The 114935-nt window shown below is 40.3% G+C and overlaps 1 protein-coding gene across 4 annotated transcripts; it reads left to right on the top strand.

Moving 5' to 3' along the window:
* The first annotated feature begins 5022 nt into the window (after positions 1–5022).
* On the top strand, positions 5023–108253 carry helz2a (helicase with zinc finger 2a). Of its 4 annotated transcripts, XM_060836331.1 has the most exons (20): positions 5023–5184; positions 22528–23616; positions 25521–25704; positions 25838–25945; positions 35371–35879; positions 37454–38083; positions 41433–42222; positions 47214–47289; positions 51047–54599; positions 59221–59306; positions 62141–62278; positions 63000–63158; positions 65409–65553; positions 70601–70717; positions 75020–75212; positions 78333–78467; positions 89105–89326; positions 94047–94200; positions 101846–102013; positions 107920–108253. In XM_060836331.1, exons 2-20 carry the CDS (start codon positions 22622–22624, stop codon positions 108024–108026), a joined length of 8469 nt encoding a protein of 2822 aa, XP_060692314.1. In that variant the 5' UTR covers positions 5023–5184; positions 22528–22621; the 3' UTR covers positions 108027–108253. The 4 variants fall into 4 exon arrangements, with proteins under 4 accessions (XP_060692314.1, XP_060692315.1, XP_060692316.1 ...); XM_060836332.1 differs by lacking the exon at positions 37454–38083; XM_060836333.1 differs by lacking the exons at positions 75020–75212; positions 78333–78467; positions 89105–89326; ... (1 more) ...; positions 101846–102013; positions 107920–108253 and adding an exon at positions 74057–74125.
* Positions 108254–114935: the final 6682 nt, after the last annotated feature.

The raw sequence follows: 114935 nt of genomic DNA, 5'->3' as shown, positions 1-114935 counted from the left end.
GTAATATCATCGCATCATTTCATCACTTACATGCCCTGACCCATATTCCTCAATTGTTATCCTTCACCTAATTGCTTTATCTTTTATTGGGAGAAAATGCCATGTAATGCCTCAAAGGTTCATCTAAAACACCTCATGGTTAATGAGAATTTGTTCATTGAGCTCATGGGAAGATCTTCCATTGTGGGAGATGGTAGAGCTAGCAGCGTGGTGCCTGCATCAGGTAAATATTTTGTATTTAGTTTCTGGAAAATAGAAATATGTTCTGCTGTTCAACAAATAAATGTTACTTGTATAAATCAACACAATGGGTCTAATTTTAAGTTACACTATTTGGTGAGGGTTAAATGGGTTAAAATCAAGTGCATGGCTGCTTCAATAAAATATATTTTTAATTTAAATCAGGCATCCGTCAGGTATTTTAGCATCTATGAAGTAAACTGGGTCATGTAGTAAATAATTTCTTTGAATGGCCACTCTTGCTACCAATCAATTATTCCCAGCTATTGCATCAGAAAACATTATTTAGTTTGGGATAAGAGTGCTTTTGGATTAAGCTACTGTTGGTTACAGGTGCTAACTTTGGTTAGCTGCAGTTATGGAGTGAAAAACCAAGTTAACATTTCAGATTAGTGATCTTTTTTCAGAACATGGCATACATTGGCTTGTATTTTGCAGTCAGGTGAGTTGCAAAGCTGGTGTTAGCTGCTGATTTTAAAGGAGGCTGTTTGCAAAAATCTAGTGATCTTTGGCAAGGATTTTCTGTTTTTGGACAACAGCTTAATTCCGGTGGCAAACAAGAAAATGAATTGGTGTTCTGTTGCAGTGATGTTAGCAGACAGGCTGAGATGCCAGCACACTAACCCCCTCCCCTCCATCCAGGGCCCCAAATAGTCCTACCATGTGAGACAGAAGTTCACCTACCTCTTCTTAAACTTAGTTTGCAGTATCCAATGCTCCCAATGTGGTCTTCTCTGCAGCGGAAGACCAAATGTGAACTCGGCATATTTCACTGAGCATCTCAGCTGGGCCTGCAGGGACTGACCTTACCTCCCAGTCATTGCCCATTTTAATTCCTCTTCCCCCTCCCTTTCTGACATGACCATCCTGGGCCTCCTCCATTGCCATAGCAAATCAGACCACAAATTGGAGGAACAGCACCCTATCTTGCATCTGAGCAGCCTACAGCCCAGACGAGTCAACATTTGAGTTCTCCAATTTCAAATAACCTCCCTTCCCTGTCCCTCCCCCTCCCTTGCATTCCTATGATCGACCCTGCCTTTCAGCTACCAACTGGATTAATTCCTCCCATCGACCATCCAGGTCGCACCCTCTACCTATGTTCACCTATCCCTACCTCACCAGCTGCAGACCCCCTTCCCCCACCCTAATCCTTTTAACTGCAGCTCCCCTTACACCAACCCTCAATCCTGAAGAAGGGTTATACCCGAAGTGTTGAGTTCTCCATCTCCTGATCCTGCCTGGGTTGCTGTATTCTTCTAGCCTCCTGCTTGTCTACCATTAACATGAAACTAAAACAAGAAATATTCTAATTAAACTTTACAATTCAGACTTGAGCATTTGTAAATCATTATAATTCCTTAAGATGTGGATCACCTCATTTCAGATAAAGATTGCAGCACCACACCAGACTGCAGTGGCACAAAAACAGTATCGGGTAGCCTCACCAACTCTTGATGTTGAGTAGCTCTTAAGAAAATCCATAGCTACAATCTTGTAAATGGATTCAGCAAGCATGAGAGTATAATTGGTAACCAACAGAACTGATTGGCTATTCACGCTTTTATGCCATGTATTAAATCTGGAAGATTCTAGAACCTAATTTGATAATGATGGGAAATTATAGACCCTTGGTTTGCAGTTAAATACAATATTTACTCCAAGTGCTCCTGCAGTTATCATTCCCCAATGGACTGGCAAAGTTTGGTAAATTTTTTTTGGTAATTTTGATTTAGACTGAAATGAGAAAAGAACTGTTTTAAAAGCCAAAGACAGTTAAAGGACTGTTTAACTGTTTTATGTAAGAATGTTACCTGTTATTCATTTTAAGTGTTTTACACAGCTGTTGGCTCAAACACTGGTTGCACATGAGATGGAGCCAGAAGGTTGTATACAAATGGAGATTCTCTTACCAATAAGTTGCTGATTGTCATCATTTCAGAAATCAATGATGTCTTGACACCAGAAACTGAAAGATTCTAGGTAGGTGGACAGGATTTCAGATGAGAAGGTGTCAGATATCTGGAAGGAATGGAGCTGTTTTCATTTTGCAGGCAAAAGCATCTCGAGCCTGAGGATAGCCATTTATTCCTTCTCTTCTGTTGCTGATCAGCAAAAGTTTCTCTGTGAATTGGGATGAGTGAATTGCCTTCCCACCACTCATAACACCATGTTCTTCTAAATTCTGCATTTAAATGCAAACCAAGAGTCTATAATTTCACATCATCGTTAGCTTTGCTAAGTGTGAATTTATGTGAAGGGGAGAAGTTTTATAAGTCGGTTAGAATCGTAACTAGTGAAAATTGTAGGTTAACTGTTTAAAATTGTTTATCTGTAGTTAGAATCATTTTTAATAAATAATAATTCTTAAGCACAAAAACCTGATCTGTGCTTTCTGCCATCCTGTGTGTGAAAGACAGGTCAATTGGAGAATTCTGCATATTTTTAAAAAGCTTTACGTTGGTGATGATTCTGAGAACAGTGGGACTTCATTTCCAACACACCACCCTAGTGAAGGGTAACAAAGGAGAGCAATGTAGTCACATGAGCTTCAAATTTCTTTTTACTTCCTTTTTTTAACAGGATGAACAAATATATGCTATGTAAAAACATGAAAAATGCTGTTTTGTGGAAAAATGGTTAAAAGTCCATACTCGAGAATAAGGCCGAAACAGGGGCAAGTTGCTGGAGAATGGAAAGGTGGCATGGTAGGTTTAGTGAACAGATAAAAAGAATGGTTTGGGAGATCATACCTCAACATTTATCTGTTTGGCTTGGGTAAAGTTGTGAGCAAGCTCCTATATAATATTATTCACAAGCCTGATGAATTTCCTATGAATCAGCAACATCAACTAGCATAATTGATACGTGCTTGGTACAAAATCTCAAGGTATTCAGGTTTTGTAATATAAAAATATGTGGAAATAATTCTTCCTCTGAGGTTGAAAACCATATGATAAATTGTGTTTATTTCCATGTCACAGTAATGTGCATGTGATTAATGTAGTGTAATTAATTTTCCTGAATTCCTTACTGCTTTATTAGTGACTCCAACCAGTTGGCAATCTTAATCTGGGTGCAAATCAGGAGGCTGTCCCACAACAAAATATTTCTCCTCAAAAAATTAACTCTTAATTCTACATTCTTTAAACTAATGCCACATCTCCACTTTCTCTTAAAGTTCTCAAACTGTTCTATACTTCCTAAAATTGATACCAATTTTCTTAAATACTCTATCTTGAATCCCACCAATCAGTTTTCTCCTCAACCACATTAAGACAGCTCTTATGATATAAAGTGTGACTATCCTACGTGACTGAAACAAAGGTAAATGGTCCCTTCTCAGCTTTCTCAAATTGATTGCAGTCTTTGGTGTCAATAACACCATCCACCCCCAACACTGTCCAGCTGCATGGGTTTTCCCTTAGTGTTCACATTTCTATTTTTCAATCATAGCCAGAGAATCAATCGCTTGCAATAATTTCACTTTCTGCTCTTGTACCCTGATCTATAGTGGCAGTCAAGACCTCTTCGACTTCACATCTATATGTGTAGTCCTTGGTGACATCATCCAAAGTACAGCATTAGTTTTCATATGTAAGTTGATGATATCCAGCTCTACCAGATCTTTCTCTGCTCCTCCACTGTTGCTTTTCCAACATAAACTAGTGGCTGAGCAGAAATTTGAATGAATTGAACACTGGGAATATGGAAGCAGTTGTTTCTAGGCCCCATGACAAACCAGTTACCAATTCAATGTTTCTCCCTGACAACAGTATGAAGATTAAGCAAGTCTAAGTTACTATAGTTGGCCCTGAATGAGTCACCAAGTACATATTTTTTCCCATTCCTAAGACTGGTTTCCCAACTCTAACATCTTATGAGTGTGTCCTGTCTCAGTTCATCAGTTTCTGAAACTCACATTCATATCTTTGTTACCCTAGGTTTGACTAATGCAATCATTACAAGTATCTCACATTACATCCTTTGTAAACTTGTGGTCTTTAACTCTGCTTCCTGTGTTCAGCAGCCTTGATTTAAAATTCTCTAATTTTCAATTCCTTCCATGGTCTCATCCCTCCCTACTTCCATAATCTCCTCCGACCCCACAACCTTCTAAGATGTCTGTATTCATTTTAGTCTGTTCTATAGCCTCTTTCAAGAAACTAGAGCTGTGAAATACTCTCTTACATTTCTGCTACATCTATATAACCAATTACTTTTCAGTGCTTCTGAAAAGCCATCTCGTTGACCAAGCTTTTGTCATCCAATCTACTATCTGTGTTTGGTCGTTAAATGTTATTTCTGGCATGCCTGTGAATATTTTTATTACTGAAAAGGCACGCTATATAAATAGTAATTCGCCTAGAATAGAGATCTGCCTGCTTATATCTGAAAATTACATTTCGAGAAACTGTCCCCTGTGGAGAAAGAATCATACATGCCTTTGGATTCAATTTTGTATCTTTCCTTGACACAGTGAGACAGTGTCATTTCCTTGACACAGAAGCCAAATATTGAGCTTTGCCCCACATAAAGATGGCGTCATTCAGAACCGGCTCGATTATTAAATATTTAATATTGCAGCTTTATTAATCATCGTCCTTTTTCTTATTCCAGTCAAGCCCAAATCAAAACACAATCACACCCTAAATGTTAGCACGCACAGCATCAATCATGACATTGGGCTCAGTCAAGCATTACGCCTGGATCTTGTTTTCCTCTTGTTATTTACATGAAACAGTGAGGTAACTTCCGAGCACCGATAGCTCGACTCAGGAATCGAAACTTGTAAACCCAATTCCTGTGTCTTCGCCTCTCAGTGCAGTTGAAACTAGCGCTGAAGGAGGCAACTAGTTCACATTGCAGATCCATCTGTAGAAGATGTATTGTTTTGTCTTTAAAGAGGATGGTTCACCGTCTGGTTGCTCATGAAGTTTCACGGTAAGGGATCGAACGCTGCCGCTTGTGTTTGACCAAGCCTTTCTTTATGATGAGAATAACAGGAAGTTTATACAGTTATTGTGCTTTATCCATCGGGTTAAGAATAGTCTTATGTCTTTGAGTTTAAATTATTCTTAAATTATTTAAACCTTAAATATAAACATTTTAAACGTAAATGATTGTGATTGGCATTGTATCATAGACAATGGATGTTAGAATGTTGTGAGCTGTTAGAAAGGTGTTGTTGACACGTTTGTGTATTGAAAGGTTTGAAAAAGATCACATGAAATCTAATTGTCCTTTTGTTGAGCAGGCTACACTAAAAGAAACTTGATCAGAATGATTTGATCAGGTTTCTCTTTGTTTAAATAAGTTATTTCCTATCAACTATTGCAACTCACATGTAATAACGTTTAACGTGAGTAATGTCAATCTCACTTTTGACTGAAGCTCGTGATAGAAAAATTAAATCCACGTAGGCGATCATTTCTGGTCATAAGGATGATCGGTTTTCGTATAAGTTACTGAGCCAGGACTGAAGGTGTCAAGTGATGATTCATCTTACCAAAACTGTTGGAACTCGAAAATAACTTTACCAATGAGTACAAATAATGATTCGTAGCGGGTTGTTACACATGGGAAAAGAATGTTCAGCTTATTATGGAGGTGTACACGTCAACTTAGTTATCGAGCTGTCCTGGCGTAGCAACTTCGCTTAAGGAAGTATTTTCTTTCCCTTACTGGAAAACCCTCTAGAATGCTAAATTTAAATAACAAGTATAAATATTAGTATAAGTATAAACCTGGGTAGGTCCTTCAGCCATTAAACTTGTTCTGCCATTCATTTCAACGGCATTTATCAGCCTTTGCATCCTTTAATACCTTACTTAAGTAAAAAATCACACAACACCAGGTTACCATCCAACAGGTTTCCACCTGATGATGGAGCAGCACACCAAAAGCTAGTGCTTCCAATTAAACCTGTTGGATTATAACCTGGTGTTATGTGATTTTTAATTTGTACACCCCAGTCCAACACCGGCATCTCCAAATCATGTTACCTAAGGTAAAAATATAAATCTCATTCTTAAAGTTTCAATGCATCTAAAATCTTATTTTTGTTTTGGGTGGGTTGGGGGTTCTATACTTTCACACCCTGTGAATGAACAAGATGCTTCCTGATTCCTGGTTCAAATTTTGATTGATCGGGACTTTAAAGATATCTTCTGCTTCTGTCAAGAACTTTAATTTGTGCACTCATCAACTTTCTTAACTGATATATACAAACCAAATGTATCCAACTTATCCCTATAATTTAACTTTTTAAACTGTAATGTAATTCTCGTGAACTTGTACTGTATTCTTTCTTAAAGTAAAAAATGAGGTCTGCAGATGCTGGAGATCACAGCTGCAAATGTGTTGCTGGTCAAAGCACAGCAGGCCAGGCAGCATCTCAGGAATAGAGAATTCGACGTTTCGAGCATAAGCCCTTCATCAGGAATAAGAGAGAGAGAGCCAAGCAGGCTAAGATAAAAGGTAGGGAGGAGGGACTAGGGGGAGGGGCGATGGAGGTGGGATAGGTGGAAGGAGGTCAAGGTGAGGGTGATAGGCCGGAGTGGGGTGGGGGCGGAGAGGTCAGGAAGAGGATTGCAGGTTAGGAGGGCGGTGCTGAGTTGAGGGAACTGACTGAGACAAGGTGGGGGGAGATGCCACCGCATCTCCTCCACTTCCCGCTCCTCCGCCCTTGAGCCCCGCTCCTCCAACCACCACCAAGACAGAACCCCACTGGTTCTCACCTACCACCCCACCAACCTCCGCATACAACTTATCATCCACCGCCATTTCCGCCACCTCCAAACAGACCCCACCACCAAGGATATATTTCCCTCCCCTCCCCTATCAGCGTTCCGCAAGGACCACTCCCTTCGTGACTCCCTCGTCAGATCCACACCCCCCACCAACCCAACCTCCACCCCCGGCACCTTCCCCTGCAACCGCAGGAAATGTAAAACTTGCGCCCACACCTCCACACTCACTTCCCTCCAAGGCCCCAAGGGATCCTTCCATATCCGCCACAAGTTCACCTGTACCTCCACACACATCATCTATTGCATCCGCTGCACCCGATGTGGCCTCCGGTATTCTTTCTTAGACCACTATATGTTTCTTTGAATCTGGAGCTCAAAACCAAGGAGCATTCTCCAGTGGTGTCTGATGAAAGCGATATGTATCTGACGCATTATCTCTTCTGAAATGCAATCCTTTTGAGATAAAGACCAATATTTCATCACCTTGTTTTTATTTTGTACATTTCCATTTGCTTTTAATGATGTGTACATGGACCGCTAAATGAATTTGCTTCTCCACAGTCTCACCATTGAGAAATTATTCTTGTTTGTCTTTCTCACAAAGTTTTCACAGTTCTCTATTCTAGAATCCATTGGCCATAGGTTTGCCTACCCACTCTGCTTTTGTGTTGCAATGTAACTTTCAGCACAATTCTACATAATTTATCACATTTCTTAATTTAGTCTAATTTACAACTTTGATGTACAACTTTATTTCTTCATCCAATTATCATTAAATGTGATGGAAAGTTAAAGCTCCAGTACTGATCTTTGGAAGATTTGATCAGTGGTATTTTTCTAATTAGAGGCAAACACAAAATTAATTCTCTCACTTTTCTATTTCCAAAAGCAATTGCTCATCCATGCTAGATGATTGCCTCCAAATTCATGCACACTGATTGCTGCAGTTAGGAACAGTTTTTCCTTACTTACTGTACCTAAACGCTTCATGATTTTGCAGACATCTCTATCAAATTTCCTTTAACCTACCCTCTGCAAAGCTTTTACACCCTTCCTAGCCGTTTTGTGATTTTTAACTTCCTGGCTTTTGTACAGTGTGTATTTAGACACTTCTGGATAACCACTCTGCTCCAGTTCCTCGGATTCTGCCTGAATTGCTTGTGCTTTTCCAGCACCACTGTACTCCACTTCTGGATCTCTTGTATTCTTAACTAACACAATAGCCTGTCCTTCCACATTTATAAATTGGTACATGGACACCCTCAGGTTTCTCTGTTCCAGCATTTCCTTTAAAAATTGTAACATTTTGTTTGCACAATCACCGTTCATTGCTGCTATGAAAATGTGTCACATCACACTTTTTCCCAATTTTGTGTTGTGTCTGAGGAATATTCTGCACTAGGTAAAACACTGACTGTTGTCACTTGAGATAAGAGTATTGGGAACAATTTAATTTGGTGAAGGGAATATTACGTAAGAGATGGAGAACGGTATACATCCAGATTTGTTCACTCAGGCAAAATGACAGCAAGTTTGCAGCTTGCTTTCCATTGCTCACAAACAGTTGATGGGAGCATAAAGTAGCTGAAATGCAAAAAAAATGCTGATTTATCTCTGTCTTTACTGTTGCATAAAGTCAAGATGTACTATAATTGGCTTTTCCTAAATACTGACTCAGAGTATGACTGTCTATCTATGATATTCCATGGCACTGGTCATGGGTTCTCTAAAACTCATTTTCCTATACTTCAGGCTAAGTATAGGCTACGTGCCTCCACATATACTGTTTACAGGTACATTCACATAGAAAAAGTGGCTGCTTCCATGGCATTGCTGTCCCTTGGCAGTTCTATGCAATATTTGAGATTCACCAGTGCAGAAAGGCTCATGTGAATTATTGCAGGTTCCTCTGTTCAGATAACATGAAAGATCTAGATAGAGGAAATAAGGAGAAACTGTTCCTAACTGCTGCACTCAGTGTGCGTGAAAAAGTGTGCATGAAATTGGAAGTTTTTTTATTTTTACCTGTAACAATTTGAAATCTGTGGATGCATTTGGGTTGGGTCACTGTCTTTAAATTGTTTTATCAACACATCAAATAAATTTCTTTACAGTGACTGCACTTTGTATTTCATTGGCTGCTGAGTGTTTATGTTATGGTCTGAGAACGTGTTGTACAAATGTGTTTCATTGGATTCTTAGAGGAAGGTTTGCCTAACTGTGGGTTGTGACTCCCAATGGGGTCATGAGAAATAGCGTCCTTGGATGAGGGGTTAACCTCTGCAATTTTTATTGGTAGTGGGCATGACTTACTGGATAGATCTTTAAGGGCTTATTGCTGCTGCAGGTATACAGATATGTTTTTTTTAAAAATTGTAGCCTAAACATTTCCAACAGGGCTTAATCTAATTTCTCCTTCCTTCTTGCACTCCCACCCCTATCACTCAGCAGATGATGCCAAGCTGACTTTTTCCTCCCCTCCCCCATTCAAGAACCATTAAACTTTGATTTCAGGGTCGCACAAAGTCTCAGGCATTATACTGGCAAAATACTTGGATAATACTATCCTATACCAAGTTAGAAGTAAAATACAGTAACTTTTTGTAATCAAATGATTCAACTTGTGTTCTGTGAGAGTTATATCAACTAGCTGAATGCATGATATTCATATCCACATTTGAAACTACTCTGTTCATTCTGTTGTTATTACATATTATTTTGAACATTGTTCATTTATTTTGTCAATTGTTTTAACAAAATTACCATTTACCAATGTGGTCTTAAATTATGGTTTATCCAGAAGTCTCCCTCACCGACTACTGTACATCTGCATTCAAATATTTTGTAGCATTATGTAGAATTGCAGTGGCAGTGTAATCATGAATTTGACGAGATATTTTAGTTTCATTTTTGTAGGAATGGTGGTGCTGTGTTTGCCCACGTACAGTAGGGTTAGTGCAGCTTAACCTAATGGTACCTAACCTGTGGAACATAAGGCTAGTTCCTTGTGACACATTTGTTATCCAGTTGCGCACGATGAAATCACTTCTGATTAAGATATATTTAAAATGATTAACCTTTTGTCCAACATCCAAACTATTTTGAATCCAAATCCATGGATGAGTTGGACATAAAGGGTCTATTAAGACCGTAAGACCATAAGACATAGGAGTGGAAGTAAGGCCATTCGACCCATCGAGTCCACTCCGCCATTCAATCATGGCTGATGGGCATTTCAACTCCACTTACCAGCGTTCTCCCCGTAGCCCTTAATTCATCGAGACAACAAGAATCTATCAATCTCGGCCTTGAAGACATTTAACGTCCCGGCCTCCACTGCACTCCGTGGCAATGAATTCCACAGGCCCACCACCCTCTGGCTGAAGAAATGTCTTCGCATTTCTGTTCTGAATTGACCCCCTCTAATTCTAAGGCTGTGTCCACGGTCCTAGTCTCCTCACCTAATGGAAACAATTTCCTAGCGTCCACCCTTTCCAAGCCGTGTATTATCTTGTACGTCTCTATTAAGTCTCCCCTTAATCTTCTAAACTCCAATGAATATAATCCCACGATCCTCAGCCGTTCCTCATATGTTAGACCTATTCTCATGCTGTACATCCCTGTGACTATGTGACTCTATAAATAATTTGCATTCCTTTTGAATTCTAGTCTCCCTCCTTACTTCTACCTCTTCCACTGTTATCTCTGTTTCTTTACTTCTCTCACACTTGTTTCTTTAATTTGTAACAATCTCTTTCCTCATTTCTGTCTCTTTCTCCTTCTTCAGTGATGCCCCCTCATCCTTCATTCCCACCACTTCTTTCCTCCTCAATAACTTTGTTTTTGTTTCTTAATTTTTTAAATGTCCACATTTCATTTGTGTTTAAAAGTTTTTCCAATTTCTATCTCTAACCTGTAAATAGGAGTGAGGTAGGAGCTTGGATGATTGTGAGAGTCTTGGCTGGCTGAATCTTTAGCAATGATCACTGTTCTAGACAGGCTGAAAAGTTCTCCTTGCATGTCTAGCTGCAGCAGTAGCTACTGGATGTCTGTGTAGGTGTTTCACATGCGCTCTTCCTCCGCAGTGATACCACACTAACTGCACAGGACTTTTGTAGAGAAGTAATGTCCATTTTGAAACACCCTCACCACCCATGGTATTCTGATGCTGTTTTCAAGCTGTGAAGCATTTTCTGGGTCCTGCTGTAAAAGCTCATTTAACATCTTTCATTGAAAGGTGAACTCACCCTCCAGTTATGTAGTTGCTCTGGGGGAAATCACATTGAGCAATTTTTATCTTTGTTTTTCATCTCCTCTGCCACTGCAGTATGGATGTCTGAGCCCCCTCATTTAGGCCTGATGGTGGACACAGAAGCCTGAAGGGGAAATTCTGTCCCATCTCTGATGGTTGAAAAGGAGAAACAGACGACAAAGGAAAGAGCAGGAAGAAAGGAAAGAAAACCTTGCCAGACCATTTACATATCTTAAAGGCAGTTCAAGCATACTCAACGTTAAGATGTTTATGGTTAACATATTGACAATCAGAGTAGAAAATGTCCCCAGAATCCTGCCTCATTTACCAACTTCACAAACCAGATAAACCATTCTTGTAAATATGCCTCTTAGCTTGTTGACACAGAATGCATGACTAAAAACAAATAAACTTTTAAAAAAAATTTGAAGCACTTTCAAATGCAGTAAACCAGATTTTGTTGTTTTGTAAGACCTCTTGATCTATGAGAGTCACATAATGTATAAAGAAGTTTGCAAATCAACTGTCAATCAACACTAGTTTATGTTTGATAAAAAACACTCATGATTTGACCAGATGTCTGATTCTTGATTTATGCCCTGATGGATTTGGTATGTCTGTGGGCAGCATTTTACAGGGCCCCAGTTGAAGATCAAGAAACAGATTGACAAATTATCCAATCAGTTAACACTGCAACAATTTAGATGTCAGTGCTCAAGAATCAACCCACAGTGTTGTTTGGTTGCTGCAAGCGCTGCATGATGCATCTCCACATGCCATTGGAGGATCTTAAACTTGTGCAACAGTGTGGTTTGCAATAGGAACAGGCTTCTTTTTCTGACAAACCGCAATATGCGTTCGTTAAACAAAAAAAATCCAGAACTTTCATGTCAGTTCATCAGTAAAATGTTGTTTACATGAGACACCTATCAGCTGAATCTTCAGACCACTGCATTGCCAGGAAGGAAGGTGTATGTGTGTGACGTTTCTTGCTGTTGGTTTACTCAGTATGCTTTTGGCTTCCTGCTCGTCCTGGGCTAGTTTCCAGTTTGCAGGTTCAACATGGAAAGGTGCAGAATAGATGCAGATGATCAATTTTCCCAATTAAAAGTTTGTTGTGATGAAAGGCCTACACATGTATAAATAAATATCAGTTTTGGAATTCAAATGGAATCAGCAATCATCATAGTTAATCTTCTTGTTTTTAGGTCATTGAAAAGTAAGGTCAATGTATGTGTGTGAGAGAGATAGTTATCATTTTTATCTGCTAATTTTCTGTGCCTTTATGTCTGGGTTACATTTGTGCCATTTAGCTTCAGATTCACCTCCGCATCTGTTATAAGGACACTTGTGGTCGGTCATCTCCAAAACTCAGTCCCCCTTGTATTGTATGCTATCTGTTCCAAGGAATAAATAAAATCTCTGAATGAGTGTAGCTGTGGTCTTCACCCAATAGATATTGTGCAAATGGTGGGTATGAATATGGAACACATCACATCACACAAGACTTTGGATTCCTGTTAATGGAAAATGGATAAATGACAGATGAGAAAGTGCAGTGTAAGTGAAGGCTGGATCCTGTTCAAGGTTGAGTATGTGTGAGGCCTAATTGAATATGAGTGTGACAACATACAGATTAGGAGCAGAAGTTGGCCATTTGGCTCATCATTAGTCCAATAAGCTTGCTATGCCATTTGATAGGATAATGGCTAAACCAATTATGATCTCCACTCCATTTTCTGTCTATACTTTTTGACCTCCTTGTCAATTATGAATCTATCTAACTCAGCCTTAAAAGTATTCAATGATGCTTTCTGAAGAAGAGAATCCCATAGACTAATAACCATCTGAGAGGTGAATAAAAAAGTCTTCTCATCTCTGTCTAAGTAGAAGATCCCTTATTTTTAATCTGTGTTCCGTGGTCTAGTTACTCCACAAGGGGAAACATTCTAACAGAGAATTCTTGCATGAAGTAAGGTGAGAATTCAAATCAACGGACGTAGGTGAATCAGGATGTCAATTCACCTTTCCGGAATAGTGAACAGCGTAAGCCATTTCCTGTATTGCATCCAAAGCTAGGCGATAATATTCTTGCTGATTACTTCTTCATGTACCTCTTGATGAGGGTTGTAAATTTCATCTTCCAGCTTCTGAGGAAATGTCTGGATTAGTAGTGCTGGAAGAACACAGCAGTTCAGGCAGCATCCGAGGAGCAGTAATATCGAAGTTTCAGGCAAAAGCCATTTAGCTTTTACCTGAAACATCAATTTTACTGCTCCTCGGATGCTGCCTGAACTGCTGTGCTCTTCCAGCACCACTAATCCAGAATCTGGTTTCCAGCATCTGCAGTCATTGTTTTTACTCTCTGAGGAAACGTCTGTCTATCTTGCTCTTGATTAAGCCAAAGGTAATTCTAGTGATGCTTCAGTGAATCCAGGAACTGTCCTAGCTCTTGTGTGAAGCATTCTTTATGATGACTTCCAGTTCACATTTTTCTCAGTTTCTCTTTTAATGTCATGTGGGTGCACAGCAATCTGACTGTATAGTTGGAGCCAATACGCCCAAATGAATTTTCTAATTTCTTGACCTGCAATTGCAAAACCTGACCTACTGAGATTGTTTTTAGATTTCTCACCTGCTATTTCATCATCTCATGTGGAAGCTGTCTTCAGATTAACATGGGGATCATGCAAGGATATGTTATCAGGCCAGATTTCCATGTGGGTTCAGGAAAATTTGAGCTGTGCACTTCTCCTTCTCCAAAATTTCACATTTGATCCGTATGTGACTTTGCCTGGGTTTTTGAGTTGTTTTACATCGGTTGGATTTGCATTGCATTTTGTGAGGAGTGTGGGAGTGTTTGTACACATAAAAGCTAGTTAAAAGCAGCCCAGCTCCCAACCTCATTTAATCCTTATCCCATTACACCTCTAATTATGCATTCCATCTCCTTGCCTCCATCTATCCTCCTATCACCATATGTCCTGTAAGATCTCTATTTCACCTCGAAGTGCACTCACCCATTTATGGCCACTCATGCATATCCTCTATGTACAGTTTTCAGGAGTTCAGCATAGAAAATTGTTACAAAGTAATTTGGAGGAAAAGAATAATAATCTAACAACTTTATAAACACAAATTCCAAGATGCAATCATTGAAATTTGAAGAAAACCTACCAAAAAAGAACCATAATCTTTTAAATGTATATAGGATCTGTAAACAAAAAGAGGCCATATCAAAGACATTTCTGTTTTTACACCATCTTAAACATTTCAATTGTTTTTCAATCAATAGTTCACCTGCAGCAATGAAGTGTTTTACAAGCTTATAGCTGTCATAACTAAATTTTCTAGCTGCACTACCTGAAACTGGCAGAATGGAATCATGTTTCATTTTTATATTAAGACAGAGTGTGTGTCAACCAATGGAAGGAACAGGTGCAGAAATATTTTTCAATTTTCAAAAGGGCTTTTTTTTAAAGAACTAATGCTGTCTGTCAATTTAAAACATAGTTAAAAATCGCACAACACCAGGTCCAACAGGTTTATTTGGAAGCCCTAGCTTTTGGAGCGCTGCTCCTTCATCAGGTGGTTGTGGAGTCTAAGATCGTAGGACACAGAATTTATAGCAAATGTTTACAGTGCGGTGTAACTGAAATTATATATTAATAAAGACCTGGATTGTTTGTTAAGTCTCCTATCTTTTAGAGTGGGCATGTTGGTTTCAGTTCTTTCACATATAAATTCCAGAACTTCCTTAAAATTACATTTAAAACAGAGCAGAATTTGGGACAACTGAGAATATAAGGCCATCCTTATTATGTGTATAATGCATTATAGCACTTTCTCCCATGGAGGTGGTTGATGTAGTGATCTATTTAACTTTGCAAGCCAGACCCCTATGATAAATCATTGTATTCATCAACATTGCAATACAGCATCCAGCCGTAACATTTGAAGGTGTCAAAACATTTTACATTCATGTTGCAGAATGTTCTCAGCTTTTCAGCAGCCTAGTGGTCAGGAACTCTTTAAGGAGTTGTGTGTTTTTTTGGAATTCCAAAAATGACATGAGCACATAAAAATCGTGTGCGAGAAGAAATGCAATTTTCTTGTGATCGTTACAATGGGGACACTGACCTCAGATGTGTGTGTTCATATTGTACCTAAATCCATCATGATCCAACAGTTACATAAATTTGAGTTGGATTGGGAAGACAGAGTAAAACCTTTCAACAAAAGAAACTATTTTCAGCATATCTCAACCAGTATTTCTATTGAGAGATAAAAATCTGGTCTGGTAATTCAGATGTTAATTTGTTCTTATTAATCTTTCCATGCTCCAAGTGAAGTTGTAAAATTCTATAGCTCTTGTTAAAATTAAAGCTTGTGGTTTTAATGAAATTGGGGTCAGGGGCCCCACCTCTAATCAAGAATCGGTCTCCAGTTAAGTTTTTCACAAAACTTACAGTTTATTTTTGACATGCATACAAAATCAATTAGGCTGCAATTTGAACCGGGATAGTGAGATCCACCACCTGTGTAAGTACAGTCCACAACACACGTCCTGCCTAATGGCCAGAAAATTTCACTTCAGTACATTAAACAAGATTAGCACTCTGCTCAGGCAGAAGATAATGTTAATGATATCACCTGTGTATTTCATTCAACCACAGAATGTAACTTACACACTTGAAAATATTGAAAAATACTTTTTATTTATTAACCACAATACAAAACTAAAAACTATCCTGAGAGCTACAAAAAATAAGGTACTCCCAGGTTATGTACCTCCGAGATATAGGGCAGTGTTCCCTTGCTTCCATAGAAATGTCATGGTTTCAGTAAATTCGTTGCATTACAGGATTTTAGTGTTTATTGAGTTTTGTCCACTTTGTTGTCATTGATGGATTGAAGCAGATAATTTTATGTTACATTATCAAGTATTAACCCTGAGTTTGCATGCAGATTTGGGAATTTCAGGTTTTTAAATGAAAAGCTTTTCAAAGCGATGTCCACCTTCTATTGTTCATTTTTCTTCTGTTTTATGATTCGATTACCTACAATATGGAAACAGGCTATTTGGCCCAACAAGTCCACACCAACCCTCCAAAGAGTAACCCACCCGGACCTGTTCTGCTACCCAATATTTAGCTGACTCATGCACCTAACACTATGGGCAATTTAGCATGGCCAATTCACCTGGACTGCACATGTTTGGACTGTGGGAGGAAACCAGAGCACCTGGAGGAAACCCACACAGACAGTCACCAGAGGCTGGAAACAAACCCGGATCCCTGGCACTGTGAGGCAGCAGTGCTAACTACTGAGCTACTGAGCCACCATACTGCCCTAGATATTCTCTAGGTGTAATGAATTATCATGAAACAATATGCTTGAAATTAGTTTTGTACTTCAGAAATAGAGTCCTTAGTAATCTCTGAAAGAACTGAAAGAGGAAACCTTTTCTAGGCCTGCTTCCCTTGTTTTAGTAGCCATCTATAATGGAACTTAGTAATTTGAGGAACTGTTAGAATATATGAGTTTAAATAATTTTATTGTCCCTCTTTTACTTCATTGATTCCTCTTACAAATACCAACAAGAATAGCAGAGATATTGAAATACTATGCTTTTACTGTCACTGTCTAGTTATTAATGTGTAACAATTTTTTTGTGAAATTCAATTCTAATTGATTTACTAACAATTTGAAAAGAAAATAATCTGTTAGATCTTTGCAAAAGCAAAATACTGCAGATGCTGGGAATCTGAAATAAAAACAGATTGCTGGAATTGCTCAGGTGAGCATGGTGCATCTTTGAACTGAGAGATAGAATTGATGTTTCAGGTTGATGATCTTTAGTCAGAAATTATCTTGCAATTGTTGTAGTGTGGGTCAATTTTATAAGAAGAAAACCAGACAGAGTGCTGTGAAAAATTTGAATGTCTCAGTGTAGAGTTCACCAGCTATTGAGTAAATGTAAACTGTTATCTTAATGTACTGAACAGGTCACAGATTATGGAGCTGCAGTTGTTGCCAGGTCAGTAGATAAGGAATTGTGAAATACACCAATACATTACATCAGCAATTAAGAAATAAAAATCCCAAAGTGTATACATGCATAGACCAATTTGGAAATAATATGTATTTAATTTGTGTAACTATAGCACTATTGTGTTAGTTTATGATTGTCAAGTGGACTTTGATTTGTATAGGTTTTGCCATGGAGAATTCACTCATCAATACTGCTTGATATTTAACTTCCACACTTGGTATAAATTTTGAACCAGACAAGTTGACTTAGATTGATCAGTGCATTATTCTGAGACAAGAACCCATGAATTATTTGTTATTTGTTTTATTGAGTTGAAACAGATACAATGTTTGCACATATTCTTTCTTTCTGTAAAAGAACAGGGCCCTGTGTATTAATATATATAACATCCTGTGCATGCATGTGTGCCACACTGTGAACCCAACTGACAATTCTAATTTGGTTGTTAGCGTAATCTGTTGCACACAAGACAGAAAGTTATTCAATTGCAGAATCACATCTAATATTCGACATTGTATTGCAAGTCCAAATGTCCCCGTCATTACAAATCAAAAGTACACTTGTGAAACTAAGCAGTATTGTCCTCTCATTCAATATAAATGTTAATTTTCCCATTAAATTGGTATTCTTACAAATTGTCTTGATGACTGCAAGATCGAAAGCCTGGACAACATGCCTTTTTTCAGCAATTGTTTTTATTATTAATTCATGGGTGGGTGGGGGTGGTGGGGGGGATGCAATCAGTGTCCTGGAGGAGGTGGTAATGAGATATCTTCCTGAACTGTTGTCATTGTTGGTGTAAAGAGTGTTGTTAGGGAAGGATTTCCAGAGTTTTGACATAGTGACAGTGAAGCAACAACAATATAGTTCCAATTCAGAAGTAAATATTCTTTTTCTGTCAGAAAGTCATGAGTCTTTGGCATGCTTTTCCTCAATAAGCTGTGGGAGGCAGAGGTAGATGGATTTATGAAAAGCACAGGATTGAAAGGTTTTAGAGGTGGGCAAGAATGTAGTGTATTCAAATTGGCCATGATGTGATTGAATGGTAGAGTAGTCTTGAATGACTAGGTGGTCTACTCCTGCTCCTAAATCATATATCTGTATGCATTGTGAGGGGAGGGAGAGAATTTGTGTGTACTGGTGCCATCTGCAACTTGTAAATCAGAAAAAAATGGTGGGATGATGATTTAAAGAGGGTCAGGTATGAGACATTTTGTAAGGGGCAGGGCAGTGTGTCAACAAGGGTGGTGCAGTGTGTTTGATATAGCTATTGAATAGTGGCAGTGAGTGCAAGCTGTGAAGTGTAAGTTTGCAGCAGTGCTACATGTCAGAGGTTGAGTGGAACTATATGAATGTTATATCTGAGTCCTGACTGACAGTGACTGTTGGTATGAAAATGTGAAAGTTGTTGAGCAGTATCCGAGGCACTTGGTATTATTTGGTCAAATATGGAATTCAAAGAGACTTCCATTGACTTTGACTGTTTATATGAGAATTTTTACTCTGCATCCAGAACTTCAGGGCCTGATTCCTGGTGCTGACCTTCATGAATATCAAATCGCATCTTTTCTGAGAATCTGTTTGGAGGGTTTTCTGGATCCCTGTGGATATATCATGTTTCCCTCCTCGATCAACCTCCAGAGTGGCATTGGAGAATCTTGAACCATCATTTCTTCTGCGCTGTAGTTGATAGTTTCCCAGGGCAGAATCAGTTACAGAATAAATTTTAGATTCTGCTGTAGGAACAATAGCATTGCCCTTTTAATAGGCGCAGGCTATTTCAAGCAATACCGACAAGCTTTATGTAATGTAAACCTCTTATGAGTTTGGGCCACTTGCTGATCCATTATGCCTCTCAACAGCATGCATGTTAACCAGTAGGCAACACAATATTGATGTAATATTTGTATTGGAAGCAATTGCAGGATTAATCTTGCATGTGACCAGCTTTAAGGGATTGTTAAAGTTTGCCTCCTACTATTTGTGTGGAAAATAAGTCGGATTAATTTATGAAAGGGGGAAAGCATTGTGGGATGCTGAAAATCTAAAATTAAAGAAAAAGATAATGCTGGAAGCGCTGCATTTGTTGAGAGAAAAACAGCGTTGATGTTCTGAGTTGAATATGACTCTTCAGAACTGGTCAGAACTGAGTAAAGATTAAACTATGGACAGAACAGCTTTGAATCAGTCAGTGCTGTTGGAGAGAGACTTCATGTATGTACATGTGGTAGATGAGGACACTGAGCATGGATATCAGGATTTGGTCTGAAAAGCTATCCAAGGGACATTGTATCCCTGAGAGATACCTGTGATCCTGAGTAGATTTGGCATGAGGAATGAAACTTCAGTTGGAATACAAGCGGTATATTTTGGATCTGCTAGTCACTGAGGAAGGAGATATGCAAATAATACGTTGCTTAATCTAGGTATCTCTAATCTATTGAATAAAATACAGGACCATTGCACTCTGTATTTTATATTCAAGGCAGAAGGTTGTATGTTTTTGGGTTGCCCTGCTATACAAAATGTGAGTCATTTGCTCTGACCATGTCCAGAGTTTTACACGAAAAAAAAGTACGTTGCCATTCCAGCTCCAAATAAAATTGGGAAAGCAAAAATTAGAATTGCAATGTGACAAATTATTTAATGAGTGAGTTTAGCTGATCAGTTCACATGCACTGGTAGTGAGTCTAATAGTTTAATATATACAGTTTGTTCCGGTATTACGCAAATTGGCTATAACGCGATTGATAAACTGTGAACATAATTTGGATAATGCGAATTTTATACTGGCTGGGTATAGCGATTGTCTACAATGTGATTTTCTATAGCGGTTTCTCACAGCATGAACTTCTATAGCACTAGATTGCAGAAGAATGCCACTATCGTGTTATAGCAGAATGACCTGTAACCTTTTCTACCCGTGGCTGGTGTGCAATAAGCCACACTATCAGGAAGGATTCTGCTTCTCCCCTAAGTTGAATTAGTTAGTCGTCACTGAGTTGCTATGGTTAATGGCAATGACCTTGGGCTGTGGGGCATTCACTGGTGCTTTCATTATTGGACAGGAGAAAATTGGACTTTGGAAGTATGTCACATGTCAGGCTGGATTTTAGTTAAGGGGGTAAAAACAATGACTGCAGATGCTGGAAACCAGATTCTGGATCAGTGGTGCTGGAAGAACACAGCAGTTCAGGCAGCATCCAAAGTGCAGCAAAATCAACGTTTCGGGCAAAAGCCCTTCATCAGGAATAAAACAGTTTTATTCCAGATGAAGGGCTTTTGCCTGAAACGTCGATTTCACTGCACTTTGGATGCTGCCTGAACTGCTGTGCTCTTCCAGCACCACTGATCCAGAATCTGGATTTTAGTTAAGGTGAACGAATAGCAATGGAATCAGATTTCTGTTCATTCTCATGTAATACTGACTGGCAGAACTATTCCCTGATCCAGGGTCATTTCTCAAACAAAGCACAGTCTCTGGGATTCCAGGGCCAAGAAGAAGCTCACCATTTGTCCCATAAGAAATGCCATTAGACTACTGCAGAATGAGAGTACAGTCTTATACATTGTGACTGCATTGGAAGCCAACAGAATTGTCAGAAGGCAAGTTTGGGGAAAGAGAAGACTGCTGTAGATGTTCGATGTTCTTCCATCATTGAGTGACCTTAGGGTCATTTTGTTGCTTTCTCTCAAGTTCCATTAACTTCCCTACATTAGTCCACCAAAGTGATCTGAGCATACCTTGGTGGTTGTGGTTTCGTTCGCCGAGCTGGGAATTTGTGTTGCAACACAAACTCCCAGCTCGTCGAACAGAACCACAACAACGAGCACCCAAGCTACATATCTTCTCACAAACTTTGAATACGTTGGTGGGTTTGGATGTGGAAATCCATACAAAATAGAAATTTGGAGCAGAATTGAGACCACGAGCTCGCTTTGCCATTTGATGAGATCATGGCTGATTTGATCATGCCACAACTGCACTTTCCTGTGCAACACCTAAATCATTTGACCTTTTTCAAGTCCAAGAAGTTATTTCATTCAACCTTTAAATTATTGAGTGACCCTGCTGTCTGGTTAAGAAGATGCCGCAGACTTTAACCCTTCTGAGAAACATTTCTCCCCATTAAGGATATTTCCAGGGTTGGAGGATTTGAGCTATAGGGAAAGGTTGAATCGGCTGGGGTTGTTTTCCCTGGAGCTTCCGAGGCTGAGGGGTGACTTTATAAAGAGGTTTATAAAATCATGAGGGGCATGGATAGGATAAATTGACAAAGTCTCTTCCCTGGTGTGGAGGGAGTCCAGAACTAGACGACATAGGTTTAGGGTGAGAGAGGAAAGATAGAAAAGAGACCTAAGGGGCAACTTTTTCATGCAGAGAGTGGTGCATGTGTGGAATGAGTTGCCAGAGGAAGTGGTGGAAGCTAGTATGATTGCAACATTTAAAAGGCATCTGGACAGGTATATGAATAGGAAGGGTTTGGTGGGATATGCGCCGGGTGCTGGCAGGTGGGGCTAGATTGGGTTGGGATATCTGGTCAGCATGAACGAGTTGGACTGAATGGTCTGTTTCCACGCTGTACATCTCTATAACTGGGAGATTCCTTATTTTTAAACTGACCCCCTAATTCTAGACTTTCTGACAAGGGGAAACATCCTCTCAACATTTATCCTGCCTGTTCTCCTCAGAATCTTATATGTTACAATAAGATCACCTTTCATTCTTTTAAACTCCAATGGATATAGACACAACCTTTCCTCATAAGATAACTCTTTCATCCCAGGAATGGGTCAATTGAACATTCTCTGAACTGTTTCTAATGCTGTTACAGCCTTTCGCAAGTAAAGAGACCTATTTGTGCACTACACTTATCAATTTCCTGTAGAATTGTTGCAAAATGTCTTGCAAAGTTAGCAACTTACCCTTGCAATAAATGACAGCCTTCCATTTGCCTTCCTATTTACTTGCTGTATCTGTATACCAGTAGCTTCACCATCTTCAGTCAGTTGTAATTTTGAATCAGGTCAGACTCTGTAATATAGTGCAGTTCTTCTTGTAGCATGTTCTTTCTCTAACATTTAGTGTGCTTTCAATCAATGTTTCATAACTTCATGCCATTGTAAAATCGTACAAATACTAATACGATTTTAATTTTTTTTCTAATATTTATTTACACTATTATGAATTTTAAAAAACTTCTCTTGTCCTTTTATTGTTGTTGCAGGACTTATACATACCTCATTTAGAACTCAGGGACAGACATTTGACCACTCAGCAGACCATTGGGAATAAGCAGCACGTAGCCTTCCCAAGGGAGAATGAAAGGAGGGGAAGATCTATTCAAAGTGCTTGATTTGCAGCTACTTTGTTCTCAATGTTTCGAAAAGACGAATGAAAGTACCATTGTCCTTAAAAATGTGAACCACAAATGCCAACAACTCCAGCTTGTTGCCAGGAAACAACAGAACAGAAATGGCAGCTGGAGACTTATTCGCAGACGACCAGCTTTCATTAATCCTGCACGCTATCAAGTGTGTTCCTTCTACAGGGAAGGCTCAGGTTGCAAGAGGATGAAGAATCGCTGCACCTTTGCCTGGAGTGAAGAAGAAGCCTTTGTTTGGAACTATGAAAGACAAAACCAAATTGAACGACACAAGCTAAAGAAGTTGATAGCGGAAAGAACAAACAATGGGAGTCCATGTTCAGGCACAGCAAATAAACAACAAACTGTTGAGGAAGAAATTGTTAATGAATTTGAAGGACAATTTACTGAGTTGTGTGCAATATGCTTTTACAGTGTCCCTCAGCAGCTTTCCTACCAAAATATTCACAAACTTTGTTCATTCTCCTCTCAGCATGGATGGAGTCCATTATTAGTGCATGTCCTTGAAGATAACAGTGATATGAAGCAATGCAATGAAATTAGACCAGTCTCATCTCCAAACAACTTACAATACTGCAAACATGTTCTGCAGGGAGTGTCATGTCATGATTTAAAGAATTGCAGTTTTGCTCATAGTGAAGTTGAACTGATGGTCTGGAAATCAGAGACACACCGAGGTTTGAAACGTTTAACCTTGCTTCAATTATCTCAGCAACAAAACTGGAATGGAAAACCAGGAGCAGAGAGGGTGGCAGAAAACAATGTTCAGTTTTATTGTAGCGTCTGCCTGGTAATCTTTTCTTCTCAGGATAAGTTTGAGAATCATTGTACATCCATAGAACATATTCAGATGGTCTTGACAGACACCACAGTTGTGTGGAACCACCGGGAACCATCTCTTAAAGCCAACAAATATCAGTTATGTTCAAGGTGAATGAAATTTTGGTTATTTACCAAATTAACCCAGTGGAGAATAAAGATTAATTACTTGGAACAATATTCATTCTTCCTCGAATGTTGTTAGTGAGCAATCCTCTTCAGAAAGAGTCGTGTAACATTGCAGGCCATCCTGGAATGGGAAATGATAAAATTGAACCTGAAAATCCAAAGGGTTTCTCAACAGTGACCCACTGAAATTCCAACAGTAGATCAGGAGAATCCCTTAAAATGATAGAGACCTGGCAAAGAATCAGTTGTGCCATTTACAGATTTATCTGCTCCTTATTTAAAAAAAATGTATTTAGAGGGTTGGAGCCAAGGGCAGAGTCTAAGTTACCACTTGGTTGGCTCACTTCGAACCCATAACCCTTTGGAAGCTGGTAAATGGAATAAGCAAAGGTTGCGTAACCTCTGTCAAAATGGGCCATATCCACAGCATTGAGACAAATCTCTGAAAAAAAGAGGTGCATTTATCTCTTAGCTGGGTGGTGAGACTAAATGATCCTTCCCTCATTGGCTGGTAAATGTCAAATATTCTTGGCCAATGTACTTCCTGTTGATCTTGTAAAGTCTGGTAAGATTAGTAAGATTTGGATGTGACTGCATGTTTTGAAGAATTTTAGGGCTACATGTCACAATGTTAGTAACCAGAACTTGATTTTGAACTGATTTTTTTTAAAATACATGCTCATTCCTGGCACATTAATATCTAACACAACTTAGAATTATCTCATAGCTTTAAAGTATAGTTCCTTTATAGATTCTTGACTGAAATTAGATTAGATTAAATTACTTACAGTGTGGAAACAGGCCCTTCGGCCCAACAAGTCCACACCGACCCGCCGAAGCGCAACCCACCCATACCCCGACATTTACCCCTTACCTAACACTACGGGCAATGTAGCATGGCCAATTCAACTGACCCGCACATCTTTGGACTGTGGGAGGAAACCGGAGCACCCGGAGGAAACCCATGCAGACACGGGGAGACCGTGCAAACTCCACACAGTCAGTCACCTGAGTCGGGAATTGAACCCGGGTCTCAGGCACTGTGAGGCAGCAGTGCTAACCACTATGCCACCGTGCCGCCCACGATTCCTTTTCTGCTTATGATGAATTTTTGCTTATTACCATCAGTTCAGAGGTTGAAAAAGCATTGTGCACAGACATCTCCCTGACCATAACTTTGCTTGTTTCTCTTTCCTGAGATTGATTACTCAATTTCCTTGAGTTGATTTAGTTTTTGAGCATATTAAGCAATAATATTTCACACAGATGTTAATGCCAGTAACTTCAAGATTGCCCCTCTCACCTTTACCCAGCATTCCATGATCAACAGGGTGAACAAGTGACCTATTGTGAGCTGTGGGCAGAAGATTTGAGCTGGGGTAAAACACGATCAAAAAGAGACCACGTTCTCATTTCCCTTCCTGCATGGAAATTCACCTGTTCTCCGAATTTCAAGTTGACATCTTCACTTGAAATCAAAACCTGCAGCTGGATCAAGGCATTGCTAGATCTGTATGTTTAATTCGTAGGCAGACAAAGTATCATTGCTAATAAAACTTGTTATTGTCTGAGGAAATGAAATACCCGGTGATTTAAATATGAAGCCAGTTCTGATGTTGCTGTTCTCAGTTCAAATTAGCTGCCAGTGGAAGCTGGGATAATTACAACATTTAAGGGGCATCTGGATGGGTGTATGAATAGGAAGGGTTTGGAGGGATATGGGCCAAGTGCTAGCAAGTGGGACTAGATTAGGTTAGGATATCTGGTCGGCATGGAAGAGTTGGACCGAAGGGTCTGTTTCTACATCTCTATGACTCTGTTACTTCTTGGGGATTTTCTCTGCCTTTTCATGACTTATAGAATAATCTTACTACTTTATTTTAAAGGTTAGACATCTGTGAATTTGGTGAGAACTGTATCCACGCTCACTCTCACAAAGAACTTGAAGAGTGGCTGATGCGGTCAGAGGTTGCTCAGAAGCGGAAGCAGTCAGCAAAACATCAGGGGCTGTTATCCTATCAGGACAGAATACTGGAGGAATACAGGAACTGTAGAAATGAAATACTGATTGTAAGATGTTTTCTTTCATCAATGACCACTTGTAAATCTTTGTCAATGGTATTCACTTTTCTATCATGCATTCAACTTTGTTTAATAAATGCCTGTCATTGCAAATGTTTTAATATTGTTAATTGATTTACAGATGTCAGAAGAAGTTGATGACGTTTTGATTTCATGTGATTGTGCATTAAGAATACCTTATTACAAGAGAAGATCTAAACTGAAGTGGAACTTTCACATAAAATCACAGGTATATATTTGCTTCTCTTCAAGTATTGTCACATCTGTATGAGATTAAGGAATGCCACACAGACTGGCCCAACTAGACAATTTAAGATACAACACTTTTATTGGATACACATTACATTGCATTACTACAACTGAGTTTTTTTTTACCATCTGCAATTAATAATAGAATATACTCAACTGAGTGGAATGTCATCTACATCTCCTGTTAAATAAACATGCTTATAGTTCTTTATAATTAACCACTGAGCAAACTTAAATATTTACTTTCATCAGCATTCACATGATCTAAATTTAAAACAATGCAATAAATGTGATTGCACTCATTTGAACTTTTCCATTACCCACACCTATTCTGTCCTGTCCAGGAAAGGGTTGATGCCAGTTTATAACAAACAATACAATACATGCCCATAAGTGTGGACATATACAAATTCTGTCCTAAACCTTCATTGAGAAGGGTCCCAGTAGCAAAGGGCTTTATGATTGATCTTAGTTTAATGTGTGCGTGGAATCCAACAATGTTGGGAATGAGAAATGTAGCAAACAGGAGTAAACGTACCAATAAATTACATTATTTATATAAGCTAGAAGAGAAAGTTTGATAGTGTGAAAATCATGAGGCAGATTTTCTCTGCAGTTTTGTGGCCCCTGTTGCCTGGTTAAAATGGGAATCAGAGGCTTTACAACAGGAAACAGTCACTTATCTGTGCATTTCTCCATATTAGACAGTTAGAGGTCGGAGGACAGGCTCACTGTCCAAAAGATGGCATGTAGGTTCTCAGTTTTCTTCTATTCATTCACAGGATGTAAGTGTTACTGGCTGTGATAGCATTATTGCCTAGTGGGCAGTAAAAGACAGAGCGTGGTGGTGGAAGGTTGGTTTTCAGACTGGAGGCCTGTGACCAGTGGAGTGCCGCATGGATCAGTGCTGGGTCCCCTACTTTTTGTCATTTACATAAATGATTTGGATGCGAGCATAAGGGTCACAGTTAGTAAGTTTGCAGATGACACCAAAATTGGAGGTGTAGTGGACAGCGAAGAGGGTTACCTCAGATTACAACAGGATCTGGACCAGATGGGCCAATGGGAGACGGAGTTTAATTCAGATAAATACATTTTGGGAAAGCAAATCTTAGCAGGACTTATACACTTAATGGTAAGGTCCGAGGGAGTGTTGCTGAACAAAGAGACGTTGGAGTGCAGGTTCATAGCTCCTTGAAACTGGAGTCGCAGGTAGATAGGATAGTGAAGAATGCATTTGGTATGCTTTCCTTTATTGGTCAGAGTACTGAGTACAGGAGTTGGGAGGTCATGTTGTGGCTGTACAGGACATTGGTTAGGCCACTGTTGGAATATTGTGTGCAATTCTGATCTCTTTCCTTTCAGAAAGATGTTGTGAAACTTGAAAGGGTTCAGAAAAGATTTACAAGGATGTTGCAAGGATTTGAGCTATAGGGAGAGACTGAACAGGCTGGGCTGTTTTCCCTGGAGCTTCGGAGACTGAGGGGTGACCTTATAGAGGTTTGCAAAATTAAGAGGGGCATGGATAGGGTAAATAGGCACAGTCTTTTCCCTGGAGTCAGAGAGCCCAGAACTAGAGGGCATAGGTTTAGGGTGAGAGGGGACAGATATAAAAGAGACCTAAGGGGCAACTTTTTCACGCATAGGGTAGTACGTGTGTGGAATGAGCTGCCAGAGGATGTGGTGAAGGCTGGTACAATTGCAACATTTAAGAGGCATTTGGATGGGTATATAAATGGGAAGGTTTGGAGGGATATGAGCTGGGTGCTGGCAGTTGGGACTAGATTGGGTTGGGATATCTGGTCGGCATGGATGGGTTGGACCGAAGGGTCTGTTTCCATGCTGTACATCTCTATGACTCTATCCATATAGCTGAGGAGCTGGAGTCACATGAAGGCCAGACCAAGTGAGGATGGAACATTTCCTTCCCTAAAGGGCATTAGTGAACTAGGTTGGTTTTAAACAGTAATCAGTGGTGGGAAATTAAGATGACTTTTTATTACAGTTTTTAACTGAAATGCAAATTGCACCATTTGTCATGATGGGATTTGAATCCATGTCTCCAGAACATTAGGCCGGAAGTGTTGATTACAAATATAGTGATATTACTGTAATACCATTACCTGGAAGTCTTTTTTTTAATGTAAGTAGCTGAGAGTAGACCTCTTTTCCACTCACAGTTAGTTACGTTTTACTGTACCCTGGTGCTCCTTTGAAACTGGTAGGTCTCTGATTGGCCTTACAGAGTTAGGAGCCTGGCCACTGTCCTTAATTGAATGTGTACATGCCAATCAAGGAGGTGCCCTGGTCAAACCTCTACAAGTGGGCCTCTGAGATATTCATTTCTTATTCAGTTGAGGTTTCCTCATCACCACGGTTGACAATGCCCTCAGCTATGGCTGACCCATCTCCTGCACTTCTGCCTTCACCCCCTCTCATGTACACCCCTAAACAGCAGAAGGTTCCCCATTGTCCTCACCTTATATCACACCAGCATCCACATCCAGAGGATCATCAGCACCATTTTGGCTCCCTCCAGCATGATGCTACCATTAGATACATATTCCCCTCCCCTCCTTTGTCAGCCTTCTGCAGGGACTATTCTCCTCTGAGACACCCTGGCCCACTCCCCCTTCAATTCCCATGGCTCCACAACAACTTCTCATGCAATTACAGAAGGTGGAACACATATCCATTTATTTCTTCCTGCCCCAGTATCCAAGGCCCCAAACACAACTTCCAAGTGAAACAGTGATTTGCCTACATTTTACTCAATCTAGTCTACTGTATTAACTGTTCACAATGTGATCTCCTCTACAATGGGGAGGTGAAACACAGACTGGGTGGTGACTTTGCTGAAAGTCTATGTTCAGACTGCAAAATTGACCCTGAGCTTCTGTTTCCCTGGCCAACATCTCTGTCTCAGGCTTGCTGCAGTGCTCCAGAGACCCTCAGCGCAAACGGCAAGAACAGTATCTCATTTTCTGCTTTGGAACCCTGCAAGCTTCTGGACTCAATATTGAATTCAATATTTTTAGGGTCTGAGCACCTTCTGCTATGTCCTTACCCCAACCTCACATACCAGGTCTTGTCATCACATGGGCTGCTACCACAAATAATCTATTATCAGCCACTAATAATCCCCATGAGAAGCTATTTATTCTCCTCAGCTGACATTGGCACATTCCTGTTTTTCTCTTTCTCTGGGCTCCATCTCCACCTATCACCCGCCACAACCCCCCCACCCCCACCAACCGAACCCTATCTTCAGCGTGTATACCTGTTGAGATTTTCCAGCAATTTCTGATTATATTTTGCAATAATAGGTGCCATTTACTCAATTTTATCCTGTTCATCTGCTTAGTTCTGCATGAATCTGCACATCACTTGGGTGCTGTACTAGGATAATGAATTTCACAATGTTTCAGACTTTGACCTATGCCTTCACCCATGTTTGCAATACAAATAGAAATGTCAGTGTTTGTGACAGTCCAAAGTGTAGAGTGACCTAGAAAGAATCTTTGACAAACTTCCCAGCTTGGATCCAATTCAATATCTTTTGGATATTATTTTTCATTAGTTGTGTCATATTTTATCTGTCAAGGAGTCCAAGTTTGGTATTGATTAATAGAATCTAGTGCTTCTTATAGTTCATTTTTAAAAAAATCAGTTTGTAAATAGTTGCTGAGTACAATTTAATGTAGAGTGCAAGTGCTGCTGAAAAGGAGACACAATGTTGAAACTGTTCATCTGCATTCATCAAGACAATTGTAAGGACAAATTTCAAAGGAAGCACAATTCATACTGTATGAGTAAAATATGCTGACTGGCTTGCAAGTTGACTCTACTCTAGATAACAGGCTCTTAATATTACACCAACGAGCAGTTTAAGATTATCAAAAAGGTTTGCAGGGTGGCTAACTTATGCTTCCTGGAAGCAACATATACAGCTGTAGGGAAAAGTAACATTTCAGGCACTGTGCCCTTTTTGAATTAAACAATAGAATGGTGGACAATTGTTCCCCAGTCAACTCTCCATGGCAGCACCGCGAATGATCAAGGTTAACTTTCCAATCAATCAGCACTCAATCATGCAATACAGTTTATCGTTCTCTTTGAAATCGGGACATCAGGACAAATGCGACAGAGATGGACAACTGGGATAATGAGATAGAGTCTTTACATGAAGCAGGCTGTAAGGCTATAAGGTTATATAGTGAAGGTAACTGCAGGAGTCGATGGGTTTGTACTGGAAATTGGTGGCTAGCCAACCCCAGAAATGGAAATAGAGATGTTGAGGAAGGGAAGGGAGGAGTCAGAAATTGCCCAGGTGGAGGTGTGAGCAGGTGGAAATTGGGTGCGAAATCGATAAATATTTCCAATTCTGGACTAGAGAGGGAAGCCGCACCAATGATGTGATCAATGTATGAGAGAAAGATTTGTGAGTAAGGGCCCAAGTAGGACTGAAACAAGGAATGTTCCACGTACTCCACAAACAACAAGCATAACTGGGGTCTGTGCGGGTACCCGTGGCCACCCCTTCGACCTGAAGAAAGTGAAAGAAGTTAAAGGAGAAGTTGTTCAAAATGAAGACGAGCATGACTAGGCAGAGAAGAGCTTTTTTCCAGAAAGAAGAAGCGGACAGCCCTGATAAAATCCTGATGCGGGATGGATGTGTAAAGGGATTGCATGTTCATGGTGACAGGGAGCAGCTAGAACCCATGAAATTCCGAAAGTGTAAATAGTCAAATAAATTGCAGATATAAGTTAGAAGGGAAGGGACAAGGAGAGAAGAAAATACTTTTGTGCTCACTCTAATTGCAACTTTCTAGATTGTGAAATTGTTTTCACTTCAATCAGTATATTTAGGTTTAATCAAGAATCCAAGTGAAAATTGTTCTTGAAATGATGCTAGCTTTGAGAGTGGAGCTCTTGTGATGCAGTGGTAATGATCCAGCTCCAGAACCAGAAGGTACATGGTCAAGTCCCATTCGCTCCAGAGGTGTATTGTAGCATGTCTGAACAGGCTGATTTAAAAAAATTGAAAATTGAGTCGTTCTTGTGGTGCAGTGGAAAAGTCTCTCTCAGATCCACTTGGGGCAGAGATGAGGAGGAATTTCTTCTCTCAGAGGGTAAAAAATTTATGGAAATCTTTACCATTGAGGCTGGGTAGTTAGGTATATTCACGGCCTGGATTCAAGTCTAAAGTGTGTAATAACATCTCTGAGCAGGTTGATTAGGAAAGTATGTTACTCTGAGAGTCTTCTATGTTTTTGGATCCCTGTTCCAACATTATTGCATGTTCGTGAATGCAAATTTAGCCATGAACCTAAGCAACAGCACAATGTTTTAAAATGTAATTGTATGAATACAACTGAATTTTTTTTATAACTAATTTGTATTAAAAGAATGAAATCTAAATTAATGTAGCTGAAAATGAGTTTGTAACAAAATGCATTTTTCCGCATCTGGAACTAAAAATGACTAAAATTAACTCGTAAAAATTTACAGTTCCATTTTCTACTTGTTTTGGGAAATAGTAGTCAGTTTCTTAGTCATGTATTTTTTTAAAATCACATGCAACCTCTTTTGGAGCATCCTATTCGTTTCCTAGCAACCAAAATCCACAGCTTAATTTTTGGAGCATTTTCAATTTTCATTTATATTTTGGGAGCATTTTCAAAGATATGCCGGCAAATACAATGAGAATTCCCAGTGATGACTCAGAGTGTGCCATTTTTTAGTTTCAAAATCCATTCATAGAATGTGGGTGGTGTTGTATTCAAATATTGTTTTGGAAAGTTAGCATCACCCAGGGATAGTAAATGATGTTGATTGACTATACTTGACAAGTTAAGATAGGTTTGGTCTACAGATAGGTTGGTTACAGAGATGTAAGGAACAGAGAAACAGACATCCTAACACTTGAATGCTGAAACTTGAAAACCTCTTGTGGTTGTTGATCATCTTCTCTCCCTTGTCTCTGGTTCATTATCACATCCATGCTTTAAAGTGATGTTACAAGAAGTGTCACTAGCCTGGAAAATATTGGGGAAGATGAAAATCTGAAATAAAAGCAGAAAATTCTGGAGAGACTCAGCAGGTCTGACAGCATCTATGTTGACAGATAGAGTTAATGTTATGAGTCTGAAGAAGTCATGTCAGACCTCAAAATGATTTGATAATCTCCAACTCTACATTCCTGGCTTTCCCAGTAACCCTTGATTCTCACAATGATTAAAAATCTATCTACCTCAGCCTTAAATATACAGAATGACCCAATCCCTGCAACCCTCTGTGGTAAAGAATTACATAGATACACTACCCACTGAGGAAAAACAAATGCCCCTCATCTCTGTCCCAACTGGATGGCTGCTTACTCTAAAGTTTGTCTTTTGGTTCTAAACTCTCATTCAAGAAGAAACAACCTCTCTGCATCTACCCTGTCAAGATTGTAAAAATCCCATCTGTTTCAATAAGGTTGCCCCTTCAAACTCCAATGAGTACAGGCCACACCTACTTAACTTCTCCTCATGAGAAAATCCCTCCATTCCTGGGATCAACCCAGTGAACTTTCACTGCATTGCCTCCAATAGCAATATATTTCTTCTTAGATAAAGGATCAAAACTGTTCTCAGTAATCAGGGTGTGGCCTAACTGGTGCCTGTGTAATTTTAGCAAGACTTCCCTATCTTTGTAGCATTCCCTTTGAACTAAGGGCCAACATTCTACTTCCCTTCTCCATTACCTGTTGAACATTGGTGCCAATTTTTCCTGATTTATAAATTTCTGCATTATTTTTCCAGTTAAAACGTATTCAGCTCCTTTATTCTTCCTGCTGAAGTGGAAAACCTCACAATTTCCTACATTATATTTCATCTGTCAATGTTTTGCTTACTCACTAAACCTGTAAGTATCCCTCTGCAGATTCTTTATATTACATTTTGCCTTCCCACTTATTTTTGTGTCACCTGCAAACGTGACGGTCTCAGGATATTTCCACATGGATATGACTTTGCTTTCTACTTTGCTCAGGAATAAGTCTTTGACTGGCAGTTTAGTGACATGTTTGGTAAATACGCCTGGTTTCTCATTCTGGAATTTCTCCTCCTAGATTTCTTGCATCTCAACCTCTCTTACCTCCTTCAAAGTTGTCTCTAAAACCTGTGGACATAATAATCCACTCCCAGAAGTGACAGGAGTAATGGTGGGCCTGATGACTTAAATGAGTGGGGATCCTAAAATCAGGTTCTCACCATTGAGTTAAACATTAACAATTCAGTCCTTCCTCCTCAGATCCTGCAATTATGTTTATGCTCCCAATTAACATCTGCCCAATCAAGATACTCACTTTAGAAATTCAACTGTATGCAACTAGTGTGTACCTTTTTTCCTGGTTTTCTACATCTAGTCTGTGTGGGTAGAGAACTTTGATGCCCCAAGCTAAACCTTCACAATATTCAATGTCTCCATTTTGTTAGCTTTACAACTGCAGTCAGCACGCCCTGGCACATCACAGAATCCAATTGGAAAACAGCAATATGCCAGCTTCTCCCTCACTGTAGCACTTCAGTTCAGAAGGTCAAGCAGGAGCTTTTGTCTCAGAGTGGCAACTCAGTACTCTTGGGAAAGAAACAGCTTGTGCCCTGGGAGGAACACCAGAGTGCAGGAGTGAAGCATTTGCCTGTAAGGAGCAGTATTATGACAATGGGAAAGGTTGGGGGCAGAGGGTGTACATATTGGTAAAGGTTATGGTGCTATGTCAATGCCAGAGACAGTACATATGCCTACAGCTAACGTGACAAAACACACTGCAAGCACATGAAGAGCATGGCAATGTGTAAAAGGAAAGGAGAAGCATACTTAGTTGGCTGAGGGTGGAGAGAGGGTAAAAAAACGGGTGGATTCTGATTAGGCAGGGAAGAGGAGTCAGAGGTCTTGAAGAAGGCGTCAAGGCAATTCATAATCACTGTGGCCTTGATCTGGGAAGAGTACAGGGCTTATAAAGGCAGTGACCTCTTGCTAGTGTGAGGCCTTGGTGGTAAAACGAAATTGTTAATCACAACATAGAGGAGCTCAAACAAAAAGGGTGAAGATAAAGGGTAATTGGGGAAACAGGGATTGCAACACAGTGGGGCATCTGAAAAATGGAGGCATTATCATGGAGCACAGGTGGAAGCCAGACCTCATGAAAGTATAAAGCTCACCATTTCAATCCTAAAGCTGGTTTAGCCTGATAAATGGCAAGTAACATTCATGCCACACAAGTACCAAGCAATGACCACCTTCAACAAGAAAGATTCTAACCTTCATCTCTTGATATTCTTTCCACTTACTTGGAGTCAGAATGGGATCATTCCAAACCTCTAACTGACTGAGATGGGACTTCCATCCCTTTCCAAGAGGAAGTCTTGCCTCAGAGAATTGCTGGCCAATCAAATTACCAGAAGCTGTCTTGTCTGAGCAGTGCCACCAGGAGGTGCAGTAGTATCTGAGGGTGACATTTGGCAGTGGAGTACAGCCTGAAAGTCTCCTGGTTAAAAAGAATGTGGGCAGGTGTGACAGGTCGGGGAGGGGGACAATCGGGGAGGTATTCACAACTTGCAGGGGGAGTCATTGATGAGGTATACCTTCTCCCAGCCTGTTCACCAGACTGACAGCTCTTGCTTGGGTCATGGCAAGACCTAGCAAAGGGCTCCACTGCCACAAGTAAAGATCCAGTGACAGCAGCAGGAGGCCTTAAAAGACTAGTTATTGTCCCCTTTAAGACCTCAATTGGCCAATGGGCATGTGTGGAGCTTGACGCTCCCTGTCATGGGAAAATACTGATGAAAGCAGGATGTGGGGGTTGGAGGACAGGCAGCTGATTGGTATGGCAACATTAGCATGCTTGCCATCCCATTAGCAAGGTAAGCATAAAATTCAAGTCATTTTTTAATGATTCTATCCTTTCTTTTTTTTGAAATTCTTTTTCCGTTTGATTATTTGTTCTTATTTTGGTGTATTGAGATGGAAGAATGTCAATGCTGTTAAATAGAAACCTTTGCCACTGTTCGTTAATCATTATTATTGTTAAATAGTCCCATAGCAGATTGAGATAAATGGAGCAGTAAAATTTCCTTTCTTTCATCCAGCACCGTGATCATTCCGAAGGTCAAAGAGACATGTATAAGTAGAAGGTACTACATTTCAAAATCTGATCCGATCTATGAGCTCTCTGAATGAGGCCAATAATTTTTGTTGAACTGTACCCTTGTCTGAATGATCTGAAATGGTGTCTGATAGACTATCCTTATTTTGATCCTTGTTCTCTGGTTTGTCCTTATACTTTGGAAAAAAATGTTGATACTGTCATGTCTGAATTGGACAAAAAATATTGCTAATTTTTTTTGTTGTTGTGTGCAGAAACCATTGTTGTTTGTTGCACTGCTGAAGAGAGAACCGGGTGCAGTGTTCTGGTTGGAAGGAAAAGATATACCAAAGAAGTGTGTTATTTCTGAAGGCATCAAATTCCGAATATCAGAAACTACCTATCATGTTGGTGTCTTATTTGAAGCTGGGACCTTAGGAACTTATGACCAGTGGGTTGTTTTTGATTTTGGAAGCCGACCTCTTCTTGTCAGGAAGATTTATGTCAGTAAAACAAATGCTTTCCAACCACCAGAAAACCCAAACACCGATGCCCAATTTGTCAATCTGGAGAGGTGGCACAGTGGCAATCGGAGGATTGTACCTTGCATGGAGAAAACTGAGAATGAACTTCTGGTGTTGCAGGAGTACAAGTCACCTGCTTTATCATTGGAATATAAAGTGAAAGACATGGCAAACATTCCGATAACACGTGTGAATTACAGAGAGAGAATGCACAATTTCCTGTATCGAGAGGAACAAGCTGAAGAAGATGTAGTTTCACGGTAAAGTATCTGATGAGAAAGCTGATCAGACAGTATCTACAACAAAACTCAGTAGGGAGAGAATAAGCCAATTTGGATCTAAATGGAAAAACAGTAAACTCCTGGTGTTCTCTATGATGGTGATGGCATCCGTTTTATTAGCCTTTGCAAGACCTGTTAGATCAATTGAATTTATGCAACTGCAGCTCCAATGTTTCCATTTTTTCCATTTAGTCCATCTCTGACCATCAGATTTACATATATTATTGGCCAACGCACCTTAAGGTTTGTTCCAATTGGTATAGGTATTTGTTACATCTCCCCTATATTGTTAAATACTCTCCCTTCATTCTATTTACTCTGTCAGCAAACATCTTTACTTTGCATTTGTTAAGATGGAGCTGATCTGATCAGTATGTTTCTGTTTCCTGTTCCGAAAGCTGTCTCATTATTTGAGGAAATGGAACCCTGACTCAAAAATGCAAAGTGCTGGAGAAGCTCAGCAGTTCTGCAGCTTCTGTGGAGAGAGAGTGGAGTTGACATTTCGGGTTCAGTGGCTCTTCTTCAGATTTTTGTTTCTGATTTTCAGCATCTGCAGTTCTTTGTTTTATAAAATCCTGATTCCTTAGATCATAGGTAGTCTACTGAAATTCTGTGTGCCTGTCTTCAGTAGGGCACAACATGAGCAATTTTTGAGAACAATGGAGTGCTAACCTTGCCAGACATGAGAAACTGTGGGTTTTGAAGTTTCTGAGGAATTTCACTGATGTCCCCTTTTGCCTGACAGCTGACTATGGAAGTGGCCCAAAAACTAATGAACTAATGGTTCCATTATTCTAATGGTTTCAGAATTTTCTGATCTAGCATGTAAAGGGCAGAATTTTGCCTGCCCTCAAAAAGGGAAATCTCTGTAGGAAATCAGGCAAGGGACAGACATTCCCTGAACTAGGAGATCACTCTGCTGGTGTGATTCAGGACTCAGTGCAGCAAGACAAGTCAAATTAAGCTTTGGTGGGATATTATTGAATCCCAAAAGAAATTCAAGGAAGCAGCCTGGATCCTTTAGAAATCAACACATCATTTTACAAAACAAATTCAGTGAGGCTAGGGTAGAAGGCAATGGGAAGTAGGTTCCTGACATCACCCCAAAACTAAGCCAGTGCAGTAACTTCCAGTTGAGCCAGAATTGCACCAATCATGCCTTTACTGATCAGTACACCCTCCCCCTACTACCAGTTACTACCCCTTCCCTCTACTGATCTCTAACTCCTTCCATTACCATTCATTGCTTCTCCCAGGACCTATCTGTAGCCACTTCTGACAACTAAGTGCCAAAAGTTGATATCCTCTTCTCTGGCCAGCTGCCTGCAGATTCTAGGCAGTTACCTGCAGGTCATCAGTTCAGTTTAAAAAATTCCTGAGGGCCATTATTGTTTTCTACATCCAGTTTGCGTTTGTCTGGAATAAATCAAGTTCCGCTCTGTACATTTGTGCTAAATTGCATAAGTACTTATAGTTCTAAAAAAAAATCAGCGAACTGTAAAGTCTACTATGTTAACCATGTTAAACATGATTCTCAAATGTCTCCCTGTTAGGCTGAGTCTAATGACGACCATTTTTATCACTGACATGTTGGAAGATGTATTTGAAGGGTTAATGATTGCACAAAATGGAGAATTATTTGCCGTTTTCCCACCCCCTTCTGCTTTGACTGATTCAAATGAAGGCTTCCTGTTCAAGAGAGCAGTTAATACCGTACTGTTAGCACCAAGTCCATCATCGCACAATGTTGTTTATGAGGCTGCCATCATTCGTGAAGCGACCACTGAGAAGCGCCTTGCTCTGAAGCTGTCTCTGCGTTGCCACACTGAGCTTGCATTCTACAAAGGAAGCCATCACAACGTAGAGGTTCAGTTCCAATTAGACCGGCTTCCTTTTTGCTTCAGGCACCAAGCTGTGGATAAACTTCCAAATGAGCAAATTATTTTTCCAGATATTGTCAACTGTTCCATTCCTCAGTTTACTGATAGTATTCTGACTGGAAACCAGAAGCAACGTGCTGCTGTTGCCTTCATAGCTGGAAAAACAACTGAGAAAAAATCAGCCCCCCCTCTTCTAATTTATGGGCCATTTGGAACTGGAAAGACCTTTACCTTGGCAACAGCTGCTTTGGAAATATTGAAGAAACCAAATACTAGATTATTGTTATGTACTGACACTAACAGGTGAGTAGCATGTTATTCTCTGCTTACAATTGGGCAATATGGGAATTCCTTCATTCAGGAAACATTTAACAACAGCAAATAACATTTCTGAATTAACGTCAAACTCATCATTCTTGGTGGTTTCAAAGTTTCAGTAAGTGACATTTCATTCTGTAAAAATAAAAGGCAATGTCACCAAAGTCCCACTCTGACCTTAGAGAGAGAGATGACTGGTGGTGTGTTTAGCCTGAGGGTCACCATGCCTTAGGTGAGGGGTGAGGTTGAGAAGACAGGAGCTTCACGGTGACCTTAGCCAATGTGGGTATTGAATCCGCACTGTTGGCTTTGCAAACCAGCTAGCCAGCTAAATGGGTTAGCAATACAGAATATTTTTGAAAATGGATTGTAACTGTTGGAAAGAAGATCAGTAAACTGAAGGAGTTGAAAATGTGTTGCTGGTTAAAGCACAGCAGGTCAGGCAGCATCCAAGGAATAGGAAATTCGACGTTTCGGGCATAAGCCCTTCATCAGGAATGAGGAGAGGGTGCCAGGCAGGCTAAGATAAAAGGTAGGGAGGAGGGACTTGGGGGAGGGGCGATGGAAATGTGATAGGTGGAAGGAGGTCAAGGTGAGGGTGATAGGCCGGAGTGGGGTGGGGGCGGAGAGGTTAGGAAGAAGATTGCAGGTTAGGAGGGCGGTGCTGAGTTGAGGGAACCGACCGAGACAAGGTGGGGGGAGGGGAAATGAGGAAACTGGAGAAATCTGAGTTCATCCCTTGTGGTTGGAGGGTTCCCAGGCGGAAGATGAGGCGCTCTTCCTCCAACCGTCGTGTTTTGCCGGTGGAGGAGTCCAAGGACCTGCATGTTCTCGGTGGAGTGGGAGGGAGAGTTAAAGTGTTGAGCCACGGGGTGGTTGGGTTGGTTGGTCCGGGCGTCCCTGAGGTGTTCTCTGAAGCGTTCCGCAAGTAGGCGGCCCGTCTCCCCATTGTAGAGGAGGCCACATCGGGTGCAGCGGATGCAATAGATGATGTGTGTGGAGGTACAGGTGAACTTGTGGCGGATATGGAAGGATCCCTTGGGGCCTTGGAGGGAAGTGAGTGTGGAGGTGTGGGCGCAAGTTTTACATTTCCTGCGGTTGCAGGGGAAGGTGCCGGGAGTGGAGGTTGGGTTGGTGGGGGGTGTGGACCTGACGAGGGAGTCACGAAGGGAGTGGTCTTTGCAGAACGCTGATAGGGGAGGGGAGGGAAATATATCCCTGGTGATGGGGTCCGTTTGGAGGTGGCGGAAATGACGGCGGATGATACATTGTATACGGAGGTTGGTGGGGTGGTAGGTGAGAACCAGTGGGGTTCTGTCTTGGTGGCGGTTGGAGGAGCGGGGCTCAAGGGCGGAGGAGCGGGAAGTGGAGGAGATGCGGTGGAGGGCATCGTCGATCATGTTTGGGGGGAATCTGCGGTCCTTGAAGAAGGAGGCCATCTGGGCTGTGCGGTGTTGGAACTGGTCCTCCTGGGAGCAGATGCGGCGGAGACGAAGGAATTGGGAATATGGGATGGAGTTTTTACAGGGGGCAGGGTGGGAGGAGGTGTAGTCCAGATAGCTGTGGGAGTCAGTCGGTTTATAGTAGATGTCTGTGTTGGGTCGGTCACCTTAGATAGAAATGGAAAGGTCTAGGAAGGGGAGGGAGGAGTCTGAGACAGTCCAGGTGAATTTGAGGTCGGGATGGAAGGTGTTAGTAAAGTTGATGAACTGTTCAACCTCCTCGTGGGAGCACGAGGCAGCGCCGATACAGTCATCGATGTATCGATGTAAACTGAAGGAGTCCATTTTAGGTCTATCATCATGCTAGTGGGCAGAGAGGTTATTGGGAATCTGGTGCAGGTCTGAGATATTTAATAGAGCTTCATTTGGAAGAGATTGGTCAATTAATGCTTACTGTTGAATCATTTACTGTGCAGGAGCTGGTACCATACTTACAGGCAGCCAGCCCTATGTTAAGTTGGACATTGTCTTGCAGGCTTTTTAAAGAAGCTGGGCAGTTTAGATTTCTAACATCAGAATTTCTGTTGCTCAAGCACAAAAATTATGCTTCAGTGACTTAGCAGTATATTGCTCTACAGTTAAGCAAGATTATTTAGTGGCATTGTTATGTCAACTGAGTTCTGAGAATCACAATTCAACCAATATATCATCTCAGTGAATTCAGTGAAGGCTGCACCCCGTCCACTTGCTTTTGTACTGACTCCTTTTCCTGATTGTGTGTGGCATAATATTCAGCAGGTTTGAACATCTCCTCCAGCATGACAATTAAGAAGAATAGGGTGGGTGATCCCCATTTTGTTGCTGCCTTTCGCTTTCTTGAAGGCAGTCTCCAAAATGTTTCCCTTTTTTGTGACTCCAATCTGTAATACACTTTAGTTGTGCAGAGCCTCTTTACATTTTGGACCAAATACTTCTGAATTTTCTAGCTAAGGCTAGACCCCTCAGAGTATCCGCTAAGGAAGTTGTTACATGGAGAAAATATCAGTTAGATCATTGTAGTGCCCTGTGGCTGAGTTACCTGGAAGTCCAAAGGACTCATATAATGAGTTCAGAAAGCCATGCATACGTTGCCAGATTTCACTGGAAAGCACAGGAGCCATGTTATATTTCACTGAAATGAGGAGGCAGAATTATATCATGTTAAATTGCAGTAATATTAAATGCAGATGTGCAAATCATCATATCAATTACCTTCCTGCCATGAATGGGCAAGATACCCATTTTGTTATCCTTCCCTTCATGACTTCATTAATTATGGAGTTTTCCTGGCACTGTCTCCTCTGCAATTCTCAGTCCCTGCATGCCATCTTGCCCATTTCAATAGACTCTACAAATTCCAGCCCGATATTTCAATTTCACACTGTCATTACTTGATATATTATTGAGTCCCTGTTCCTAATAGTAAAAATGAGAACTCATGTGGAGTTAAAGCACTTACTTGTACATTCAGTTGCCAGACAAGTCATTCAATCTCACATTACAAACAGTTGAGAACTTGTAGTTATTGTAAAATTATATATTTAATGTTGAACATAGAGATTATATAAGGCTGAAATTGATAATCTGTTAAATAATCTCCAGTAATGTTCAACTTCTGTGCACAACTAATGATTAAATAGAATGATATGTTTAATTCTCGACTTTAAAACTCGATTGCTTCAATTGTCCTTTAGATGCTTGTACCAACGCAAAACAGCATAATATCTGTCACTGTGTTAACATTAATATGTCCCATCAGCAAATAAATGTGTAAATTTAAAAGCATTTAAAATCCTAAATAAATTGCTTCTATTTAATTAATGAGCTTATTATTGTTTGCCCTGTCATTTCAGTGCAGCAGACTTGTATGTCAAGGATTATTTTCATTTCGATGTGAATACTGGGAATCTTCATGGAAGACCACTGCGAATGAAATATGTGAAGCAAAACCCCATTCACACTGATCCCATCACAAAACAATATTGCTTACTTTCAAACAGTTCATTTGTTTTGCCTGACAGAAGTACTTTAGAATCATACCGTATAGTCATCACCACTTGCATGGAGGCAAAATTGTTTTCTGAACTCAAATTGCCCCTTGGCTTTTTCACACACATCCTGATTGATGAAGCAGCTCAGATGTTGGAATGTGATGCACTGATTCCACTTGCCCTAGCTAGCAATAAAACACGAATCGTTCTTGCAGGAGATCACATGCAAATGTCACCCAAACTTTTCTCCATCGAAAATAATGAGATGGCAGACTACACCTTGCTCAATCGTCTGTTCCAGTTTTATCAGAAGGAAAAACATGACAAAGCAACCAAAAGTCGCATAATCTTCAGGGAAAATTATAGATCAGTGAAGGAGATCATTCACTTTGTGTCAATGCACTTTTATATGCTAAAGACTGATGTCATTCAAGCAAGTGGAAACATTCAGCCTCATCCTCAGTTCTACCCTTTGATGTTTTGCTATGTTCATGGTATCAGCAGTTTCAACTCTTCCAAGTTATCCTGGTATAATGAGGCTGAAGTTCTTCAAGTTGTTGAAAAAGTAGAGTCAGTTCTGAATAGCTGGCCCGTGGAGTGGGGACAACTGAATCCAAGCTCAGTGTGCGTAGTGTCTTCTGAAGGATTTCAGGTAATGCATTTTAAAATATATACTGAAACCATTTAACAATTTGAAATGACTAAATTTGCTTTGAAAGAATGGATTTAGGAATCAATTATAGCTCCTTAAACAGCTAGGAATAAACAATGACAACAATTATATCTTTGTATAACAATAATTTTGAACAGGACCAATTTCCTTGTATGTAACTGTTAGAAAGGAGTACAGCACAAAATCCAGACCAATGTCTCTGGCCATGGAAATATTGTACAAGACTCTGCAGAATGATTTCAAGCAAGTGCACTTAATTAGTAGCAGTGAAAATCTTTCTCCACCAAGCATTATGTTTGCTGGATTTGTGAACACATCATGGAAAGAGAGACACTGGAGTTGACCTTGTCTTCATTTTTAGTTCAGCAATGTTAAATACTCTTGAACCAAGTAGAGCAAATGTCAGAGACAGACTGAAACAATTATTATTTACCCCAAGTATTTCTGAACCTTATAATCTGAGAAGATTTCATCTTCTATCTTTTTGTGAGCCTTCTTGCAAAGGTGTCCCTGGCCTGTTTTCAAATCTTTTGCAAATTAGTGCCACATGGTCCTACTTTTTTGCCTGAAAGGGGAATCCACTCACTTTGAATTAGCAGAATAGAGATTCCAACCCAGCTGAGCTGAATCCAGACCTGAGACACAACAATGTAAAATCAGTGTGTGAATTCACTGTGCCCTTCAGTCTCAATGGCAATAATAATTTCAAAAAGCGATCCAACACACAAGCATAACTCTCTCGGATTATATTATAGTTGTCTTGCAAGACCTGCGGCCCTTAGAAGCTCTAGAGAAATGGGCTTTTTTTTTCTGTTTTTAATTTAGATATTTGATAAATATGCAAGTATTCAATATGTCATAGTTTTGCTGACAACATAACTTAGAGATGCTCCATTGTACAGGCTAGAAGTGCAGCCTACAGCAAGATCTTTTATCAGTTGTGTTCATTTCTTTCTTGCTCTCTATTACAACAATTTCAGGCTCTAAGTCTAACTATGCTAAGTTCAGTCAAACTCTTCCAACTTTGCCTGTTTATTTTATTAAAATCTCAGCAATCAACTTGTTTTGTCCGTTGTTTCCTGAAAGTGAGAGTTTAAGTTCACTTCTAGTTTTGTTTTACAATTGTGAAACTTCTCTCTTATTTGTAACCACTGTGAGCGACATAAGATTCTCCTGCCATATGAACAAGTCTTTTAACACAGTTATTATTCAGTTGTTCATTATTAAATCATTAAGTAGTGATTTTGTTTTTATTTTCTATCCATGAAAGTAATGAATGTATTTGAGGGAAAGCTAACTCTTGTCTTTTGGTGCTTGATATTCAAAGGGATTGTTAGTTGGCTGCGGTGAGATTAGCACCCCCTGACCATTATTTTGCTGCTTCCATAGCTACTGAATTATAGCGAACTGGAATTTGAAAACTCTCCAACTGGGAAGAGAAAATCCACACAGGCTGGAATTCACAGAATTGGGGAGACCCTAGAAAGCTTTAAAAATGATGAGTGGGATCTGGATGCAGAACTGCCTACTCTCTTTGCAATTGATCCCTTTTTTTGCGAGTAAAGGAATGCAATGTGAATCTGAAACACAAATCCATCTACCTCTGCTTTTGTTTTCAATTGAATTGTACATGTGTGGAATCTCCCATGCAATTGAAGTGAATGATTACACAGGCCATGGGATAATAAGGAGCACCACAGAGTTACAATTAATTGAGAGATTAAACATTACAGAGTCAAAGAGATGTGCAACATGGAAACAGGCCCTTCGATCCAACTCATCCATGCTGACCAGATATCCTAGGTTAATCTAGTCCCATTTGCCAGCACTTGGCCCATATCCCTCTAAAACCTTCCTATTGATGTACCCATCCAGATGCCTTTTAAATGTTGTAATTGTACCAACCTCCACCACTTCCTCTGGCAGCTCATTCCATACATGCACCACCCTCTATGTGAATAATTTGCCCCTTGGGTCGCTTTTACATCTTTCCCCTCTCATCCTAAACCTATTTCCTCTAGTTCTGAACTCCCCTATCCTTTTCTATTTACACTGAACCTCATGATTTTATAAACCTCTACATGGTCACCCCTCAGTCACTGATGCTCCAGGGAAAACAGCCCCAACCAATTTTAATCTCTCTCTAGAGATCAAATCCTCCAACCCTGGCAACATCCTTGTAAATCTTTTCTGAACCCTTTCAAGTTTCACAACATTCTTCCTTTAGGAGAGAGAGCAAAACTGCACACAGTGGCCTGACCAATATCCTATACAGCCCCAGTATGACCTTTCAACTCCTCTATTCAATTGTCTGACCAAGAAATGTTGGCATACCAAATGCCTTCTTCACTATCCTAGCTACCTGCGACTTGACTTTCACAGAATTATGAACCTGCACTCCAAGGTCTTATTATTCAGCAACAATCCCAAGGACCTTACCATAAGTATAAGTCCTGCCCTGATTTGCCTTTCCAAAATGCAGCACCTCACATTTATCTAAATTAAACTCCATCTGCCACTCCTCGGCCCATTGGCCCATCTGATCAAGATCCTGTTGCACTCTGAGGTAACTATCTTCGCTGTCCACTACAACTCCAATTTTGGTGTCATCTGAAAACTTAGTAACTACACTTCCTATGTTCACATCCAAATTATTTATATAAATGATGAAAAACAGTGGACCCAGCACCAATTCTTGTAGCACACCACTAGTCACAGGCCTCCAGTTGAAAGGCAACCCTCTATCACCATCCTCTGTCTTCTACCTTCAGGCCAGTTCTGTTTCCAAGTAGCTAGTTATCCCTGTATTCCATGTGATTTAACCTTGCTAACCAGTCTCCCATAAGGAACCTTGTCATCCAAGGTTATTGAAGTCCATCATAGACCATGTCCACCACAGTTCCCTCGTCAATTCTCTTCATTACTTCTTCAAAAAACATAATCAAGTTAGTGAGATAATTTCTCATGTACAAAGCCATGATGATTATCTTTAATCTGTCATTGCCCTTCCAAATAAATCCTGTCCCTCAGGATTCCCTCCAACAACTTGCCCACCACCGATGTCAGGCTCACTGGTCTATAGTCCTATGTTTTTTCCTTACCACCATTCTTAAATAGTGGCACGATGTTTGCCAACCTTCAGTCTTCTGGAACCTCACCTGTGACTATCGATGATACAAATATCTCAGCAAGAGACCCAGCAATCATTTGCATAGTTTCCTACAGAGTTCTAGGGTACATATGATCAGGCCCTGGGTATTTATCCACCTTTATGCATTTTAAGACATCCAGCACTTCCTCCTCTGTAATATGGACATTTTTCAAGATGTCGCCACATTCTACATCAAATATGTATCTTGAGGTACATTTTTCAAAATACTTTTTTTTGCCCAATTGCTATTCCTCAGAAAGTAAAATATTTAGGAGTAGAAACTCAAATGATCAAACTTGTTAATCTAAGTCAGCCAGACAAATGAATAAACAAATATTGTATTACATTGTATGTTAAGACCACATTTAAATTCATGGAAGATAAATTTACAACTGATATCAGAAAGATTACTCAAATGCAACTTGTCTTAAGGTAAAGTACTGAGATAATTCGAGAAAATGCTGATTACTTAACACAAACTATAGCCTTTTCTAAAAAGAGATAAATTAGGACAGAGGACCCCTCATTACTTGTCAGTAACTTGATCTGTTTTTGCCAAGAAACAATCTTTAAAAATCAAAAATCAGTCATACATTATGTGATAAGTTACTGCTCATCATTTTTTTGCGAGATTGCCCGTGTTTGAAAATTAACATTGAAAATCATTCATGTTGTGTCTATATTACATGCCTGAAATTAGGAATCGTGAATGTTATAGAGTCATAGAGATGTACAGCGTGAACATGTCGTCCATGGTCCAACCTGTCCATGCTGACTAGATGTCCCAACCCAATCTAGTTCCATCTGCCAGCGCCCAGCCCATATCCCTCCAAACCCTTCCTAATCATATACCCATCCAAATGCCTCTTAAATGTTGCAATTGTACCAGCCTCCACCACATCCTCTGGCAGCTCATTCCATACACGTACTACCCTATGCGTGAAAAAGTTGCCCCTTAGGTCTCTTTTGTATCTTTCCCCTCTCACCCTAAACCTATGCCCTCGGGTTCTGGACTCCCTGACCCCAGGGAAAAGACTTTGTCTATTTATCCTATCCATGCCCCTCAAAATTTTGTAAACCTCTATAAGGTCACCCCTCAGCCTCCAACGCTCCAGGGAAAACAGCCCCAGCCTGTTCAGCCTCTCCCTGTATCTCAGATCCTCCAACCCTGGCAACATCCTTGTAAATCTTTTCTGAACCCTTTCAAGTTTCACAACATCTTCCTGATAGGAAGGAGACCAGAATTGCACACAATATTCCAACAGTGGCCTAACCAATGTCCTGTACAGCCGCAACATGACCTCCCAACTCCTATACTCAATACTCTTATCAGTAAAGGAAAGCATACCAAATGCCTTCTTCACTATCCTATCTACCTGCGACTCCACTTTCAAGGAGCTATGAACCTACACTCCAAGGTCTCTTTGTTCAGCAACACTCCCTCAAACCTTCCCATTAAGCATATAAGTCCTGCTAAGATTTGCTTTCCCAAAATGCAGCCCCACCTCACATTTATCTGAATTAAACTCCATCTGCCACTTCTCAGCCCATTGGCCCATCTGGTCCAGATCCTGTTGTAATCTGAGGTAACCCTCTTCACTGTCCACTACACCTCCAATTTTGGTGTCATCTGCAAACTTACTAACTGTACCTCTTATGATCGCATCCAAATCATTTATGTAAATTGCAAAAAGTAGAGGGTCCAATGTTAATGAGGAAGGTGACAAATTTTCAGTTTACTTAGAAAGACTTACTTTATTTCAGTCAAGAAACAAAAAAAAATAATTGCACATCTAGTAATCATTTTTGTTTAATTTAGATTCAGTGCTTGAGGCACAGACTCAGGCAATGTGGATATTCTACAGTAACTGTCGAGAATGTTTTCAATATTCAAGGTAGGTAAATTTATCACTGGTTGAACTATTAGAAAGTTTTTAACATGGCTTTCAAGTTGATATTGCGTTTTCTGTCTCCTGTTGAGAAACCACTCCCATTTATAATGAGTTCAAAATAACCCTGGTTTGGTTCTAAAAGGTTATAAAAATTTGTGAAAACGCATAGACAGCATGTTATCCCTTTTTAAATTCATTTTCAGTTGAGGTCTGTGTATTTAAGTAAAAAAGTTCATATTTAAGCAATTGCTTTTGAAGATACTTGAAAGGTATTCAAGGTAAAACAAAATATGATGCAATGTTCTCAGTCACTGGATGTTTAAAAGTGTGCATGTTAAATTCTATCCCAATGAGAGTTCAAAGTTTGAAAAAATAACTTTCCAACATTTATTAATTGGGAGAGAATGTCAGCTGTAAAAATCTGCGACAGAACCTTATGGATACTTCCCTTCAAAATGGCAGGAAGCCATTTTTCAGTAGGACCTTGGCCGACATATACAATGAATCCACAGCAGCAAATGCAATGGCTCAGATTTTGATCTCAGCCATAAAAGAACGACCTTCACTGTTTCCCTTATTTACAAGTTGCTGAAAGACTTTTTCTGTGTGCTTGTCAGCAGAGATCTCCAGCTGTCTTGCACTTATTTCTATGAGGTGGAGAAGTTAACGATTAGATTCCCGACCAGTCCACACCGACCCTCCAAAGAGCAACCCACCCAGACCCATTTCCCTCTGAATGATGCACCTAACACTATGGGTAATTTACCATGGCCAATTCACCTAACCTGCACATCTTTGTAACTGTGGGAGGAAACCAGAGCACCTGGAGGAAACTCACATAGAGACGTGGAGAATGTGCAAACTCCACACAGGCAGTGACCTGAGGCTAGAATCGAACCTGGCACCCAGGTGCTGTGAGGCAGCAGTGCTAACCACTGAGCCACCGTGCCACCCAAATGTTTTGGGTGTAACCCTTCTTGAGTCCTGAAGAAGGTTTACATCCAAAATGTTGACTTCTCCACTTCCTGATACTACCTGACTTGCTGCGTTCTTCAAGCCTCCTGATTGTCTACCTTAGTTTCCAGCATCTGCAGCTTTTCCGCCTCTCAGCTGTTTCTTTGAGGCATTCTGCATTAGAAATCTAAGGTACCTGAGGGAATTGACAATGGGCAATTGACAGCAAGGGTTTTCAATGAATTAGATTAAAGCATCATTACAGAACTGCCATCTAATCAAGGAAGTAAATGCAGGGTACCAATCTTCAGCCAATGTGATTCACGCCACATGATAACAAGAAATGTTGGAGGCACTGAATACCATAAAGGCTGTGGGCCCTGACAACATTTCAGCAATAGTACTGAAAGCTTCTGCTCTAGGACTTGCAGCTCCCTTTTCCAAGCTCTTCCAGTATACTGACTGACAATGTGAAAAATTACCTAAGTACGCCCCATACACAAAAGGCAGGACATTTGTGATTGTAGGAGCTCAGTCATCTCAGCTCCAGGACATTGCTGCCTAAGTATGTCCTGTGCACAAAGACAGAGTGATTGTAATTGTAGGAGGTGAGTCATTTCAGCTTCAGCACATTGCTTCAGAAGTTCCTCAGGATAGTGTCCAAAGCCCAACCATTTTCAGCTGCTTCATCATGTCCTTCCCTCCATTTGCGCATCCTCAGACAATGAAGCAGTCCATGTTCAATTGCAACAAGATCTGGACAATATCCAGGCTTGGGCTGTCAGGTGGCAAGCAATGTTTGTGCCACACAAATGCCAGGATATGACCATCACCAAAAATCTTACCATTACCCTTTGACATTCAATGGTGTTACCATCACTGAATCCTCCAGCATCAACATCCTGAGGGTTCCCATTGATCAGAAACTCAATTGGAACTGCCACATAAACATAGAGGCTACAAGAGCAGGTCAGAGACTAGGAATACTGTGGAGTATAACTCAACTCCTTACTCCCAAAGCCTGTCCACCATCTACAAGGCACAAGTGCACAGTATGATGGAATACACTTGCCAGAATTGGCGCAGCTTCACTAACTCTCGAGAAGCTTGACACCATTCAGGATAAAACAGCCCACTCGATTGGCACCATATCCACAAGCATCCACTCCCTCCTCCACTGATGCTCAGTAGTAACTTTGGGCACTATTTATAAGATGCATTGCAGAAATTCACGAAAGATTCTTAGACACCATCTTCCAAACCCATGACCATTTCCATTTAGAAGGATCAGAGCAGCAGATAGATAGGAACATCACCAACTGCAAGTTTCCCTTCAAGCCACTTATCCTGACTTGGAAACGTATAGCCTTTCTTTCACTGTTGCTGGAATTCCCTCCATAAAGGCATATGAACTGCAGTGGTTCAAGAAGGTAGATTTCCACCATCTTCTCAAGGGCAATTAAGAATTGGAATAAATGTAGGCCAACCAGCGATGCCCATGTTCCAAGTTTGTTGATATGGCTTTAAGAAGTATATTTTGTCCTAATTTTTACTGTGAAGAAAGATTGAGAGGAAGATGCTGAGCAATTTACTCAGAGCTAATAAAGTAAACAGTTTGTAAGGCCTTAGGGTTTTTTTATTAAAGTTGGAATGATAGAAGCAGCCTGAATGAATGGGGTCAAACTCTTACAGAGCCAGGAGTTTTAGTTTTTCAGTAACAGTTGCCAAGCTGAATGTGGAAGCTATGTTTCCTTTCTCTGTTACAGTTAAAAGCTGGGATTCTCTTCCTGCTGCTAGAATTGAATGTGAGACTATCTATTTTACTGAATTTGCCTCTGCCAAGGGTGTGTTTATGGGATGTTATTATATTGGCAAAGTTACTGTTTAGTGGTTGATCAATAATTCTGTTTAGTTTCCGGTAGAGTTAAATGATTCTGATTTCTTATTTCTTTTGTTGCACTTTAATTATAGTGTTTGAACAAAGTGTGTTTTGCTTCAAGCCTGATAGTTTGGCCAATTGATTTGCATCAGAATGCAATGCCTGGCACTTGCCTTTAAAATAAGAGGAAGTTAGGATCTCGGCAAGCTTCTTAATATTTTGAGGGGTTTTGGTCTGGTTCATAACACTTAGGTGAATAATAAAAATAATCAGATTATTCATTTATGTGAAGCAAAGTAAAAGGTTGTAAAATACAGATGGAACTAAGGGGAATATATAAAAGAGTCATACAGAGAAAGTAAAAAGAAACAGAATTATTTTTCTCCCAAGAGAATTCATGGAATCTCACAGAGGCAATAGAAGAGGGGTGTGAGGGATTGTACTGGGAGGAGCTCAGCTACCTACTGGAGAGTTGGAGAGACCTACACTTCACCGTTTTCAAGAAGGCTTGTGCATCCTGATTTTTAATCGAGACATTTGTAGGAATTTCTGACATCTTTATTTCTTTATTTGGACGAGCTGGTGTTGGACTGGGGTGTATAAAGTTAAAAATAACACAACACCAGGTTATAGTCTAACAGGTTTATTTGGAAGCACTAGCTTTCGGAGCGCTGCTCCTTCATCATGTGATTGTCACAAATATTGTGTGATTTTTAACTTTGTACCTGAATTCTACGACACATCTTAATAATAGATTATGTCAACGCCCAACCTAAAGAGAGAAGCATTTGAATACTTTGCCAAGAAATGCTGGCTGAGCCAGAAATGCCCTCATCCTGTGAATAAATAAGAGCAATACTTGATACATATTTGCAACAATTGTAGCTTCACATGGGCTAATTTTTCTTTGTTCTTTCTTTTAACTAGGAAAACAGTTCAGAGTGATGATCATCTCTACAGTACACACTTGTGAAAGCAGCACTTCTTCAAAGAGTGCTAATTTGGAGTTTTTCAATCAGTCTAGGGTTTTGAACACGGCGATGACACGAGCCCAGTCTCTTGTGATTGTTGTGGGTGACGCTGTGGCTCTTTGCTCTGTTGGAAACTGCAGCAAAATTTGGAAAAATTATATTCAGGAGTGTATTGACAATCAAGGCATTTACCCAGAGGACCTCACAATGGAGCAGATTAAACAGGCCGTTATTGACACTGAGAACTGGGCTTGTAAGGCAGAAGATGAAAATGACAATGATTCTTGTTGCTCAGATCCAATACTGCAAGAACTTTTAGATGAGAGCAAGAATGTGACTTTAACAGTGACAGAAGAAGGATTGATGGATATTGTTGTGGCAGATGAAATAGAACCAGAGGAGAACATCAATAATCAAATTCCAGCGGGAGCCACTCAGTCCTTACAGAAGAGGAAAAATGCGCAGTACACAGATTATCCTTTACATGTGCTGCATACACTGCTATTAACTCAGCCTTCAAAGTATAAGCGATGTGAGATAATCATGGAAAAATTTTACAAAGGCTATGCTGTCACCCTTGATGATCCCCAGTCTATACACATTAAGATAAAAGGTCGACTTAACTGTGGACATTCATTTCCTGGTGATCAAGTTTTAGTTGAAATTCTGGACCATGATTCAGGCCAAGTTGATAACACTAATCTAAGCGGAAAAGTGGTTGGAGTATTGAAAGCAGGCGATTTACCAAGAATCTTCATCTGCACAGTTGATGAATATGATTCGCATGTAATGATCCCTATCAATAAATGTGTTACAAAACTCTACACACCACCAGTGGATAAGAAGTCTCGTAACAAAATCCCTATTCGCAAACGCAAAAAAGACAAATTTGTGACAACGCAAATTATATGTCTTACTGAAGAAATAAGGAGGAATAATTTCTTTGTAGTTGAACTGCTATGCTGGCGAAGGTGCTTTTACTTGCCACTGGGAATTGTAACTAAAATGCTTCCTGCAGCGGTAACAATGGAAACGGGAATGGAAATACTGAACTTGGAATATCAAATTCATGACAGCTATCCAAAAGAAATTCTGAAAGAGATAGCAAAATATAGCCAGACTAAGAATATTTTGGAGGGAAATCGAAAGGACTGCCGGAAGTATTTAACGTTCACTGTGGATCATATGAGTTCCACGGATCTTGATGATGCAATTAGTGTGAGAGAGTTAGGTGACAATTATGAAATTGGGATTCACATTGCAGATGTAGCAAGCTTTGTGCCAAGAGGTAGTTGCTTAGACCGTGAGGCGCTCAAGCGTGGAGTTACTCATTATCCGCCGGGCAGAGATCCAATTCATATGCTCCCACCAAAGCTCAGTGAAGAGGTCTGCAGCCTGCTACCAGAAAAACCACGCAAGGTCATCTCTCTGTTTGTTGTTGTGCAAAAGAGTACAGACAAAGTTGTTAAAGCAAACTTTTCACTTTCTGTCATTCAATCAGATAGGAAACTTTCCTATGATGAAGCAGAGGATATCCTCAACTGCTTTAGTGGAAGTGAATTGAGATTTGACACTTTGGAAGATTCAGTTGCAACAGCTTTTCACTTCTCCAGAGTTCACAGAAAATGTCGACTTGAGAACGATTGCTATTATGATCAGGCAGATGAAGAGAGACACCTAGGAAATAGAAAATCCCAGCAGATGATTGAAGAATTAATGATAATGATGAATAGCTTTGTTGCTGAATTCTTGACCAACAAAACAAAAACAGTGAGTGTGACACCGTTGAGATGCCAGGGTTCTCCAGCATCTCAGCAGCTGGCCAAGCTTGAAAATAAGCACAGAAACCTGATTTCCCTTTCTATTCATCTCTCCCATCACTTGGACATCACACCAAATGTTCAATCTCCACCTTGTGAGAAATTCCAGATCCTGTCCTCTTTGTGGAGTAGCCTGATAAAAGCAGCTAAGGATAATGACATTCACAGGTTGGCAGATTTCATTGCAACAGACGATATCCACCCAAATCTTGCACCGGTAACAATGGAACTGAGAAAACTTATGCACAAATCCTTCTTTGTCCGTTCCAGCTCAACAGCTCTGTCAAGGCAAGGACATTACTCTCTGCAACTTGAATCCTATACCTGGGCCACTTCACCCATTCGCCGATATCTGGACATTATTATCCAACGTCTCCTTACCATGGTCCTATGCAGGGAAGCAGATCTTCCATACAGCAAACAGGAAATTGACAACCTATGTATGGATTTCAACAGAAAGAATAGAACAGCTTCAAATTATGAAAAAAAGGCTCAATGCCTCCACTTTGCAACACAGCTTAGAAGTCAAGTGGTACAAAAGCTGGTATTCGCTGTTGAAGTTGAATCATTAGCCAGATGTTTCAAGGTCATATTCCCTTTGAAGTATAATGCCCTATCAGAGCTCCTTGAAATAAATTACAGAACTCTGCAACTGGTGGATCAACCTGCCTATAATGAGAGCACAAAATCAATGAAGTTAACATGGAGGAAACGAATCTACTGCTTAGAAACAACAAGAAATTCTATTCTTCCGCCTGCACCATTTTGCAACCCACATGTCTGCACTATTAATGCTAACACTTGGCAGCAAGTTGTGCAAGCAGTCAGGTTGGAAAGATTTTCTGAAGTGGCTGCCCTTCTCCTGGAGAACAGTGAAGGTGTCAAATCTAATGGCAAGCAGGGACACTTTGGCAAGATAGATGTAAGCAAGTGTCAAATTTCTTCGGTTTCACATTATGTACACATTTCCCTGGAGGTAAAAAATGGTGATGCATTGCAGTTGCAACTGAGCACAGATATAAAGAATGGTTTTTTGGTACCAGCTGTGCAATTGTTGAGTATAACTCCAGCCTTTGAGATTTGCATTGAACATGCAGAAAATCCCATTATATGCTTCTCAGAATATGCTTCCAAGTCGCCTCAGAAGACCTATAATAATGCAAAGGAATACCAAAGAATCTGGGGACCATTGTGCGCAATGGAATCTGCATCAAGTTCTGTTTGCGAGAATGAAGTTATAGTCATCTATGATGTTAAAATAACTTGGAAGAGGGAGAATACACATGCTGGGAAGCTTCAGGGCACATTCTGTATTCCTAAAGAATTTTGTAAAAACTGGCACGTTGGAAGTGCCCTGACTAATTGCTATCTGTGTATCCGGTGTAAAGGCTTGAAAAAGAAACTAGAAAGGAATCTGACCGGAAATGATGAGGCTCTTCATCTAAATTTTAAAGCCCTTCACATATCAGAAAACTCCTCCGAGTTGAACATTGACCCTGACAATTACATTTGGGTAGCACATGCTGTGACTGAAGAGTTTCAAAATGATGGTCCCAAATCTGACAGAGAGACCTACAATAAGACAATCTTTTCTGTGTACAAAACCACCATGGATATGATTCCAAATGAAATATTCCAGAAGGAGACAAAGTTTGTGGTGGAAATTATTCCCAAACTACTTCCTGATCTGTAAGTACTATAGCTGTCAACCATGATTAATGATTTTTTTTGTCCAGTGTTGTGAAAGTTTATAGGACTAGAACATTTGGTGTGGGGGAGGGGGTGGTGGTAGATGTCAGCTCGCTCAATTGGCTGGACAACTGGTTTGCAATACAGAGTAAAGTTTGTATATACATTCTCTACTGAGCTAAATCCATTGGTTGTGTTTGGAATTTAGTCAGGCATACATAATCAGGTTATATTGCAGGACTGTGTCAACAATGCATTCAGAGCAAAATATATAAAAACCGTTGGCCATCTGTTCAAGCATAAAGCAAGTAACAGATATCTTCAAGTTGCCAATCAATAAAAAAGATTAAATCACACGGAACAATTGCCAGTCAAATATATATATATGACAGTTCAATGCAGAGAACATTTTATTTATTAGATAATGTATAGAATCCAGGCAGTATGGAAGCAGCCATTCCACCCAACAAATCCACACCAACCCTCTGAAGAGCGACCTGATTCCCCCATCCTATCCCTACAGTTCCCATGGCTAATCCACCTAGCAAGGATATCCAAAGATGCGCAGGTCAGGTGAATTGGCCATGCTAAATTGCCCATAGTGTTAGGTGCATTAGTCAGGGGTAAATGTAAGGTGGGGGAATGGGTCTGGGTGGGTTATTTTTCGGAGGATCGGTATGGACTTGTTGGGCTGAAGGACTTGTTTCCATTCTGAAGAGAATCTAACCTAATCCCTGGACAGTAAGGGGCAATCCACCTAACCTGCACATCTTTGGACTGTGGTGGAAAACAGAGCATCTGGAGGAAATGGGGAGAATGTGCAAACTCTACATAGACAGTTGTCTGAGGCTGCAATTGAACTCACATCTCTGGTGCTGTGAGGCAGCAATTCAAACCACAGAGCCACCGCATGCTCTGCTTTAAGGAAGTATTCTAATATATTTGACCCCTTTTCCACTTTAGAAATGCTTGACAATTTAATGGTCACTTTTCTATTTAGAGTAACATCTTAGCATCAGACCTTGCATTAAAATGTGTTTAGCTTATCTTGCAGAATTATATATTGGCATTTGAATTAATCAATCAAAAGGTTCCAGGTTCCAAAACCAGAGTGTTCCAGGTACTTTACACCTCAGTGCTGACACGGACCACATCAACTTCATCAACCACCTGACTCCATCAAAATTGTGAAAGGTTTAACATGTCCACATCCACAATCATGCCAGCAAGATTGGGAATACTGCATGTGTGCAGCATTCTAACCTACCCTTTTTTCTCTGCCTGCCATAAGTAGCTGGAGATGGGACTAGGGTGGATTTCCACACATAGGACCAGTTGGTTTTCCCCACGTCATATTGAGAAAATCCAACATATCACAGAATCACCTTGTAACTTAATACTGGATGAAAGCTGTACATTTGCTGTGTGAAAATCTGACCTGTAAATATTTCCAGACACTTACAATGTTTGTATTGTAGCCCTGTTTTTTTTTCTATCTTAAGTTTTCAGAGATGGAGGTGATTTACTTGAGTGAACTTGGTTATGGTTTACAATTGTACCTCATGAGACACCGTCATCAACTCCGAACCCAGCACAATTACAATAAAGCACACTAACCTCTGAAGTATTTCCGCACTTCCAGTTTTCATTTCACTGTGAGCTTTCAGCTTCTTAGCTCTAACTGCTTTCGTGGGCACTTATAGTATTTGATGTTTGAACTGCTCAGGACTTTTGGAAAAAGTAGATACAGTGAGTTAGCAGAATTAGTTCTGAGTGTTGTTTGCTGTCAATTAACTCAAAGGATCAAGGGATTACAAAGGAATTGCTTGATTATGAGCAACAAGCGACTGAGAATGAGGAGGAGAGCAAAGCAGAGGAGGTCAGGTACACCTGGACAAACAATGCAGAAAGAGAAATTGATTTATCAAATTCACATTGATGAATTATTCCAAAAATAGACACATAATGATCATGTGACAGTAGTCAGAGGGCTCTTGCTCATGTAACACTTCCAACTTCCGTCTCTTTATTAGTTCCTTTCAAGATTGACTGCAGGTTACTTTTTACAATCTTTTTGGGATTCCAGTGGAATTTTTAAAATTATACCATTAAACCTAGGGTTTGTAGATCCATAAAAAGAATGTCTGATGCTAGATTTTATACAAACCTTCCATATTTTCCATAGTATCATGTTCCACCCAGGAAAGGGTATAGCTTTATATTGCACAATTTTTGGCATATTATCCTGAACTACTGATTCATACTCCTGCTGGAAAAGCCCTCAAAACGATCATGGACTTGTGTTTATGCCGTGCCCTAAATATTAGAAAACATCTGGAAGTGTTTCACAGGAGAGTGTTTTAACAGTATTCACAATCGGCCACATGAGTGTGATGACAGTTGATTAAAGGTTTGGTCAGAATGGTTTAAAGAGCATCTTGTGGATGGAAAGGTGAGGTGAAGTTTCAAGAAAGACTGTTACAGTTAGGAAACTGAAAGCTTGCTTTGAAATAAAAACAGGAAGCGCAGAAATACACCAGAGGTTAGCTTGCATCTGTAAACAGACAATGCCAAGGTTACCTCGTTATCTTCTTTAGGGAGGAGAAAGTGAAGACTGCAGATCCTGGACATCAGAGTTGAGAGTGTGTTCTGGAAAAAAAAGGCAGCATCCGAGGAGCAGGAGAATCGATGTTTTGGGCATAAGCTCTTCTTCAGGAATGAGGCTTGTGGGCCAGGGGGTTGAAAGATAAATGGGAGGGGAGTGGGGCTGGGGGTAAGGTAGCTGAGAATGCAAAATGTAGATGAAGGTGGGGGAGAAGGTGATTGGTCAGCGAGGAGGGTGGAGAGGATAGATGGGAAAGGTGATGGACAGGTCAAGAGGGTGGTGCTGAGTTGGAGGCTTCAAACAAAGATAATTTAGGGGGAGGGGAAATGAGGAAACTCGTGAAAGCCACATTGATCCAATGTGGTTGCTGGGTCTCAGGGCGGAATATGAGATGTTCTTCCTCCAGACGTCAGGTGGTAAGGGTTTGGTGATGGAAGAGGCCCAGGATCTGCATGTTTATGGCAGAGGTGGAGGGGGAGTTGAAGTGTTCAGCCATGGGGTGGTGGGGTTGGTTGATGCAGGTGTCCCAGAGATATTCTCTGAAACAATCTGTAGGTTGGCATCCTATCTTCCTGATATAGAGGAGACCACATCGGGTGCAATGGATACAGTAGATGACATTTTTGGAGGTGCAGGTAAATGCTGTCGCATGTAGAAGATCCTTGGGGCCTTGGTTGGATGTGGGGGGGCGTTGGCTACTGTGGGTGCAGGTTCACCCTGGACACCTCCCTCCCTTCCTGAATCTCTCCATCTCAATTTCCGGCAACCGACTAACCACAGACATCTACTACAAGCCCACTGACTCCCACAGCTACATGGACTACACCTCCACCCACCCTACCTCCTGTAAAAACGCCAGCTCTTATTCTCAATTCCTCTGCCTCTGCCACATCTATTCCCAGGATAACCAATTCCACCATAGAACATCCCAGATGACCTCCTTCTTCAAAGAGCGCAATTTCTCCTCCCAAGAGGCCCTCCAACACATCTCCTCCACTTCCCACACCTCCGCCCTTGAACCCCACTCATCCCAACACAAAAGGAAAGACCCCCCCAGTCCTCACCTTCCACCCCACCGACCTCCATAAACATTGCATCATCCTCCACCATTTCTGCCATCTACAAACAGACCCCACCAGAAGATAAATTCCCCTCCCCACCCCCATCAGCATTCCAGAGAGACCCATTCCCTCCGCAACTCCCTTCTCAGACCTACACCCCCCACCAGCCCAGACTCCACTCCCGGCACCTTCCCCTGCCACTGCAGAAAGTGCAAAATGTGCGCCGACACTTCCCCTCTCACCTACATCCAAAGCCTCCAAGGATCCTTCCACATCTGACAAAAATCTACCTGTACTTCCACCAGTGTCATCTACTGTATCCTGTGGCACCTGATGTGAGCTCCTCTACATCGGGGAGACAGGACGCCTACTTGCAGATCATTTCAGAGAACATCTCTGGGACAGCTGCACCAACCAATCCCATTGCCCCGTGGCTGAACACTTCAACTCCCCCTCCCACTCTGTCATGGACATACAGGTACTGGGCCTCCTCCATTTGCAAACCCTTACCACCTGATGCCTGGGGGAATACCTCATATTCCACCTTGGGACCCTGGAACCAATGGGACCAATGTGGATTTCACCAGTTTCAATATTCCCTCCCCCCCGCCACATTATCCCAGTCCCAAACTCCAACTTGGCACCACCGTCTTGACCTTTCCCTTCTATCCGCTCCACCCTCCACTCCAGCCTATCACCTTCTCCCCCACCTTCATCTACCTATCGCATTCTCAGTTACCTTACAGGCCCCTCCCCTCCTATTTATTTCTCAGCCCCCAGCCCACAAATCTCATTCTGATGAAGAGCTTATGCCCAAAACATCGATTCTCCTGCTCCTTGATGTTGCCTGACCTGCTGCGCTTTTCCATCACCACACTCTCGACTCATTCTGTACTCCAGACTTGTTGTGATTGCTAGACTCACAATCCTTATAACTTCTGTTTGAAATTTTCAGACGGAAAGAGCGTGCTATTCAGAATCTTCCGAATTCTTCACAGCTTGCACAGAATATAGCATTGGGTCAACACATACCTCCCACAAGTAAGAGAAACATCAAATTTCATTATCCATTTATTCCAAATATAAGCTTTGATTATGTTCATTGGTAATATAAGAAATTTGAAGAGGTGTTTCTATTAACTTGTTCACAGCTGTTCTGACATTTCTGCAATCAATTAACCATTCATTTGTAAACAGTATATGATAATACATCACAAATATGCAAGACTAGAAAAATGCTGCATTTTTCTTGTGAGAGTCATTGAATGCTGAACTGTCTTTTTACTCTTATCCTTCAGTGTAACTTGAGATTATATGGTCAATGAAAAACTGTTCATGTCAGATATACATTGGATAATATCCTTGTGGTTAGCTGAGATCATGGTAATATTGACCATGCTAAGGTTACAATGTCAGTGAGAGGACACTTTTTCTCCTCCTGGTGCTTGAGGTGTATTAGAGAAAAAAAAAATTGTATCTTTCTTTGGTATCCTGGGCACTTACTTGGAGGGTCAGTGGAATTTACTTCCACCCACTTGAAGGCCAAGCCGTTTCATCTCACTGAGTATACCAGGCTACAATTGTACACTGACGTAGGGACCTTCTGTTCAGACCTGGCCCTGGAGGATCTGCATCCCAGGAAGCAAGTCTTTCTTATTTCTTGGTCATTTTTGCTGGTCTCCTGTTATACTGTTAGAACTCCACTAAGGTTTTGCAGCTGTTATATTGAATAGTCTTCATCTATTTAGAGCAACGCAACATTTTGGATCATTTATAAACATTTGGTGGAATGCTATACTTATGTATTCTCATGGTCTTGGAGTCTGTTGGAGCTGTGGTGTTTTGCATATACTACACTTTCATTACTTATGTTATATTTTTAATTCTTTTGTGATTTTCTCATACCACATTCTGATTCATTTAGTCACTGTGGCACCAAAAGCTATAAGTGTTGTGAACTCCTACTTGAAAGCCTACCAAAGTATCTGGGATTGCAGGAAAGTTACACTGGCGCACCATGAGCACTGATCAGAATTTTGGGAGGCCTTTGGAGAATACAGCATTGGGCAGTTACTGGGGAGGCACCAGCACAGAAGAATACTTTAGCAAGGGGCGGATAATGAGGAGCCATTAGAGGTTTTTGCTTCAGGTCTATGCTAGGATCCAGATCTGGCCTCCTAGCTGTGTCCCACAATTTCCAGTCTGAGTATCACTTTGTCTGATTCAACCTGGTGAATTGGTTGTTGGTTAATGGAATTAAGGAATTTGTGGTTTGAGACTTCCTCTCACCATCACACCCCTTCAGCTGGAATGGGTCATATTTAGAGTGGATGAACAAAGAAATGGGGAAAAATTAGTGCAGGAACCAGAACCGACCAAAATTGTAGCCCCTGCATTATGTCCCTGAATACATTAACACACTGAAACTGTTCCACTAATGATTTGATTTAAATTCATTAGTGTATCAATCAGTTGGCAAATATTGGTTGATTTAAGTCAAGACTGAAAGATTTTGGCCAGTGTACAAATTCATAAATTAATGTTTTGTGCTGTTTGAATTTACAGACGGGTCATTTTCAGATCAACATTAAAGATGTGCAATATTTGAAGTACCCACCTTCAGGGCGTGTGTTGAATTAGGTGAGATTTCACTGGTCAGAGAACTAGTAGGAAATCCACTTTAATTACACTGGGGAGGCTTGATGCAATCAAGTGTCCTTCAGGCACCGAGTTGGACATTATTGGACCTTTCCCATTATTAAGTGTCCCAGTGATAAAAGTCCTGCTGGCCAATCAGAGGCTTCCAACTGTTTGTTGCTGATGGCACCAGCAGAATCTGTTACTTCTAGTTTCACTGTAGGCATCAGGAACCCAGGAACACCAAGGGGCCCAGACTAAAGATGTGGTGAGTATTATATAGAACTGGATAAAGTTACAGAAGGCAAGAGCAGGGTGTTGACTTTACATGTTTGATCTCCCTCTGATCAACTTTACTTTCTAAATCTGACTGAATGATATGCTTGTTTCTTCAATGGTTGTGAAGAGATTTTTGAAATGAATCTCCTGCTTCATGCCAATGCCATGCTAGTCCCACTCAAAAGAAGAAAAAGTTTCTTTAAGACAGGTGTCAGGAAAAAATACAATTGAGAACCAAAAGATATGCGTAAAGATCAGAAGAGATGTTAAAAAATAACAAGTAAGGAAGGCAGAGAGAAAATGTGAGAAAGGACCGGTAGCCAACATAAAAATGGGTGTCCCAAAGTCTTCAATATGCATATGAATAGTAAAACAGTGGTCAGGGGAAGAATATCTCCAATCAGAGACCTAAAAGTGGATTTACATGTGGAGGTAGCTGGCATGGCTACCGTGTTAAATAAATACTTCACACCTGTCTTTATGAAAGGTGGAAATGCTACCCAGGCCATGGCGACAGAGGACAAAACTCTGTCATTAGATGAGTTGTAAATTGATGAGTAAAAAGTGTTGGATAGACTGTTGGCATTTAAAGTTGACAAGGCCCAGGGACTGAGATGTAACCAAGAATGTTGAAGAAAGTGAGAGTGGAAACCGCGGGGGCACTGGCCAAAATCTTTCAGTCTTCCCTAGGCCTTCAAGAGGGCATTGGGTGATTATTTAGCTAGAAATAATGTGCAAGGATATGGAGAAAAAGCAGGAACTTGGCATTAGGTAATGCAGGGGCCAAAGGACCTACTCCTGCTTCTGTGATTCTGTGATGAGGAGAAACATCGAGAATATGTGGAGGAATATTTGTAATGAATAATATTCTATTTTGAGTGCATTCCTAGACATTTATTTTTACTTTTATTAAATTTCTTCCATCAGCATTCATTAATCCATGACACACTTTTAAACAGATAACTCCGAATTACCATCAAATGTATTGAAACAGACCAACTATTCCATTCCTGAATTCGAAGACCTCAATAGAAGCCAAGTACAAGCAGTTCAACGAGCTCTTAGGAGCCCTTTTGCTCTCATTCAAGGACCACCAGGTAAGAGGAGACCAAGAAGATGAATAAAAAATGTGAATATGCAAATATTTTGGATGAGAAACAAAAGCTTTGAGTAGATCGCACTTGTAACCACAGAGACTACATAAAATCATTTGGAAATTGTAATGTAAAAACTGCTAGGTTGGTCCAGTCATATTTTTAAATGTGTTTATCCTTAACACAAATTACAGTCCTCAATTCATGTACCTGCCCTGTTAGGTTGCACAGTTATTAATTGTATGAACAGTTTTCTAAAGTCAAAATAATTGTACACTTAACATTCAAGAACAAAAAATTTGGGTGATGTAGCAGAAATCCACTACCATCTGTGGATTATAGTGTGAAGGAAAAAAGGAGGGAAAATTGGAAAAGAAAATAATATAGAAATACCTACCTGTGGCATAGAGAGGAGGAATCAATACTACTGATACCTTAACGGGTGAGTGGAGATTTACTTATCAGTAGTATATGCCATGTTATCCACTGTATAAATAAGAATTTTCATATTATTATGGGACACTTTTATTTTAAAGGAAGTACTTTTTCTCCTTAACAATAAAGATTTTGCCTTATTATAAATAAGAACTAATTGCAGTATCAAGAAGAAAATAACAAGTGTTCAGTGCTAAATATACACCCTTGATTTTATTCTGTTGTGTTATGTGTTGAACCGAGAATGATGGATCCATTATTTATTCACACTAGTAACCTTAACTTGTAGGAACAGGAAAAACTGTGGTCGGAGTTCACATCGTCTATTGGTTCCACAGAATGAATTACGATTATAACAACCAAAACTATCCATTGGACAAGGAAGACAAAGATAAAAGATGTATACTTTACTGTGGACCTTCAAACAAGTCTGTCAATGTTGTTGCTGGTAATGTTTCAGTCAAACTCAGATCTCTTGAATTGACTCATGTTTATACTCTCATTCATTGACTCAGTGGGGTGAAGTTTACAGGGATGACAGAAGTCCCCCCACCAAATCTTAAAGTGAGAAGCAACCGTTATGTGAGTAGTGCTGGAACTTAGGGAGGCCTTCTTGTGGTGCTTACTTCGTGGCCGCCAGGACCGTCATCTGGTTAAGATTGATAGTCTGTTTATAATAACTATCGGCCCAACCAGAGGAACAGTATCTTAGCAGTTTCAGGCAAGTCGCCACTAGTGATGGTTAGAGCTATAGCTCTGATAGAAGGGAAAAGGTGTCTTGGAAGATAGGCAAAGTTAGGGCCACTGGGGCCATGTAGACAGGTTCTATCAATTGAAATTTTGGTGAGAGGATTGGATGACTGGGCGCATTCACAGTGCTCAGGTCCTAGTTGCCAAGGGGTGGCTGTTGCTGCTGTCCTCCAGAACTTTTATGCGTAGGATGTTGACAAAATACCTGCAGAGGTAGTTTGGTCTAATCACGGCCACTTGAGTGCTGCAATTAGATGTGGTCAAGCTGCCAAATGCATAGAATGTGAAGAAAGTGAACAAACTCTCTGAGGTGTTCCCATGACATTTTGAAGCTGTTCCACCTCTCCACCTGTCAGCCATTGACTTGCACATATGATTATTCATCATTTCATTGAGACTAACTCAGACATTTAGTCATAACTTACAGGTATTCTGAAAATGTTACTGTCTAAACCATGTATGCTTTTGCAGGTTAATTCACACAGACATAAACAACTAGATCAGCCCCAGTATTTTGAGCAGTCTCTGTCAGAAACTACTAAAATTTTATTAAAATGAATTACCCTGAAGTAGTTTTTAAGAGTATGCATGTATACATACATGTGTATGTGCATGTGCACAAAATCTAATATAGTGCTGCAGATAACAACTAGTTGCAAAATTCAGCAACTGTAAAAAGAGGTATCAGAATTTATTTTATTCCACTGCCAGTTGTATTTGCTATTTGTTCATTGCTTTCATGAGCATTTGAGATTTTTTTTGTACTTCTGAGGATGAAGGATATCAATAACATTTTTAAAATATGTTTTTCATACTGTGTGACTGTGTCCAAGGATTCCACATATGTATTCTTTGTAAGATCTTCTTATCAGAGTCCAGATATGTTCCAGAAATGCACTGCTTAAAATATTAGAACAATGTTTTCATTTCCTATAACTTGTATTGTTAGAACATGTCTAAGTGAGATTGTCGATGTTAAGAAAGTTTTATATTTCACCTTATCATATTGTCAAGTTGCCTAAAAGCACTGTACAAACAATGGGTTACTTTAGTGTAGCACTCTGGTTGTGAAAAAACTGGATCCCATCATAACAAAGTGAATAAGATCTAATATTCCATTGGTTTACAAAGATGTGTTGGCTAGAATACAGGACATTCTGTTATAACGGCGTTTCATCAATACGAATTCACTGTAACGTGATTGATGATCTGGGGACAGTGTTTCCAAACTTTTAAAACGCGTGTTCACAAACACTTTAACCGCTGTTGCTAAAGCGCGATTTTTCTAGAATGCGGGGTTGCACAAGAATTCAACCATTATGTTATGTAAGAACTAACTGTACTAGAAGAATTGCATCAGTTTTTTGAGAGTGTCATGCAATTTTATACATTCGCCTGAGCTGCCAAATGGAGCCTTTATAACCAGTTAATCTGAAAGCCACCATTTCCAGCAGTATAGCTCCCCCTCCAAACCACACATAAGCAACAGCCTTGATTAAGTTCTAAATCTGTAGTATGGTGTAAACCCCCTAACTTCTATTTCAGAGAGAAAGCTATGAGAAACTTCTTTTTGCTTTTTGGATGAGCTTTGAAGAAGAGCAGGAGAGTCATCCTTCATATCTTGGCAAATATCTAACCCTCAATCAAGATGACAAATCAGATTATCTGTTCATTGTTTACTAACACTTTCATAATGGAAAAAGAAGTTGGCAGAATATGGATGTCAATCTGTGATGCAGAGACAACCAAAGCAGAAGCTGACAGTTTATACAACTTAATGGTAATTGTGATGACAACATTCCCCAGTAGGGTCAAAGCTGAGATTACACTTAGTTATTTCATAATGGTAAGATACAGGCTTTAAACAGAGAGGATACTTATCAGTGTGGACAGTGTCTTGAATATGCTTGTAAAACTCTACTTTTCGATACCCACATCTGCCTTGTAGAATACCTGTTGAATCTGCAGAAGTATCTGAAACCACTCCGTGTTTACAGTGAGCAGATGGAAATGGTGGATTTTCCATATCCTGGGAGCCAGTTGATGATCTCGAAGAAGTCAGTTCGGGAAGGAAAACCGAAACCTATCCTGAGGTGGCTATTTCTTTTGCAAATACAGTATAAGTTAATTAGAAGTTGTTTTCTAGGCTTTTTTTTAACACAATAACACAACATGAAATTATATATTGACCCAGACCTGTGTGCTCCAGATCATCGGAGATCAGACATAACACCCAAGATGTGCATGTGGACCCTGAGGAAGTCCTGATGCACCAACATTGGTGGAAATTGCCTTGGACGTACCAGAGACTTCAGGCACTTTCAACTTACTGACCTGAAGTTACACAGGAAATATTAGACACAAAATCCTACATATGTGGGAAACAATACAACTGATACCCTTATTCTGTCATATTGCCTTACCTCCATGACCCTCCCCTCCTGATTATTGTTCCTGACCATACAAATCCCCAACCCCCTGACTATTAGATTAGATTAGGTTAGATTACTTACAGTGAGGAAACAGGCCCTTCGGCCCAACAAGTCCACACCGACCCGCCGAAGTGCAACCCACCCATACCCTTACATTTACCCCTTACCTAACACTACGGGCAATTTAGCATGGCCAATTCACCTGACCCGCACATCTTTGGACTGTGGGAGGAAACCGGAGCACCCGGAGGAAACCCACGCAGACACGGGGAGAACGTGCAAACTCCACACAGTCAGTCACCTGAGTCGGGAACTGAACCTGGGTCTCAGGCACTGTGAGGCAGCAGTGCTAACCACTGTGCCACCGTGCCGCCCTGTTTGACCAGATTTGAATGCTCCCACAACCTGACCACTTCCCCAAAACAAGCTGACTAATCTCTGAGGCAGCTACATACTCACCCATCTGTCACCTAATCATTGTGCCCATCTATCACCTTACCCACTTGCCACCCTATCCACCTTTGATGCTTCCAACTTACTTAGCTGCCACCCTAAAACCTACCCATCTACCACCGTACTGATTTGAAATCCAACCCATGTACCTCACCACCTACTCATTGAACCCATTCACTTGTTCATCTACTCACCCATTCACTAACTCTCAAACTGCACATTTAAACTTACCTCATGGTGACTACTGCTATAAACAGTATCCAGTCTTCCTTTCAACAGTCCGGCACTGTGATGAATTTCTTTGGGGGTTCACTCTGCTTTTCTAAAGAAGCTGTACCCAGGAAGCCAATGTCTATGTAGGTGGAAGAGGGACAATCTGGTGATGATTGCTGTCGAGGGTCTTCTTCAGATTTCTCAAGGGCTTCTTTTTCATTTTCAGAGTGGTGGCAGGGAGTGCTACTTTATCATTTTCGCTAGCATCTTCATTCATTGAGATGCAGCCACACGAGTAACATTACTGTCTGTATTTGGATTCACAGACAGAGTGGAAAGAATGAATTAATATCGTCAATATTTATCAACTCTCCATTAAACATAAACCATAACACACAAGCAAAGCTCAAATTTTCTGAGACACACTATTTAAATTGGCACAATACAGCAGCCGAAAGTTAGCAACCAAAGTTTTCTATTAATAACTGACACATACTTAATTTTTAAAAAACACATACGTTTGCAAAGACATTCTGTATCTGTGATTTCAAGTTTTGTTGGGTCCCAGTTTTTGTTGATAGATTTGTCCCTCATCCCTTTACAGTCACACAATATATCCCCTGTTTTCTCCTTTGCAGCCATTGGCTTCTTCCTGTTATGCTTTCCAGACATGCCCCCTGAGCTGTCTGCTCCTCATCCCATGGCCTCAACCTGCAGACTCTATCTCTTCAACTCTGTCCCTTTTATGCAGCACGGTGACTCAGTTTTTCGCACTGCTGCCTCAGAGCGCCAGGGACCTGGGTTCGATTCCAGCCCTGGACAATGGTCTGTGTGGAGTTTGCACATTCTCCCTGTGTCTGTGTGGTGTCCACTTCCGGGTGCTCCGGTTTCCTCCCACAATCGAAAGATGTGTAGGTTAGGTGAATTGGACAAGCTAAGTTGCCCATAGTGTTCAGGGATGTGTGGGTTAGATGCATTTATCAGGGGTAAATATAGGGTAGGGGAATTGGCTTAGGTAGGTTGCTCTTTGGAGGGTTGCTCTTCAGAGGGTCGCTCATCAGAGTGTCGGTGTGGACTTGTTGGACCGAAGGGCCTCTTTCCACACTGTAGGGATTCTAATTCTAAATTCTAATTCTAAACCCCTGATCACTCAGCAGAACTGCATTTCCCCCAATCCTGCCCTGCAGGCCTGCACCAATCCCACCTTCTTGGCCTTGCCTGAGGACTCAATCTTCCCCAAATACTCCCCATGATCACCACCCTCACCTGGAAAACTCCTTGTACCTCACCAGGCAAACTTGCTCCACCCCACTCCTTGGCCTACCCAGGCAGATTTGCTTATTCCTGGCCTAGTCCTGCAAATGCCTGCATGCATCCCTCCCACTGTTTTGCCCCACAGACCAGCTTCCCTCCCCAGCCCCCATCTCTCCATTCCTATACATTCACACTATCTTCCTCCTGCCCTTGCTCTTCTGGTGTTCACTGGTCAGCCTATCAGAAGCAGATGGGGTGAGGAAGGGGCCTGTGATTGGAGGGGTAGCTCCTTTAAAAAGTTTTGAGTTCCACGTGTGGCAACAACTTCTTTTTCTTATTGGTTGCTTTTCAATTTTCCCATGAGATTTGGACATTTTTGGGATCAATGGCACCTGTTTAGCGATATATTTTGAACCCTGCAGAAGATCCAGGTTATCGTGGTGTGACATATATGCCATGATTCAAACTTCCATGGGCATCACTAAATTGCTAAGGAAGCACATTGAGTAGCCATTGGCCCTTCCCACCAATCCATTTTGAGGCTCCTAATACAACAGGAGGCCCATTTGTCATTAAAAGTCACTTGCAGCTTGGAAGATTGAAATTAAGTGACTCTTACTGTCCCTAACTGAATTTTTGCAGCCGCTAAGTAGGTTATCATTGAACCTGCTGGTTTAATTTATAGAAATATGCTCAAATGTGCAAACGTGTCAGGGAGCCAGCTGTTACACATCTTTCCATATCTCCCTACATTCTTGCCTCCATGGCTATCTTGGTAATCCTAACAAAATTCAGTTCTAAGAGTCTCATGCTAGATCAACTGATCAAAATACCAAGATTATGCTGCATTTTTGTTTTACATGCGTGCTGCAATTATGACCACTGAGCGACGATGGTAAATTATGTATTTTTCTTTTATCAATCACGGAGACTTAATTCGTACATGTTGGTTGTTTCAGTCTTATACCTGACTACTTAAAAATAGCATTGACAGAAATTTAAGGGAAGATTATTTCCATTTAAGCCAAGGTTTGTTGGCTGGTACATAGTGAATATATTTAGTGGTATTACACAACTTTATCTACAAGTATCACAAAAAGTAAGTCGAAAAATCTACGAATGGATTTCCCTGCAATTATTGAGAAATTACTGAGTGGGATCTTCTGCGTGCCCTCCAATGCCCCCCAGCACCCAGCTGCCCATGAGATACCACTGGCACCCACTGGTATTTTTCTTGGGGCCAACCTCATTGAGCATGCAAGGAGAAGTGAGAGTGATGATTCCCCTCATGTCTGGGATGACACAAATGGGAGGGAAGGAAACTGAGTTGAAGTGTGCCAGTTAAATTGCAGTTGATCAGGAGCAGAAGACGTAAATAAGAAGAGAAGAAAAATAACAGAAGTAGAGAAAGAGATCTGCGGCTGTAACTCTGATGATGAAGCAATGAACTTCATCATCATTGCTCCAAAAACAATGATGATGAAAGGAAGAGAACTATTTCTACTGTGTGGAATGACCACGGGCCCACTATATTCAGATATTTCTGCGGAAGCGTTGCTAGCAGAGAAAGGCATCTTGGAAATCTACCTGAGAGAAAAGATTTGCAGGCACTCGGAATAGAAATGGCACTGGAAATCAGTTGGTTAGTTGGTTGATCAGTGCTGCAATCTCACTAGGTTGACCATGTTCTCCTGAATTGCCCTGGAGAAGGTATTGTGGTGCAGATTTGTTGAACAATTGCCATGCACTGTGCTGCTGGGGAGGGAATTCCAGAATTTTGCACCACAGCAGAGATGGAGTGGCAATATAGTCCCAAGTTGGGATCATGTATGACTTTGTGGGGAGCTTGCAGACAATTGTGCTCTCACATATCTGATTCGCTTATCCTTTGAGATGACAGACGTTGTAGGTTTGGAAGATGCTGTCTAAGGAATCTGTGTGAGCTCCTGCTGTGCATCCTGTGCCTGGCACACACTGCTGCCATTGTGCTTTGGTAGTGAATGGCCTCAAAATTGAATATGCTGGATGGACACAGTCGAATGGGCTACTTTGTCCTGAATGGTGTCAATCTTCTTGCTTGTTGTTGGAGATGCACCCAACCAAACAGAGAGTACCCCATGACACTCCTGACTTGTGTCTTGTAGATGGACGCAGCCTTTCAGAAGTCAGGTGAGTCAATTGCCACAAAGTTTCTAGTTTCTGCGGATATAGTATTTGTGTGGCTGATGTAGTTCAGTTTCTAACCAATGGTAATATCTAGGCTGTTGATACTGAAGAATTCAACAATGGTAAAATTGTCAGATTTCTCTCTGGTTGGAGATGTCATTGCCTGGCACTTGTGTGGTGCAGCTGCAACTAATCAGCCCAAGGTCTCGCTGGAATTTTGTTTAACCTTCTCATCATCCAGGCCTACATTGTGAGAACACTAGGCTTAAAGTTCCAGGTCTCCACAATTGTTCATTCCACTTCCAAATGCTGAACAATCCAACTCAAGAACTTAAATATATCCAACACTTGAATATAATATTTAAACTTAGCTTGATTATTAACAAATTTCTCCTGTCTGATTTATGGCATCTTCAATCCCATGATTTTCAGCTTTCATCTTCACTTTAGTTAATACTTGTGTATAGGTTTTTCAATTAAAAGAACTATTTTGTTTGCTTGAGGTTTGTGTCGGTGTTAAACAGAAATAGCCATTGTGAATCTAGTACATTATATGCATGGGAACAGCCTTTGGCTGAAGTTAAAATGAAAAATTAACTGCACCACATTTTTTTTGTTGCAGGCCAATAACACTTCATTACAAAATACGCGAACCATCTAATCCTTTTGCGTCTAGAATAAAAGCATATGATGAAATGATTCAAAATGGAACAACAGTGACAGAAGAAGACATAGAGGAGTAAGTCAGAAAAATCTGCCTGTGCACTTTTCTCACTTTTAACTTACTGTATAATTTGTACAGCTAGCTTGTGCTTGCTTTAAACAGTAATATTCTGTGGACACATTTCAATCAGCAGCTGAGGGTATGCATTATTGATAGCTGACAAGGTGCCTGTCATTGGATGACCAGTACCCCTCAGCTCTCTGCCCATAGCCAAGTTATTTACTCTTTTCTTTCCAATTAGTTTAGAAAACAGAAAGATGTGAGCCTTCATTATGTTTCTTGAGAATAGGAGAGGAGGATAATATTTGTGGAGGGTGACTGAAACATGGCAATGGATTGAGGGTGAGTGTGAGTGTTGACTATTCACGTGAGGGGATGAGGTGGCTGGAGAGAGAGTGGATGAGGGGCATGAGGAGGGGGAATGATTGGAGCTGCAAGATGTATTCTGAGGAGTGCTGTGCAGTAGAATGCTGGAAGGTCAGGGTGGGCTTGCTACCTGAAGGTCTTACCTCCACTCATCTGTCATACCACATGAGGTCCTCAATCCTTGGTGCACAGTTTCCAAATTGAAGGGAGCACACTCCTGTTCCTCACAGCTCACAAACACATCTGTTTGATTGGATGTATTTTTTTTCCCTCCCCTCATCAAGAAAGCTCACCTCATTGCAGGCCCTCCAATCCAAAGGCAGAATTGTCAGTTTAGAGTGAGAGACACAGTAAGCAGCTTTCCTGGGTCTCCTATCCAATCCGTAACTGCTGTCACTTAAAAAAAGAAATCCATGTGTTGGTGAGATATTGTAACTCATGGTCCGTTTAATTAGAAATTCTTTCTTTGATTGAATGGTTGTGTCATTTTTCTCCCCACTGAACTGTTGGGCAACTTTGAATGCTATGGCTGGCTTAGAAACGAGGGTTAAGTCACATCCATTAGCCAACTGGATTTCTGACCTGAAAATGCTCGGATAGGCTAAGTGCAGATGATTCTGACCTTAAAGAAGAAAACATGTCCACAGGGTGGAGATGCTACTCAAGTAAAAGTTCAAATACATGTAGCATATAAAAAAAATCAAATGAGCACAACACACGAAATCACCTCAAGGATTAGTATCCATTTCAGAGACCTAGCTACAAGCTGGGTATGGCTGCCAGTGAAACATTCTGGACTATAAGACTTCCAGACAAAAGACAGCAACATTGTAAAGGAAGAGGACAACATTTATGTTTTCAAAATGCATTGACAAAATCAAGCGATTTCAGTAGAGGCAATCAGGCTTTTGAAAAATAGGGGTTAAAATTTTGAGCAGGATGAGAGAGTGCATGATGGTGAGGAGGTATTGTAGAACTACAGAGAACTTGGAACCATCTGCCAAAAATCATAATGTTACTATAAGAGATTTTATTGTCCACACTGGTTAGGATAAGCAGAACTGTTTTTAATGAATGTACTTAAGACAATTCCAGAATTGTTTGTTATACACTGAATCTCATGTTAGATGTAATGATGTGTGTATACCAGAATTTGATAGCAATCTGACAGTGAGGGAACAGGCAGACTAACTGTGCAAAATTATGGCAGTTGAAATGCAATGAAGAATGCAGAAATGTATTTTAACTAATTGGAATAGTTTGTTGAGAGATTAGAAATCGTGGAGGAATGATAGGAAATTAATTTTTAAAAAATAAGCAAAAGGTGGTATACAATTACAAGAAGTAATTAAAATGGCAAATAGAGAATTAGATTTTATCTCACGGAGCTTGAAAGTCAGGAAGTGATGTTCCAGTTTTACAGACCATTGGTCAGACTCTTTCTGGACCATTGAATTTGCGAGGTGACATCCTCGTGGTATTATTATTCGGCTGTTAACCCAGAAACTCAGATATTATTCTGGAGACTTGATTTTAAATCCTGCCATTTGCAGAATTCATTTTCAATAAAAATCTGGAATTAAGAATCTGATAATGACCATGAATCAATTGTCAATTGTTAGGAAACCCCTAATGTCCTTTAGAGAGGGAAACTATCATCCTGACTTGATCTGCTGTACATATGACTCCGAACCCACAACAATGTGGTTGACCCTTAACTGCTGTCTGGGCAATTCGGGAAGGGTAGTAAATGTTGATCTACACAGCCCAATCCTCTTCCTGTAAACGAATAAAGAAACAAATTACTTGTAAGTGGTATTCATCAGAAGAGATATGTTCGCAATGAAAGGGGAGTATGGTTCATATTCACCGGAATGACACCAGGGATTAAAGGGCATGCATGGACTTGGTTTATGAGCTTAGAAGGATGATTCAACCAAGTTATTGAGGGTGGAGAAAGATAACTCACTATCTCTGGTGAAAACATCCAGAACCAATGTACAATCTTAAAATTAGAACTAAAACCCTCAAGACAAAAATTCGGAAGCACATTTTCAAAGACAGCATTGTGAACATCTGCAACACTCTTGCCAACATCTGTGGAGATTGAGTCAATAAAAATTATTAAATTCGAGATTCACAAGTATTTGTTAGTTAAAGGAATCAGAGAGTATATGGGTGTGAGGCAAATAGATTTAAGGTGGAAATCGATTATAATCTACTTAAATGAGAAAGAGCGCTAAATTAGCTGTGTGGTCCTACTGTTGGCATTTCCATCTCAGGGCATCTGTTCTGCCTATAGCAAGGATTCCCCTTTATTCCAGTGATTTCTAGCCACAACCTTATTTGCATGCAGAAGATGGGATCCTGTGCTAAATGCGCAGGGATAGACTCTCTCAGCTGGCAGAAGAATCAAACTCTGTTAGACTGTTGCTGAGACCTCTGTGTGATTGTCTGCACTCTGACAGAAATCGAGTAGCTCACTTAATAACTAAATCCTGAGAATTCTCTCCACCATCTGACAGAATGTAGCAGGAAATATCATACCCAGTCTTCAATCAGAGCAATAGAGTGATACATATTGTAGATTAAATATTTTCCTGAGAACATTTCTGGGCATCTTGTCCAGATCAAATAGAAAATTGGCAGGACTGGACTGGACGCCTAGGTTTATTTTCAATAAAGAAAAATGAGCCTTGTTGTGTTTAATTTTTACTGTATGATTTATTTTGCTGCAGTATCTCTCATTATTTTCCTTTTGACATGCTCATGATGTGTGCCAGGAATATCAACCAAAGGGCTGTCGGTGATGGTTCGCCATCACTCTATGTCCCACCTTTGTTTATTTTTACAGCAGATTGTAGACCTTACAGACTTTCAGATCTGAAACAATAAACCGAGTTTTAAACCAAATTTTAGAATAGTTTACAATAAAGCTACTGCTATTGAAAATGCTTAAATGCTGAAATGTAATTACATTTGACCTAGGGAGCTGCAAGTTACTTGTCCTGCTCAATCAATAGAATAAGATTTGGAGAATTCAAGACCCAAGATGACATATGGGTTTTGAGTTGGATGGTGCTGTTTCTTCCTTACCTCTTCAATAAACTTCAGGTTTAATTTGTCTTTTCTGTTTGCTGAAACTTGCTGCATCATTAGACTGCTAAACCAATCATTAATATTGGCACATTGATATATTTTAACCAATGCATGCCATTTTGTTCATTTTTGGCTCAATAAGCATATGGTGAGAATTGATATGATGAATGATTAAAAAAAGCTTATTCCTGTCCTAATCTAAACTCTTCTTTTCATCTACACTGTGTGTAACTTAGTCTGTGCTTCTACTGAGCATCTCACAAAGCATGCGCCTGACTGGTGATAAAGAGCAGAATCTCACTGATGAAACGTTGTTAATATATTGGGGTATAATTTTTTTCATTGTTAATTTCTACTAGGAATGTTCTTTCCAATGCTATTAAGTGCCATCTTGTAGATTGTATGGCTCTGGCACTGGACATTTGCTCTGTAGTGCTTTAAAGATGGTACAACCATAATCAAAAGCTTCATATTATTGCAAAAGTGATTGAGATGTTTTAGTTGAGAATTTTTAGTTAAGAATTTGGATCAATCGGTGTGCTGTTTTACAGGGAACATCTCGACAGTGAACAGTGATGTTTGTATTTGAATTCTTTGGCAGAAGTGCTCACTCTTTGGCTATTCTTTGGCTATCCAACCCATTGTTAAAATTCTAAATTGCTGACAGAGAAACTTATATTGTTGCTGCCAAATATATTGGTGACAACACATAGGACTGATTTTGCAAAGGATCTCCCACTCTTCTGCCACTTCTGAAGTATGCCTTCTGCTGAGATTATGTCAAATGTTTAGGAGAGTTCCATAATACTATGTTGTAAACTTTACCTTTTGGTCATTGGAATCATTTCCTAGATACAAGAGATTGCTCAGCAAAGCACGGAAGCATGAACTAAGATGTCATGATGTCATCCTTTGCACATGTGCCACTTCTTCCAGTAAAGTTCTACAAGAATTGAGTGTGCGGCAAATATTGGTGGATGAGAGTGCTATGTGTACTGAACCAGAACTGTTAATCCCTATTGTTGCACATAAACAAGCAAATCAGGTAAATTATTATCCTCTAGAAGTGGATTTCTGACTATAATGTTAATTTCTCGCACCTAACTTCTTCTTAAAGTAAAGAGAATGAAATGCTGTGCTCTCTTATATTGGTGAATTGTGTTCCTCAGTGAACCATGACTGATTTTTTTCTAGATTATCTCTCCCTGAGGGAGTATTTTGAAGAAATAACTAAAGTGGTAGAAAAGGAGCTGTCAAAAATCTAGATACTTCCTCAAAGAAAGCTATAGGTTGGATATGACATACCCATTCATCCACTTGCCCTTTATTCTTTTCTTCACCCATCTATACGGGTAATTGAAGTCTCATGTGTTCCTTTTTTTCACAGTTGGGTACACTGCTTTTTGCCATTTACACAAATGATTTGGATGCGAACATAAGAGGTATAGTTAGTAAATTTGCAGATGACACCAAAATTGGAGGTGTAGTGGACATTGAAGAAGGTTACTTCAGAGTATAATGGGACTTTGATCAGATTGACCAATGGGCTGAGGGTTGGTAGATGGAGTTTAATTTAGATAAGTGTGAGGTGCTGCATTTTGGAAAGGCAAATCAGGGCTGGACTGATGCAATCAATGATAAGGTCATGGGGAGTGTTGGAGTGCAGGTTCATATTTCCTTGAAAGTGGAATCGCGAGTTGACAAAATAGCAAAGAAGGCATTTTGTATGCTTACATTTATTGGTCAGTGCATCGAGTATAAGAGTTGGTTGGTAATTTTGCAGCAATACAAGACATTGGTTTGGCCACTTTTGGAATATTGCATTCAATTCTGGTCTCCCTGCTTTAGATAGGATGTTTTGAAACTTGAAAGAGTTCAGAAAAGATTTACAAGGATGTTTCCAGGATTGGACAGTTTAAGGTACAGGGAGAGGCTGAATAGGCTGGAGGTATTTTTCCCAGAGTCTCAGAGGCTGAGGGGTGACCTTATAGATGTTTATTAAATCATGAGGGGCATGGATGGGGTGAATAGAAAAGGTATTTTCCTGAGTGTAGGGGAGTCCAAAACTAGAGTGCATAGGTTTAAGGTGAGAGGGGAAAAACTTAACAAGGAAGAGGAGGAGGCTGGTACAATTGCAACATTTAAAAGGCACCTGGATGGGTATATGAATACGAAGAGTTTAGAGAGATATGGGCCAAGTGCTGGCAAATGGGACTAGATTAATTTAGGATAGCTGGTTGGCATGGATGAGTGGGACGGAAGGGTCTGTTTCTGTACTGTATATCACTATGACTCAATAAGTACCAAATTTACTATGACCCCCTGCTTTTTCTTCTTGTTCTGCTTGATGGTCATTCATGTCCTCACTTTTTAAGCTCTCTGTAGCTGCATCATGACTACTTCCTCTGTGGTTATCCACAAACCCCTCAGTGTTGTTTTGACATTAATCACCCATCAAGCTCAGAAACATTTTGCGGGATTTAATTGCCCATTGGTTGGAGGACTATCAGGAAAGCCTGAACAAGTTCCGGAGGAAGGCCCCTTGGTTGTGAGTGCACTTCCTGCACTCCTGTGGCTACCAGTGAGTCTTCCCTGGGATTTAGGAACCTAGTGACGGATGAACTGCCAGCCAGATCAGAGGCTGTCCATGTCTCATTGCCAATCGCACAAACAGCATCAGTGGCAGCTGCAGGGCCATGCAATGGAACACAGGCATGAAGAAGAGTAAGATGGCAGCTGAGTGTTGTGGTGGGGAAGTAACTAGGATGTCATATTTTACTACAGCCCCCCAATGCTTGGTCCCTTGATTGAGCCTAGCGTGCCTGGTGATGAATGACTCTTCCCATGGCCTTCAGAAGGTGTGGAAAAACTGTGTTGTTTCCATTTAATCTTTGAGCCGCCACTAAGTTGTTTTTTTGTTATAAACCCCCATACTACCGCCTAACAGTGATAATGCTTATTTATTCCTCAGCATCCATGTTGTGTGTGTGCAGGTGTAGGACACAGTGAAGAAAAAAATGCATAAATCTTTATTCATATTCTACCACCAGGAAGATAAAAAAACATCCGGGTGGCCAGTGACAAGCAGTGCCCTTCTCAATAAAGAACTATGCTGAACACTAATTTTTTTTTCTTTATTTTGCCCCCACATTAACACCTAACAGCAGTAGTGCTTATATTTTCCCCAGCACCCGTGAGGTTTGTGTGTAGGTGTGAAAGACAACAGGTGTACAAATCTTTATTCATTTCCCACCACCAGGAAGAAAGGAAACACCAGAGTGGCCAGGGACCAGCTGTGCCCAAAGGGCAATGCTGAATGATTAAAAAAGTGAAGGGGAGAGCAGGGACTAAATCAAAATAGAGTTGGAGGGGGAAGTAAAACACTCCACTCCCTGCGGTGCCCATCTCTCCATGAAAACCACTAAATTGTTGGTGTGCTCAGGATCAATGAGTGTTAGATAGCTTATTAATGAACCTAACTATCAACTTGCTGGCTACTTCAGGAATCCTATGCCTTTGTTCATATTCCTATAGTCCTACATATTATCTTCTTTACTATGATGATTGGCATGAAGAAATTCAACAAGTCTTTCATTCCTTTTGCAATATTGCTCTGAACAACGTGCATGCATTATACTTGTCTGCTCTTTCTTTCAGCCAATAAAATAGTAAAAATAAGATTAGAGAAAATAATTGTCAATATTTCGTGTCAGCCTTCGTATCCCTCACAAATTTATTGACAGGGGCCGAGTGAAGTATATTGGTTTTCAATCTACTGTTAAACCTTGTTTCTTTAGGAAATATTCAATTAATGTGGTTCTAATTCTATGTAAATTACAACTGAAGCAGAGGAATAAATTCTTATTTTAATGTCTTTATTGTGGGCAGAAGTTCTACTTTGTGATTGGTTGAGGCTTTGGGAGAGTTGATCGTGCAGAGTATAATCTGATGTGTGGAATAGATTTCTCTGTCCTTGAGCTTGAGTGTATTGAAACACTAGGTTGCAGCGAATAAAGGAAGATTAGAAAGGCTTTCAGTAATGTAGATAGACTCTGTAATGTCTATGCAATGAACTGTTTTGACTATGGAAGAAGTAACAGTCTGCTTGAATTTGATATGTTTAATTTCATATTATTTGTTTATAAAATTATGTTTTTACCTCCAGATTGTTCTTTTGGGGGACCATAAGCAACTACGGCCTATTATAAGCAATGAGTTCTGTCGGCGTCTCGGCATGGAGACATCACTATTTGAGCGCTATGATAAACAAGCATTGATGCTTAATGTGCAGTATCGGATGGTAAGTGTTATTTGCCCATTTAATATTGAGTATAATTTGTTATTGTCTCATGGAGACTAATAATCTAAAAGAACCAAACGTAACACTAACCATGATAAACTGATGGACAAGATTTCATTACTTAAATCTTTTTACTGAGAATCAAACCTAAATCAACATAAATTAAAAGCAAATTATATTTTGTAGAAACTATAAATTTCATTTGAAACAGGCCATCCAACAATGAAAGCTATTTCAGTTTTCTCTGGTAGTTCCTTCAGAATGTATAATATCAGTTTCAGCCTTGGTAACCCACAAAGCTCTGTTCCTCTCAAGTAGACTTTCAGCTTTTTCATTCATGGAGGAATTCGGCCCAAAGTCCCATCCAACCACCAAGGCTGACTGTCCCTGAGTACAACATTCACCAAATGTTACACTGTTTTAGTTATTTTAAAACAATCCTTTTTGAGGGTGGTAACTATAGATTTTATTCCAGCGTAGGCTGGGGATAGATAGCCTTCACCTGGTTGCCCAGGATAGACTCGCCACAAATACAAAAGTTTCACCATAGTGTATAATTCTCAATGTAATACATGACCCCCTTATCTCAACCTCAGCCTTGGCACTGCTGGTTTCTATGGCAACTCAACCTTCAGTTTCCCCTTAACTTTGTGATCTGTGTTTCAATTCATTAGCAGTAAATTGTTACAATGTACATTCTTAGCTCGATTCCCACAGGAATGAAATCATATCCCATCATTCCTACGTGTTGACCACATTTCCTATCACACTTTGAGAAGAATGGGTGGCACGGTGGCACAGTGGTTAGCACTGCTGCCTCACAGCGCCAGAGACCTGGGTTCAGTTCCCGCCTCAGGCGACTGACTGTGTGGAGTTTGCACATTCTCCCCGTGTCTGCGTGGGTTTCCTCCGGGTGCTCCGGTTTCTTCCCACAGTCCAAAAATGTGCAGGTTAGGTGAATTGGCCATGTTAAATTGCCCATAGTGTTAGGGGCAGGGGTAAATGTAGGGGAATGGGTCTGGGTGGGTAGTGGGTCGGTGTGGACTTGTTGGGCCAAGGGGCCTGTTTCCATACTGTAAGTAATCTAAAAAAAATCATAACAATATTTGTCTCTTCTGAGGTATTAGTGTGCATATAAATACCAATCTCAATCAGTTATCTCACTTCCAACCCCCCTGCTGGCCTCAGCCAGAACTCCCTGAGCCAGGAGGCAGCCAACCTGGGATAGTGTACCCAAAGGATATCCAGAAATCCTTCTAGTCTCTGTATGTGTTGCATCCCTAAGCTTTTGCCAAGCATCTCTTACTGCTCGAACCGATATCCCAATGGGAAAGTGAAGAATTGGGTTTTATTTAATAGATACAGCCAAGCTTCTTTAATATGGCACGCCCCTCTTCTTGTTCCTTTGTCACATGTTGGCCAGCCTTTCAGCCAGCTGTTGCTGCCTTCAATCATAGGCTTTGGAAAGCAGTTACAAAATGAATACCAGTTGTTCAGTTATCAACATATGTGAGATGATTCGTATCCCAGGATGGACTTATAGATTAAATCTGCAGTTCTATAATTCTGTCACTAGCTGGTGGTTTTAAAGATCCAATCCTTCTTTTCCCAGGTCGTAACAATTCAATAAGATTTGTCCTTGTTGATTCTAGCCAGACACTCTGTTAGCTTGTTGTTGTGTTACCATAGTCTTACCAGAACAAAGGGGCTGCTCTCTTATTACGGAGAGAAGTGATTAGTGGTGACTAACCTGAGGACCACCTGACATCAGGAGAAGGAAGATGTTGAGAAGTAGAGTCCTTCATGGTAACCTCAAACTGGTGATGGCAATTGAACCCACACTGTTGGTCTCACACTGCTCTGCAAACTAACAATCCCGCCAAATGAGCTAAACTGATTCCCACTCTGTTAGAGGTGATATCTCATTATCAAACAATTTGTCACTTGTATCTTCATGCAATTCCTTGCAACTATTCTGAACCCAGATTTCCAGGCTCAAAGCAAAAGGTTGGTAGGGTGTCTCACAGGGTTTGTCTGTGTAATTTAAAAGATCTTTAATTAGTCAAAGAATAAAGTGAACAGTTATAGACTAGGCCAAACCTCCTCAAAACATTTTTAAGCATGTAGTTCTTTGAGGAAGTGACTAAGTTGATAGATGAAGGAAGGGGTGTTGATGTCATATACGTGGACTTTCGTAAGGCATTTGATAAGGTTTCCCATTGTAAACTAATAGAGAAAGTGAAGTCACATGGTGTACAGGGGGTTTTAGCTAGGTGGATAAAGAAGTGGTTGAGCAACAGGAGACAGTAGTAGTTGAAGGGGATTTCTCAAAATGGAGAAAGGTGACTAGTGATGATATAAATGATCTGGAAGAGGGCACTGTTGGTATGATCAGCAAGTTTGCAGATGACAAGAAGATTGGTGGAGTAGCAGGAAGCATAAGGAACTGTCAAAGAATACAGGACAATATAGATAGACTGGAGAGTTGGGCGGAGAAGTGGCAGATGGAGTTCAATCGAGGAAAATGTGAGTGATGCATTTTGGCAAGTCTAATTCTAGAGTAAATTATACAGTGAACAGAAGAGCCTTGGAAAATGTTGATGAGCAGAGAGATCTGGAAGTGCAGGTCCATTGTACCCTGAAGGTTGCTGCACAGGTGGATAGAGTGGTCAAGAAGGCATATGGTTGCCTTCATCGGACGGAGTATTGAGTATAAGAGCTGACAGGTCATGTTAAAATTGTACACGATGTTGGTTCGGCCGCATTTATAATATTGTATACAGTTCTGATCGCCACATTACCAAAAGGATGTGGACGCTTTGGAAAGGGTGCAGAGAAGGTTTACGAGGATGTTGCCTGGTATGGAAGGTACTAGCTATGAAGAGAGGTTGAGTAGGTTAGGTTTGTTTTCATTAGGAAAAAGGAGATTGAGGGGGGACCTGATTGAGGTCTACAAAATCATGAAGAGTATAGACAGGGTAGATAAAGATAAGCTTTTTTCCCAGGGTGAAGGATTCAATAATAAGAGGTCACGCTTTCAATGTGAGAGGTGAAAAGTTTAAGGGGGATACACACGGTAAGTACTTTACACAGAGGGTGGTGGGTGTCTGGAACGCATTGTCAGCAGAGGGAGTAAAGGCAAGTATGGTAGATTCATTAAAGATGCGACTGGATAGATGCATGAGTGGGGGGGTGGGGAGCAGAGGGATACAGATGCTTAGGAATTGGGCGACAGGTTTAGACAGTAGATTTGGCTCAGCTCAGGCTTGGAGGGCCAAAGGGGCTGTAAATTTTCTTCGTTCTTTGTTTTTTGTAGCCCAGACTGTAAATTTGCTATTTGTTTAGCTAGGTGTATAATGGATATTCCTGGAGTAAGTTAGCTGCATTGACTGTCAAGTTTTAAGCAAAGAACATTTATTTACAAAATTATGGAATGAAATGCAAAGAACTGAGAACAGAATATTGGATAACCTATCCAAACTCGACTTAATGATGCTGTTCCGGATATACTTGCAACAGTTCCAGTACTCAATGGCACAGGCAACTTACAGTTCAAAATCATATGGACAGAAGGACAGAGAGAAAAGTTCCAGTTTCCCCAGTGACTCTTACTCAACTCATACTGAACTGAATTGAACTGCTCAGCTAGAGAGCTGATCATGCCCCCTTGACTATACCCGTTTTTCAAAAGACCTTTCAAGCTTTTTCCCTGAAGAACTATCTATTTGGGTAAACAACAAGGCCCCAGTGAACCATTCAAACTTCAGACACAATGGAGCCTGGTCAATTACTCCCTTGCTGAAAACAAACTCAAAGGCAAAGTAACCCAGCATTGTGTACCAGACCAGCATTGTGACACAACAAAGAACAGTACAGCACAGGAACAGGCCGTTTGGCTCACCAAGACTGCGCCAAAACATGATGCGTTTCTAAACTAAAAAATACTTTGCTTCTACATGGTCTGTATCCCCCCTATTCCCTGCCTATGCATATAAATGTTAAGGTTCCTCCAGAACTTTACTATTGTATTCACCTGCACCTGCTCCTCTGCAATGCATTCCAGGCACTTATCACCCTCTGTGTAAAAAATGTGCCTCTCACATCTCATTGAAACTTGCCCCCTTTTAGCTTCAGCCTATGTCCCCTAATAATTGACATTTCAACTCTGGGAAAATAGTTACAAAATACTTTCCTTCACAAACATAAGCAGTTCATGCTGGTTCATAGCTGGCATCAATTAATTGGTATAATTGGTATAAGTTGGCATAATTGGCCTTGGCTTTAGTTGTATTGACCAAATGTGGTCTCAGGGTCACGTTATGCCTAGAGGGTATACTACGAAACCATAGCAGGTGCTGCAGTATACCAATTTAATTCCCACTGATCCATCTCATTTTGCGACTATATGTTGTAGTATGTCATCGCATGCAACATAATCAGAGCCTTTAATCATTCTGACATGAACAACTTAGTTAACAGTCGGGGGTTAGGTTCATGGTATTAAAGCACCATTGGTGCTGTGGTAGCACCAATCTCATCAAGACCCAGGAAGCAACTTTGCAATTTATTTGGATGGAATATATCTACACCATTCCCTGAATTGGGTGGGTCACCAGTAGTTTCTGACTTTCTGATTCTGGATTAATCAAACTCAGGCCGGTAACCTTCCTGTGCATGTGTCTGGGCACACTTGGGGTAGCATAGTGGCTCAGTGATTAGCACTGCTACCTCACAGCTCCAGGGGGACAGGTTTGATTCTACCCTCAGGTGACTGTGTCGAGTTTGCACGTTCTTCCTTGTCTGTGTGGGCTTCCTTCGGGTGGTCTAGTTTCCTCCCAAAGGCGTGCAGGTTAGGTGGATTGGCATACTAATTTGCCCATAGTGTCCAGGGATATGTAAGTTACGTGGATTAGCCACGGGGAATATAGGGGTAGGAGATGGATAGGGGTGGTTTGTTCTTCAGAGGGTGAGCATGGACTTGATGGGCCCAAATGGCTAGCTTCCACACTGTAGAAATTCGGTGATTCTATGAAATATTTTCAGTATCCAGTGGTGCGTTATCAATTCTTGAGTTAGGCTTCTTGCAAATTGATCGTTATGGGTGCATATTTTATCCTTTAGTGCTTCTGACAACAACTATGGAATATTATAATTTATACTTGAGATTTGCCATGATTTTAAGTCTAAATTAATGCAACCAAAACATATTTTGTTTCTTTCTCATCTTAGGCTCTTTATCCAAGAGCTATACAATTCTTCTAGTCAGCTATTCATTATTAGGTTTGTGGCCTGCCTAGCCAGTTGACTCAAGGTGTATGTTACAGATGGTCTTTAATTATTCGAATTATTGGTCACACCTAATGTATTCAAAGTAATGCCACCTTAGGTTTACCTATTGTCATGATGCTGTCCTTGGAAGGTAACATAGAAATGGATACCACATTAACGTCTACTAACTGCATGTAGTGTCATACATCACAACACGCTAATCAATTAATATCAATACACAATTCTTTACAATATTGTCCTTCAAGTTTTAGTTCCCACATGAAAGGAAGTAAATGAGTCTATTGTGGTGAAACCTTAGCCAAGCCTATAACATGCTATGTAATACTCAGGGCCTTAGGCAGTTGTCTCCTTTCTCTATTTTAGTGTTGTTGCATGTACTATCCAGGTTGCAGACAGGTTCTCTTACTGATGTACACAGTGGACACTTCTCAAACAGCTACACTTACCAGGAGGCTACTCTCCATTTCTGTTACCCAATTACTGCCATTATTCTTGTGTTTCACCTGAAACAAAACAAGAGATCTACTGCTGGGGCACTCCTCATAGAGTCACAGAGATGTACAACAGGCAAAAAGACCCTTTGGTCCAGCTCATTCATATCCTTAATTAATCTACTCCCATTTGCCAGCATTTGGCCCATATCCTTTGCTATTCATATACCATCCAGATGCATTTTAAATGCTAAAATTTTATCAGCTTCCACCACATTCCCTAGCAGCTCATTCCATACACACACCATCCCCTGTTTGAAAAAGTTGACCCTTAATTCCCATTAAATTTTTCCCCTCTCACCTTAAACCTGTACTGTCTAGTTTTGGACTCCCCCACCGTAGGGTAAAAGCTGAGACTATTTATCCTATCCACGCCCCTCATGATTGTATAACTCTCTAAAAGTTCACCTCCTAGCCTCTGACGTTCCAGGGAAAACCTATTCAGCCTTTCCCTATAGCTCAAACCCTCCACTCCTGTTGGCAGAAACAGAATGTAAGTCATTTAGTATGAGTTGAGACAATTGGGAGTGGTGTCACCACATGTAAGATAAAGGAAAGTACCAATCTCATTGCTTTAAGATTTCTCGATTTACAGGATATTCCTGTACCAAACCCTAAACTGACACAAATTGTTTGACTTAAATACATTTTCAATCAAAATTTTAAAATGTTGTTTTTGTGCGTAGTCCAAGCAGATGTTAATAATACATGAAGGCGCATCCCCTTCATCAAGGGCACTTTATATTACCCTCTATGCAATTAGGATTAGGGGCTTCTTAGACTGTGACACCTGAATGGCTAAATACCTGATCTTTGACCTTGCACTTACCAATACTCTTTGCTTTGGGAATCAATTCCAGCCGCATGTTTTGTCTCCTTTTCTACTTGACACGCTTGTTTGTTCTTTATCTTAGGTGATACTTTCTTGTTTCTTTTTCCTCATTAACACCTTTCCCATTTCAAAATTATCCAACATTTAAATAACAGTGTTATTGGGTTGTCATCAATGTGTATTTCTCTTTAAAACAAAACTTTTTTCCATAAACATTGAAACTGAATATATAAATACATTGAAATTCACTGAATTTCACTTGTTCACTGTGTGTCTATATATTACTTTGTTTCAGAAAACCACACCAAAATGAAATGAACTTAATTAAGTTTATTAGTTCCAGTTTCTTCCAAAAGTTGGATCAAATTCTTGAAGTTGCTGGGAATGTTTAACACCCAAGAGCAAAAGATATAAAAGATCCATTCCAGTCAAAGTAGAACGTGTTAATCCAGTGACATGAAATCTTAAACTGCTAGCAGAAAGATTAAACTTTTCTTTGTTTGTTTCTCCATACCATTAGGGCAAAGCAATTTTTAACCTACCCACAGTCTACATATTTAAAACATAAATTTCTGAATAAGGAGTAAACTTTCTTTTTTTGTTTTCAGCAAATTTTAGATTAATGCCAATTTTCTCTAAGGTGTTTTAGCTTCTCTCTCAAGCTGATTGTGGTCAAACTTCCTAATTTTAAAATTTTGATTTAAAATGTATTTAAGTCAGACAATTTGCTTTCAATTTCTGATTAATAGTGTTCAATTTTAAAATTAACTTTCCCTTTGATAATTGTATCAGTGACAAAAGATTTAACTTTACAGGGTTTCTAATTCAAGATCAATACAATTCAGGATTAATCATAATTACTCCAAACATCTGGATTACATGATTCAATATTAAAGAAAAATCATTCTCAACATGTGTGAAATTTGTATGTAGATCAAAAATCCCCTGTTTGTAAGAATATTCTGAAATCAAATCTCTGGCCAGTTACCATGGTTCCAGGACTCATTCCTTGAAAGATTTACATCGTTATTACTCTTTCCACAATTACGATGCTTGTTAATATTTTTCAAACAACTCTCTGAAATGCAATAGGGTTAATTCCCAAGAAGAACTTTAATCTATTTCGCCCAAACCAAAGGAGGCCTGTATGCTTCCACATGCAGTGCAATAGATCTATAACTTAATTTTCCAGAACATCAAACTGAGACAGGCACACTCAATCACAACCCATGTAATAGTATTGGAAGCCTCTTTAGACTTACATACAATCTCTGCAACATTCAATTTCGCACCATTTTGGCTTCTGTGAAAGTTTTCCAAACTACTAACTCCTACACCCAAAAGTGGCGGGGGGGGAAGGGATCTCCAAATTTTCATTGACAGACCTCACATTTTCCTTACCACTTGATTGTCAGACCCTATTATACCCCATCCCAGAGGTATCCTCCTAGAAGTTCTATTCACCTCAAACAAAATGGTTGCTTTTGAAAAGATGAATCATGCATTTTATCATTATCTATTTTTTGATCAATGTATTATGATTATGTCCTGAGGCATATCGCATGCATTAAACACCAACAGCTTTAAAATGTACAAGAACAGATCACAAAGGGTTACTGGGTATCTCCTGGCAATCCAACAGGCAGAAAGGACCAGATCAAAGTCATTAAATACACACAGAGATAAGGCGCACGACTTTTTATTTCAACAGTAATCGAGGTTACCGTGGTCGTTTCACTTTGGAAAGAATTCACAGAGAATAGAAGTTTACTTCAAATTCTCCTTAATTGTGGAGTCAAACTAACAAATTGTTTGTTGCCAAACACATAAGCAGCTGGCCTGTTATCTGCTGAGTGAGCTCGTATCCTCTAGAATTCAGCAGTTACCAGAAGCTGTTGGCTGTCCAATTTCTCTTTAAATTCCAATATCCTCAGCTCATACAGTGATCTCCGTCCTTGTGTCAGCCTCTCGATTGTCTGCTCTTGTTTGCCATGGACGACGTTATATTTATAGTCTGCCACTATCTCTTTAGGAAACAGTCTGTTCCTTTTTCGAATCATGGGATCCCTGCTGTGTGGAAATATACCATTTGGCCCATTGAATTTGCACTGACCCTCCAAAGACACCCCACCCAGACCCATACCCTCTGCCTGTAAACCCACAGTTACCAAGGCTAATCCATCCAGTCTACATTGCGCTGAACACTACGTACAATTTAACATGGCCAATCCAACAAATCTGCACATCTTTGGACTTTGGGAGGAAACCAGAAAACCCAGACGCAACCAGGCATCAAAGCTTCCTTGTTTTGCATTTCCTTTTTGAGCCTTTCCCCCTCAGACTGAGATATGAGCCTCACATTATTGCTCTTTTGCCTTGCCATTTAATTTAGACAGAAAACTATGAAGTTTCTCTGTCGAGTCAATTGGATTAGCTTTTGCTCAGGGGGTCATGCCACGGTAAGTAAAGGGCAGCTTCCAGTATTAGTCCAGGAACTTAGAAATGGTCAGTGAGTCACTCAGGATGCTCAGAGCCAGGATTCTCTCCTCATAAGACAAAACCCTGTCTTGTCTCTTTCTATCCTATTGTTTTCCTGCTGGATTGAAAGACAGGGAGGTATTACAGGAGATAAAAGTGGGTGGCACAGCTGTTATTATAGGTGTACGAGGGGAGGTGTCCTGAGTGAGTGAGTCGGCAGTGCAGACAGTATGCAGCATTACTGCTAGCAGGAAGTTAGGTGGGTGAGAGTAAGTAAGGGATAATGCTGCAGGCAATAATGAGAGTGACAAAGCATGAGCATTCATGGAAGATGGATGCAATAGCAGAGGTAGAATGAGGTAGCAAAAAGAAGATGGTGACACCTATGCTGATGGAGTGGAGAAGGTCATTGACCTTCTTCTAGGCATTCCTCCAAATGACTACAACTGCTTAAATCTTGGTAGCAACCTTGAGCCAGGCTAACATGGTCGTGTTTTGTGGCTTTCTACGTTGGTTATGGGCAGAGGGAGTTCTACATCCGTACCACCCATTCAGCAGGATCTCCAGGTCCCTGTTGCAGAATAGGTGCAAGTTCCCCTCAACTGCCCTGTCTTGGACAAATTCAAGAAACATATGGCAACTGTGGAATTACAGTGTTTGTCCAAATGCACAATGGCCTATTAAGGATGGCACAGGCGTGAGGCATGATGGGGAAATATGAGATATTCAATGAGTGGTGAATTACTCTGGGAACGGCATTCTGTGAAAATTGAACATGAATGAAACCATAGGGGTGAGCTAGGTTACTAATGAGAAGAGTTTGGTGAGAGAGGGCGAGAGAACGCACTAGGCCTCGTGATGACAAACCCTCTAAAAATCTTGATGCAAGTTGGACTTAGCCAACAAACAAGATGTAGGTCACAAACTTTAGAACCAAGAGAAGTGTAAACAATAGCTTGCAAATTTAACTGACAAAAGGATGATGGTGAAAGGCAAGTTGATCAACCAAAATAAATAAAAGATGGATCTTGTGTATAAATGACAGCAGTAGAATGATCACAAGCACTGGCTGTCTGTAAAAAAAAAAGACGCTGTAGTTATGATTATATGGAGCAGAAGCTGCTGTTTGGGAAAATGATGTAACATGATAATTTTCCATACTGAGAAATACCTGCGACAACATTGCCTATAGCTACAGGTACACCTGGAGTTCTACAACCACTCCGTATTGTAGTATATAATAGATCTTGGCAGTTTAGAGAAAATTTTGTGCTTGAAAATTTGTGCATGGCTATTTTCCTTAAAGGTAAATTCTCTTCTATTAAAACTAGAGTGAAAGATTTGTATTAAGTACAAAACAGCTAACTATCTCCAGCAGGAGTTATTTTATAAAGAACAGTCTGTATGTGATGTGATGGAAAATACAGGCTGAACATCCTTTTAGATTCTATGTTTTGTTAGTTAATGTGAATTTGTTTTCTAAATGTTCATACTTCATTACTTGTTTAAAAGAAAACTCCAGTGAGTGTTTTCATTTAATTTTTCAGCATAAAGAAATCTGCCAGTTTCCTTCTCAGATGTTTTATAACGGGAAGCTGGAAACTGATCCTAAACTTGAGCGTCGTCCCCAAAGTGTCTTCTATCATCGTGGAAAGATGACCTGCCCAATAATCTTTGGGCATGTCCTGGGAGATGAAATTAGTTTGATGGTCTCAACTGAGGAGGGAAATGAGAATTCCAGAGCAAATAAATTGGAGGCTGAGAAAGCTGTGAGTACTTTTCATTTTCTTTACTCTTTCATGGCATGTGGGTATCCCAGACAATGCCAACATTTGTTGCCCATCCCTAAATGACCTTGAATGGGGATGCTTGCACAGCCATTGTAGAGGGAAGTGTCAACCACATTGCTGTTGGTCTGGAGTCATTTGCATTCCAAACTAAGTATAGGTGGCAGATTCTGTAACCTCAAGATCTTCAGTGAACTTGATGTCTTCTTACAATGACTTCATTGTCACTAGTTTTCAATTCCAGATTTGTAAATTGAATTAAATCCCATCAACTGCCAAGGTTGGATTTGAGCTCATGTTTCCAGAGCATTTACTGGTTGAATTATTAGTCCAGTGATATTATCACTAAGCCACAGTCTTCTCAAAGAGGAACAAATAGAAGACATATAATAAATGGAATCTAGTGGCTTAACCAGCCAATCCATAAGAAATTTTATTTGTATTTGTCCATTGAATAAATATTTCTCATAATTTCATTTATCCCTTTGAAAGTTTGTTTTCACAACAGCTATAAATCCAATTTTTATTTTAAATAAAATATTATAAATGAAATCTGAAGATTCTTTCACATTCATCTTTAAAATATATAAAGCTATTTCTTACTAAGGATAAGTTCTCTTCACAAATTTGTAACCTTTGGCAAAGAAAGCACTGGATTTTTTTCTGGGATTATTATACTACCCAGTGACCATTGGTGAAACAAGAAAATTTGCTACTTATGGGTCTTCCAAACTTTGATCCAATAATTTATCAATTGTTGAACAGTTTACTATTCTTGAAAAATTGTAGCTGAGAAACGTCAGGATTTCAGATGTGATTGCTTTTACAAGGGAACCAGATGTTTTACTGATGTTCAAAAATGTGTACAATATCTGTACACTGCCTCATTTTAGTCAAAGTGTGTTATCTGTGGCTCAATTAACAGCAATCTTACCCCTAAATCATGAATTTTCTGATTCAAGTCCCACTCCACAACTTACACCCAAAAGCCACAATTGACACACAGTTCGAAAGGAATATTAGATTAGATTAGATTAAATTCCCTACAGCATGGGAACAGGCCCTTCAGCCCAGCAAGTCCACACCGACCCTCTGAAGAGTAACTCACCCAGACCCATTTCCCTCTGACTAATGCACCTAAGACTATGGGCAGTTTAGCATGGCCAATTCACCTGACTTGCACATCTTTGGATTGTGGGAGGAAACCAGAGCACCCAGACAGATACAGGGAGAATGTGCAAACTCCACATAGACAGTTGCCTGAGGCAAGGATCGAACCTGGCTCCCTGGCGCTGTGAGGCTGCAGTGCTAACTACTGAGCCACCGTGCTGTGATAACTTCTCTTCACAAATTCTTAACCTTTGGTAAAGAAAGCACTGGATTTTTTTTCTGGAATTGGTACACTACTTAGTGACCAAATTGGTGAAACAAGAAAATTAGCTACCTATGGATCTTCCAAACTTATGCTTCCAAACATTGTACTTTTAAGTGAGCCATCTTCCATGTGATATGTAAATGAGGTCCCTTCTGCATGCTCAGGTGGATATAAAAGATCCCATGGCATGATTTTGAAGAAGAGCCAGAGGTTATAGTTATTGTAATCAACCTGTTCTGATATTTTATGACACCACCCAGGACTGATGGGACCTGAAACCATAGTTTTTGGACTAGAGGGAAGGACAACAGCACTACTCCACAAGACCCTTAGCTGTGGATAGATCCTGGTGTCCTGGTCAATATTTGTCATCAATCAATGTCCCAAACACACGTTATCTGATAAGTCATTGATTATCAATTGCTGTTTGTGTCTGTTTACTGAGCAGAAATTAGCTGCGGTGTTTCCTACATTACAACAGTGATTATACTTCAGAACAATTAAATTATCTGTAATGTATGTCCTGACAACATTCCAGCAGTAGCCCTGAAGACTTGTGCCTCAGAACTTACTATATACTTTGTCAAGTTATTTTAGTACAGCTATAACACTGGCAACTGCTAAGCAAATGTGGATAATTGCCCAGTGCACAATAAGCAGGCAAATACAACCTGACCAATTAGTGGTCTTTCAGTCTACTCTCAATCATCTGGAAGTGATAAAACACACCATTGGCAGTGCTTTCAGAGTACATTTAAAAGGGGTTACCTGCTTATAGATGAGCAATTTGCATTCAGCCAGGGTTACTGAGCTCCTGATCTCATTCCAGCCTTGGTCTAAACATGGACAAAAGAGCTAAACTGGATTGTGAGGTGAAACTAATTGTGCTTGATGTCAAGGCAGCATTTGACTGATTATGGCATCAAGGAACCCAAGAAAATCTGGAGTCAATGGGAAGAAAGGGAAAATTCTTTGTTGTCTGGAGAGAAAGGAAGATGGTTGTGGTTTTTGAAAATCAATCATCTTATCTCTCAAAATCACATCATGATTTCCTCAGGATAGTTTCTTAGGCCAAACCATCTTTGGCTGCTTCACCCTTGACCTTCCCTTGGGATGTTTGTCGACAATTGTACAATGTTCACACCATACACAACCTCGGATAACACAGCAAGACTTGACAACATCCCAGCTTGAGCTGATAAGTAGCAAGTAATATTAATGCCACGTATTTGCCAGCTCCAACAAGACAGAATCTGACCAGGCTTAATGCTTTATTATCAACATCCTGGGGATTACTAGTAACCAGAACCTGAACTAGACAAGTCTTGTAAACTGGCTACAAGAACTGACAAGAGGTTTGGAATTTTGCAGCAGGTAACTGACCTCCTTTCCCCCAAATGCCTAACTACCGTCGACAAGGCAGAAGTCAGGAGTGTGATGGAATCCTCTCCGCTGGCCTGAATGGCAGCCTGCATTTTTGACACCACATCCACTACCTTCAATATTTCCTACCTTCACTTGTGATGCACAGTGGTAGCAGTGCGTACCATCAACAAGACACATTGCAATAAGTCATCAAAGCTGATTTGGCACCCCCTTCCAGATCTAGGATCTGTCCCACCCAGAAGGACAAGGGCAAGAAACTATATGAAACACACCAACAAAAGCTCCCCTCCAAGCCACACACCATTCCCACTTGGGGACGTATGGGTTTCTTCACTGTCACTGGGTCAAAATCCTGAAACTTCCTTCCAAGCCTGGGGTGTACCAGGGACTTGAAGATGGCAGCTCACTGCTACCACCTTCAGGGCAGTTAGAGATAAGCAATAAATGCTCACCTAGCCAACATCACATCAACAAATAATAAGAAAGTGCTGTAAGTGAGGCATCTGGTTGTTATGAACAACCCGATATAATTGTAAATATGTGCTTTTACAGTTCTTTTCTGTTCAGAGGTCCTGCAGCAGCAAGTTTCAGATTACAGGGTTCACCCCAGCCTTTTCCCCTCCTCACCATCCCATAGCCCACGCGTGCCCCCCAAAAGAGTCAGCTGAGAACACAGCTTGGTCAATTTTGCAGCGACTTGATGCTCCATGCAGTGTTAATTGGCCCAAGGTGGAATTTCTGCCTCTCACTCAATAGGAAGTCCTGACTCAGAGACCACATGACTGATCTGTTTATGGGAGAAAGTGAGGACTGCAGATGCTGGAGATCAGAGCTGAAAAATGTGTTGCTGGAAAAGCGCAGCAGGTCAGGCAGCATCCAAAGAGCAGGAGAATCGACGTTTCGGGCATGAGCCCTTCCTGAAGAAGGGCTCATGCCCGAAATGTCGATTTTCCTGGTCTGTTTATGGTCCCAGCAGTGGGAGGAGAAAAAAAAACAACTTAGGGTCTGGAGTGCACTTCCTGGAAGTGTGGTGAATGCAGAATTATTGAAACATGCAAGAAGACTTTGGACAAATACCTGAGTAGATATAGGTATGGGGAGAAAGCAGAAGATAGGAAGTAGGTAATGATGCTCATTTGAAGAGCCATTGCAGAAGCAATGGGCTGAATGGTCTACTTCTGCCATGTAACATTTCTGCGATTCTGAGTGCCAGCATCTCATGGTTAGGACTACAAGATTCTAAATGCCAACGTTCAAGATCAGGTAAATAGGGATGTGTGTGCAAGATTGAATCTAGAGAGTCCATAAAAGTATGCAGGATTGCAGATCACAACCATATGCTGAAATGGGCTCATGGAGAACTGAAAAAAATATGTTAGTTGTTGACAAAAATACAAATCACACTCATAATATTCGAACATTTGAGAACAAACAAGTGAAAACTAAATGTGAACATTATTTATCAACCAATCTATATTTGTTAAAGGACATTAGATTAGATTCCCCTACAGTGTGGAAACAGCCCCTTCAGCCCAACAAGTCCACACCGATCCTTCGAAGAGTAACCCACCCAGACTCATTTCCCTCTGACTAATGTTTATAACGCTATGGGCAATTTAGCATGGCCAGTTCACCTGACCTGCACAACTTTGGGCTGTGGGAGGAAACCCACGCAGACACAGGGAGAACGTGTAAACTCCACACAGACAGTCACCCAAGGCTGGAATCAAACCTGGGTCCCTGGTGCTGTGAGGCAACAGTGCTAACCACTGAGCTACTGTGTGGAATGAAGTCTTTTTCTGTCAGGATGAGTAGTACATCTCTCGGTTAAAGGTACATACTTTATTATGAAAGCTGGATCAGGTAAAGAGAGTCTAACCTGTGAGTTTAAAGTTACACCTTCATGTATTCACTGTCTCTGTTTTTCCAATTGATGTACAGGTATTCATTGTGAAGCAGCTAACCTTTGCCAAAATCAAACCAAGTGATATTGCAGTTTTGACACCCTACAATGCCCAGGTGTTGGAGATAAGCAAGCTGTTCAATGCAAAAGGAATTACAGGAGTAACTGTGTGCACTATCATAAAAAGTCAAGGTACTTGTACACGTAAAGTTCACTTCCTTTGTAAATGTTGATGGCAACTACATTGCTTATTTCACAATGTTGCTGTGGGATGTTTTAACCTGCCAGAGTGTGAACATAGGAACAGGAGTGGACCATTCAGTGAGATCATGGCTGATCTGTGGTTTAATTCAACATAACTGCTTTTGGCCCATATCCTTAATATCTTTGATTAACAAAAATCTACCTACCTCAGATTTAAAATCAACAATTAGCATCAACTGTCATTTATGAAAGCAAGTTTCAAACATTTCCCAACCTTTCCATATAGAAGTGATTCCAAACATCTCTTCTGAATGGTCTAGCCCTAACTTTTGGACTATGTCATCTCGTTCCAGCATAAAATTGGACAGAGGACTATGCTAAACAAACCTGCAGCTGCTGCAGCCTGAGCTGCCATTCAGTTAGGTTCTGGCTGTTGTGTAATGACCATGATCCTATTGAATTACTGGGCAGGCTTGAAAAATCAAATGGCCTTATCCTGCTTAAGTCCTGTGTTCCTATGTTCCTACCATATTTACCCTCTTTCAAATCATGTCCTTTGATGCCAGAATTTCAGTTGGGAAACCTTCCATCTTATCCTTTTCAGTTTCAAATTTCATAGTCATTGTTAATTTAATCCAAACCAAGAACAAAAGAGTCCTGATAGGAATCTCTTTCTACCATCCACTTCTGAATAGGCTGGGCCTTTTTTTCCCTGGAACTTTAGAGGCAGAGGGGTGACCTTATAGATGCTTATAAAATCAGGCGGGGCATTGCTAGCGTTAATAGCCAAGGTCCTTTTCCTAAAGTGGAGGAGTCCAAAACGAGTGGGCATAGGTTTAAGGTGAGAGGGGAAAGATTGAAAAGGAACCTGAGGGACAACATTTTCATGCAAAGGATGGTGCGTGTATGGAATTAACTGCCAGAGGAGGTGGTAGAGGCAGGTATAATTACAACATTTAAAAGGCATCTGGATGGGTGCATGAATAGGAAGGGTTTAGAGGGATATGGGCTAAATGCTAGTACATAGGACTAGATCAGTTTAGATATTTGGTTGGCACAGATGAGTTGGACCAAAGGGTCTGTTTCTGTGCTGTACACCTCTGTGACTCCATGACTGAGCATTCTAAGCAAATTTACTTCAGAACAATTTAATAAACCATGCCTTGAGTTACTTGGTGTTGTTGTAGACTTTATACTGCACCTGAAAGCAATTATTTACTGATTTTGGACAATAAATTGTCTATTAATTAATCAATAAGCAACGTTTCAATTGACAGTGCTGCCTACGACTATCAAGGTCACCATGTCCCTTATTTTCTACGCAGTACAGGCTGCAGCCAGTGACAGAAGTGATCACTGTTTGCTGTGGCAGCAAGGTAAATGAGGCTGTCTATGCCAGGAGAACATGCATCAGATTCCTATAGACCAAATCAGGAGGAGAGGACATAGATTTTGACTACATTGTTGACTTTGGTCTGAGGTACCAGAGTCTGCACTGTATTTCCTGAATGTTTCCTTGATTGGAATCCTTTTCAACATCAATGAAAATCGTGGCCTCTTTAGGCAGCTTGGTTGCAAACACTAATAGTGCACCATGTAAATCTGTAACTAATTTTCAGACATTCATCAGGCCTCTATGTCACCATTATACCAACTAGGTGGTGAGGTCACAGGCTGGATACATGTTGCCAAGTGAAAATGCCTTTAGACGAGTGTTTGGTTTCTCTCAAGAACAAGGCTGCAAGCCTAATGTGTGTGTCCACTGACAGCCATTCCATGCCAAATATAAATTGAGCAGAATGCTGGTTTACTATTTGTGGCCATGTACTGCAGGCTGCAGAATTCCTTAATACTGAAGGAACAGCCCTTGATGACTGTTAGCATGAAGTGGAGGAGAAGGAGCAGGTGATGTGAATACCTTGTGACAAGGTATAAGGAGAGGAGTCCAGGTCATAAAACCAGTGTCAGGAAGAGCAAAATGTCATCGGTGCTGGGGCCATAAAGCAGTGGGAATAAGAGCGAGAGATCGAGCAAGTTAGAACAGAACGTAAGTCCCAGCAGGAAGCCTGCCAGTATTCAAAAAGGCTCCTTATGGAGAGAGAGAGAGAGAGAGAGCAATGATGGTTTAGCAGACTGATTCCTGGAATGATAATTGAAGAGAGTCAGGATTGGTTAGGATAACGTTTGCTAATGAATTTGGGGCGATCTCATAGAAAACTATAAAATTCTAATAGGACTAAACAGGGTAAATGCAGGAAGGGTGACCTCAATGACTGGCGAGTCCAGAATCAGGGATCACAATCTAGGAATACACAATAAGCTGTTTAGGACTGAAATGAAAGGAAATTTCTTCACCCAAAGAACAACGAGCCTGTAGAATTCACAGAAAGTAGTTGAGGCCAAAACATTAAGTAGTTTCAGGAAGGATACAAAAATAATTGTTAGAGCTAAAGGAATCAAAGTGTATGAGGTGAAAGTAAGAACAGGGTACTGAGTTCGATGATCAGCCATGATCATACTGAATGGTAGAACAGGCTTGAAGGGTCTAATGACCTTTTCCAACTCTTACTTTTTATGTTTCTATGTTTAAAAGTGGTGTCAGTGGAAAGCAGTGAGTTTGTTGGTGGATAAGTTGTTTTTCTCCACCTTAAAGCTGCATTGAGAAAATACAGGATTTCTAGCTTTCTTTAAATATTATACTTGGCTTAAAGTTAGGCTATGGGGGCTCAGTGTGAGTATAGATTAGAGTGGTGCTGGAAAAACCCAGCAGGTCAGGCGGCAGCCGAGGAGCAGGAAAATTGTCATTTCAGGCAAAAGCCCTTCATCAGGAAGATGAAGATGAATCTTCATCACGAAGATTCCTGATGAAGGGCTTTTGCCCGAAACATCGATTTTCCTGCTCCTCGGATGCTGCCCTACCTGCTGTGTTTTTCCAGCACCAATCTAAGTTAGACTCTGACCTCCAGCATCTGCAGTCCTCACTTTTGCCTCAATGAGAGCATGTTTATACAAGAATTTGATAGGTTTCTGATTATCAGTGGTGTACAGGGCTTTTGTGGGTAAAAGACATTGAAGTGTTCAAGCAGCCATGATCACATTGAATGCTGGGACAAGTTGTACATACAGAATGGCCTTCTCCCTTTCCTATGTCCCTGTGTCCCTAACCATTGGCGGGGGAGCTCAGGCCCATGTGTTGCACAACCTGCAGTATGTGGGAAATCTTAGGTGCCTACATATACAGGAAGTGCCATGGGGTTGACCAGCTTAAACACCAGGTTTCAGAACCTGAGTGTTGGCTGGAAGCATTGCAATGCATCCGTGAGTCTGAGAGTTCCGTAGATAGCATGTTCTAGATGTGGTCATCCACCCAGCTTATGGAAGAGCAGTCAGGGAAGGAATGGGTGACCACCAGTTAGAGAAAGGTAGATAGACAGGTAAGCCTTAGAGCGCACCTGTATTTTCTGTTTTGGAAAATGATGAGAGTTACAGTTTCTCTGGGGACTGCAGCGAGAGCTTAGCTGCACAAGTGGGAGGAGAAAGAGAGAAAAAGCAATACTGTAGGAGACTTAAGACTGAAGACTACAAACAGGCATTTCTGCAGCCACAGACATGACTGATGACTGCCTGTGACCAAGGTCAAGGATGTCATTGAACCACTGCAGAGCCTACTGAAGGGACGCGGCAAACAGTCAGTAAGTGGTTTACAGTGAGACCAACAACAAAAAGATGAGGTCTTGCAATAAGAATTCAGGCAACGAGGTATCAGATTTAAAAGCAGCACCTTGAAGATTGTAATCTCTAGATTACTCCCAGTGTCATTGGTTAGCATAGGAATAGGTGGATACACAGTTGAATGCGTGGCTGAAGAGGCGATGCAAGAGGTGGGTTTTAGTTTCCTCGATCACTAGATCCATTTCTGGGGAAGATGGGACCTATACAAGTGTGTTGGGTTGCACCTGATATAGACAGGGCTAACATCCTTGCAAGTGTGGTATGGTGGCGAAAGGGTTGTTGGTATGGTTAGAGGGGTATTAAACTATTTTTCCAAGGGGGTGGGATACAGAGTAGAGGTATAATAGACCTGGGGTGTTGATTAACATGTGGGGATGTGATAACGTTACTAACACAGAGATATGATTGAGAGAGGGTCAGAACAGACAGATCAATATGCTAGGGTGTATAATCTTCAAATGGGTTGACAGTGGGGTACAAAAGAGGAGGTATTGTCACAATATTGATCAAGGAATCAAATACTGCAATAAAGAGGGGATGATCTCATTGAAGGTTCCTCAAATAAGGCCATGTGGGTAGAAGTTAAAGACACAAATAGATAATCGTGTTTCTGGGAGTGTATTATAGAACCCCAAACAGTCAAGGTGAGATAGAAAGATAGATATGTAGGCAAATCAAATGAAGTGTAAAAGTAATAGGGTAATACTAGTAGATAATTTCAACTTCCTAAATATTAACTGGGACAAATGAGGAATGAAAGGCTTAGAAAGGCAGAATTTTTCAAGTGTATCTTTGAACGCCTTTGAAGTAACACATCAGACAGGAGCACTGCTGCACCTAATATTAGGGAATGAAGCCAGGTAAGGCATAGAAGTGTAGGTTTGGGAACATTTTGGTGATGTACCATAAATGAGCAAGACAATAACGAGAGAAAGAGTAGGGCCTAAAGTAGCAATTTGAGGGTGGAGCCAGAAGATATAGGTCAGGTTTTAAAGGAGTTCTTTGCCTGCAATGGTAAATGATGTAGGTTTGGAATTGGGGAGTGCGGCTGTCATATAATTGAACAAGCTAGTATTGAGAGGGAGGAGATTTTGCCAGGCTTATAAATCCCCAGGTTTTATTGAAATGGATCCTAGACTCCATGGGAATCAAATGCAGAGGAGCTGACATTAATTTTAAAATCCCCACTAACCACAGATGGGGTATCAGAACAATGCAAGACAGCTAATATGGTACCATTGTTCAAGAGAGTATTCAAGATAAACCAGCAACCTCCAGGCTAGTGAGTCTAGCATCAGTCATGGGAAACCTATTTGAGCAATAGAATTTATCTCCATTTGGCGATACAAGGATTAATCAAGCATGACTTTTTAAGGAGATATCATATCTAAAAAAAATGATTGAATTATTCAAGGAGCTGACTAGGTGTGTATATGTGGGTGGTACAGTTCAGCATCATAGGTCTGGGTGACATCTCCCCACAAATCTTCTTTCAAAGCCTCATGTCAGGCTTGAATAACAATTAATTGACATATTTGAGAATCAGGGTCAAGATTAGAGTGGTGCTGGAAAAGCACAGCAGGTCAGGCAGCATCCGAGGAGCAGGAAAAATCAACATTTCGGGCAAAAGCCCTTCATCAGGAATGAGCCTTTTCCAGCACCACTCTAATATTGACTCTAATCTCCAGCATCTGCAGTATCCACTTCTGCCATGTTTGATAATCACTCATGTGTCAGCCTTGAGGATCTGTCTTGTTAGTTCTTCACAATTTATCCACAGTGGCTGCACTAGAAGTTGTGTGAAACTTCATTAAGGATACTTCAGATGACATCAGTAGGAGACTTTCAACAGCTGTATACTTTGAGGCCACAGCTGAAGACTGCAGCATCTCAACATATTAGTTTACCTCAGCTAACTTAACACTAACAGGAGAACAGACAGAGTATGTAGTGAGGGGTAGGCACGCTGTCATCATGGAAGGATAAGAGGTAACCTATCATGGTATCAAGACCAACTTTCTTAGCTGGGCTTTAGCATTTCTTACAGCTTTACAATGCATGAGTGTTGTAACACTGTGGAAGGTTTGCCTTGTGTGCCTTAAGTATTGTGGGAGCCTTTAAGACCATATGAACAAAAGAAATCAGAATTGGGTAAGGCTGTTCAGACCCTTAAGCCTGCACCGCCATTCAGTCAGATCATGGCTGATCTGACATTCCTTGCATTTCCTGCCCTCTCCTTGTAATCCTTGATTCTCCTACAGATCAAGAATCTATCTATCTGAGCCTTACCTATACACAAGGACTCTGCTTCATAGAGCAATAGGGAAGATGTGATGAAACTTGAAAGGGTTCAGAAAGGATTTACAATGATGTTGCCAGGTTGGAGGGTTTGAGCTGTAGGAAAGACTGCATATTCTTGGGCTATTTTCCCTGCAGCGTCGGAGGCTGAGGGGTGACCTTACTGAGGTTTATAAATTCATGAGAGGCATGGTTAGGGTGAACAGACAAGGTCTTTGCCTCAGGGTGGGGGTGTCCAAAACTAGAGGGCATAGGTTTAAGGTGAGAGGGGAAAAAATTAAAAGGGACGTCAAGGGCAACTTTTTCACGCAGAGGGTGGTGTGTGTATGGAATGAACTGCCAGACAAAGTGGTGGAGGCTGGTACAATTACAACATTTAAAAGGCATCTGGATGGGTATATGAATAGGAAAGGTATAGAAGGATATAGACCAAATGCTGGCAAATGGGACTCAATTAATTTAGGATATCTGGTTGGCATGGACACGTTGGACTGAAGTGTCTGTTTCTGTGCTGTACATCCCTGACTCTAAGACTCCATCTCTGTGGCAAGGAGTTCCAAAGATTCTCAACTCTCTGACAGAAGGAATTCCTCCTCATCTCAGTCTTAAATTGGCAGGTTAGATCATTTGTACTTGAATTGAATATAAAGGACAACAATGAATGTTTAGCATGAAGGGAGAATAAAGAATCATGTGCAACTATTGCAGTTTGTAAAGCAGAGTAGGTAGGAGAAGGTAGAAGTGAGAAGGGAAAGGATAATGTGGTACGGTGAGAGCATGTACACCACCACAGTCCATGGTCGTCATTTCTAGGTTTAAATCTGCCAGCCTACCTGCAGACATAGTGTGTCTCTGCTTTAGGTGATTTTGATTGCCTTTAAGTTATGGAAGGGCTCAATTTCCTGCTTCTCCAACACCTCCAGAGTGATTGAGGAGCACTGGTTGCACAAATGTCACATGGTCCCTGTGTCGTCCAAGAGTAGGAACGTGCACACAGGGTGCCCATTTTCAAGTGCAATTAAATGGCTTGGCTGTGATTTTCAGAGAAACCAATAAAAATTGTGCAGTATTACAGCTTTCTTAGAAGGTTAAAATAGTTTTAAAAAATAGTCAAACCTGAACTTGTTCAAGAATATTATTCAGCTGTAGTCCGGCATTACTGGATTTCAAATGAAATTACAAGGATGGAAATAGTCAAATAAATAATAACTGCCCTTGGACACAGTTGTTTTTAGGCTTTTAAGCTAAAAACAAGGTAAAGCTAAAGCAAGGTAAGATTTTAGCTGTGTGGTTTCAGAAATACAAGATTTTGAACAATAGTACTTGAAATGCAGGAATCAGGAAATAGCAGAAATGCAAAGTGTGGGAGGTTGAACAGAAAACCTGAAGCTCACTAACAATTCTAGCACCGAAGTTAAATGATTCTTTAATAATTAACATAATTTGTGCAGTTTGATTAGGCTTCAACCATTTCTGATGGAGCGCAGAACATTTGTTTCAGTATGTTGGCAGTAAAGCAATTCAGGTAAAGCATACATGCAATCCATGCATCAAAATGTACATATGAAAAGTTCATTGATTTTTTTTTCCCATGTTATTTTAGGAAGTGAATGGCGTTATGTCATCCTTTCTGCGGTTCGTTCACTTCCACAACGAGAAATCGATATGCAACCTTCCAAATCCTGGTTGAAGAAATATTTAGGTTTCATCACTGATCCAAACCAAGTGAATGTTGCACTTACAAGAGCAAAAGAAGGCCTTTGTATTTTGGGTGAGCAAAATCTCCTATCTCAAAGATTGTCTTTGCAGAAGTGTTTGTGGTTATTAGAGCTTCCCATCTCAAAGAAAATGCTTTGAAAGTGATGACTCAGTCACAAGCAAATTACAGGAATTGCAAGCAAATTACAGGATTGCATTTTGGCTCAGAGCTTTAGTTACCACAACCAGATAGCAGAGGTTTGTCATGTAGAGTGAAGCTGCTAGAAATTGTTGTTAGGGATAGATTGACTGAATAAACACATGGACAAATATGAGAGAGACATAGAACATGTTTTCACTAAAGTAAAACCTCTTCTGACTAATCTAATTACATGTTTTCAGATGTAACAACAGGACCTACTTACTATCAGGACTAGATATCATATTCTCCGATTATGTCATCATGTGGCATTTTCAGTTTTCCAGAGTGAAGGCTGATTAACAATTTATCAAAATAAAGCCAAAAATGAGTTGTTAAACTGCCAGCTCACAAGAAGTATAGCAACCTTATTACCAATTAATTCCTTCATACACAGTAAAAAGCCAGCGCCTTGTTGGTCGCTCTCTTAAGGAGATACTGTTCTAATTTATCCCTAACCTGCCACACCCTCCACTGTTTCTCAGTTGTTTTACCTATAGCTTCTCAGTTTTATTGGGATCTGATTGTTGGTGATAGTCTCTGTCTCATCCCATTAAACTCTGCCTTACCTCTATCCAAAGTTCTAGTCTCCAATCTTTGCTTATCTCTTACAAATGCGACATGAAACTCAGTCACATTGTGATCACTATTTGACAAATTCTCATGAGCAACTCGGTCTCTAATCAAATCAGACTCATTGTTCATTACTAGACCCAACGTTGCTTGTTCCCTTGTCACATAAAAGACGTTTTGTCATAGGAAACCATCCAGCCCAACATGTGCTCTAGCCAATCTGTGTGCTCTGAAAGGAGCTGTTGGCGGGCACACTTCTTGCAGATGTAGTTGTCAGGGACATTCAAACTATTCCTGATTTCCCACATCTCACAGATGAAGCATTACACCCCCAGGGACGACCATTTCTAACCCTCTAGTGATGACTGGATTAAAAATAATTAACTAAATGAATAAATCTTGCCTAGTTACTCAAATTACAGTTATCACTTACCAACCAAGAGGCTTACTAAATACATTAACCTCCAAACAACAGTTCAAATACTCTACCCTGCACTGCCGTCAAATTCCTATTGCTTTAAAACTGTAAGGCTATGAAGGTGTTAAAAAAGATTGAACGTAGTGGGAGAAAGAAGTCCTGAAAATAACAAATGCTGGAGATCACAGCAGGTCAGACAGCATCCACTAAGAGACAACAAGCTAACATTTTGAGTCTAGGTGACCATTCATCAGAGCTCACCTGATTAGAAGTCACCTGATTAATATTAATCAATTTTGAGCCCTCCTGTGCAGCACATCACTTTTGAACTTGTGATATCTCTAGAGCCTCCTCTGAACCTTCCTTCAGGATCCCTTCTCAGTTGTGGTGAGAGAGCTGACTGCTCCCAGAATCCTCCTCAGTTGCTTCTCATTTCCAGATATCAGATTGCCGTCTTCCAGACTCTTGGATATGATACCATTTGGAAGTGGTTAGAATAAGACAAAGAACGTTCTTCATCAAAGCAAGTCAAAATGCCTTGAATTCCCTACTTAACTGTGTTGTGGAAATCCGAACACAAAAAGTACAGCAGTAATTCAAGGTCAAGACCCACACCATTTTCTTGAGCAATTTTCAGACCCTCACCAGTAAAACCAATTCCCTCCACTATACAAATTACCATTACAATACTTACATAGTGAATTTCAGGCTTAGCGGGGCGGCACGATGGCTCAGTGGTTAGCACTGCTGCCTCACAGTGCCAAGAACGTGAGTTCGATTCCCACTTTGGGTGACTGTCCGTGTGAAGTTTGCACATTCTCCCTGTGTCTGTGTGGGTTTGCTCCGGTTTCCTCCCACAGTCCAAAGATGTGCAGGTTAGGTGAATTGGGCATTCTAAATTGCTCATAATGTTCGGTACATTAGTCAGGGGTAAATGGGTCTGCATGGGTTGCGCTTTGGAGGGTTAGTGTGGATTTGTTGGGTCATAGAGTATCTTAAAAAAAATTAAGAGAAAAACATTGTAAAGGAACAGTAAAACATTTCAGCCTTTAATCAGGTATTATTCTTCGCTCATTTGTATATAATGTAATGCAAATTCCACATTTCTCAGGAAGGATTTTGCTTGAAGGGAAGTTGACCCCTTAATTCTAAAAAACTAAAATTACCAGTCCATTCACTCTCTTCTCTTCTTTCATGATGCCCTGCAAAGGAATGCATTCTAAGAAATTGTGCAGGTCAAAAATAGAACCCAGATTTCCATTTTGCCAAATGAATACTTCCTTGAATACAATGCAAACATATTTATGACACAAGGAAATAAAATTCAGCCAGTCATCAGATTTCAGAAGCCCAACACATTTGATCAAAAGGTAAATACTGCCATCTAAAGGCAGAACCAGATTCTGCACAATTAATATGAAGCTGCCCTGATATCTGTGTTCGATGTCACAAGGCTGATGATTCAGTCTAAGTCTGAGCTATACTACTCCTGGAGCAGTGCCCAAAGATGAATTCTGACTTTATACCGTAATGCAGATACACCTTTCTGCCATTATTCTTTGATTTTCCTCCTCTTCCAGCAGGTAGCATGCAATTAATATCCTTCTGAGATTTAATTTTGAGGGTCATTGTTGTGATAAGTCTTAGAGTCGAAGAACCAATTTTAGAACTCTTGGAAATGCCACTTAAGATAGATACATACGTGGGAAAGTATTGTTGATTGTTGTACTACTATGTATGCATATATGGGTGAGACAGTAACAAGATGAAGAATGAGAAATAAAGAATGATACCAGCCCGATGTTTGAAAGATTTCTAACTTCCTGTTCCCTCCAGATCCTACCTCACAATAATAACTAAAATGTCCAGTGCTTGTAAAGTGTTAAGAATTAAGGTTTAGTTTCTTCTTCTCACATGTATCTGCGAGTACTCCTGGTTTTTTTGACCATTAGAGACAAATAGGGACTGTCAGCGGTCTCCCTTATCAGCTCCACGGAGAAAGTCTGCCATTGTATGAAGTTAAGCAGCCATCATCCAGCCTTCCCCAAGACCGAAGACGTGTTGGCAAGTGAAGCTGTGCAAGCTGAAAGAAGCCAACTAATCATAAAATGGCAGGTCCTGATTGCCATTCGCAATGTAAGTGGAGGCAGTTGCTGGAAATGCATCGACCATTGACCCAGGATAAGTGAGGGTAAAGGTGAGGGAGGATGGCAGAGTAATATAGGGTGAGTGTCATAGGAATGAGTGTATGAGGGTAAGGAAAATAGGTTGCTTTCAACAGCCTACTCCCTCAATTCCTGAAGTTGGGTGACCTGATTAGGCATCAAATGTACTACTGGTACAAAGATCCAGGAAGTGTGTAATTAGAGTCATAGAGATGTACAGCATGGAAACAGACCCTTCGGTCCAACCCGTCCAAGCCAACCAGATATCTCATCCCAATCTAGTCCCACCTGCCAGCACCCGGCCCACATCCCTTCAAACCCCATCCTATTCATATACCCATCCAAATGCCTCTTAAATATTGCAATTGTACCAGCCTCCACCACATCCTCTGGCAGCTCATTCCATACCCGTACCACCTTCTGCGTGAAAAAGTTGCCCCTTAGGTCTCTTTTGTATTTTGCCCCTCTCACCCTAAACCTATGCCGTCTAGTTCTGGATTCCCCAACCCCAGGGAAAAGACTTTGCCTATTTATCCTATCCATGCCCCTCATAATTTTGTAAACCTCTATAAGGTCACCCCTCAGCCTTCGACACTCCAGGGGAAACAGCCCCAGCCTGTTTAGCCTCTCCCTGTAGCTCAGATCCTCCAACCCTGGCAACATCCTTGTAAATCTTTTCTGAATCCTTTCAAGTTTCCGATAGGAAGGAGACCAGAATTGCATGCAATATTCCAACAGTGGCCTAATCACTGTCCTGTACAGCCGCAACATGACCTCTCAACTCCTGTACTCAATACTCTGAACAATAAAGGAAAGCATACCAAATGCCTTCTTCACTGTCCTATCTACCTGCGACTTCACTTTCAAGGAGCTATGAACCTGCACTCCAAGGTCTCTTTGTTCAGCAACACTCCCTAGGACCTTACCATCAAGTGTATAAGTCCTACTAGATTTGCTGTCCCAAAATGCAGCACCTCGCATTTATCTGAATTTAACTCCATCTGCCACTTCTCAGCCTATTGGCCCATCTGGTCCAGATCCTGTTGTAATCTGAGGTAACCCTTTTCACTGTCCACTACACCTCCAACTTTGGTGCTATCTGCAAACTTACTAACTGTACCTCTTACGCTCGCATCCAAATAATTTATGTAAATGTCAAAAAGTAGAGGGCCCAGCACTGATCCTTGTGGCACTCCACTTGTCACAGGCCTCCACTCTGAAAAACAACCCTCCACCACCACCCTCTGTCAACACCTTTGAGCCAGTTCTGTATCCAAATGGCTAGTTCTCCCTGTATTCCATGAGATCTAACCTTGCTAATCAGTCTCCCATGATTGATACTGTGCATTGATCTTATCTTGCCAAAATCAGCATTAGCAGAGCAATAATGGCTTAAAAATAGATTGTAGATAACTCCCCAGAAAACCAGTGCTCAGGTGAAAGCACATTTTAGTCACATAAAGTGAGATCTTCCGAAGTGAGGTACTGGTTGCTGCTTTTGGATATAACTGGTTTAACTGCAGACTGTGTACTCACTGAGCAATTTTATTTGCAATAGGGCCAATGATTTAGGCACTCTTTCATTTCCATAAAAGTTAATCTGGACGTAGCTAGCTGCCTCCTGTCTTCCCAGGCAATTTCTAACCAGGCAATTTCTGGACAGCCCAAAACTACTGTCTTGAATTCATTGAGCTGCATCAGAATGTTTTTTTCTTTAAAACATGGTCTCAGATTTTGCTGTCAGAACAGGCAGGTTGCTGCCTCACTCCACCAGCTGCCTAAGAGTTAGAACAGCCACTTCTGGAAAGATAAGCTGCTTGATGCATGTTGCTTGCGGGGTTTCATGGTCCATAGGGCAAATATATCATAACAGTCTCAACACAGAGTGTGTTGGTAAAACCCAGGCATGCAAGCACATTTAGAAAGTAGACTAACTCTTGCTAGAGTACTGAATATGTCTCCACTTTGTTACTCCACCAACGTCCTGTCATTTAAGTTGTACAAAGAGTGGACACATTTAGCTCTGTTACTTATTTTGTCATCTGCTTCAACTCCTTCCCTCACTCTAGCAAGATGGTCTCCAATATGTAGATTGCAATGAACTGCCTGATTGCAGAACCTCTGACAGCCAACTAATAAATAAAGTGCTGCAACTCTTTCTGAGTTTGGAGAAAATGGGAGAAAAATAAACCATAGACAAAGTGAAATGGTTCCAAATTGAGCAAGTTAGCAGAAGAATTCAACAGGTTATTTCATGAATTCGGTGTAAATTAAATTTGTTTGGAAATGCCAGATAGCTGGAAGTTTCCTCAACAGAACTGACTTCAGATGCTGGAATAAATTAGGATGACATGAACGCAGAAAAGTTCATTGGTATTTAAATGAATAAAACAATTCTTCTTACTGCTTTTTAATGGTTTATCATGGTTGTTATGTTTCAGGTAAATATTTATGTTTGTGGTATTTTACAATTCATATACTGAAAGTTTGATATTCTAACATCATTGCAAAATCAACAAAATTTTGAAGTGCAGAATCTGGACCCAATATTCTAGATTTGGGAGGTTACAATGTACTGAATAATACTTAACAATTGAAAGCAACATCAATTTTCTGTTTTCTAGGAAATGAGTATTTACTGCGCTGTAGTAATCCCTGGAAGGATCTGCTGGCACATTATAGAAAGAAGAATGCTTTGGTGAATGCTGATGATATTACTGTAAGAAAATAATTGGGACATAGCTGCCCAACACAAAAGAGGGAACTCAGGTTTTCTAGATTTGGAGTTTTGTTTTAAAATGCTTGAAAAACGTTCAAATTGGCTTTAGATTCCAAAGTCGAGACTTCTATGAGCATTGTTTTCACTCTATCTGATTCCCATACCACTTTTGAAAATGATTCTTTGTTGAAACAATTAGCTAATTATTTAGTGCATGACTGTCTTAATGCAAATATTATGGAGTCAAAAAAGATTTAATGAATTTTAACATTTGATAATGTATTGCACTTTTCTCTTAAACTGTGTAAAATATATTCTCTAAATTCAAAATCTAAGAATTTTATAATTTAGGTGCTAGTTTATAAATAAAACAAAAGAATACAGTATAGAATTGTAATAAAACATCTATTGTGGGTCTGAGCACTTTCTTCTTAGATTTTATATAATAACTAATATTTGAACTAATTGGCTAACCTGCTAGCTTTATGAAGTATTTGGGATTGTTTACATTTGCCACTAGATAATTGGAAAGAAAATATATTTTAATTGTCTATTTTGAAAGTGAAATTTATGTTTCATTTTAACTCAGTAAATGGTATTATATTCTCCCAACTTCAAGAGCCTTTATATCATAAAATGAAGACCTGCAAATGCCGGAGATTTGAAGCAAAAATTCAGCAGGTCTAACAGCCACTGTGGAGAAAGAAACAGAGTTAATCTTTTGACTCCAGTGACCATTCATCAGAAATTCTGATGAAGGGTCAGTGGACTGAAATGTTTTCTCCATTTTTCCCACCCTAAGCCATTAACAACTTTTTGTGTGGCAGCTTGTTAAATTGCTTTTGCATGCATTGGTTCCTATTTATCTGCATCGAGACATGCTCATCTTAGTAAATTTGTCAAACACAATTTCTCTTTCTGTTGACTCTGCCTAATCATTTTATGATCCTGCCTAAGTAGAACATAGAAAACTGGCTACTTGATCTGTAAGTAGAACGTTGTCATATAAAAAGGAGTTTTATAATTAGCTATGAATTTAAGATGTATACATTATTCATAAAGGTCCTTCTGAATATTGTGTCTGGGAGCAGGAATCAGTCTCTTAAAGTGCAATTTCTATTTTTAAGAAATGAAAATCGTCTTCTACGTAATTTGACTTTTTCAAAAGAACTTAAAACTTTCAGATATTTGTTGCTAGAAAAGCTTGTGGTATTGTACTTTAAATTGCTCAAATTCTTTATCCAATTCCTTTAAATTGCTTTATTTTCAATTGAAGGCTTTTCATTCCTCTTAGGCAATTCATCCTCACTGTTACAAGTTGCAGGGTAGGTTGATTTAAACAATCAGACTTTCTGTGGAAAGCACAAATGTCTTTCTAAAAATAGGCCATAAACTACCTATGAAGAGGCACATTGCCTCATGACCATATAGTGAAGATTCCCAACAGACAATGGACCAAGCAAGGGACTCAATGTTAGAACCTTCAAATTGGAATCAGTTATCTCTGCTACTGGAGCTGGTGGGCAACTTAAATTTGATATATTTTCTGATGTGCAGGCTGTGGTAATTGTCAATAAGTATAATAAACCGAGAAATAATTTCCAAAACTAATAAACAAAAATTTAATGTATTTAAATGACTTTCCTCCGAGCATCCATATGAAGAGACATAAACTTTCTTATTTTTAAGTTGAGGTCTGTGGAATAATGAGGTTTTTTATTGTTATTTTTATTTGTGTTTTACTGACTTTGAATTTTGAATTCCTACTACTGAGTCCAGGTTGATAAAGGAGTAGATTCTAAGCAGCATAATTAATGTTGCTCTGTCAATCTTGTACCACAAAGATTGTCTTGTTGACTAGATAATAGTATTGACTGTTATAGTGTAAACATTAAGGAATGTAAAATGGTCATCTAATCTTCAAGGACCACCACCCACCCACACATCTACCCCACCCTCAGCAGGGTCCATTTTCACATCCAGGTCCACAATTTGTGGCCAGTTTGGGCTCAGTTTGAACCCATTCAAAACCCATTCATGCAGGCAGCATTAAAATCTTCCGTATCCATCAAATCACGTATTTGCCAATCCATGCCAAAAAATAAGTAGCAACAGAAATCAACATCTGTGGGCACTTTTAGCCTATGATTAACAAGCAAATTTCATCATTCGTGGGGATTCTCAGGAACAGAACTCTTGTGGATATGGAAGAATGACTGTCAGTCTAATATTCCTTTGCTTATTCAGGATTTCATATAATCTTTTTAAACTGTCAGCTGAACCAGTGCCACTGAACTAGGGTGGAGTAAACTTGATGGCAGTCCTCAATTTTAAGTTAATCTTTTTTTAAAAAAATGTTTTTTGTGTCTTTTCTTGGTTTAGTATACAACACCTCTCTATAACCATACTAATTCAATTAGTTATGTAAAAACATGGATCATTTTATCACATCTCTTGTTGAATCGCTTTATATTGGAGCAGACCTGAGATCAATGTATCAGTTTATTAAGGATAATTTTTCTGGTACAGAATAGCTTCTGCAGTCTTTTCACATTTTGAAGGTATTAAATGAGTAGCTGCCTCTGCCCGACCATCAATTTCCAGAGTACTGAAATACAATAAAACTTTTTTTTAAAAAAATGCATATTTAGCCATCTAAAAGCACAACAACTAAGTGCTATTATAATAACCTGTGACCAAAAAGTGATGTTATGTAGTTCTTTATTTCTATGATAATGCAATTGTTTTTTAAAAAAGAGGTGTCTGTTTTGTGATTTATGAATTAATGTTATTTTGGAACTGACATTTTTATGTTTTTCTCAGTGAATTTGTGAAGTAATAGTAATAAATTTCCACCATTGAATTTATGTTGTTATATGTTTTGTGTGGGGACAGAAAAGCTGTGCATTGGGTATATTGCATGACTACTCTGTGATTCCTCAGTTACCTTGTGCAGATTACAATGTTTTGAATGTACCACTGTTTTATAGGGCTCTCCTCTGTCATATTGAAGTTTCAATAGTAATGGAATGAAAAGTTGTTTCTTTAAACAAAGCTTCATCCATAGCACATTCTTGTTATGAAAAATGTTAACTTTAAGGATTTTAATTTTTTTTACATTTAATAAAGAGTAAGTGAAAGGTGTATTCCAATGCATTTCTTTTTAGACTTTGCATCACCAACCTTACATGTAATAAGACTCTGCATTGACATTTTTTCTATGTAATCTGGAACATTGACTTTTGCCATAATTGGCTCCTTATAAACATAGAAGATAGGAGCAGGAGTGGGTCACTTGACCCTTGAGTCTGCTCCACTATTCAAAATGATCTTGGTTGATCATCAACCTCAATGCACTAATCCTGTTCATTTTGCATATTCCTTTAGCCGCAAGAGCTTTATCCTTCTTGAAAGGAAGGAGGCTTCAAATTGGTTCACAGCAGGAGAATAAAAAGCAAGTACCTTACTGCATAAAGATAATTGGCTGGTACCCAGTTCAGTTCTATCTGGTCACAAAAATCATTTTATTCTGTACATGGCATCTTAAACAGAGAACTCCTTTTGATACTCTCCATGAAGTATTCCCTACCTTGGAATGCTTCCAGTATTTGCCTCCTGCTGTATGCCACAAAGGTTTAGGGAGTAAACTGCTCAGGACAGTTGCAGTTGGGATTTCTCCTGTACTTACACAAGTGTAACATTGGTGAGGAACAAATATTCAACTGAGAAATGGGGGAAACAAAAAAAAAATTGTCCACGATTGCAGTCAGGGATGTCCTTCTGATTTGTCTAAGCTTTTCTTAAATTTGAAGTAATTCAAACAGTTTGATAATCCCACCCCAACGTTTGAAATGCCTGTGGTTAGTTTTGGCACATTGATGAAGTTGTCCATTCATGCATTTTAAATAGAAGGAAAATAGTACTGCCCAAACATTTAATCTTCACACAAGTCTACATTTACCTTTGTTGAAAACGCAAAGAAATCATAGAGTTATAGAGATGTACAGCATAGAAACAGACATTTCGGTCCAACTCATCCATACCGACCAGATACCCCAATCGAATCTAGTCCCACCTGCCAATGCCCAGCCCATATCCCTCCAAACCCTTCCTAGTCGTATACCCATCCAGATGCTTCTACCACTTCCTCTGGAAGCTCATTCTATACACCCTCTGCTTGAAAAAGTTGCTCCTTAAGTCTCTTTTATATCTTTCCCCTCTCACCCTAAACCTATGCCCTCTAGTTCTGGACTCTCCCACACCAGGGAAAAATATCTTGTCTATTTATCCTGTCCCCTCAATTTTATAAAACTTTATAAGGTCACCCCTCAGCCTCTGATGTTCTAGGAAAAACAGCCGCAGCCTATTCAATCTCTCCCTATTGCTCAAATCCTCCAACTCTGGCAACATCCTTGTAAATCTTTTCTGAACCCTTTCAAGTTTCACAACATCCTTCCAATAGGAATGGACCAGAATTGCATACAATATTCTAAAAGTGGCCTAACCAATGTCATGTACAGCCGCAACGTGACCTCCCAACCCCTATACTCAATACGCTGACCAATAAAGGAAAGCATATCAAACATCTTCTTCACTATCCTATCTACCTGCAACTCTACTTTCAAGGAGCTATGAACCTGTACTCCAAGGTCTCTTTGTTAAGCAACACTCCCTAGGACCTTACCATTAAGTGTATAAGTCCTGCTAAGATTTGCTTTCCCAAAATGCAGCATCTTGCATTTATCTAAATTAAACTCCATTTGCCACTCCTCAGCCCAAAGGTCCATCTGATCAAGATCCCATTGTAATCTGACGTATCCTTCTTTGCTGTCCACTACACCTCCAATTTTGGTGTCATCTGCAAATTTACTAACTATACCTCTTATGCTCACATCCAAAGCATTTATGTAAATGATGAAAAGTAGTGGACCCATAACCAATTCTTGTGGCACTCCACTGGTCACAGGCCTCCAGTCTGAAAAACAACTCTCCACTACCACCCTCTGTCTTATACCTTTGAGCCAGTTCTGTATCCAAATGGCAAGTTCTCCCTGTATTCCATGAGATCTAACCTTGCTAACCAGTCTCCAATGGTGAACCTTGTCAAACGCCTTACTGAAGTCCATATAGGCCACGTTTCTTGATCCATTTTATTTTGCCTTTGCAATTTGCACCTTGTTATCTAGTGGATGACATAGAGCAATAACATAGACATTGATGAGGAGTCTTTGTTACTGCCCCAATGTTTTCTGGTTGAAATAACCCACATTTTTTGACATATTCAGTGTTTATGTTTCAAATAAATAACTTAAAAAAGCAATTTTCATTTTTGTTGAAATTGGTAATCAGTGGCACATGCATTCATCTTATGAAGACATTGATTAAAGTGTTTTGTGCTTTACCTGATAACAAAAATGTTTCAGTATCTTAATTAGAGGCCAAGCATTTCTTTACTTAAGTGAATGACAACATTTACCCCCATCATCTACCACCGTTTTGAATTGGTATTGTTGACAATTTTTGATGACTGTAAAGTTCATATGGGCCAAGAAGTGTGACAAGGTAAACAGCTAGTACCTTCTGGATAATTGAATTGTTCAGCCAGTTCCCTACTTTGTGTGTGTGCTGCCACACAGTTTGTTTGACCCATTAATTTGATGGTAACAGTCAATATTGAAAGCAATACATTCTGACTTGTGTACTAATACCTGATCTTAGGGGATACTGAACCCAGTAATCCAAAAGGTGTCTATTTTCTTCAGCTTTTTTTTAAATTGATTTATCTTTTGTTTCATGCAAGCAAATCTCTTCCTTAGCATAGTAAAACAAAAAATGTTGAATTTGACTGAGTTAGAGCTACCATATGAAACAAGCTATGTAAGGATACTTTATTGAAATTTCACTTGTCTTTGGGATCACTAATGCATGGGTGGCCAGTCTAAATAGCTGGCTGTAATTTGTGAGATAGTGTTTTTTTAAAATAACACAAGACCAGAGGAACAGGAACAGGTTGCTCAGCCCTTTACGCCTGTTCACTATTCAATAGCAATACGGCTAATCTGATAGTCTTCACACCCACTTTCTTGCCCTTTCCTCATAACCCTTGATTCCCCTACTCATCAAAAATGTATCTATCTCAGCCTTAAATATATGCAAGGATTGCCCTCACAACTCTCTGTGGCAAGGAATTCCAAGACTCTCGACCCTCTGAGACAAGAACTGCGCCTCATCTCAGACTTAAATTGGCACTCCTTAATTCTGAAACTATGCCATCTGGTCCAAGATACCCATGAGGAGAAACATCCTTTCTGAATTTACACTGTCAAGCTCCTTAAGAATCCTTTATGTTTCAATGAGACCTTAGTGAAAAATATAAGATTCTTAGGAGGTTTGACAGAATAATTGCAGAATGATCCTTTCTCCTTGTGGGGGAAACTAGCACCAGACGAGTAAGGGATCATATGTTTAACACAGAGATGAGGAATTTCCTCTCTGAGGGTAGTGAATCTATGGAATTCTTTATTGCAGAGGGCTGTCAAGGCTGTTAAGAATATTCAAGGCCGAGATAAACTTTATTTAGTTAGTAAAGGTATCAAGTGGCATGGCGATAAGGCAGAAAAATGGAGTTGAAGTTTATCAGATTGGCCATGATCTCATTGGCTGGCAGAGGACTCTCAATGGGTTGAATGGCTCACTTTTGCTGCTATGTCTTTTGATTTAACTCAGATTGCATTGTGAGAAAAATAGTGATAGGAATCTCAGGTGGCGAGACATTTGCTGTCAGATTTGAATTCTCTTCTGTTTGTTCATCTTGAGACCACCACTAGCTGACTGCTCCTCACCCTTCTCCTCCAAGCAAATGAAAGCATAAGTTGGGTGCCCAGCAGATTTTCTTCATGTGCACCCGTGCTGTCACTACTT

Source organism: Hemiscyllium ocellatum, chromosome 15, assembly GCF_020745735.1.
Source record: "Hemiscyllium ocellatum isolate sHemOce1 chromosome 15, sHemOce1.pat.X.cur, whole genome shotgun sequence".
In the NCBI taxonomy this organism is placed as follows: Eukaryota; Metazoa; Chordata; class Chondrichthyes; order Orectolobiformes; family Hemiscylliidae; genus Hemiscyllium; species Hemiscyllium ocellatum.
The sequence above is the reverse complement of the archived record's forward strand: the minus strand, read 5'-3'. Positions and strand labels throughout refer to the sequence as shown.

What these genes read in the sequence shown, in the direction of transcription:
- helz2a (XM_060836331.1), top strand. Translation starts at nt 22,622, where the DNA reads ATGAAAGGAGGGGAAGATCTATTCAAAGTGCTTGATTTGCAGCTACTT. An exon ending in TTATGTACTGACACTAACAG is followed by an intron (nt 38,084 to 41,432) that starts GTGAGTAGCATG and finishes CTGTCATTTCAG; the next exon opens with TGCAGCAGACTTGTATGTCA. An exon ending in CACATAAACAAGCAAATCAG is followed by an intron (nt 75,213 to 78,332) that starts GTAAATTATTAT and finishes TTTTACCTCCAG; the next exon opens with ATTGTTCTTTTGGGGGACCA.